This window comes from Lactuca sativa, chromosome 1, assembly GCF_002870075.4.
Source record: "Lactuca sativa cultivar Salinas chromosome 1, Lsat_Salinas_v11, whole genome shotgun sequence".
Classification (NCBI taxonomy): Eukaryota; Viridiplantae; Streptophyta; class Magnoliopsida; order Asterales; family Asteraceae; genus Lactuca; species Lactuca sativa.
The window spans coordinates 129305246-129449424 of NC_056623.2; the positions used below are offsets into that span (position 1 = coordinate 129305246).

General features: G+C 38.8%; 1 long non-coding RNA gene across 1 annotated transcript in view; it reads right to left on the reverse strand.

Moving 5' to 3' along the window:
* Window positions 1–465, reverse strand: part of LOC111885260 (uncharacterized) — a 531-nt gene extending 66 nt beyond the window's left edge. Inside the window, exons 1-2 of the long non-coding RNA XR_008226662.1 lie at window positions 411–465; window positions 59–343 (exon numbers count right to left, since the gene is read on the reverse strand). This is a non-coding gene — a long non-coding RNA (uncharacterized LOC111885260). The remainder of the gene's footprint in view (window positions 1–58; window positions 344–410) is intronic.
* Window positions 466–144179: the final 143714 nt, after the last annotated feature.

The following is a 144179-nucleotide window of genomic DNA, read 5'->3' on the forward strand; positions in this document are numbered from 1 at the left end:
ATTATCAAATTTTGCATATACAAAAAAAAAGTGTAGCTCCTATTTATTATAAACTCACTTGCTGAATATTGCCCAGATCTGGTTTTGTAATTCGGGATCTGGTGGTTGAGAGTGCATCAAAATCTTTGCGTATGTTGAGAGAAGAATGGATATTGTTGGAGTCCTGTAGAAACAAAAAAAAAAATAGATGATGATCACAAAAGAAAACATAGATGTATAGAAATAGAAATACTCAGGATACAGTAGGAAGCTTCTCATGTATAATGACAAAAATGTCCTTTGGGCTACACCCAGGTCGTCTGGCCAAAAGATGGCTGTATTCTCCAAGCAGATAAGCGCTAACCTGCATAATGACATCAGCATACAGTTGTCTATATATGTGTAGGAAATATAAGATATAATCTACATACCTTCACCATTGTCTCATGTATTGCAGGCTTATCAAGATATTCTCTAGCTTTGAGGGCTGCATAAGGCTAATGATTAAAAAAAGAAAAGTGAGTCAGTAGTAAGTCCTATGAACTTTAATAATGCAGATACCAATCTACATTCTACAATACCAAATTAATTAGAATATTCATGAATCAGAATGGAGATTCTAAAGATCATCATCCAAATGCACCAAAATTTAGAGTAAGATCGAACCACTATTAATGAAGGTATTCTACTGGGCTAGGATGCTTGTTGTTTGGATATGGAGCCATGGAAGAACTTGGACCCTTCCGTGTTAACAGTGATGGAAAAACACTCTACCCCAACCACTATGCATGGAACAATGGTAACAAAAATTCCTTTAATTACTATGTCCCATTCACATCACTTATAATCTTAGTCCCTGTCTTGCAGGTGCATGCCTAACCCTATAAAACCTTTGCTTTTGAGGTACTAACTGTTTTCTCCTGGAATTTTTTTTGCCTGAGATTTTTTGCTGCCAGCTATCCCTTCGGGACCACTCTTATGTATTATGTTAAAAGCACCAATTCAGAAATTTGCTGATTATGTAAGTCAGCTTTCCTCTTCCTTTTTGCTTTTTATTATTTATGCACCCTTATGCCACAAATCTCTTTATTTATCATACTAAATATGCAACCATCCCTTATTTTACTCCTAACTTGTTGTATAATTCATTCATGTAAGCTGCATATATGTTGCATAAAATAAATTGGTAAAAGTAGACATGTGAATTATGCATCTGTTATCTCAAATCTTACATTTATTTTTATTTATGTTATTGTTTTTTCCAGCTTTTAGGTGTTGGTGTCAAGCTTGTTGGAAATACAGTGTGGAGTACCCTCTTTCATCAATTCTTAATAGTGATGTCACGTGAGAAATCATTTTTCTTTTTGTTAAACAAGTCTTTATTATCATGTATTAGGTCATACCATGGGTAAAAACAGCCTTGCCCCTGGTTCCGGGGTTGTCACAAAATACTTGACTTTTTAACTTTGTTTGTGGTTTCATTTAGTAATAATCCTTCTGAGGGGGTGTTTGTTGGGCTGCTTCTTTCAATGTCATTAACAACAGTGGTAAGTAAAATCTTACTACTATGAACCTCTTTTGCTTAAACCTACCTTATTGACTTGTAGCTGATTAAACATTAAATTAATTATGCAGGTTTTGAAGTTTTTGATGGAAAAGAATAGTGTTAATGCTCTTCCTAGAAAAGTATGTTGGTATTTTAGGAAATTTGGCTAATAATTTAGTTAATTATATAAAAAATATTGAAATCTTACATTTGTCTACTATTGGAATGATTATTTGTAGTATTACATTTGTCTACTATTCGAATGATTATTTGTATAACATTAACTTTTGTGCAATGCATTGTATTATTTGTATATGGTATTTTATTTTCCATTATGTGACATAAAATGCAAATTTAATATGAAAATAAGTAAATACATAAATAATTTTTTTTAAATTTAAAATTACGATACGCAAAAATGTCTGTCATCTTCATTTATGACATGGCCTTTCTTGACAGGGGCTTTCTTGATACGCATTGCGTGTCATTAACACGCGCGTCGTAAGGTTACGACACGCGAATGCGTGTCGTCTTCCTTTATGACAGGGCCTTCCTTGATACGCATTGCGTGTCGTAACCGCGCGTCGTAAATGCGTGTCGTAAATGCGCGTCGTAAATGCGCGTCGTCTCTAGACGACGCGCAAATGCGCATCGTCTATCTTTATGACATGGCCTTCCTTGACACGCATTTGCGCGTCGTCTGAGCCATTTACGACGCGCAATGAGCGTCGTAAAAGGCCTTTTTTCTTATAGTGAAAGGGCATTACTACAAACTCGTAGTGACCTTAACGAGTTCGAAAAGCTGTTTTGGGAACATCTCCTTCCAAGACTCGTAGTTGGTGGTACGTGGATCTTAAGTCGATCTTTGAGAAATAACTCGCTCCTTGGAGTTGGTCGAACAAGTCGTCAATGCGTGGTAAGGGATATCGGTTCTTGATAGTGAGCTTGTTGAGTTCCCGGTAATAGATGCACATGCGGAAAGATCCATCCTTCTTCTTTACAAACAAGACTGGTGCTCCCTAAGGTGAAAAGCTCGGCCTGATGAATCCTTTGTTGAGTAGTTCGTTGAGTTGGCTGGATAACTCCTGTATCTTTGCCGGTGCTAGACGGTATGGCAACTTAGCTACTGGTGTAGCTCCGGGAATTAAGTCGATTCTGAACTCGACTTGATGTTATGGTGGAACTCCGGGATTATATTCTACGAAAACATCGGGAAAATCGCAGACTTTTGGAATGTCTTTGATGCCTTTCGTTTCTTTTTCCCTATCTACCACGTGGGCTAAGAAGGCATGGTACTCCTTACATAGGTATTTTTGGGCTTTGACGCAAGAGATGATTTGTAAATTGTTACCGGGTTTGTCACCATAGATGACAAGAGTTTTGTCGTTTGGTAGATTTAGGCAAACGACCTTTTCGTGACAAAGTATATCAGCATGGTGTAGGCTTAACCAATCCATACTGATGATCATATCAAAGCTCTTTATAGTGATCGACATTAGATCAATTTGAAATGAATGTTCGTTTAGAGTTAGTGTGCAGCCTATGTACATATCGTTCGTGCTTTCTATTCTACCGTTTGCCATTTCTACTGTAAATATCTTATTGAGTGTTTTAGGTTCTGTTTTATTATGTGCTTGAAATTATGACTCACAAAGCTCCTCTCCACACCACAATCAAAGAGTATGCATGCATAAACATTATTGAGGAGAAACGTACCTGTAACCAACAAGGGAGAAGCTATCGCTTCGTTCTGCCCTATTGCCAGCACTCGTCCCATGCCGCCAGCATTCCTTGCCTTAGGGAAGTCTCTATTGTAGTGTCCAACCTCACCACAACCATAACACATCTGGCCCACACCGACCCCAGGGACTTGGGTGATCGGTCGTGCCGGTGCCTTAAAGAAACGGGCAGTGTGCCCCTTCTTGTTGCAGTTGTTGCAGTGCATCTCCCGACAATTTTCGTTGTGATGGAAAATTCATTTGCTTCACTTTGGTAGGTTCCCAGCATATGGCTTTGTTGGTGTAGTGGTAATTGGAGCAGCAGTGGCGGCAGTAGCGGCATGGACTGCTAGAATCTGTTGTAGTTCACCCTATGGACAATACTTTGGTAGTAATATTTGTTTTAGATTCTCCCAGCCCATAGAGTTAGCCATTACTAGCGTTAGTGACTTGAAATGGCCATTCCACCATGTCAGAGCTCTCTCAGAGAAAGTACAGGCAGTGAGCATCACTTTGTTCCCTTCTGTACAAGAACAAATATCAAAAACTGCTTCAGTTTTCTCTATCTACTGTGATAGAGCCATTATTCCTCTGGCCCCATTAAAAGTAATGGGTTTGCTATTCATGAAATCCTTGTATGTACAATCCATTGAACGACCTGGACGTTGGCCATTCGCAAAACTATTTACTTCCCCACCAGAACCACTGTTACTCATTTGGGCCATTGCAGCTGTTACTGCAGCTGTTGCAACGGCTATCATTGCAACATTTTCCGTTGATGGAGGCGGTGGTGGTGGAGGTATCGTCCCAGCCTGGGTCTTAGGTTTGGACGAGGAGGCATCGCGCTGCCAAGAAATAAAAAAATAAAAGATCATAAGTTTTGGTGGTTGAGAGTTGAATGACAATGAGTTAACTATCTTTAATAGTTCGAGAATTTGGTTTGACCAACACAAGATTTTGAGTTTGATTCACCAATGGATTTTGAATAACAATAAACAAACTCATGAACTTGAATGAAATGCATAGAATTAACACACAAAAGAGATGTGTCCTATATATATTAAACATATGTTTGCGTTACATGCGAACTTAGAAAATTTTGACCTTTCTAAAGATCTCCAACTAAAGGAAGTTAAAGAAGGTAAGACTTTTAGCCGATGGTCGTATTCTATATCCAAATTTTGGGATTCGGCAAGCACTACTTGTGACATAGGTTGCACTTGGAGCTTGATTCCGCATCCGATTGCTTTGCTTCCATAAGACGCCTATCGAAGGTGGCTTGCTTGTCACACCCCAAAACTGAGAACGGCAGAAACGTTCTGGGGCGGAGGACGTCATGTATGTATCACAACAATGTAAAGTAGTAAACGAGAAACAACATCGTCCATTGCATAAATAGTATTAGTTTAATACATGTGTGTTCTTTCATAGAAATAAGACATTACAACAAGTAATCAAAATAAAAGACGAGTCTTGACTGCTCCGTCTTCGCAAAACCTGGTCATCGTACCTGTCTACTGGTGACCTGAGAATACAAGTTATTTTGAAAGTGTAGATCTGCATTTAAGCTGGTGAGTTCATAAGTATTTAATGTCATTGTTCGTATAAGTTTGATGATAACATTTGAAATCGTTCAATGTAATTGTTTGTATATGTTTTGAAAACTCCTAGAAAATCCCATATTTTCTACTAGTATAAAAAGTAGTCTTCTACCAAGACCTGAATGTTTTGAAAGTAGTCTTCTAGCAAGACTTGTACGTTTTGCTGTAACAAAGATGGTTTTCCCCTTTATGACTACTATTAACAATATATGTAGTCTACTCCATCGTTTACGTGAATGTATCACAAAATAAAATTAATAGGGAAAATATAGCCATATAAGTATTATCCTTTGGTATTAGGATAAACACGACATCGCGACTGTTGAAACGTTCTCATCGTGAATATCCGTAGATGTTCATTTTCCTCTGTAGCTAACAGCAGGTGGAAGGAATGGTTAGTTCCTTAAATGTCTTCCAAGTATAAGTATTAACCGTAGACATCAGGAGATGTGTCATTATCCTCTTTAGCTAACAGTGGCTATAGGAATGGTTAGTCCCACAAAGTATCCTTTGGTACTAGGATATAAAGTCCAATCAATCTCGTCGATTATGTGATTGTATCACAAGGTAAATATAAGAAGGATAACTATATAACAGTATCTACACATATAATATGTAATAGTAACTCATCATATATTATCCACGTAAACGTATTCATGTAAACGCATCTACGTAAACGTATTCATGTAAACATATCTATGTAAACGTATTCATGTAAGCGGAGATCTCTGTAAGAGTATCCCTATAAGTATATCCACGTAAGAGGAATCTCTGTAAGAGTATCCCTTCATATAGCATGTAGTCTAGACTCATGAATGAACTGACTCTGGTGTAATTTCTTGTAATAAGAATAATGTTTTGTATCCCTTAAACTATTCCTATAATAGTGTACTAGAATGTAATTGATGAGTGTCCAAGTAGGTTTATACACCCTTGCTACCCAAGAGTGTCGGAACTAAATTAACTGATGGAACATTTATGGCTATATATGTACATATGATATATAATTAATATTTAAATGACCTTCGGATGAGTACCCAATATCCCATCAGACCACATCCAAATTGAGGAAAAGGAAACAGGGTGGATAGCCTTCCTAAATCTTTTAAACATTTCTTATATAACTATACATATAGAGGCATGCAATTTATAATATAAAAGCATAAAAGAAGTTTTGTAAAACCTTTGAAAAGTTTAGTAGATAAGAATTTATTACTTGATGTCAGTTTATAAATCAAATCGAAAACCGTTTGACAACACAGTTTAAGTGTGAGAAAACCTTTGTTTGAAGCACAACTATAAGAGATTCAAAAAGGAAACCTACAGTTTGTAAGACAGTTTCTAAAAGTATTTCAACATGTAATAACGTTTGAGAAAACTATTTGAAGTACATATGAAAATGTTCGTTTGTTCTGGTATATGAATGTATCTCCTTGAAGTAGTATTTCTAGTAAGTAAAAGTTCGTGATGTTCTCGTAAAACTATACCTATTATAGTTTTCTTTAAGTGAGTCTCGTTTGTATAGTAATCCCTTGTAAAATGTTCACTTGTTATGAAAAGTATAATTTTTATAGTGTCTAAGATGGACACATAAACATACAGTATAAGGAGAGTGTTTGATTTATACATATATAACAACCTTTTTCATTTCAAAAGATATGATGTTATCGTGATACATTTTGCATATGAAAGTTTCCTTATAATAGTTATAAATCACATATGATTCCATTCATAAAAAGTGTATAATGAAAATTTATATAACACACGAAAATTATCGTGTGTTTTACTTGTATTCCCCCCCTTAAAAGCATATAAAAACATTTATAAAACATTTAAAAGTGTGGATTATTTGGGTATGAACTCACTTGATAGATTGAAGAAAAGCGAGACGAAAACTGAGCAGAACTTCTACCCAAGCAAGCGGATTCCTCGGGATTCTCGGGAATCATGGGAGCGTAAAACTTCCTTCCCAACTTGGATATGAAAACCGGGCCTTTGGGATGACTCCGAGGGTTAAAACGCAGAGCTTCGGCGCGAGAAAGGAAGGAAAGGAGCAAAAATGGCCGGCATCCTCGCACCCTTTATATAGGGTCTGAATCCTTGGATTACACTGGGCGTACCAAGGTATTACGCTGGGCGTAATCCGGATCAGACCGGTGACTCCTACTCCAATGGATAATATCAAGTATTTATAATTAAATTAAATATTTTAATTATTAATAAACTTCAAAAATTCATATCTTCCTCATACGAACTCCGTTTTCGACGTTCTTTATTTCACACGTAGGTGAGACTACGATCTACAAGTTTCGTTTAGACTCTGACGGCAAATTTTGATTTTATTTTTAATATTATATTTTTAATAGGCCGGGACAGGAAAAGTCCGTTAAAATTTCATAACTCCTTCATCCGCTGTCTGTTTTCGCCAGACTTTTTACCGTTTTAATACCATTGATGAGATCTTCGATTCTTGTTTAGGTCATGTTGACAAAAATCCACTCGATCTCGATTTCGATTTTTTAGCTGTCTACTGCTATGTCTGAAACTTCGAAAAATCATAACTTCCTCATATGAAGTCAAATTTGGACGTTCTTTTATGTACATTTACGGTTTAATGATATCTAAAACTTTCATTTAGATACCTAAGGCTAAAAATTATTGTATTGAAACTTCGTGTTTTACGTCTATCAGTGTTGCCGGTTTTGTCGAGAATCTTCGGTTGGTCATAACTTCTTCGTTATAACTCGGATTCTAGGGTTCTTTATATGTACGAAAACCTTGATACGATTGCTACTACACTATTTAACCCAAATAAGATTTTAGGAAAGCTAAATTTTGACGTAAATTTGACTTGTGATCCATCATATTGTCTCGAAATATTGGGTTGTCACATTGCTATTCCCTCATCTCAGAGAGGGCTGTAATCATTTGTGCTTGGAACGTGTCGGTTTGGAGTTGGGAATTATCTTGTGCCCTGTCTAGCCGACGGATGTCAGAAGTGTGAACCTGTACTTCCACGTTGACTTCACGAATCAGGTTAGCTTGAACCCCGGATTGATAGGACTAGTTGGCTAGCTTGCCCACAATGACCGGGAGTGCTCGGTCGGCTGAACCCCCGCCGCAGACATCATAGAAGTCTCCCCACATGCCGTAGGGAGGACGCACTCCTTTCTGTTGACTCCAATGGTGGAGGTGACTTCCCCAAACGGGAGTAGGTTCCTGAAAGTTCCTCCTAACTGCGGGAGGTTGAGCGGATGGTGGGTTGATTATCTCTAGTTCTAAGTCTTTCTCGGAGTCATCCCCTTCATCCAACTCGATAGGTTCTTCATCCTCTTCGGGGTCTTCTTCTACCCATCCCCAGTTACCTTGGTTAAGATAGTAGGGTTCTCCGTGTGGGATGAATCCTGCCATTTGACGAAACGAGAATAGGTTTATAGGAATTGAACAAAACTTGAAACATGTAAAACTAAGCATGTCGTTTAAACTATTTCATGTACCAAATACTCCTATAGTATTCAAATTTTTATGTTTGATATTAGTGTTTATTTTGGTAAGTTTTGACTTGTTGCTCACGACGACCATTCCTCAACATACGTTAGTCCAATATCGGATAAATATAGTTGATCAGGCTATATTCGTCCCAAATCCGATTACATATTTCGAGGCCTAATCGTAGTGTCCAACTTGTCATAATACTTCTTGCATAGTCCTAACCATGAAAAAATATTTTTGCATGCATGTATTTGTGCTTTTACGACCCAAAATAATCTAAATTAAATGAAACGAGGTTTTAGGTGTAAAAAAATTTTGTCAGAGAGTTTTATTCCCTTATCCATTTATAGTTTGTATATCTTATGTGGTTCGATATACTTAGTTCACTATAAACAATGCTCTGATACCAATCTGTTACCCCCAAACCAGAACGGCGGAATCGTTCGAGGGCGGATGACTTCATGTAGTATCGCAATAGTCGAATACATAGTAAAGAAAGTAACACAACCATCATATATATAATTTGAAATTTACATTGTAGAAAAGTACTTGTTTCAAAAGAAATTACAATATGATGTCAAAATGAAATTCAACTAACGCCGCAATGTCCCTTCTTCAAAAGCAGTAGTTTATGGAGACCATGGGAATGTAGTATTTGACTTGGTCGCTCTTCCTTTTGAAGATGACTCCTAGTTCAGGGAAGTTTGTTGCACCTAAGGATCCTTTTTCATAACCTTCGGTTGGCATCGGTGCGAGATTAAGTGGAGATAGATCAAACTTTTTGGAAATGACTGGGTGGATATCCATATCGATCTTTGAAAAGTCACAAACAATTTCTTTTAGGTAAGTACTTGCCCTTTCAAGTGCTATCTTGATCTTCAGATGCTTTTCACAGTTGTTCTAGAACACCTTTGCTATCAGGAAAACTTCTTCTGGGTTCATACAGGGGAAGTCATCTTGCTTGCGGACATGGTCCTGATTCCTTCTAGTGAGTGTGTATTGCACAAAGTCACCCTTCATGAATTTGCGAGGTTTGAAGTTCTTGACTGCTGATGGTCTGTTGTTGGACCATATCTTCTCAATGGGAGAGACGATTGTTATCAAGGGACTGAATTCCCATTTCCACCTTGAGAGAGATTCTCTTAGCAGCTAGTCGTTCCCTTGTTTCCAGTCGTTTAATCCTTTCGATCAGGGACTGCAGCACATGATTGTTTTCAGATTGCGGGTGAGTAGACTTGACTGTGGCCAAAATTTGGTCAACCTTGGATTGAAGATTTAGGAATTCTTTTCTTGAGACGACCATCTTTTTCTTCTTCTTCTTCTCTTTAGGCTTAGAGGTCGAGTGATGAGAACCACTTGATTCCTCTTCTTCAACGTACATCATGAGGTCATCATCCAAAGGGCTGGGCTGATTGACCTCTTGTAGATCAACATCGTCAAAACCGAAGGTGGGAGCAGAGCTAACTTCGATTTTGGTGCCTGAATCTTGTGAGTCTCTGGCAGCTGGAGATGGAGGAGGCTTTGAAGGATTCTGATCAGCAGACGCCTCTTTAGCCTTGTGCATGGTATCGGCCATGTTATCCATCAGGGCTTGAACTTTGTAGATAGTAGCTATGGTATTGGCATTTTTTATTGCATCTGCCCAATACTTTGCTACGGGCAGGACTTCTTGTTGTTTCTGTTGAAGCTGCTTTGTTTGTTGTGCCTTTCTTGCTTGGAATACCCTACGGAAAGAAGCATATTTATTGGCTTCGGCTTCATTTGATGGTTGATACTGATTCCATGAGTCATTCAGATCTATATCGTCAATTCCTTGGTATCGCACTGAGGTGTCCCTCAGGTTCACAGATCCTTGCACATTTGTGCTCACCGTGCCTAAACCACCTGTTACTGATGTAAGCAGAGTAGGATTTCCTGAGCTTCCTCGGTCTCCTTGACCTAGGATTAAGTGTGGCCTCGGCTTAGTTCTAGCAAAGGCTAAAGAATCGCCTTGCGGTGTGGAAGGTGTTTGGAGTGTTTGGGTAACAAACAAAAGAATGGAGCCCAACTCCTCAGGGGAAAAGAAATGAAGACGGGAAGCCCTGGATACCTTAGGGTGGGAGCTAGATCCATCCTCTTGGGATTGACCTAGGGGTAATCTCTATGTTGCGATGAAACATTCTCATTTTCTGAGTCTGAGTGGAATTCGATGGTGGTGTTGAATGGGTGTGCGGGCACCCCAAGGACTACCAGAGCCTGTTGAGAGGCTGAGGTTTCAGTCCGGTCATGTATTTGGTTTGTGGGATCGATTTTTCTTTTCTTAAGGGCTGCAATGGGTTCATCATCCTTAACAGAATCACTACTAGAGGAAGAGGGAGCCTGATGTTTGCTTGGTTCAACATTTGTTATCACTGGTGGAGTAATTTTTCTTTTCTTTGACAAATTGGCTTGTTTTGGAGCATCCTTTTTCTTAGGAGTGACTGTTTTCTTGGTGTTGCAGGGGCCTTGACGGGCTGAGGCTAGCTGTTTGCGTCTTTAAGACAGTGACATGTTGGAGAGATTTGTGGATGATGGGACTGCGATACTACTTAGGTCAATGATTGAGGATGGGGTTCTAAGAGGCGGGGATGGAAGGTATGGGGCAATACCTTCCGTAGCCTCAATGTGATCTGAGACATCAGTAGTCTCAAGGCCGAGGGTAGAAAGAATGTGGGTTTGTAGTCTTCTAATTGGTCCAAAAATAGTCTGATCAGATAAGGGATTGTACCTTTTAAGATCCTTGGTGACAAAGAAGTTGATGTCGTTGCCCATGCTAATTCTTGCATCCGCATGGAGGTCTGAGATGCAGAGATACCAAAACCTTGCAAAAGTCAGTTCGGTAGGCTTTTCTCTTGGGCTTTCTTTTGGAATGTATTGCAAAAAATCATCCCATAGAATCTGACCGTAGTTGATGTCATGACCTGTGAAAATGCTCCATACGAGTTCTAGGAGCTTGTGTCCCATGTTGTCTGTGCCTCCGGTTCTGTTGGATAGACAGCGGATAATGAAATGAAAAACGAATTGGCAGACCGCATGCAATTAGTTTTTCTTTGATTCCCCAATTCCTTTGATTTTCTTCTGATAACCCATTTGGTAGAGCGCAGAAAGTATGTCCGCCATTGATGGAGTAAAGATCTTGATGGATCGACGAATAAGAAGGTTAATGGCTGTGAGAAATTTCTCTTTGGTCAGAATGACCAAAGAATTGTTGACTAGGTGAAGATGCACTTCTTGAAGATTCTCGAGTGGTCGATAGGCTGAAAAAGCACAGTGAAAGAGGGTTGAAAGAGGAACAACGTCTGTGTATGAATCGAAGGGTCCAAACAGTGGGTGATTGGATAGGAACTTGATCACTAGTTTTGTAGGGGCATTGGATGAGGAATGTTCTTCGAACACAGCCCTGAAGTTGCTTGATGCAATCGTCGGTGTGATTCTTGAGACAGAGTCTGAAGTAGTAGGGTTTACTGATCCAGTGGCTTTGGATTGTTTCTTGGATGCACCAGATTTCACCATTGTTGAAGTTTGAAGAAGCTTTGAAGAAAGGAAAACAAAGTGCAAGAGAAAGGTTTATGGTTTAGAGAGCGTAAACTTTTCTTTGGGAAGAAGAAAGGGGTTTTATAGTGTCTTAAGGGAGTTGGAAAAGATTTTAGCCTAAGTGAATTTGGGTAAAACGTTTGGGTGTTTATTTCGAATTAAGAGTGTTAACCTCAGCCACAGATTAAAATAAATATTAAATCTGTATTTTGAGATTTACCAAAAAGAGGTTTGCATTTAATAAAATGTCAGATTTATGACTATGTCTGTAGAACGAGTGGTGAGGGTGAGATCAATCCGGTGGATAAAGGGGAAGTTGTAACGGATTTGATGCTTTAGGGTAATAGGAAGAGACAGATTAAAACGATTTGATTTTGGAAAATCTTTTATTTGTCATCATACATAAAATAGGTCTGACACTAGGTTTATTCAAAAAGAATGAGACAGATGCACAAAGAATGTTTTTTTAAATGTTTTTTGTTTTCTCTATTTAATGAAGGATCATTAAATAGCACATGATTTTTTTTTAAATAACAATTTTGAAAATTATTTATGGTGACTGCAGATTGAAACTTCATTGCGGATGGATCATATGCTGTTGGATGGATGACTGCGGTAGAAGAACTGAGAGGAACACTTGAACAATATTAGTAATAAAAAACAATAAAGACCATTGAAGTATAAGTATGATATATGGTTATGGTATATAGGATATAACAAAACCATCTATGATCATTAACATCAACTAAGACCGCAATGGAGACCAAGGATGGTCTGTGGTACAAATTAATTCAAAAATAATTGTGGGTCCGGGTTCATCATTCCTAACATTTGCATGAAACTGTTGAGCTTTGTAGAGTCAAGTGCCTTTGTGAAAACACCAGCAATATATTCATGAGTATGGACAAAAATTAGTTCAATGTTATCTTTCAGGATGTGGTCTTTGATTAAGTGATATTGTAGTTCAATATGCTTGGTTTTGGAGTACTGCATAGGATTGTGAGAAATCGGTATAGCACTTTCAGAGTCACAATAGGTTGGTATCCGCAACACTCAGTATTTGTAGTCCAATAGTTGTGTTTTCATCCATAAGACTTGAGGACAATAGCTAGCTGCGGCTACATATTCAGCTTCTGCGGTAGACAATGACACACAATTTCGCTTCCTTGAGAACCAGCTGACTAGTCTTCCACCTAGAAATTGACATCCACCTGAGGTGCTCTTGCAATCAAGTTTTCATCTGGCATGATCCGCATCTGTGAATGCTTGAAGACTGAAATCATTTCCTGCGGGGTACCATAATCGCAGAGATGTGCTTCCCTTTAAGTCTCGCAGGATTTGTTTGGCTACGGTCATATGAGACACTTTAGGGTCAGCCTGGTACCTTGCGCATACACCTGTTGCAAAGACTATATCAGGATGGCTAGCGGTGAGATACATCAATGAGCCAATAATACCTCTATAGGTCTTGTGATCAACTGACTCACCTGAGGGATCTGCAGAAATCTTGTATCCGAAGGCCATGGGGACCTTAGCCGAAGAGCGGTTTTCCATAGAGTATTTGTTTAACAATTCTGAGGTGTATTTTTCTTGATGAATGAATATCCCTTGAGGGACTTGTTTCACTTGAAGTCCTAGAAAGAAGTTAATCTCTCTATTCCTGGTCATTTGAAACTTCTTAGTTGATGTGGTTTCAGTAGATGGAGCTGAGTTGTGGATGTGATGGTCATCAAACATCACATCGAAGCTTTAAACTATCAACCTTGTGCGTCTAATGAGAACTCGATATGCAACCTTGTTAGTGGAGTAGCCAAGGAAAATACCTTCATCAGACATCAGTGCGAATTTATTAAGGTGATCTCTGTTGTTGATTACGAAGCATCTATACCGAAAAATATGAAAGAGTCAAACATTTAGCTTGCGGTTGTTAAGGCCTTCATAAGGTGTTTTGTTTAGACGTTTGCACACAATGCTTCGATTTTGGACGAAACATGTTGTGGCCACTGCTTCGGCCTAGAAGTAGAATGTGGTTCCTTCTTTCTACTACCCCATTTTGTTTTGGTGTGTAAGGAGCTGAGAAGTTGTGTGTAATCCCTTTGGAAACCAAGAAAATATTTAGAAGATGGTTAGTAAACTCGGTTCCATTATCACTTCGGATACGTCTGGCTGGTAATTTGATCTGAAGTTCGATTTCCTTGATTAAGTTTATTAACACCTATGGTGTTTCTGACTTGAGTCGAAGAAAGAAGACCCATGTGAAACGTGTGAAGTCATCCACAATAACCAGTATATATTTTTGTGATGAAGACTGGCTATGGTAGATGGACCCCAGAGACCAATGTAGAAGAGTTCCAATGGTTCAAAAATTGAGGAGTCAATCACCGTGGGGTGACTTGCCTTGAATTGCTTTCCACACTCACATGCAGGACAGAGAGTATCATTGTTGAACTTTAGGATTGGAAGACCTCTGACTAGTTCTCCAGCGACCAAGTTATTGATGTATCTGAAGTTAAGATGAGCGAGCTTCGGGTGCCATAGCCAGCTGACTTTGGATACGACTTTGGATAGAAAGCATAACTGCGGTTTGCCTATGATCAGAGACACATCCAGAGGGTACATAGTACCTTCGGATATGGACTTGATCTGAAAAATGCTTCCATCGCTTGCCATTACATAGCAAAATTGGTCATCGAATTCAACACGATGGCCTGCTTTACATAGTTGACCAACACTGATGAGATTGTGTTTAAGGCCTTCTACATAAGCAACCTTTTGAATAGAGAAGTTTCCCATAGTGAGAACACCGTAACCTCGGATTATCCCATTTGCATTGTTCCCAAAAGTGACATTTCCATCGTTGCAAGTTGTCCTGAAATCTCAAAGGTATTCTAACCTTCCTGTCATGTACAAGGAGTAGACACTATCGATTAACCATTGTTCTTCTTGTTCCTCCTTGCACAAGGCCTGAAAATTACACGGTTAGTTTAGGCATCCAAACTAGATTGGAGCCCGGGACAATAGATGAGTTTCTGATTGATAGATGAAAAGAGGTTGCAAGGACTGGTTTCGTTTCAACCTTTAATTGTAGTCCTAGGTGTTTGTGAGTTTTTGGAGCATAGTGCCTTTTTTAAAAATTACGAGGTTTCTGAACAGGATCAATTATGACACTTTGTTTGGTCAACGGTCGGAAGGGTGTGGTTGATTTGTGACTGGTCCGAGGTTGGTAACATTTGACACGTGAGCTGTCAGATTTAGAAAAAGTTTGTCTCAAAGAAGATGTTGCACGTGTAAATACCTTGGACCATTTCTTGGGATTGGGTAAAATTCCTTTCCATTTATTGAAACTTTGATGTGAGTTTAAAAGTGTTGGAGTGGGTAAGATACCCTTCCATTTTGGATCATCTGAGAAATAGATTTGAAAACCATTGTTTCGAAAAGACCTTTCTTTGTTTTGGGTTTTGTTAGATGAGTTAGGAATGGATGTTGAAACTGCACATTCCTTTTTGCATGGTTTCTTGATGGGAGAGTTTTTCGAAAAATAGTGAGCAAAAACAAACTTTTCTGGACTCTTAGATTTTGGAAATCTTGTATGTCTTTTGATTTTAGAAAAGATTTGTCAATTTGTGCCTCGAGATCGAATACCCTCTTTGAAATTCTTTTTTGCTAAGGTTTTTGGAGATCTACAGTCATTAGTGTTCAACTGCGGTTTCCTCGAAGCATTTGAAATTTTTTGATATCGAGAGCTTGACTCATCAGAACTTGAAAATTCAGGGTTTTGAGAACATTGTCCTACTTCAAAGTTTTCTATGGGTAGTTCAAGGTGAATTGGTTGAAGAATCACGAAACCTATGATTGTGGACATAGGTTATGAAGACTTAGCTACCATAGCGTAAGTTTGAGTGTGATTTTTTTTAGCATCATGACTACAGTGAGGGTCACCGCAGTCTGAGGACAATGGTGGAAAGTCCTGTGAGACTTCTGGACTTTCTATGACAATTTCTTCAGTAACAACGGATGAGGCCTGAGAATTTGAATTGATTGTGCCATAGATAGGAGATTGATCATCAGTGTGATCCGAAATCTCAGGCACGATTTCCTCAAAGACACAATTATTACATAGATTATGGAGTCTACCGAAGTGTGTTCTGATATCTTTGGGAAAAGTCTTGTCATTGACTGGAAAATGAAATTCTCGGTCCGGAGGGACATAAAGTCGATCTTTGTTAAACTGGGGTGAGGAATCCTCTATGGCAGGATATCCATTGGACCAACCCCAATTGTATGTATTGTCTATAGTTCCATTATTAACTAAATTTTCAATAGCTTCAATTTCATTGGACAAATTTTCTATTAAAAGATTTAAATGTACAATCTCACTCTGAGCTAAATCTCTTTGGTTCAAAGCTAATTCTAGTTGTGTTTCACCCAACATTCTTGCATCTTTTTCTAACTCTAAATCTCTTTCTAACATAGCCATTTTGATTCTTTTGTTGTCCAGTCATCGTCTTACATGAAACATCTCTTGGGACGCTATGTTCTTCTCATCTAAGCCTTTGTTGTACTCTTGAAGGACGACAGCACATGCGTCATTAAGATTGTCTATGAAAGGTTGACATTCATGCATGTTATAGTTTAGAGTTCGGATCATGAGTTTTACCTGTTCGACGGTGCTTAGAGTTCCATCCTTTTCCATGTAGCACTAGTTCCTTCCCAGTTTTGTAGACCCATCATCATCAGCATGTGTCACACCCCAAAACCGAAAACGGCGGAAACATTATGGGGAGGAGGACGTCATGTAATGTGTCACACAATGTAAAGTAGTAAACAAGCAACAACATCATCCATTGCATTAATAGTATAATTTTACTTACAAGTGTGTTCTTTCATAATAAAGATAACATAATGAATACTCGGAATAAAAGACGAGTCTTGACTGCTCTGTCTTCTCTAAACCTTGCATCGGTACCTATCTATTTGTGACCTGAGAATACAAGTTATTTTGGAAGAGAGTATCAACTTTAAAGCTGGTAAATTCATAAGTATTTAATGCCGTTATCTATATAAGTTTTAATGAAAAGTCTCATATGTAAAAGTGTAAACATTTGAATTTCCTAGAAAATCCAATATTTCCTACTAGTAAAAAAAGGTAGTTTTCTACCAAAAATAGAATGTTTTGAAAGTAATCTTTTACCAAGACTCCACTGAAAGTAAATAAACAAGTAAGTAGTCTTCTCACGAGACCCGCTGTAAGTAAGTAGTCTTCTCACGAGACCCGCTGTAAGTAAGTAGTCTTCTCACGAGACTCGCTGTAAGTATGTAATAATATGATTGATAGTCCCTATTCTAAGAGTTCTCCTTAAAAGAGATTCTGGAACTCAAGGTGACTTCCACAACGAATTGCTAGGTCGAAATCCATATTTATTAGCAAATCATATATAAACCCAAAACTATACCTATAATAGCTTACTAGAAATATATGGATGTATACCCTTGCTACCCAAAGGTACTGGACTGCCTGGTTGTAACTATTATGACTGTATATGTACATATGATATATAACTAATAGTTAAACGACCTTCGGACAGACACCCGATACCCACCAGACCACATCCCAACGAGGAAAAGGAAATAAAGCGGACTAGCCTTCCTAAGTCCTTTAAACATTTCTTATATAACTATACATATACAGGCATGCTTTTAACAAGTTATCCATGTAAGTGTATCCATGTAAGTGTATATCTTCATATAGCATTTAGTATAGACTCATGCATGAACTGACTCTGGTGTAATTCCTTGTAATAGGAATAGCAAGTAGTATCTCCTAACTATACCTATTATAGCTACTAGCAATCTACAAGCATAAACGAAGGTATACCTTTGCTAACCAAAGGTACTGAACCGACTGGTTGTATTTTTATGTCTATATATGTATACATGATATATAACTGACATTTAGACGAACTTCGGACGAATAACCGTTACCCTGAAGCCACATCCCAACGACGAAAAGGAAATAAGGCGAGCTAGCCTTCCTAATCCTTCAAACATTACTTATATAACTATACATATATAGGCATGCTTTTAACAATTTCAAAGAATAAAAGAAGTCTTGTAAAACATTTAAGGGTTTTGAACCATAAATAAATAATAATGACTTGATGTCATTCTATAAAGCATTTCAAATGTAATTCCTTTGATAACAAAGTATAACATAGTTTGAAATAAAACCTATAGAACGTAATACAGTTTAATAAAGAGTTTTTAAATAAGAAAAAACATTTTGGAAAGCCATTTGCAGTGATCTGTTTGATAAAACAGCTAAACGTGTAGTAAATCCTTTTGTATGCTAGTTATAAATCACATGTGATTGACATAACAACTAGCATGATTCAACTTGTATTCCCCCCTCCCCCCCATTAAAACATTTAAAAACATTTAACAGATTGATTAAGGGGTATGAACCCACCTGTAGTGAGTGGTTTGGATGAACTGAAGATTGTAGGATTGCTAGGTGTCAAGTGAAGACTTGTACACACACAATGATCCTAGTTAACATATAAATACACATATATGTAACCAATTAGGCATTAAACAACCAATTAGCAATGTTAAGACATCCTAAGACATGAAAAACACCATATATAGGTGTTATAAGTCCCAAGGATTGCATCTAAGTGTTGTAGGACTAAGCTATTGATTTTAGGGTTCAAGGGGACCCGTTTCACGAGTTTACGGTTTTGTGACCTCAACTCATTGAGTTTACGGTCGTAAACCCATGAGTTTACCGCTGTAAACTCATACCCTTGTGACCATTTGGTGTTTTGAAGGCTAATGAGTCCCTAGAAGCAATTCTACTTGATGGTTAAGCCTTTGGAAGAGGTTTGGGCACCATTTCACTCCTTTGAGGAGTTTACGGTCTTTAGACCATTTGATCTTGGGTTTACGACCGTTTATGGTTTATGGTATTTTGACATTTCCTAGTCCTACACATATTAAGGAATGAGTCTAGACTAGTTTCCAAAGCTTATGGAGGGACTAGCGCCACTTTGGCTCCTTAATTAGGGTTTACGGTCCAGGGTGTTCTTTGACCGTAAACACCTTTGATCTTTGGTTTCAATGGTGTTTTCTTGGTGAAAAGAAGAGTATCATGCCTTAACATACTATAGGATAGAAGTACTTACAAGATAAACGTTTGAAATGAGCTAAAAGTCCAAGAACACTAGTGTGTGTTCTTGGTGCTCTTGGTGAAACTTGAAGACCTATCCTTTTGGAATGATTACACGGATGGAAGTGTGTTAAAACACTAGATTAAGTGATATATCAACTTAATAAGGGTTAGAAATACTTACTAGTTGAAGATCTTGAAGAAATGATGGATGATACTTGAGAGAGAATAGAGTTTGGATCTTGATTTTGTGAAAAATGGCAAATAATGACTAAGTGTAACGTATATACCCCCTTTATAGGGTTTACGGCCGTAAACACCCTTGTTAAGGCCGTAAACTCCAACTCTTGGAGCTTTGGGGTATTATTGTTGCACAATAAACCCTAGAGCATCCTCTCTCCAAGTATCTCCCGAAGTACTAACTTAAAAAGACTCAAACTTATTCCAAAAACTTGAAAGTTAGTAGAAACAGTTCTAACTCTTATTAAAGTAAGGGTTTGCACAGAATAAAAATTTCCGGTGGTCACATCATCCCCCTGTTAGAAGGAATTTCGTCCCAAAATTAGATTTCTCAGCAATACTACTGGGTTGCTTTCTTCCAATTGGCATAATACACACTCATAGACTTGGCATCTTTGCCCTTCCGTTCGTGATAGGATTCATACTTGGTCCATCTATCATTACCTCGTGTAATAAAGTCGTACATAATTAGGGTTAGTAAGATGGTCGGATGTGCGACTCTGCCCCAGGTCTACACCCCAACAAGGAACAGGAGAAAGGGCGGAAACATACGTACTGAGTCTGCGTAATCATAATCATATACCACCCTTGCATATACACAAGATAGTAAAAGGTGGGTTGTACTCGTCCATAGCCTCTGTGCTCGAACATGGTCTGCTGGACGAGTGGTATTTCAGGGAGGTTTTCTGAGGTTCCTTCGGAAAGCATTAGAAATATGAGGTACTCTATGCATGAGTACTTCGGACTTCTGGAACGATGACTTTACTAGAAAGACGGTTTCGGAGAGAGATTTACGCACGAAACTGGTATTGTGAGGATCGAATGGACTATAGTCGTATGATGAAATCAGAATTACTTGGAAATAAAGGCACTAGATTTGATCGTAACGGTGTTACAGATAAAACCCAACAGTGTAACTTTTAACCGAGTTACAATAATATAGATATATTACAAGACTAATGCTGCGAACAAGGTATACTACAAAAGACAAGTATACACAATGTGAGGGTCCCTTACTAACGGGATCTCACAAAAGATAAGATTCGAGTTGCACTAGGTTTAAACAGTTTATGAGTCTGTTACAACAAATGTCGTAGATAATATAACGTGGGTCCGGACTAGTCTCTCCTGCAACGGTGATTGTTAGTATCCTTCCGTCTGTGCCAGCATTCGCTGCCTCTGGGCAGTTTCTTTTGTAGTAACCCACCTTGCCACAACCTTAGCAAGCCTGGATCACACCAGTGTTCGGTACTTGGTTGATCGGTCTTGCTGGATTCCTGTAGTAACGTATGGTGTGTCCCTTTTTGTTGCAGTTTAAGCACTGCATCTCCCAACAAGGTCCATGGTGGTGATAGTTGCATTTGTTGCACTTTGGGAAATTACCCACATAAGGCTTTGCTGGTAATGGGTTAGCAGAGACTATTGTAGGAACCGTAGCAGCATTGACTGTAACTTGTTGTTGTTTCCTTGAGGATTCTTGTGAGGACACATCTTTCCTCTTGTTCCTGTTGTTGTTTCCTTCTTGTTGATATTGTACAGAAATTATTGAGTTCCGATAGTTTCCGTGGTCAATAAGAGATTCTGCTAGTTCCTTGGCACTATCGAAAGTATCAGGCCTTGATGCTAACACACTTGACTGAATTTGGGGAGACAGTCCCCAAATATTGCTCTCTATTTTCTTGCTCTTAGGAGCAACCATATCTGGTCACAAAATTTCTAGATCACAGAATCTACCCATATAGGTTGATATATCGGTAGCAACCATTCCAAAACTCCAAAGTTTATGTTCGAGCTTTTGAATTTCTCCTCGTGGATAGTACTCTCTCATCAGCATGATCTTCAAGTTTTCCAAACTTATCGAATTTGCCACTATTAGAGTCAGTGCCTTCACATGGCCATTTCGCCATGTTAAAGCTCTTTCTGAAAAGGTACAAGCAGCAAACTTGACCTTTTAGTTCTCCAGGCAGGCGCAGATCTCACAGACTGCTTCTGTCTTTTCTATCCATTGTCTTAAAATCATAACCCCTCCAGTTCCATTAAAATTCAGGGGTTTGGCATTCATAAAATGTTTATAGGTGCACTCTCATGGGTGCCCATGACTCTCGCCATGGTTCGAAGGAAATACTCCAATTCCCGAACCAGTAGCGTCGGAAGTGTTGATCTGTGTTATGAGAGCCGCTACAGCTGCCGTGATAGCTGCCTGGAACATAGCAGTATCGTACTGAGGAGGTGGTGGTGGCGGGGGTGGTATTGGTGATTCGTTATTAGGGTTTCGCCTTGGATTTATGCGAGGCGGCATCTTTTAACTATACATTTAAAAGATGACAACACGGATAAGAATGAATGAATAATGAGAGTGACTCATGGACTAACTCTCCATAGTCCAACAACACAGTTTAATAGTATGTTTGAATGTGGATCTAGTACTGAAACACGAAAGCATTTGGATAATAATTTCCATAAGATTAGGTATCTGTCAAAAATACTGGAATTATAGATGTAACATGTTCTGGAAAAGTGGCTTAGGAGTAGGCCTTTCATCAACCACTGATGGGAAAGTTTTCACAGGAGTACGACCTAATCAAGACCTAATAGGTCGAAGATATTCAACGATAGGAAATTAGACTAGAGCTTTTCATAACCTAGGTTACATCCAAAGGAGAAGTCGATGAATTCTATTGGCGACGAGAACTACCAGAAAAGTCTTCAGTAGAGTGATCATTCGAAGGGATTGGGTGATCATTCTCTGGTTCCTCTCCGAGCCATCCAACATTGTCGTGGTTAGGGTAGTACAGGTTGTCGTGGGGATGGTACCCAACCATGATATCTACATGAGAAATGGGATAATAAGAACTAACTAAAATAGACGAACTAACTAAGATAATTCTAAGATGATCTTTATCAGTTGTTTCAATATTTGTTTAGGACATACTAGTTATATGTATTTAGGATAGCATAGACCTTCGAATAAATTACCCTAACCTTAAGCCCCCAACCCAACGAGGACAGGACATAAAGCAAAGATTCACAGATTCTATGTCTATGACATCCTAGTACATATAACCTTAGTGTATCCACTAAACAACTATTAAGATACTAATAAAAATCTTTTTAGTTCTCAGATAAGTAATTACTGTAACACTAAATACCCCTATGGTATTTCATTGTGGTCGTGTTTGTAAGTTTTTAAACTTGTTGTCACATCACAACCATTCTGGGGCATATGCTAATCATTCCTTGGATTAGCATAGTTGATCAGGCTATGCCACTCCCAAGACTGACTATACATCCCAAAGCTTACTTGTGATAGTCAACAATTGTAATACTTTTGTTCTTGTCATTGTGACATTGATTTTAGTATGAATTTAGGCACGTATAGTTTATTAAATATTTTATTATTTAAAAGCATACTCTTGGTCAGAGTATTTTATCCCAATGTATTTATAGTTAGTATATCTTTTATGGGTTGATATACTTAATTAAATATAAACAAAGCTCTGGTACCAATCTCTCAAACCCCAAAACCGAGAACGGCGGAAACGTTCTGGGTCGGAGGACGTCATGTAATGTATCACATAATGTAAAGTAGTAAACAAGCAACAACATCATCCATTGCATTAATAGTATAATTTTACTTACAAGTGTGTTCTTTCATAGTAAAGATAACATAATGAATACTCATAATAAAAGACGAGTCTTGACTGCTCAGTCTTCTCCAAACCTTGCATCAGTACATGTCTATTCGTGACCTGAGAATACAAGTTATTTTGGAAGAGAGTATCAGCTTTAAAGATGGTGAATTCATATGTATTTAATGTCATTATCTATATATGTATTAATGAAAAGTCTTATACGTAAAAGCGTACACGTTTGAATTTCCTAGAAAATCCCATATTTCCTACTAGTATAAAAAGGTAGTTTTCTACCAAAACTAGATTGTTTTGAAAGTAATCTTTTACCAAGACTCGACTGAAAGTAAGTAAACAAGTAAGTAGTCTTCTCACGAGACCCGCTGTAAGTAAGTAGTCTTCTCATGAGACTCGTTGTAAGTAAGTAGTCTTCTCATGAGACTCGTTGTTTGTAAGTAATAACAAGATTGATAGTCCCTATTCTACGAGTTCTCCTTAAAAGAGATTCTAGAACTAAAGGTGAAATCTGCAACGAATCGCTAGGTCAAAATCCATATTTATTACCAAATCATATTTAAACCCAAAACTATACCTATAATAGCTTACTAGAAATATATGAATCTATACCCTTGCTACCCAAAGGTACTGGACTGACTAATTGGAACTATTATGACTGTATATGTACACATGATATATAACTAATAGTTAAACGACCTTCGAACGGATACCCGATACCCACCAGACCACATCCTAACGAGGAAAAGGAAATCAAGCGGGCTAGCTTTCCTAAGTCCTTTAAATATTTCTTATATAACTATACATATACATGTTGGATTAATGTCTAAGTCCATAACTATATTTGGTAAGACTTGACCCGACCCGGCATGGTCCATTTGGGTTGCATACCATCATGCACTTGAATGAGAGAAATAAGACACTTATGGTTATTAATATATTATAAGTTCTAGTATATTAATAATAAGAATAATAAGATTATTCTAATTAGTATTGATCAAGAATTAATCTAGGATTAATTAAGTGATCAAAAAGAAGACTAATTAAATATATGGGTTGATTGTGTAAATCATCCATACATGTATAGTGGGCTAATGCTCCATGGATAATCAAGTTGGGCTAAAACCCATAGGATGGTCCATGGATGCTCCATGGTGTACTTGTACCCATGGATCCAAGGAAATGGAAAGCCATGACAATTAAGAGTTTACCCTAATTGTGTAACTATATAAGCATCTTATTATTGAGGAAAAATCGGCCACTAGAGATAGTGAAGAAAGGGCTAGCCGATTTTGAAGAGTGTAGAATTCTCTCAAGTCATTCCAAGTGTTTTGATGATTGTGATTCCATTTGAGGTGTCACACTTGGGGCACTAGGCACTCAAGCTACATGAAGATTGTCTACACCAAAGAGGTATGTATTCTATCTTGCTATAGTTATTGTTTTGTATGCTAGATTAGAATAATACCTTGGAAGTTCTTATTTGCATGTATAATAGAGAAAACATAGATCCAAGGTATTTAGGGTTGCATGTACACTTAGGAAGTGTTAGAATGCTCAAAACCCAACAGTGGTATCAGAGCCACGGGTTGTTTTCTGTTATATTGATGCAAATATTTTATTTTCAAAGTTGAAAAAAAAAGAAAAAAAAAAACATGAAGTTTGTCAAATTTTACGATAATTACTTGTTCTTGTGAAAAACTAATTATTTGTAAAATTTGAATAATTTGCTTTATGAGTTGAATTAGGTCAAATTTAATAAAAGATAAAATAATATGATTATTTTATTAGTTTTAAAAGTTTGATCTAAAGAGTTTTATTTTTTGAAACCTCCATAAGTTATGGATATGAAAAGGTTTTAAAAAAAAAATTGATTCAAAGTTTTTTTTGGAGTTACAAAATTTGGTGTTAATGGTTTAAAGGATTACATAACTTAAGAATAAGTTATGGATCACCAAAAGTTTTTGTGTTATCTTGTTTTATGAGTGAATTTAGATTAATGATGAAAATTATGTGATAGTTGGTTTTAATCCAAATTAATCTAAGAATTGATTCTAAAATGTGTTTTTGTAACTTGTCCTCAAGTTATATGAAAAGTCACATTTAAGAATCATAAAACTCATAAAAATTGGCAAAGGTTACAAAAATGAAGAGTCTAGTTCTAATTAAAAGGTTTTATGACTCCATAACTTGTCCTCAAGTTATGGAGGACCAAGAGTCTCTTCATTTAATAAAATAAAATAAAATAAAAAAAGGTGTAACCTTAATTAATTCCATAAGTTATAAAATAAAGAAAAGTTAATTTTTTTATTAGTTTAAAGTCTTCCATAACTTGTCCTCAAGTTATGGAACTTGAAGAGTTTTTGGATTAAAACTACTTTAAACACATAAGTTATGGAATTAATTAGTTTTGAATAGTTTCAAAACTTGCCCTCAAGTTTTGGAATTTGTAAAGTTTTCACTTATGAATACTTTAATTCCAAGTTAGCCCTTAGAATTTTAAAAGTTAAAATTCAACCCTTATACTTTATAATATTATAAGTTAATAATATATATATGTATAAGAGTAAAGTCAGTCTTACCGCTAGTACGCCTCATTCACGAAGCCGGTCTATAAGGTGGGTATAAGGTTGTTGCCTATAAAATGGCAACTTAATGGGTGTCCACTCTCACCCACCGCTTGCTTGACTGGTGGAGGGTCGTTAGCCGAACGGGTTTGACAGGACTAGGATTCTCCCTTCATTAAAAGTATTAATGAAAAATACTAAGTAACTAAACTCTTAATAATACCCAATCTTAGTTACTTAGGAAAAATGTGAATAAGGTGCTAATCCATGAAATTACACTTTACACTTTGTCTAAGTCGTTAGTGGAGCGTGTGTGGTTAACCGGCACACTAACTTGGACTTAACAAGGTAGGTAAAGGGTGACTTAATATTTATCATAGTATCGATGGAGCGTGTGTGGTTAACCGGCACATCGATTGAGGGGTAATTATTAAGGGTACCAAGTGATTTGCATGGTTACTTCACACCTTGTTTTGTGATCCTCGGCATCCCAGTCACAAAACCTGAAGGGCACACTCGAGATTGAAACATGCCTTTGAAAAGTTCAATGAATCTCAAAGATCTAGGAGTTTCAAAACCAATTAAAACCTAATAATACATTTCGTTTATCTTGGTGGAAATTGGTGAATCGTCATTCACCTACCTTCAAATATTTTATAGCTTGGATTACGGCATACCTCTTCTAAGTTATAAAATAGTTTGTTGGGTCCTAGCCTTAATATTTCATATTGGGTGTCATATTAAGGACTTAAGATCAACTATCTTGAATATCTCCCAAAAGATGTCTGGTTTAGACACTTATGATCTTCCCAAATCTCTTGAAACAAGGTTTCCTAATGAAGATGATGTCCCATGGATATCATACTTCTTTCTCCTCCTCCAATTATTCTCCCTAACCCACAAGTTCTTGAAAAGTTTAAGGTCACTCAAGCCCTATTGGCAAGGCAAGGTCTAGGTGTGAGCACATCTTGGAGATGTAGTCACATATTGACAAGCCGGGTGAGTTGGGTGTCAAAGTCTTGAGAAAGTTGGTGGTTCAATCACTTTCTAAGTCACATAGTGAGTTCCTTTGGGACACCTATGAAATAGACTATGACAAGACCCTTAATGATCTTATCTATTTGTTAAGATCAACTTCCTTAATACTTGATGGACATTGACAATAGTGACACAGGAAATCCAGTAAAGCATTCTCTTCCCAATGGAAAGGGATCGGCCATAGTCAATTCGGTTGACCAAATGGTAAAGAGAAAAGCTAAGTCTGTGATAGTCCTGTGTGTCTTTATCAAAGGGTCCATATGTTTATATTGCCAAAGAAAGGGGCATTGGTTGCGAAGCTGCCAAAATTTACCTAAGGATGTTAAAGTCAATAAGTTTGACTCTACTTCAGGTAAAGTCCACTATCTAACTCTGTTAAGTTTCTATTCTGAGATTCTTGATACATGATGTGACTGGGTCACATGGTGATGTTTTAAGAATGAAAGAAAAGTGAAGAAACTTAAAGAAAGAATATGCTGAATCTGATGGCGTAGATGGATTTCTATCGCGTAGTTTGAAGATCGGATTCTTGAGCTACTTCTTAGGAGTTATGAGATATTGCTTAAGGAATAGATAACAACAAGTTTTCATATGGATTGTAAGGATAAGTTTTTCCGCAAAGTTTTAAAATAAAAGAAAATTTTTGATTTTATTTATTTTAAAATATCCTTACAATGGCTTTTGAGGAAAAATTGTTGCTTATATGATTCCATTAAGAGCAAGAGTGGAAATATGAAATTGATTCTTTCATTTGTGGTAATGTCTAGATTTACCAAATAAGGAAAGATTCTCATCACCCAAGTTTCAATTGGACCGGAACTTGGAATCATGCAAGTTGTATAGCATGATGAATGAGAACTTTCAAGTTTTGGAAAATTAAGACTAATTACTTGTTCACATGGATGTGTGAGTCAAGTAAAGGACTTAGGGACCGAGTACACATTCTTGTGCACTGATTAAGTCCACCACTAAAGATCGATAAGAAGAATCAAATAAGGCAGAAGGATAAAAGTTTCTCAAATCTGAAAAGATGGGAGAGTACTTTAGTATCAGTTTTGTGATCATCTTAATGATTAAGAAACCATATCACAATTAGTTCTCTAAGGAAATCTTAGTGCATTCTTATGACTAAGAAGAGGAACTTGAATTGTTGAAATGGTTAAATCAAGAAGATGAGTCATACTTCGTTCCAATACAAGTCTTAGAGTCATACTCCAAGATTGTCATTTGAGTGACATGTCTTAAAGAAGGTTTAAAACACTTGTCAAATGTAAGAGTAAAAGTTTTCTACTCTTGTACATTTGAAATTGGTAAGTTGTGATGTTTTGGATAAAACAAAGACCAACTTAGGCCAATTGGGTAAAGTGTTTTTCTTGATTAGAATCCGCACTATCTCTTGGATGTTTGACAAGGGAGTCTTATATGTCAAGAGGACAGTGGGAGTCTTCAAGGTCTTGAAAGTCTCAAGAACTAATCAAGAATAAAACCTAAAGTTCTTCTCTAGCACACAATTTGAGGTTTATAATCTATTGTGTGGACATATTCTGTGCCCATTCCAGTTAAAGTTGGTTTTGCATATGAGTTCTTAGAGTTCTCAATTTGTTGCACAACAACTTGGAAGCAATGGCAGGCCCTTGAGCTGCCAGGTGGCAAGAAGTTAAGATTGAGTTCGGTCCATATGAGTTTGGATTTGTCATTATCTTTGTCTTGTGAGTATGGTTTTGACAATTCACATGGATAAGAACACATAAACCATATAAATCTAAGTGTCATAAGGTTTCTCTCCGATTCATGAAAATGATGGTGAGGAAACACTTTCACTAAGTAGATTTTATCTAGATAGCAATTGTGATATTTGCATTCTCAAAGTCGTTAGTGGAGCGCGTGTGGTTAACCGACACACTAACCTGGACTTGTGAGAAGTGGCAAAAAGTTCTAACCATTATGATTACGGCATACCTCTTCATAATTGTTTAGACTCACAAGTGTGCTATCTAAGGGAAGGTGTATGATTTTGATACAACTTTATCAAAACAATCTAGCATCAGAAATCTGAACTTTGGTAAGAAAGTCAATGAAGTATTGATTTCTAGAAGTCCAGCTGATTTCTGAGTACATGTCAAAGCTAGTGGGAGCATAAGTGTTATGCTAATAATCATCATGTTAGTGGGAGCATGATAATTATGATAAGTATTGCAAGTTAGCAATGTTAATTATAGAAAACAAAAGTTTCAATTGGGAAAGAGTTGTTTTGCTATAATTAAGGGAGAGGAAATTATACTTCATCTGAAATCTATAAGCTTAGATCGTGAGGTTTTAATCATTTAGTCAAGGATATATATGAATTTCATGTTGGAATGGCTCAACATAAGGAAATTCTGTATACGGGTCCATTATTTGCGTTCTAAAATTCGATTATGATTACGGCATCCCTTTTCATAATCTGAAATATGAGAACTTGGCAAATAGAAATGGAAATGTTATAGCAAAAGACTGGTTTAGTCTTTATGTGAGACATCATGAATCGTGTCCCATATGCTTCGGATATAGGATCGATTACATGTGCTATATTCATCCTTTCTAAAAATTTTCCAAATGCCTAGGGCATTAAGAAGGGAAAAAGGTTTAGAACTGGATATGACTAAAAGGATTAAACAATTGTCGAGAACAATCTAAGGTTTACCAAAGATTGGTTGCTCAAGGACAGTTGGAAGTATAGTGATAATTCTAGAAGGACCATATTGACATAATCTGTAAGGAGGCAACTCTTGTTCAGAAGTGATAGTCAAAATGGAATCTGGAAATGTTTCAAAGTTAGAATTTTCAATCTGTTTAAGATTAGGAAACTTAATGCAAGAAGGATGTTTCCAAGGAGTTGATCTCCTTTGGAATACTCTGTAATGATTTTTGGCAAGTCTTTCTGACTTTGTGCATAATCGTTACAAGAGGATCAATGCATATAAGTTTAGAATCTAACAGATTTCAGTAAATGGCATGAATTTGGAATTCTTGCATTTGCAGTAAGGATTTGGGAGTGTGAAAAGAGAATCATTGAAGTTATGTTCAATTGATCTAGTTCACAAAGTAAAGATCATAGACAAACATAGTATGCATACTTGGTGTGTGGCATGACTAGTGTTTAAGAAAACATAGTGTACATGCTTGGAGCATGGGACAACTATTGTTTTAAATTCAAGAATAAAGTTGATAGCTGAAACAGTATACAATGAATAATGTGTAATCATATGGTGATAAATAAAAGGTGTTTTATTTATGTTCAAAGGGTTGATACCATATTAGATTCAATTATTATTGTGTTTCACTTTGCATGTTTTGACTTCCCGAATAAACTAGGTTATTCTTCCGGAATGACTAAGTTATTCAAACCATCCACAGTCGGTCATATTTTGGAAGTAGATATGAATTAAGACTGTCATGATGGGTTGTAGAGGTCTAAGGTGTTGGACAAGGCTACAACAATCATGAGTGCTCATAAGTTCTGAGTATTGGATTCAACCCGCGCTCATTGGAATCACATCATGGATTTTATCACGAGTGATCATGAGACGATAATATCTTATATTCTTCAAACCTAGAGATATGAGTTGTTACTATGAGTTGATAGTACACTGATTGCACGAAACCGCATTTGGTAACTCTGTGCTATAAAACGTGCCTTTGTGTATGATTCAACAAGTAGTAGAACAAGCCATATGAGTCGAAGTTTATCCGTTCCTTTTACCTTCGGGATAAAAGCGATATCTGTGGGCCCCTCGATGATTTGATGATGACAAATGGAAGTGCTCGGCCGGGCCAGGACTGATTTGATTTGTTCAATTAGTCAGTCGTCATAAATCGGAAATCGGGAAACAACAAATGGACAGAGAGAATGATTATAATCCATGTCTCAGTCCATATGATATCTAGAATGGAGGAATATATGATCCCTTATCTAATGGACAAGTCACTGACAAAGGTCAGAGTTCATCTACAAGGTCAGAGTTCGACAGAAGCTTTTGAGAGCTACGATTGCCGGTTGGTTCCTGAAGTCATACGCAATAATAGTTTTAGACTTATCCAAGTGGGAGACTGTTGGATTAATGTCTAAGTCCATAACTATATTTGGTAAGACTTGACCCGACCCGGCATGGTCCATTTGGGTTGCATACCATCATGCACTTGAATGAGAGAAATAAGACACTTATGGTTATTAATATATTATAAGTTCTAGTATATTAATAATAAGAATAATAAGATTATTCTAATTAGTATTGATCAAGAATTAATCTAGGATTAATTAAGTGATCAAAAAGAAGACTAATTAAATATATGGGTTGATTGTGTAAATCATCCATACTTGTATAGTGGGCTAATGCTCCATGGATAATCAAGTTGGGCTAAAACCCATAGGATGGTCCATGGATGCTCCATGGTGTACTTGTACCCATGGATCCAAGGAAATGGAAAGCCATGACAATTAAGAGTTTACCCTAATTGTGTAACTATATAAGCATCTTATTATTGAGGAAAAATCGGCCACTAGAGATAGTGAAGAAAGGGCTAGCCGATTTTGAAGAGTGTAGAATTCTCTCAAGTCATTCCAAGTGTTTTGATGATTGTGATTCCATTTGAGGTGTCACACTTGGGGCACTAGGCACTCAAGCTACATGAAGATTGTCTACACCAAAGAGGTATGTATTCTATCTTGCTATAGTTATTGTTTTGTATGCTAGATTAGAATAATACCTTGGAAGTTCTTATTTGCATGTATAATAGAGAAAACATAGATCCAAGGTATTTAGGGTTGCATGTACACTTAGGAAGTGTTAGAATGCTCAAAACCCAACAATACAGGCATGCTTTTAACAAGGTATCCATGTAAGTGTATCCATGTAAGTGTATCTCTTCGTATAGCATTTAGTATAGACTCATGCATGAACTGACTCTGGTGTAATTCCATGTAATAGGAATAGCAGGTAGTATCTCCTAACTATACCTATTATAGCTACAAGCAATGTACAAGCGTAAACGAAGGTATACATTTTCTAACCAAAGGTACTTGTCACACCCCAAAACCGAGAATGGCGGAAACGTTCTAGGGCAGAGGACATCATGTAATGTATCACAACAATGCAAAGTAGTAAACAAGCAACAACATCATCCATTTCATTAATAGTATAAGTTTCAAGTACATGTGTTAGGTCATAATTTTGTGGTTTGAGCTAGGCATTCATGTTGTATAGGTCTTGGTAGGGTTTTGGGGTTTGTTATGTTGGTTGTAATATGTTAGCGAGTGTGTGCGGCCATACATGCATGTGCGGCTATACACACTTGTGTGGTTGTACACATGTGTGCGGCTGGTGGTCCTATAAATAAAGTGTGTCTGTGTTAGTTGTATAGAGAAGTCAGTGACGTATGTGTGTGTTTTCCCAAGGTGTACCTGACATTTATATGATATAGATGTGTGCATGCTTGATTCATTTTCTTCTTCTTCTCAATCTAAATCTAATTGCAATTAACTTCATTGATTACTAAATTGGATCCTTAATTTTGGGGACTTACAATTGGTATCAGAGCCAATTTGGTATCAATTGAAGTTGCTTTTTGAGTGTTTGCTGCCAACTGTTGAAGGTTTGCTGCTGACTTTCAAGGTTTGCCATTAAGGTACGTGTGCGGCTGGGAGTTTGCAGTTGAAGGCGTTTGCGGTTGAAGGTGTGTGCGGCTGACGGTGTTTGCGGTTGAAGGTGTGTTCGTTTGGAGTGTGCGGTTGAGTGTACGATTGGAGTGTGCGGTTGAGTGTGCAGTTGGTGTGTGCGGTTGGGACCCAGGCTTGTAATGACCTGGGTCCCCAGATCTAAATAATCCCGCTCATTATGCAGGAACAACTGTGGAGGAATGTCGTCAAACCTTGGTACGTCGACAACGGTTGTTCCAGGCACATTGACAGGAGACATCTCCCAACTGCATGTCATTCAGAATTTTAATTGGGGCTATGTTTTCTTCATGGGAGGAGATGGAGGGAAGATCACTCAAAAAGGAATAGTTGTAAATGGAGTGTTGAGTTTTGAGAACGTCATCTATGCTCTTGAATTAAAGTATAGCTTGTTGAGTGTCTCACAGATCGGCTTATAGACTAGGGATAATGATATAAGGTCAAGCAGTGAAGACCTCAATGCAATAGTGTTTACAGAGTGATCCATCGAGTTGTACCTGACGTTTTTCTGATAGAAACGTGTGCAAGCTCGATTTCTTTTCATCTTCTTATTCTATTGCTGCTTGATCATTGACAAAAGGAGTTAGTGGTGTTCTCAAAGTGACGTCTCCAACTTTTGATCAGATGGGCGACACCTTTCAACCGATATGGATACAACTTCAAGGATTCCTCCCCTTCCATTTGCTATTCCAACTTTATTGCCATTTGATGAGTGATCAGATACTGACACAAACCTCCCAGCCTCTCGTGAAAATAAGATGACTTGATCAGAGGCAGGGAGATCTTATCCAAGAACAAGTACCACCAATCCAACAACCCTCCAAAGCTGCTACACCAACTCAACCGACCCTAAAAGGACCAAGTAATGTTAGATCTTCATTTGAAGTTAGGAGTTCTTCTACTCCTGGGGGTTCTTCTCCTCCACAACCTACGCATGATGTTGCCTCTTTGAGGCTTGCCAGGTTTCTTGCTCAACAAGATTCAGATCATTTACCTCGTGGCAAATGAATATCAATAGGTGAAGGAAGTTTAGGGGGAGCAGGCCCATCTATCTCAGAGCTCAAGGAGGAGATCACTGATGTAGAAGACCTGAGTCCATGCTATCTTAAACCAAGGGGGAGATTGTTAAGTCATAATTTTGTGGTTTGAGCTAGGCATTCATCTTGTATAGGTCTTGGTAGGGTTTTGCGGTTTGTTATGTTGGTTGTAATATGTTAGCGAGTGTGTGCGGCCATACACGCGTGTGCGGCTGAACACTCTGTGTGCGGCCATACACGCGTGTGCGGCTATACAAACTTGTGCGGTTGTACACACGTGTGTGGCTGGTGCTCCTATAAATAGAGTGTGTCTGCGTCAGTTGTATAGAGAAGTCAGTGACGTATGTGTGTGTTTTCCCAAGGTGTACCTGACATTTATATGATATAGATGTGTGCATGCTTGATTCATTTTCTTCTTCTTCTCAATCTAAATCTAATTGCAATTAACTTCATTCATTACTAAATTGGATCCTTAATTTTGGGGACTTACAACATTTGAGTTCTTTCAAAGTATAAATCTACATAATGAATATTCAAAATAAAAGACGAGTCTTGACTACTCCGTCTTCACAACACCTGGTCGTCGTACCTGTCTTATTTGTGACCTGAGAATAAAAGTTATTTTGAAAGCGAGTATCAGCAATAAAGCTGGTGAATTCATAAGTATTAATGTGTCTTTGATTTGCAAAACTGGAAAGTAAAGACTTGTAAACAATTGGAAAAAAAAAAGTATGTATAAGTATGAATTGTTTGAAAGTAGTTGAAAATGTTTGAACACCCTAGCAAATCCCTATGATTTCTATTAGTATAAATAATAGTCTTCTACCAAGACCTAACTGTTTTGAAAGTACGCATCACTGTAAATGTGACGGTTTTTCCCTGTTTAACTATTGTTATAAAACTATAGTCTACCTCATCGATTATGTAAATGTGTCACAAAATAAAGGTCGTAATATAATTATATAAGTATTAGTCTACCTCGTTGTTTATGCGAATGTATGAGAAAGTAAAGGAAATGAACTAATAACTCAAATATTATCCTTTGGTACTAGGATAAACACGGCATAGGAATTACCGAATAGTATTAACTATAGTCATCCGAAAATGTACATTTACCTCTCTTGCTAATAGCTAGGTGTAGGAATAGTTAGTCCCTTAAAGTATACCTATAATGGTATCAACCGTAGACATCCGTAGATACGCATTTACCTCTGTGGCCAACACAGGTTATAGGAATGGTTAGTCTTGCAAAGTATCCTTTATACTAGGATAGACAGATCTAATCTGCATTTATAATATGTAATAGTATCACATCATATAGTATATTGGTAAAAGTATCCATGTAAGAGGATTCATGTAAACGTATTCATGTAAGCGCATCCATGTAAACGTATTCATGTAACATGTAATGTATTGTATAGACTCATGAATGAACTGAATCTTGTGTGATTCCTTGTACTTGGAATGATAAATAGTATCTCCTAACTACACCTATTATAGTTACTAGTAATATACGTGTATAACCTGAAATATGCCTTTGCTACCCAAAGGTACTGAACTGACTGAGGAAAACTTTTATGTCTACGTATGTATACATGATATATAACTAATATTTAGACGACATTCGGACGGATAACCGATACCCCATAGCCACATCCTAAAGAGGAAAAGGAAATAGAGTGAGTTAGCCTTCCTAAGTCCTTTAAACATTACTTATATAACTATACATATATGGGCATGCATGTGATAATGTAAAAGCATAAAAGAAGTTATGTAAAACCTTTGAAAAAGATTAATATCTAAGAAAAGATCGACCTGATGTCAGTTTATAAAATGATTGAAAGTATTTTATTTGATAATACAGTTTAAGTATAAGGAAAACTGTTGTTTGAAAACACCTTTGTAACAGAGTTTGAAAGGAACTTATAGTGTGTAAGATAGTTTGATAGAGATTTTTCAACACGTAAAAATGTTAAGAAAGTCATTTGAAGTAATATGTTTGGTAAAACTGCTAAACGTGTAGTAAATCCATTTGTATACTAGTTATAAATCCCATATGATTGATTAATTAACAGCAAGTATAGCAAAAGATTGATGTTTTTCGCACGAGGATAATCGTATGTTTACTTGTATTCCCCCCTTTAAAAGTGTATAAAATCATTGATAAAGTTTTTGAAAAATATAATTGTAGGGGTATGAACTCACTTGATAGATTGAAGAAAGCGAGGCGAAAACCGGGCAGAACTTCTACTCGAGAAACCGGATTTCTCGGGATTCTCGGGAATCTCGGGAGTGTAAAACATCCTTCCAAACATGGATATGACAATCGGGACTTCGGGATGGCTCCAAGGGTTTAAACGTAGAGCTTCGACACGAGAAAGAGAAGAAATGAGCAAATAACCCCGGAACCCTCATGTCACACCCCAAAACCACGAACGGCGGAAACGTTCAGGGGTGGAGGACGTCATGTACAGTATCACAACAGTGTAATATAATAAACAAGCAACAACATCATCCATTGCATTATAAGTAAAGTTTTAATACATGTGTGTTCTTTCATTGTAGTAAGAAACCAAAAATATACAATCAAAATAAAAGACGAGACTTGTCTGCTCCGTCTTCTCAAAACCTGGCCTCCGTACCTGTCTACTGATGACCTGAGAATACAAGTTATTTTGAAAGCGAGTATCAGCTTTAAAGCTGGTGAATTCATAAGTATATAAGTGTCATTGCCTTGTTTGTGAAAATCTGTTATGAAGGCCATGTAAATCGTTAAATGAAAATGTTGATGTAAGTATGAAATCCCTAGAAAATCCCTTATTTTCTATAAGTATGAAATGTAGTTTTCTACCAAGACCCGAATGTTCTGTACGTATGAAGTGTAGTCTTCTACTAAGGCCCGAATGTTCTGTTTGTAAAATGATCGTTTTTCCTTTATGTTGACTAGTACTAAAAGTGCTTATTCTAACTCATCGTTTATGTGAATGTATCACAAAATAAAGTAAACAGGAAAAATGTAATATTGTAAGTGTTGTCACTGGGTACTAGGACCAACACAACATCACATTAAGCGAAATGTATAACCTAATGAGCATCCGAAGATTGTCCAATTGTCCTCTGTAGCAGCAGCAGGTGGGGGGAAGGGTTAGTCCCAAATCGTTGTCCTAATATAAGTAGTAAGCTTAGACCTCCGAAGATGGTCATCGACCACTGGTGCTAAGCAGTGGGGTTCGGAATGGTAAGTCCCGCCTAGTTATCCCATTCAACCGGGATAGGAAAGACAATTTACACAGTAAGTACTACTAAATCATCCTCATAGTCCTAAGTACAAGTATCTAGGTAAGTGAATAGAAGATAATGCACCTATGAAAAGTGTTCCTATATGGTATTCATGTATGTGTGTCCATGTAACAGGTAAGTATATGTAAACATATTCATGTATCAAGTAAACATCTGTAAGTACTCATGTATCAGGTAATGTACTAGTATAGACTCATGAATGAACTGACTCTTGTGTGACTCCTTGTAATAGAAGTAATGTTTGATATCTTCCCATTATCCCTATGATAATTTAATGTAATATAACTAGTTGATCATGTAAGTTTACACACTCTTACTACTCAAGGGTGTGAGACACTAAATGCAAGGTGCAAACTATAACATGAATACATATATAAGAATATAAGTGTATATGCATAGTTTAGTTCAAGAATGAAAAATGGTTTTGTAAGACATCTTATGGGTTTTGAGCAATAATTAACAATGACTTGATATCATTTGAATAAACATTTCAAAGGTAAAACATTAGGTAACAATGTTCTTTTAAGATGTAAAACCATTTCATGCATCACATTTTGTAGCATGTGAAATCTGATAACTGACAAACACAGTTATAAAATACATATCAATGATTTAATAACATGTTTGTTTCTACTTGTATTCCCCCCATTGAAGCATTTAAAATCATTTAAAACATTGATAAGGGGTATGAACTCACCTGCAGTTGGTGATTGGAATGATCTGAACGGTATAGGATGGCTAGGTGTCAAGCGTGGACTTGTGCACACACTACGATCCTAAGGAACATATAATCACACATATATGCACTCAATTAGACTCAAAAAGCTAATTGATAATGTTTAAGACATCCTAGACATAGGTAACACTTTATATAAGTGTTTTAAGCCGTAAGGATTTTATCTAAGCTATTGTGGGACAGGGTAGTTGTGTTTAGGGTTTCCAAAGGACGCTATATGAGAGTTTACTCTCCATAAACCATCACACATGGATTTTACAGTTGTAAACTCTTGAGTTTACAGCCGTAAACTCCCAAACATGTGTGTTTGGTGTGTTTTGAAGTCCCAAATGCTTTCTAGAATTATCCTAACTTAGTGGCTAAGTCCTTGGAAGGGTTTGAGGTCTAGAAGTACTCCAAATAGGAGTTTACGGCCTCAAGGCCATTTCCCCTTGGAGTTTACGGCCGTAAACTCCCTTGGGGTGTTTCCTTTGTTGTTTTCAAGCCTCTTGCACTTGTGGGATACGTTCTAGACTTTTAATCCTAGCATATGAAGGCATTAGGCACACCTTAGTGCCCTTTTTAGGAGTTTACGGCCCGAGAACCATGTCTTGGCCGTAAAATCACTTGGTTAAGTGATTTTGGTGTGGTTTGGTCCCTCCATTTAGTGGGTACAATTTCTTTTAAAGGTCTAGGGCTTTAGGTGTCATGAAAACACCCTTTATGTCCATTTATATGGAGTTTACGGCCTAAGCTTCACTTGGGCCGTAAACTCACTTTCATTTGTGTCATTTGATGTGTTTAAGACCTTAAAATAGTTGGGAAAATAGCCTAGATGCAAGCCTTAAAGTCCTAGTGTCCTCAAAACACCTTTTAGTGTTAGGAAATGGAGTTTACGGCCTAAGAGAGTTCTGGGCCGTAAACTCCCAATCTTGGGTGGATTTGTGTGTGGTTTCTTGTCCCTAACATGCATACGTAGTGGTATAAGGATTTATCATAGCACATGTGTCGGTTTTGGCTTCGTTTCGGGAGTTTACCGCCCAAGAACACCTTGGGGAGTAAACTCCTTGATCTAATGATTTAGCCATCTAAATCAAGTTATAAGCATCTAATATGTATTCTAACACTACTAGAAAGAGTTACTCACAATCTGGGATAAAAACCCGAAGATCTGTCAGAGAGAAAATGACTTTTCTCTAGTTGGAATTGTGAATAATGAATTAATTTAATTCAGAAAACTATTTATAGTCCTGAAATATTTTGACAGAAAATATTTTTATTCTCTAACTTGGATTGTAACATTATGAAACTTGAAATGTTCAAATTTCACAAACCCAGGAGCATCCACTCTCCTGATATCTCCTAAAGTGTAAACCCTAATGTACACAAACTTGTTCGGAAAAGTATGAAAATCACTGAAATTGGATTGGCTTCTATTGAATACATATTGTTCGTACAAATGGAAATTTCGAGTTGTCACATCATCCCCCCCCCCCCCCCCGTTAGAAGGAATTTCGTCCCGAAATTAGAATGTAAGCAAATAAGAAATTACAAATAACTAAGCAAAAAGGTGAGGGTATTTCAGTTTCATCTGATCCTCACGTTCCCAAGTGAATTCCAGTCCACGCTTTGCGTTCCAGCGCACCTTCACTATCGGGATACGGCTCTGCTTTGTTTGCTTGACCTCTCGGTCCATGATCTCTACTGGTTCCTCCACGAAGTTGAGGCTCTCGTTGATCTCGATCTCGTCGAGTGGAATGACAAGAGTCTCGTCAGATAGGCACTTTTTCAAGTTTGACATGTGGAAGGTAGGATGTACGTTACTGAGTTCTTTCGGTAGATTGAGCTTGTAAGCCACAGGACCGATTCTTGCGAGAATCTCGAAAGGCCCTATGTATCTTGGATTGAGCTTCCCACGCTTTCCAAAGCGTATTAAGCCCTTCCAGGGTGATACTTCTAGTAGGACTCGGTCGCCCACCTGGAACTCCAATGGTTTCCTACGCTTGTCGGCGTAGCTTTTCTGTCGGTCTCTAGAGGCTTTTAATCGTTCACGAATTTGAATGATCTTCTCTGTCGTTTCCCGAATGATCTCCGGACCCGTGAGAGTGCTTTCAGGAACTCGTCCCTTAGCTAACTGGGTATCACCCGCTTCAGCCCAGCACAGAGGGGATCTGCACTTTCGGCCATAGAGGGCCTCAAATGGAGCTGCCTTTATGCTCGTATGATAATTGTTGTTGTAGGAAAATTCAACAAGGGGTAAATGAGTATCCCAAGCTTTTCCAAAGTCTATCACACAGGCGCGCAACATATCTTCTAAGGTTTGGATAGTTCTCTCACTTTGCCCGTCGGTCTGTGGATGGTAGGCTGTACTCATGTCCTGCCTAGTTCCTAGGGAATTTTGTAATGACTGCCAGAACCTCGAAGTGAATCTACTATCTCGGTCTGAGATGATAGATAAAGGAACACCGTGCAGCCTTACAATCTCCCTAATGTATGTTCTGGTAAGCTTCTCCATCTTGTCTGTTTCCTTGATCGGTAGGAAGTGTGTAGACTTGGTGAGTCTATCGACGATGACCCATATGGAATCAAGTCCACCCGTTGTCTTGGGCAACTTGGTTATGAAGTCCATAGTGATCCGCTCCCACTTCCATTCCGGTATCTCCGATTGTTGTAGAAGACCGGAGGGTTTCTGGTATTCGACCTTGACCTTTGCGCAAGTAAGGCATTTACTCACGAAGGTAGCAATATCTACTTTCATGTTAGGCCACCAGTATAGCTTTTTAAGATCCAGATACATCTTATCTGAACCCGGATGGACGGAATAACGAGTGTTGTGAGCTTCGGTCATGACCAAGTTTCTGAAGCCACCGTGTCTCGGAGTCCAGATTCGATCCATGAGGTATAAGGCTCCGCCACCCTTGACTTCCAAGTTCTTATCCATCCCTCTAAGGGATTCACCAGCCATGTTTTCAGGTTTCAAAGCGTCAAGCTGAGCTCCCTTTATTTGCGTAGACAAGTGTGAATGGATAGTTATAGTCAAAGATTTGACTCTACGACCAGTATATTCTTTCAGACTTAGGGCGTCGGCTACTACATTGGCTTTACCCGGATGATAACGAATTTCGCATTCGTAATCACTAAGTAGCTTGACCCACAGTCGTTGTCTCATGTTGAGCTCTTTGTGGTCGAAAATGTGTTGTACACTCTTATGGTCTATAAAGATCGTGCTTTTTGTACCGTATAGGTAATGTCGCCAGATCTTCAAAGCAAACACAACTGCTCCTAGCTCGAGGTCGTGGGTTGTGTAGTTAACCTCATGTATCTTCAGCTGTCTCGAGGCATAGGCGATGACTTTACCTCACTGCATCAGAACACATCCGAGCCCTTGATTGGATGCACCGCAATAGACAATGAAGTCTTCTATTCCTTCGGGAAGGGATAGTATTGGGGAGGTGCACAGGGCTCGCTTGAGCGTTTGGAACGCTCTCTCCTGTTTCTCCTCCCAATCGAAGGCCACGCCTTTCTAGGTCAGGGTTGTAAGAGGTTTCGCTATGCTGGAGAAGTTCTGAATGAACCTGCGATAGTAGCCAGCTAGACCTAGAAATTGACAAATTTCAGTAGGTGTCTTTGGTGCTGACCAGTTCTCGATGGCCTTAAATTTGGAAGGGTCCACGTGTATACCTTCTTCGCTAATCACTTGGCCCAAATTTCGAGAACTTTGCGTAGAGATTCTCCGCTCGCAATGTTTCTAATATTTTTCAGAGATGTTGACCATGCTCCTCCTTACTTCGAGAGTAGATGAGTATGTCATCAATGAAGACGATGAGGAACTGATCCAAGTAAGGACGACACACCCTATTCATCAGATCCATGAATACTGCGGGCACGTTAGTTAATCCGAATGGCATCACCACAAACTCGTAGTGCCCATAACGAGTTCGGAAGGCTGTCTTGGGAACATCCTCCTCTAACACTCGTAGTTGGTGATATCCAGATCGCAGATCTATCTTCGAGAAGTAGTTGGCTCCTTGAAGTTGATCAAATAAATCGTCAATAAGGGGCAAGGGATAACGATTTTTAATGGTAAGTTTGTTGAGTTCTCTATAGTCGATGCACATGCGAAACGATCCATCTTTCTTCTTGACGAACAAGACCGGTGCTCCCCATGGTGAGAAGCTTGGTCGAATGAATCCCTTCTTGAGAAGTTCGTTAAGTTGGCTGGAAAGTTCCTGCATTTCAGTCGGTGCAAGACGATAAGGAGATTTGGCTACGGGGGTAGCCCCTGGCACTAAGTCGATTATGAACTCGACTTGGCATTGTGGTGGTAGACCGCAGAGTTCTTCTGGGAATATGTCGGGAAAGTCGCGTACCTCTGGGATTTTCTGGATGTCTTTCTGTTCTTGGCCGGTATCGACGACGTGTGCTAGGAATGCATGATATTCCATTCGCAAGCACTTCTGGGATTGAATGCACGAAATGATGTGAAGGCTCGTACTAGGTTTGTCGCCGTAGATAATTAAAGTTTCGTTGTTAGGAAGGTTTAGACGAACTGCTTTTTCGAAGCACATAATGTCGGCACGCAGAAGACTCAACCAATCCATACCGATGATAACGTCGAAACATTTAATGGTAACTGGCATGAGATCTATCTTGAAAGTATGGCTATCTAAAGTTAAGGTACAACCTACGTATATGCAATTTGTACTCTCTGTTTTCCCGTTAGCCATTTCTACTGTGAATGAACTATTTAATGCACATGGTTTTTGTTTAAGCAGGTGTGCAAATTTGTGACTTACAAAACTTTTCTCGGCTCCACTATCGAAAAGTATGCAAGCATAAGAGTTATCGAGGAGGAACGTACCAGTAACTATCGTAGGATCAGCTACTGCTTCCTCGTGGCCTAGGGCCATAACTCTTCCCACTCCTCCAGCCATCACTGCTTTAGGGCAGTTCCTTTTGTAGTGGCCCACTTCGCCACATCCGTAGCAAGCTTGGCCTATACCAGAGTTAGGAATCTAAGCAGCTTGAGCTGTTGGAGTTTTGCAGAAGCGGACGGTGTGTCCCTTCTTGTTGCAGTTAGAGCACTTTATCTCCCTGCAAGGTCCGTGATGATGGAAGTTGCACTTGGTGCACTTCGGGAGGGTTCCAGCATATGCTCTTTCTGGTAAGAGGTTGGCAGGAGCAACAGCAGTCACTGTGGCAGCATTGATCGCCACAAGTTGTTGCTTATTGGAGGATCCTTGCGTAGCCCCTCTTTTCCTTTTATTCCACCCCTTCTTGTGGTAGTCAGGGTTGGACTTCTGTGGTACAGGTGTAGGGATTGTTGTGTTCTGGGGTTTCCGGTGATCGATGAGGGATTGTGCTAGTTCCTTGGCGCTATCAAAGGTAATAGGCCTGGAAGCGATCACACTTGACTGGATCTGGGGCGACAGTCCCCAGATATATCTCTCGATCTTTTTGCTCTGGAGAGCAACCATGTCGGGGCATAAGTTTGCCAAATCACAAAACCTATTTGTGTAGGTAGTGATGTCAGATCCAACCATCTGTAGACCCCAGAATTCTTGCTCGAGCTTTTGTATTTCACCTCGAGGATAGTATTCCTTCATCAACATTTCCTTCAACTTTTCGCAGCCGATGGAATATGCCACTACCAAAGTTAAATAGTTAACATGGCTGTTCCACCATGTTAGTGCTCGGTCAGAGAAGGTACAAGCTGCAAACTTGACCTTGCTGCCCTCTTGACAAGCACAGATTTCAAAGACGGACTCCATCTTTTCAATCCATTGTCACAACACCATAACACCCCCAGTTCCATTGAAGCTGCGGGGTTTGGCGTTAGTGAAATCCTTGTAGGTGAATTCCCGAGGGTGTCCATGGCTTTTGCCGTGGTTCAAGGGTGGTGCACCTGTTCCTGATCCACTAGGGGCAGGAGTGTTGATTGCTGACACAGCAGCTGCAACTGCTGCTGTGAAAGCTGCCTGGAACATAGTGGCATCAAAAGGATTTGGTGGTTGAAGAGGTACAGGTGGTGGTGGAGGTGGTGGTATTGGTGTTGTGTTGTTTGGGTTCCTCCTTGGATTCCTGTCTGGCGGTATCTTTAACTATACATTTAAAAGATGACAACATGGATAAAAATAAATGATAAATCAATGTGTCTCATGGACTAAATCTCCATAGTCCAACAACAGAAAGAATAAAATGACTAAATGAAGAAGATAGCATTTGGATAATAATTTCCATAAGATTAGATATCTGTCAATAATACTGGAATTACAGATGTAACAAGTTCGGGAAAAATGGCCTAGATGTAGGCCTTACATCAACCAAGATGGAAAATTTTGACAGAATTTAGACTAGATCAAGACCTAACGGGTCTAAGATTTATAGAGATAGGAAATTAGACCAAAGTTTTACATAAACTAGGTTATATCCAAAAGATGAGTCGACGAGATTCTATCGGCGACGAGAACTGCTAGCATGAGTCCTCGCTCCCGACACTAGACGTTCAATGTCCCTTATACGCCTGTCCGACCTTGCTTGCCGAGCTCGAAGTTCCCTAACCTCCGCTTGGGTTTCAGCAAGTTCCCTTTGCAGATTTGCATTGCGTACCAGAGTCCTTTCATGAGCAGACTCTAGTTGGCGAATGTGGACAGTGTTAACACTAGAGTTGGCGTCAACTTCCAAAACATGATTGATAGCCGCTTGAGCTATTATCGAGTTCCGAGACATCCTACCCACCATGATTGGTAGGACTCTATCAGCAGAACCTCCTTCAGTGAGGTTGTAGAAACTTCGGTCGCCATTGTAGGGAATGAGCTGACCTTGTTCCTGACTCCATTCAGTCAAGTTAATGGCCCACAAGGGTGTGGGTCCTTGAAACACAGGGCGAGGGTTCAGGTTTGGGTTTCGAGCAGCTGGGGCTAGGTTGTTGACTTCTGGCTCCGAGTCAGAACTTTTGGAAAATCCCTCAGCATGGTGATCATCCAAAGGGATTGGCTGATCATCTTCTGGCTCTGCCTCTAGCTAACCAGCATTGCCTTGGTTCGGGATGTACGGATCGCCATGGTGAAATCCAGCCATTTTAATCTACACGAGAAAAGGGATATAAGAAATAGCTAAGATAGACGAACTACTAAGATAATTATAGTAAGATCAAATACCCATATGGTATTCCTTTATGGTTGTGTTGGTAAGTTTTTAGACTTGTTGCCATATCACAACCATTCTTGGGCATATTCTAATCACTCCTCGGACCAGGATAGTTTATCAGGCTATGTCATTCCCAAGACTGACTATATATCCCCAGGCTTACTTGTGATATTCAACAATCGTAATACTTTTGTTCTTGTTGTTGTGACACTGATTTTAGTATGAATGCAGGCACGTATACTTACTTAAATATTTTATTATTTAAAAGTATAACTCTGAGACAGAGTGTTTTAATCCCATGTATTTGTAGTTAGTATATCTTTTATGGGTTGATATACTATATTAACTATAAACAATGCTCTGATACCAATATGTCACACCCCAAAACCACGAACGGCGGAAACGTTCAGGGGTGGAGGACGTCATGTACAATATCACAACAGTGTAATATAATAAACAAGCAACAACATCATCCATTGCATTATAAGTAAAGTTTTAATACATGTGTGTTCTTTCATTGTAGTAAGACACCAAAAATATACAATCAAAATAAAAGACGAGACTTGTCTGCTCCGTCTTCTCAAAACCTGGCCTCCGTACCTGTCTACTGATGACCTGAGAATACAAGTTATTTTGAAAGCGAGTATCAGCTTTAAATCTGGTGAATTCATAAGTATATAAGTGTCATTGCCTTGTTTGTGAAAATCTGTTATGAAGGCCATGTAAATCGTTAAATGAAAATGTTTATGTAAGTATGAAATCCCTAGAAAATCTCTTATTTTCTATAAGTATGAAATGTAGTCATCTACCAAGACCCGAATGTTCTGTACATATGAAGTGTAGTCTTCTACTAAGACCCGAATGTTCTGTTTGTAAAATGATAGTTTTTCCTTTATGTCGACTAATACTAAAAGTGCTTAGTCTAACTCATCGTTTATGTGAATGTATCACAAAATAAAGTAAACAGGAAAAATGTAATATTGTAAGTGTTGTCACTGGGTACTAGGACCAACACAACATCGCATTAAGCGAAATGTATAACCTAATGAACATCCGAAGATTGTCCAATTGTCCTCTGTAGCAGCAGCAGGTGGGTGGAAGGGTCAGTCCCAAATCATTTTCCTAATATAAGTAGTAAGCTTAGACCTCCGAAGATGGTCATCAACCACTGGTGCCAAACAGTGGGATTCAGAATGGTAAGTCCCGTCTAGTTATCCCATTGAACCGGGATAGGAAAGACAATTTACACAGTAAGTACTACTAAATCATCCTCATAGTCCTAAGTACAAGTATCCAGGTAAGTGAATACAGGATAATGCACCTATTGAAAGTGTTCCTGTATGGTATTCACGTATGTGTGTCCATGTAACAGGTAAGTATATGTAAACATATTCATGTATCAAGTGAACATCTGTAAGTACTCATGTATCAGGTAATGTACTAGTATAGACTCATGAATGAACTGAATCTTGTGTGACTCCTTGTAATAGAAGTAATGTTTGATATCTTCCCATTATCCCTATGATAATTTACTGTAATATAACTAGTTGATCATGTAAGTTTACACACTCTTACTACTCAAGGGTGTGAGAAACTAAATTCAAGGTGCAAACTATAACATCAATACATAGATAAGAATATAAGTGTATATGCATAGTTTAGTTCAAGAATGAAAAATGGTTTTGTAAGACATCTTATGGGTTTTGAGCAATAATTAACAATGACTTGATGTCATTTGAATAAACATTTCAAAGGTAAAACATTTGTTAACAATGTGCTTCTAAGATGTTAAACCATTTCATGCATCACATTTTCTAGCATGTGAAATCTGATAACTGACAAACACAGTTATAAAATACATATAAATGATTTAATAACATGTTTGTTTCTACTTGTATTCCCCCCCCCCCCCCCCCCATTAAAGCATTGAAAATCATTTAAAACATTGATTAGGGGTATGAACTCACCTGCAGTTGGTGATTGGAATGATCTGAACGGTATAGGATGGCTAGGTGTCAAGCGAGGACTTGTGCACACACTACGATCCTATTGAACATATAATCACACATATATGCACTCAATTAGACTCAAAAGACTAATTGATAATGTTTAAGACATCCTAGACATAGGTAACACTTTATATAAGTGTTTTAAGCCGTAAGGTTTCATCTAAGCTATTGTGGGACAGGGTACTTGTGTTTAGGGTTTCCAAAGGATCCTATATGAGAGTTTACTCTCCATAAAGCATCACACATGGAGTTTACAGTTGTAAACTCTTGAGTTTACGGCCGTAAACTCCCAAACATGTGTGTTTGGTGTGTTTTGAAGTCCCAAATGCTTTCTAGAATTATCCTAACTTAGTGGCTAAGTCCTTGGAAGGGTTTGAGGTCTAGAAGTACTCCAAATAGGAGTTTACGGCCTCAAGGCCATTTCCCCTTCGAGTTTACGGCTGTAAACTCCCTTGGGGTGTTCCCTTTGTTGTTTTCAAGCCTCTTGCACTTGTGGGATATGTTCTAGACTTTTATTCCTAGCATATGAAGGCATTAGGCACACCTTAGTGCCCTTTTTAGGAGTTTACGGCCCAAGAACCATGTCTTGGCCGTAAAATCACTTGGTTAAGTGATTTTGGTGTGGTTTGGTCCTTCCATTTAGTGGGTACAATTTCTTGTAATGGTCTAGGGCTTTAGGTGTCATGAAAACACCCTTTATGTCCATTTATATGGAGTTTACGGCCTAAGCTTCACTTGGGCCGTAAACTCACTTTCATTTGTGTCATTTGATGTGTTTAAGACCTTAAACTACTTGGGAAAATAGCCTAGATGCAAGCCTTAAAGTCCTAGTGTCCTCAAAACACCTTTTAGTGTTAGGAAATGGAGTTCACGGCCTAAGAGAGTTCTGGGCCGTAAACTCCCAATCTTGGGTGAATTTGTGTGTGTTTTCTTGTCCCTAACATGCATACATAATGGTCTAAGGCTTTATCATAGCGCATGTGTCGGTTTTGGCTTCGTTTCGGGAGTTTACCGCCCAAGAACACCTTGGGGAGTAAAACCCGAAGATCTGTCAGAGAGAAAATGGCTTTTCTCTAGTTGGAATTGTGAATTATGAATTAATTTAATTCAGAAAACTATTTATAGTCCTGAAATATTTTGACAGAAAATATTTTTATTCTCAAACTTGGACTGTAACATTATGAAACTTGAAATGTTCAAATTTCACAAACCCAGGAGCATCCACTCTCCTGATATCTCCGAAAGTGTAAACCTTAATGTACACAAACTTGTTCGGAAAAGTCTGAAAATCACTGAAATTGGATTGGCTTCTATTGAATGGATATTGTTCGTACAAATGGAAATTTCGGGTTGTCACACCTCACACCCTTTCTATAGGGTCTGAGTCCTCGGATTACGCTGGGCGTACCAAGGTATTACGTGTTGGATTTTGAGCAATCTAACACTTCCTAAGTGTGCATGCAACCCTAATAAACCTTGGAACTATGTTTGTCTAAATACATGCAAAATAATAATCTTCCAAGGTTCATAACCTATCTAACATGGCATGGGGTACTTTTAAACATAAAAGAGTTAGAAGAGATTACATACCTTTTTGATGAGTTTGATTCTTGAGGAGTTTGAGGGCCAAGCACCAATAATGTGAATGCCTCAAATGGAATCACAAATCACCACAAACTCTTGGAAAACTTCGAGAGAGTATACACACTTGTAATTTTTGGCCACACACAAACACACACTAGTGGCTATTTCAAGCAACATAAGCATGCTTATATAGTGTACATGGTTAGGGTGAAACCCTAATAACCCATGACCTTTCCTTTTCCAAGGATCCATGGGTTAAAAGCTCCATGGATCATCCATGGACTTCCATACAAGCCTAGCCCATTAACAAATGAGTGTTAGCCCACACCATATAAAACCAATAGCCCATAATCTAATTAGTTTTCCTTTTAATCTCTAAATTAATTCATAATTAATTTAAGACTAAGACTAATTAAATAACATAACTTCATACCTACTTCCGACGTATGAACGATTGTGGAGGTTTGAATAAATTAATTATTCTGGAAGTCAAAACATGCAAAACTGAAACAATAGTAAATAATTGACAATGACAGTAACACTTTACTCATAAATAAATCACAAATTTTATTCATCATCAAATGTCGATTACATTTTACAAGTTTCAGGAAAACTATCAAATCTGTAAAACTAATATCTTCCCTCAGCCCGATGCGCCTCGCATGCAGAAAATGCTTAACCCTCGTCAGTCCCTTCGTAAGGGAATCTGTAGGATTCTCATCCGACGATATCATCTTTGCCACGAGGAGTCCTTCTTCAATCTTGTGTCTTATGAAGTGATATTTTCAGTCAATGTGTCGGGATCTGCCATGATCTCTTGGTTCCTTGGCTAAGGCAACCGCACTATTGCTGTCACAAAAAATCTCCATAGGTTCCTTAATAGATGGTACAACTCCAAGGTCTCCGATGAAGTTCTTCAGCCATATAGCCTCCTTCGCTGCTTCACTCGCTGCTATATACTCTGATTCACAAGTCGAATCAGCCACCGTCTCCTGCTTGGAACTCTTCCAAGAAATTGCCCCTCCATTTAAGGTAAAGACCCAGCCCGACTGAGAGCGGAAGTTATCCCTATCAGTCTGAAAACTAGCATCACTATACCCTAATACTCTCAAGTCATCACTCCCACCAAGGGTAAGGATTCAATCCTTAGTCCTCCGAAGGAATTTGAGAATTTTCTTTACCGCGGTCCAATGAGCCTTGCCAGGGTTCCCTTGATACCTGCTAACCATGCTCAAAGCAAAGGCCACATCAGGGCGGGTACAAGTCATAGCATACATGATCGAGCCAACAACGGAAGCATACGGTAATTGGCTCATCTTAGCTATCTTTGCCTCTGTACTCGGACTCTGAGTCTTACTCAGTTTGGCATTGCTTTGGATCGGTAAATCTCCTTTCCTGGAATTCTGCATGTTGAACCTTTTCAACACCTTATCCACGTAGGTACTCTGACTAAGTCCAATTAGTCTTTTACTCTTTTCTCTTAATATCCTTATCCCTAGGATATAGGCAGCCTCCCCTAGGTCCTTCATAGCAAAGCACTTCCCAAGCCAGGACTTAACCTCCTGCAAGGTTGAGATGTCATTTCCTATAAGTAGTATGTCATCCACATACAGTACCAAGAAGCTAACTATACTCCCACTAGCTCTGACATACACGCAAGACTCATCTTCACTTCTCGAGAAGTCAAACTCTTTGACCTTCTCATCAAAACAAAGATTCCAACTACGAGATGCTTGTTTTAATCCATAAATGGATTTCTCAAGCTTGCATACTCTATTAGGGTACTCTGCACTGACAAAACCCTCTGGCTGATTCATGTACACATCCTCAGCCAACTTTCCATTAAGAAAAGCGGTTTTGACATCCATTTGCCATATTTCATAATCATGAAATGCAGCAATGGCCAACATTACCCTAATAGACTTAATCTTTGCTACCGTCGAGAAAGTTTCATCATAATCAATACCCTGAGTCTAAGAAAAACCCTTCGCAACCAGTCGAGCCTTATAAGTATGCACTTTTCCTTCCATGTCGGTCTTCTTCTTGAAGATCCATTTGCACCCGACTGTTTTACGGCCTGGTACATTGTCAACCAAGTTCCAAACTTGATTGTCATATATGGACTGTATCTCGCTGTCCATAGCCTCCTTCCATTTAGCAGACTCCGGGCCTACCATGGCTTCCTTAACACTGCTAGGTTCATCCAAATTTACCAGTGTACTATCGCTGATAAACGTATCACCTACCGTAGTAATGTGAAAGCCATAATAAAACGAAGGTGTGTTCCTAACCCGTGTGGAACGCCTCGGAGGTACAGATCTGTCAGCTTGCTCAACAGGAGTTTCCTCATCAGGTTGATTGCTAGTGTCTGAGGTTCCTTCACCAATTGCTTCTTGAATTTCTTCAAGATCAATTTGCCTCCCACTGTCTCCTTGGCTTCTAAATTCTCTCTCACGAAAGACCCCTTTTCTTGCTACAAAGACCACATTCTAACTGGGTCTGTAGAAGAGGTAACCGAAGGATTTATGTGGGTAGCCGATGAAAACACACCTTTCACTTCGGGGCTCGAGCTTATCATGAGTCTCACGCCTCACGAAAGCCTTGCAACCCCAAATCTTGATGTGGTCTAAATTGGGAACCTTCCCAGTCCACATCTCATGAGGTGTTTTGGTAACCTTCTTTGTAGGGACTACATTAAGGATATGGGCGGCAGTCTCTAAGGCATACCCCCAAAAAAAGATTGGTCGCGAAACTCGACTCATCATAGAGCGAACCATGTCCAACAAGGTTCGGTTACGCCTCTCAGCTACACCATTCAACTGTGGTGTCCTGGGAGGAGTCAATTGTGAGACAATCCCACACTCCTTAAGATAGTCAAGGAACTCGGTACTAAGATACTCACCACCTCGATCGGATCGAAGCATCTTAATGTTCCTGCCCAATTGATTTTCTACTTCCTGTTTGAATTCCTTAAACCTTTCAAAGGTTTCTGACTTATGTTTGATTAAGTAGACATACCCATATCTACTAAAATCATCAATAAAAGTCACATAATACCGATTAGTATCCCTTGTGGCGGTTTTGAATGGCCCACATACATCAGTATGTATTAAGTCCAACAAACGCTCACCCCTTTCCCAAGATCCAGTGAAGGGTGATTTTGTCATCTTTCCAAGTAGACAAGATTCACAACTATCATCCGATTTAAGGTCGAATTATTCCAAGACTCCACTCTTTTGGAGTTGGCCTATGCGTTTCTTGTTTACATGTCCAAGATGAAAATGCCACAATGATGCTTTATCTAGGCTAGTAGAAGAATCAATATACAATACATTATTTCCTAAGTTGTCTACAATCGACACAGTTTCATACACATCATCACAAGGTAACGCTTTAAAATAAAACACATTTTTAAAGAAAGCATTAATACCACCACATTCATTATCAAATGAAAAGGTAAAACCTTGTTTGTACAAAGCATGAAAATAAATAATATTCGTCGCCATTTCTGACGAGTACACACATTTATTCAAATCTAATTTTAACCCATTATTAAGCAACAAAGTATAAACTCCAATCTTGGAAACAGGTGAAGCCTTCCTATTCCCCATGATCAAGATTATCTTCCCATGCTCCACATCCTCACTTCTTAGGCCCTGCAAATCAGAACATATGTGAATACCACATCCTGTATCAAGCACCCAAGAGTTAGAATATGTTGAATAATTATACAATATAGTGTAAATACCTGCATGGGTGGGTTTCACTTTCCCATCCTTTAGATCCTGCAAGTACTTAGGGCAGTTTCGCTTCCAGTGTGCCTTTTCATGGCAATAAAAGCATTCAGCATCCTTGGGAATGGCAGAAGGAGTGACAGAACTGCTCTTGGTCTTTGATGAGGAGCCTTCAAGAGACTTTCCCTTGGTACCCTTCGAAGGGTGCTTCCTCTTTTTCCCTTTGCCTTACCCGATAGCCAAAACAGGGGTAGATGTTGGAGTAGGAGTAGTAGAGGTAACAACCGCCTTGCCCTTAAGACCAGTTTCAGCGGGATGTTCACATTCAGAGTGCAAAATGATGTCAATTGCCAACTCCTCTGGGATGTTCACATTCAGCTTCAGCAAACGGTCCACATACCTTTGCATCGTTTGCATGTGAGCCGTGACGGAATCACCGTCCTTCATGCGGGTAGTTATTATGGAGGAGATTATTTCATACCGCTCCTGACGAGCACTCTGATGGTACCTTTCCATCAGGTCTTGGTGCATCTCAAAAGGGTAGAAATCTTCATATGACTTTTGGAGCTTGGCTGTCATCGTGGCCATCATGATACATGCCACCTTAGTAGCATCTCTCTCATGTGTCCTAAATTCAGCGATCTCCTCAGGAGTAGCAGTAGACTCATTAAGTTCTTTTAACTCCTTACCGAGGACATATTCCTTGTCCTCATAACGAGTAACTATCCTGATGTTCCTAATCCAATCCATGAAGTTGGAACCATCAAAGATGACCCTCCCACAAAGATTCGTGAGAGAGAAAGAACCAGTTGGGTTAGAGCCCGAAGCATTAGTGTTGGAAGACATCTGAAGAAGACAGCAAGTTTAGATTAGATATATAGAATCCTTAATAAGACACCCAAATGTAATATTAAGGCTAGGACCCAATCACAATATATTATACTTAGAAGAGGGATGCCGTAATCTAAGTAATAATATATTTGAAAGGTTGGTGAATGACGATTCACCAATTTCCACCATGAAATAACAAAATGAATTATTAGGTTGGATTTGAAATTCCTAGATTTTTTGAGATTCATTGAACTTTTCAATGGCATGTTTCAATCTCGATTGTGCCCTTCAAGTTTTGTGACTGGGATGCCGAGGATCAGAAAACAAGGTGTGAATGACCATGCTAATTCACTTGGTACCCTTAATATTATCACCTAATCAATGTGCCGGTTAACCACACACGCTCCATTGATCTATGACAAACATTAAGTCACCCTTCGTGATCCTTACTAGTCCAAGTTAGTGTGCCGGTTAACCACACACACTCCACCAACGACTTGGTAAGGTACAAAGTGTGAATTCCATGGGCTAGCACCATGTTCACATTTTTCCTAAAATAACTAAGATTGGGAATTAAAAGGTTTAGTTACTTTATAATAATCATTATACTTTTAATGAGGATTTAAAGTCATTGCCCTACCCGTTCGGCTAACGACCCTCCACCAGTCAAGCTAGCGGTGGGTGAGAGTGGACACCCATTAAGTTGCCATTTTATAGGCAACAACCTTATACCCACCTTATAGACCGGCTTCGTGAATGAGGCCTACTAATGGTAGAACGACTTATTCTTATACATATATATAATAATTAACCATTAATGTTATAAATAGTATAAGGGTTGAATTTTAACTGTTGAAACTCTAAGGGTTGGAATTAAAGTTTATTAAAGTGTGTGAAACTTTACAAATTCCAAAACTTGAGGGCAAGTTTTGTAACTATCCAAAACTTTTCATTTCATAACTTATGAATTAAAGGTTCATAAAAATGAAGACTCTTCATTTTCATGTAACTTATGTGTTTAAATGTGTGTTAAAGAAAAGTGACCTTTGGATATCCATAACTTGAGGACAAATTATGGACTCCATTAAAACACATAAATGATCAAGAATTAATTCTAAACAATTCAGCAAATAATTCCTATCATCTTTTAAATTCATAAGAACATGAACATGATCATCAAAATTTCAAGAATTATATGAACACATAAAATCATGGAATTTTGATATATGCTATTGTAAATGGATTAGAACAACCATTACACCAACTAAAACAAGTTTTAAAACAACAAAATAGTTTAGGGTAATGTTTCTAGTCCATTTCCAGTAGCTAAAGTCGAAAATCTGCAGTCTGTGGCTCCTACTCGTCGAGTGCATGAACCTACTCGGCGAGTAGGTTGAAGATACACATGAACTCGGCGAGTTCATCAGGCAGACAACAAGTTTTTCGACTTTTTCAACTATTTTGCATCAAGTATCAAACAAGCGAGCCTAGGCTCTGATACCACTGTTGGGTTTTAAGCAATCTAACACTTCCTAAGTGTGCATGCAACCCTAATAAACCTTGGATATATGTTTGTCTAAATACATGCAAAATAATAATTTTCCAAGGTTCATAACCTATCTAACATGGCATGGGGTACTTTTAAACATAAAAGAGTTAGAAGAGATTACATACCTTTTTGATGAGTTTGATTCTTGAGGAGTTTGAGGGCCAAGCACCAATAATGTGAATGCCTCAAATGGAATCACAAATCACCACAAACTCTTGGCAAACTTTGAGAGAGTATACACACTTGTAATTTTCGGCCACACACAAGCACACACACTAGTGGCTATTTCATGCAACATAAGCATGCTTATATAGTGTACATGGTTAGGGTGAAACCCTAATAACCCATGACCTTTCCTTTTCCAAGGATCCATGGGTTAAAAGCTCCATGGATCATCCATGGACTTCCATACAAGCCTAGCCCATTAACAAATGAGTGTTAGCCCACACCATATAAAACCAATAGCCCATAATCTAATTAGTTTTCCTTTTAATCTCTAAATTAATTCATAATTAATTTAAGACTAAGACTAATTAAATAACATAACTTCATATTAATATATTAAAACTTATAATATATTAATAAACATATGTGTATAACTCTCATAAAATTATCCATAAATTGTTCGGGTGAAGTGCAACCCAAATGGACCATGCCGGGTCGGGTCAAGTATATACCAAATAAGTTATGGACTTAGACACCTTATCCAACATTACAATGGGCGTAATCCGGATCAGACCGGTGACTCCTCCTCCTATGGATAATATCGGGTATTTATAATTAAATTAAATATTTTAATTATTTAATAAACTTCAAAAATTCATATCTTCCTCATACGAACTCCGTTTTCGACGTTCTTTATATCCACGCGTAGGTGAGACTACGATCTACAAATTTCATTTAGACTCTGTCAGCTAATTTTGAGTTTATTTTTAATATTATATTTTTAATAGGCCAGGACAGGAAAAGTCCGTTAAAATTCCTTAACTCTTCATCCGATGTCAGTTTTCGCCAGACTTTTTACCTTTGTAATACCATTGATGAGATCTTCGATTCTCGTTTATGTCATGTTGGCAAAAAGCCACTCGATCTCGATTTCGAGTTTTTAGTTGTCTACTGCTATGTCTGAAACTTTGAAAAATCATAACTTCCTCATATGAAGTCAGATTTGGGCATTCTTTTTATGTATGCTTACGGTTTTGGGATATCTAAAACTTTCATACAGATACCTAAGGCTAAAAATTATTGTATTGAAACTTCGCGTTTTACGTCTCTTAGCGTTGTCGGTTTTTGCTGCGAATCTTAGATTGGTCATAACTTCTTCGTTATAACTTGTATTTTAGTGTTCTTTATATGCACGAAAACCTTGATATGATTCCTACCACTTTATTTAACCCAAATAAGATTTTAGGAATGTTACATTTTTACCTATATTTGACTAGTGTTACATTTCATTGTCTCGAAATATTTAGTTGTCACATCATCCCCCCGTTAGATGGAATTTTGTCCCGAAATTAGTGTTTAAGCAGAATTGATACTACGCTACGGATAGAAGTTTTATTTCATCCTCGCATTCCCATGTGAATTCAGATCCTCGCACGGCCTTCCAACGAACCTTTCACTATCGGGGAACGACTTTGTTTCTTTCGTTTGCCTTTACTGGGGTGATAACTCTTCCTGGTTAGATGTGCATTGCACGTTCTCGTGCCTGTGAATATTGTACTCCTTGGAGGTGTTGAGTATGATCCTCATTACTTTGGGAGTAGATAAGGATGTCATAGATGATCCGTCTTTCCTCTTCATGAACTAGACCGATGCTTCCCATGGTGAGAAGCTTGGCCTAATGAATCCCCTCTTGAAAAGTTCGTTAAGCGAACTAGAAAAAGCTATGCATCACCGTTGGAGCTAGACGATAAGGCGATTTGGCTACCGGGGTAGTCCTTGGAACTAAGTCGATTCTGAAACTCGACTTGTTCCTATGGTGGAAGAGTTAAATACTTCTGGAATGTTCTGAATGTTTTTAACCTCTTGGCTCGTATCGAAGATGTGTGCAAGGAATGTATGCCATTCCTTTTGCAAGCACTTCTGAGCTTGCATACACAAAATGATGAGAAGATTTGTACTTGATTTGTTGCAGAAAATAACTAGAGCTTTGTTGTTTAGGGAGGTTAGGACGGGCTGCCCTATCAAAGCACATGATGTCGGTTCAACATAGACTTAACCAACTCATACTGTTTATGACATCCGAATTCTTAGGGTGGGCTAGATGTTGTGAAGATCTAAAAGAATGTATGATTACTTATGAATTAAGGAAGAAAAGATAGGTTCTTCTAAGTTTATTCTCAAGGAAGCGTGATTACTCATAGTCTTGGGCATTCTCCGTCCTGAAGTTCATATTAGAAGTCATACATGGTTCGTCAATCACAGTCTCGTGTATACAAGTCGTATATAAATAAGATCGAAAAGGTAGTCGAATAAATGATTCTTCTTTAAGCTCACATCCAAACGAGGAAAAGAAATCAAAGTGGAATCATCAATTCTAAACTCGTCCCCTTTATTGACGGGATCTCACAAAAGATAAGACTCAAGTTGCACTAGTTTTAAACATGTTTAACAACATACTTAATACTGACGATTGGAAGTGAACCCCTATTATAGTCGGGTCCTTTATTGCCTGTTTCCATTCAGAGGTCAAACTCCTCTTGATCCACTATCATTCTTCTCTGTTGGGCAGTCCCTCTTGAAGTGTCCCATTATGCCACATAGATGGCATATCCGAGAAATTTCGACATTGGTGGTTGAAGTAATGTGTTGGACCCGAGTCCTACAGAAGCGGGTAGTGTGTCCGTTCTTGTTGCAAGTCTTGCAGTGTAACAGACCACAACTACCTTGGTGATGGAAGCTGCACTTATTAAACTTCGGTAGGTTTCTAGTATACTGTCTGGTTGAGTTAGGGATAATTTGGATACTAGTAGTGTTGGTGGTAAGAGTTGCAGATGTCATGGCTGCGAAGGCTGCCACCGGTGATGGTTTCCTGTTTGTCCATCAAGGTGATTTGCCTTTAACTCTATCCCAGAATTTTTGTTTATTGCTCTTTGATTTGAGGTTTGGAGTGTCGTGGTAGCTTGTTACTCGTGGGTGTACTTGGTTGTTACTTGGATTGGAAATATTGAAAACCATCCCACTAACATTTGCGTTGTTAGCGTTAAGGTGAGTCAGAACAGCTGTCACTGCAGCTGAGACTGCAGCTTGAAAGGTAGTTGCATCCATCTGAAGAGTTGGTGTTTGGTTGATGGGTTGATCGCTTTTCTTCGACGACATGATTTTGTTACACGAAGAGAAAATAAATTCCTGAGCGGATATAGTTGAACCTAGATGTAATTTGATCGTTCTTGTAAAGAATAGAAATATGTTCTCGTGGGTTTGACCTACATCCCTATGATGCAATCTTAGTAAAGAGTAGAAGTAAGTTCGTAGAATGGTCTTAAGACGTTTGTCGTACAAGTCGGGGTATTATTGGTTGGCGAATAATATGATTCAACTTTTAAAAGATGCTTGAAAATGATTCCGGAAACAAATTACCCTAGTCCAATAACTTGGCCAGAGTGAGTTTCAGATAGACTCCAACGATAGTATGACGAAAGTATTTGAACAAAGAGTAACACAGAAGTTAGCCGACTGTCAGTATAATCGATGTTTAAGATGTAATAGGTTCAAGAAAAATTGACCTTGTAGAAGGTCTTTCATCATATTCGGAGTAGAAAAGTCTTTGACCGCACAAAGTGCTAACTAAAAGTACTCACGGTACAAGGTAGTCAAATGGAAAAGTGCTACACAAAAATTAGATAGGAACACGGTTCTTTTTAAACCAATGATGTAAATTAAAGTATCTCCTACTGGCGACGTTCACCCCTATGGTGAACCCGTAGTTCAGATAGTTGACGTTCCATATCAAGCAGGTATCTTTCGTACACCCTCTAGCGTACTCGGAGCTCTATGACTTTAGCTCGAGTTTCAGTTAGTGCTTGCAACAGGGTCTCATGGTCTCTCTCAGATCTCTCATGTGTGTTGTTAGGGCGATTGTTGCAGATGATATGCATTATAGCATCGGCATTAACCTCTTCGATACTATGGAGAGTCGTCCTGCCTTGAATTTTGTTTTGAGAAACTCTACGGACTAGGATTGGTAGAACTCTGTCTGCTGAGCTCCCTTCGTTTACATTGTATAAGCTTCGATCTCCATAAAACAGCATAGGTTGATCTCGCTCGTCGCTCATGTTTCCAAGCATTCTACCCAAGGAGGCGTCAGGCCATGAAAAGCTGGGACGAGGGTTAGGATTTAGAATGGGAGCTACCGGGGGTAGGTTCTTAACCTCGGGATCAGAGTTATTGTGACAACCCGAAATTTCCATTCTGAACAAACCATATCAAGCCAATAGAGGTAAGAACAGTTTCAGTGAAATTCCAGACATCGGGTATAAGTTTGGCAGTGTTTCAGGATTTACACTTAAGGAGATATCAAGAGAGTGGATGCACTAGGGTTTCGTGCAACACTGTTATTCCAACACTCTGTTATATTAGAAATCATTTCGGGAATAAAAATATTTTCTGCCAAAAATATCTCAGGACTATAAATAGAATTCTGAACCAAATTCATTCAGTACTCGCATTTCCATCTAGAGAAAAGCCATTTTCTCTCTCACGGATCTTCGGGTTTTTTATACCAAAACGTGAGTAACTCTCTCTACTAGTGTTAGAATGCTTATTATGTGTTTATAACATGATTTAGATAGCTAAATAACTAGATTTAGGAGTTTACTCCCCAAGGTGTTCTTGGGCGGTAAACTCCCAAAACAAAGTCTAGACTTTCCCCCGTGATGTGCTATTACCTTGGACTTGTATAGAAGTGTATTAGAGACAAGAAAACATCAAAGAATCACCCAAGTTTTGGTGTTCACGACCCAAGAAGATCTTGGACCGTGAACTCCAAAATCATGGACCAAAGAGTGCTTTTGGCACTCCTAAAGTCTTGAATAATTACCAAGGGTTACTCCTACATAAATCAAGGACATTAAACCATCAAAAACACCTTCCAAAGTGAGTTTACGACCATGACATGGTTCTTGGGCCGTAAACATGATTAAAGGGCACCAAAGCATGTCAAAGGCCTTCATATGCTTGGGATAAAAGTCTAAGACCTATACCACATGTGCAAGAGACTTGAAAGCATCAAAAACACCTTTCCATAAGAGTTTACGGCCGCAAACTCTAAGGGAAATGGCCTTAGGGCCGTAAACTCCTCAAAGGAGTGTTTCTATGCCTTAAACCCTTCCAAGAATTAAACCACCAAGTTGGAATACTTCTAGGGATCATTTAGAACTTCAAAACACAAAATACCACAAGTTTGGGAGTTCACGGCCGTAAACTCAAGAGTTTACAACCGTAAACCCCATGTCTGATGATATATGGAGAGTAAACTCATGTATAAGGTCCTTTGGAACCCTAAACACACGTGCCTTGTCCGGAAATAGCTTAGATGCAATCCTTAGGGCTTAAAACACTTATATAAAGTTTTTATTATGTCTAGGATGTCTTAACGTTATCAATTAGTAATTTAAGACTAATTGAGTGCATATATGTGTGATTATATGTTCATTAGGATCGTAGTGTGTGTATAAGTCCTCACTTGACACCTAACAATCCTACGCCGTCCAGTTCATCCAAATCACCATCTACAGGTGAGTTGATACCCCTAATCAACGTTTTAAATGATTTTAAATGCTTTAATGGGGGGGGGGGAATACAAGTAGAAAACAACAACATGTTATTAAATCATTTATATGTATTTTATAACTATGTTTTAAATCAGCAGATTTCACATACTACAAAATGTGATGCATGAAATGATTTTAAATCTTAAAATTACTTTGTTATCAAATGTATTACTTTTGAAATGTTAATTAAAGTGACACCAAGTCATTGTTAATTATTGTTCAAAACTCTTAGATGTCGTACAAAACCATTTTTACCTTCTTGAACCAAACTATACTTATACGCATATGTTCATATATATGTTAGAGATTATGGTTTTCAACCTTCATTTAGTCTCCAACACTCTTGGGTAGCAAGAGTGTATAAACCTACTTGAACAACCAATTACCTTTCAATTAACTATCATAGGGATAGTTATAAGATATCAAACATTATTCCTATTACAAGGAATCACACAAGAGTCAGTTCATTCATGATTCTATACCAATACACTTACATATGCTTACATGATACATGAGTACATTTACCTAGGATTACATGATACATGAGTACGTTTACATAGATATATTTATCTGAATACGCTTACATGAATACCATATATGAGTACTGTTACTTCGATACATTATTCGGTATTCACTTACCTGGATACTTGTACCTAGAGTTATTAGGAAGATTTATTCGTACCTTCTGTGTAAATTTTCCTGCCTATCCCTGTTCGATGGGATGTCTAGACGGGACTAACCATTCAAGAACCCAGTTGTTAGCAACACTGGGTGATGAACATCTACGGATGTCTATGGTTATCACTTATGTTAGGAAGATTTATTCGTACCTTCTGTGTAAATTTTCCTGCCTATCCATGTTCGATGGGATGTCTAGATGGGACTAACCATTTCGGAACCCAGCTTTTAGCAACACTGGGTGATGAACATCTACGGATGTCTAAGGTTATTACTTATAATAGGTGGATCGATATCGGAACCAAACATTCCTCCATACTGCTGTTGCAACAGAGGATGAGATGAAAATCTTCGGATGATCATTAGGTTAACGCTTGTATTAGGAGTCGGCTACGGGACTAACCCTTCCTCCAACCTGCTGCTGCTACAGAGGACAATTGGACCATCTTCGGAGGTTCATTACATTATAGATGTCGCTTACTGCGATGGCGTGTGAGTCCTGGTAACCAGGGATAACACTTACATGGTTATATTTTTCCTATTTACTTTATTTTGTGATACATTCACATAAACGATGAGTTAGACGAATTACTGTTTGTAGTAGTCAAAAAGAAGGAAAAACTATCATTTTACTTACAAAATATTCGGGTCTTGGTAGAAGACTACATTGTCATAACAAAACATTCGGGTCTTGGTAGAAGATTACATTATCATAACAAAACATTCGGGTCTTGGTGGAAGACTAGATTATCATAACAAAACATTCGGATCTTGGTAGAAGACTACATTATCATAACAAAACATTTGGGTCTTGGTAGAAGACTACATTGTCATAACAAAACATTCGGGTCTTGGTAGAAGACTACATTGTCATAACAAAACATTCGTGTCTTGGTAGAAGACTACATTGTCATAACAAAACATTCGGGTCTTGGTAGAAGACTACATTGTCATAACAAAACATTCGGTTCTTGGAAGAAGACTACATTTCATACTAGTAGGAAATAAGGGATTTCTTAGGGTTTTTCATACATATATCAACTGTCTTACTTAAAGGTTTTACATGACATTCATAAAAGCTTTACAAAGCAAGACAATGACACTTAAATACTTATGAATTCACCAACTTTAAAGCTGATACTCTCTTTCAAAATAACTTGTATTCTCAGGTCATCAGTAGACAGGTACGGTGGCCAGGTTTAGAGAAGACGGAGCAGACAACTCTCATCTTTTATTTTGATTATATATTTTTGGTGTCTTATTACAATGAAAGAACACATGTATTAAAACTTTACTTATAATGAAATGGATGATGTTGTTGCTTGTTTACTATTTTACAGTGTTGTGATACTGTACATGACGTCCTCCACCCCAGAACGTTTCTGCCGTTCTTGGTTTTGGGGTGTGATAGTTATCATCATCCGAAGGGTTTTTAGCAAGGTGATCATTTAAAGGGATTGGATGATCATTCTCGGGTTCTTCTCCAAACCATCCAGCATTGTCTTCGTTCGGCAGGTACGGGTTGCCATGGGGATGGAGTCCAGCCATGTTATCTACACGAGAATTGGGGTAAGAAAATAATTATTAGATGAACTATCTAGATAATTATTAGATAATCTTCATTGGTTACATCATTATTTGTAAAGTGCATACCAGTTATATGTAACCAAAACATGATAGGCCTTCGAATAAGTGACCTCAACTCCAAATTCACAAGGAACCGGGGTAAAGCAGAATTTCACAGATTCTAAGTCTATGACATCCTAGTTACATATAAACTTAGTATATCCACTTAGCAACTATCAACTTAGTAATGAAGATCCTTTATAGTTCTCAAGTAAGTAATTATAGTAACACAAAATACTCCTATAGTATTTTAGACTTAGGTTCTGTTATAATGTTCTCATTGTGGTAGTGTTGGTAAGTTTTTAGACATGTTGACACATCACAACTATTCTTGGGCATGTTCTAATCACTCCTCGGACTAGCGTAGTTGATCAGCCTATGCCATTCCTAGGACTGAGCATACATCCCCGAGCTTACCTGTGATATTCAACAATCGTAATACTTTTGTTCTTGTCATTGTGACATAGATTTTAGTATGAATGCAGGAACGTATACTCAATCAAGTATTTTATTATTTAAAAGTATAAACTCTTGGTAAGAGTAGTTTTAATCCCATTGTATTTATAGTTAGTATATCTTTTATGGGTTGATATACTTAATTCACTATAAACAATGCTCTGATACCAAGCTGTCACACCCCAAAACCGAGAACGGTGGAAACGTTCTGGGGCGGAGGACGTCATGTAATGTATCACAACAATGCAAAGTAGTAAAAAAGCAACAACATCATCCATTTCATTAATAGTATAAGTTTCAAGTACGTGTGAGTTCTTTCATAGTATATATCTACATAATGAATATTCAAAATAAAAGACGAGTCTTGACTGCTCCGTCTTCACAACACCTGGTCGTCGTACATGTCTTATTTGTGACCTAAGAATACAAGTTATTTTGAAAGCGAGTATCAGCAATAAAGCTGGTGAATTCATAAGTATTAATGTGTCTTTGATTTGCAAAACTGGAAAGTAAAGACTTGTAAACATTTGAAAAAAAAAAGTATGTATAAGTATGAACTGTTTGAAAGTAGTTGAAAACGTTTGAACACCCTAGCAAATCCCTATGATTTCTATTAGTATAAAGAGTAGTCTTCTACCAAGACCTAACTATTTTGAAAGTACGCATCACTGTAAATGTGATGGTTTTTCACTGTTTAACTATTGTTATAAGACTATAGTATACCTCATCGATTATATAAATGTGTCACAAAATAAAGGTAGTAATATAATTATATAAGTATTAGTCTACCTCGTCGTTTATGTGAATATATCTCAAAGTAAAGGAAATGAATTAATAACTTAAATATTATCCTTTGGTACTAGGATAAACACGGCATAGGAATTACCGAATAGTATTAACTATAGTCATCCGAAGATGTACATTTACCTTTGTTGCTAATAGCTAGGTGTAGGAATAGTTAGTCCCTTAAAGTATACCTATAATGGTATCAACCGTAGACATCAGTAGATGTGCATTTACCTCTATAGCTAATAGAGGTTATAGGAATGGTTAGTCCCGCAAACTATCCTTTTGTACTAGGATAGACAGATCTAATCTACATGTATAATATGTAATAGTATCTCATCATATAGTATCTAGGTAAAAGTATCCATGTGAGAGGATTCATGGAAACGTATCTATGTAAACGTATTCATGTAAGCGCATCTATGTAAACGTATTCATGTAACATGTAATGTATTGTATAGACTCATGAATGAACTGACTCTTGTGTGATTCCTTGTACTTGGAATGGTAAATAGTATCTCCTAACTACACCTATTATAGTTACTAGTGATGTATGTGTATAACCTGAAGTATGCCTCTGCTACCCAAAGGTACTGAACTGACTGAGGAAAACTTTTATGTCTACATATGTATACATGATATATAACTAATATTTAAACATTACTTATATAACTATACATATATGGGTATGCATGTGATAATATAAAGGAAATAGAGTGAGTTAGCCTCCCTAAGTCCTTTAAACATTACTTATATAACTATACATATATGGGTATGCATGTGATAATATAAAATCATAAAAGAGGTTTAGTAAGACCTTTGAAAAAGATTAATATCTAAGAAAAGATCGACTTGATGTCAGTTAATAAAACGATAGAAAGTATTTTGTTTGATAAGTCATTTTAAGTATAAGGAAAACCGTTGTTTGAAAACACCTTTGTAACAGAGTTTGAAAGGAACTTACAGTGTGTAAGACAGTTTGATGGAGAGTTTTAACATGTAAAAACATTAAGAAAGTCATTTGAAGTAATATGTTTGGTAAAACTGCTAAACGTGTAGTAAATCCATTTGTATACTAGTTATAAATCCCATATGATTGATTAATTAACAGCAAGTATAGCAAAAGATTGATGTTTTTCGCACGAGGATAATAGTATGTTTACTCGTATTCTCCCCCTTAAAAGTGTATAAAAGCATTTATAAAGTATTAGAAAAATATAATTGTAGGGGTATGAACTCACTTGATAGATTGAAGAAAGCGAGACGAAAACTGAGCAGAACTTCTACTCGAGAAAGTAGATTTCTCGGGATTCTCGGGAATCTTGGGAGCGTAAAACTTCCTTCCAAACTTAGATATGACAACCGGGACTTTGGGATGGCTCCGAGGGTTTAAACGCAGAGCTTCGACACGAGAAAGAGAAGAAATGAGCAAATAACCCCGGAACCCTCGCACCCATTATATAGGGTCTAAATCCTCGGATTACGCTGGGCGTACCAAGGTATTACGTTGGGCGTAATCTGGATCAGACCGGTGACTCCTCCTCCTACGGATAATATCGGGTATTTATAATTAAATTAAATATTTTCATTATTTTATAAACTTCAAAAATTCATATCTTCTTCATACGAACTCCGTTTTCGATGTTCTTTATATCCACGTGTAGGTCAAACTACGATCTATAACTTTCATTTAGACTCCGTCGGCTAATTTTGACTTTATATTTAATATTATATTTTTAATAGCTCGGGACAGGAAAAGTCCATTAAAATTCCATAACTCTTCATCTGATGTATGTTTTCGCCAGAATTTTTACCGTTGTAATACCACTGATGAGATCTTCGATTCTCGTTTATGTCATGTTGGCAAAAAGCCGCTTGATCTCGATTTCGATTCTCGTTTATGTCATTTTGGGCATTCTTTTTATGTATGCTTACGGTTTTGGGATATCTAAAACTTTCATTTAGATACCTAAGGCTAAAAATTATTGTATTGAAACTTCGCGTTTTACGTCTATCAGTGTTGCCGGTTTTTGATGCAAATCTTAGATTGGTCATAACTTCTTCGATATAACTCGGATTTTAGTGTTCTTTATATGCATGAAAACCCTTATACGATTCCTACCACTTTATTTAACCCAAATAAGATTTTAGGAATGTTAAATTTTTACCTGTATTTGACTAGTGTTACATTTCATTGTCTCGAAATATCGGGTTGTCATAGTACTGAACTGACTGATGGTATTTTTATGTCTATGTATGTATACATGATAATCGATACCCTAAAGCCACATCCCAACGAGGAAAAGGAAATAATGCGAGCTAGCCTTCCTATGTTCTTTGAACATTACTTATATAACTATACATATATAGGCATGCTTTTAACAATTTAAAAGTATAAAAGAAGTCTTGTAAAACATTTAAGGGTTTTGAACCATAAATAAATAATAATGACTTGATGTCATTCTATAAAGCATTTCAAATGTAATTCCTTTGATAACAAAGTATAACAGAGTTTGAAAGAAAACATACAGAATGTAATACAGTTTAATAAAGAGTTTTTAAATAAGTAAAAACGTTTTGGAAAGCCATTTGCAGTGATCTGTTTGATAAAACAGCTAAACGTGTAGTAAATCCTTTTGTATGCTAGTTATAAATCACATGTGATTGACATAACAACTAGCATGACTTAACTTGTATTCCCCCCATTAAAACATTTAAAAACATTCAAAAGATTGATTAAGGGGTATGAACTCACTTGTAGTGAGTGGGTTGGATGAACTGAAGATTGTAGGATTGCTAGGTGTCAAGTGAAGACTTGTACACACTCAATGATCCTAGTTAACATATAAATACACATATATGTATCCAATTAGTCTTTAACAACTAATTAACTGAGTTAAGACATCCTAAGACATGTAAAACACCTTATATAGGTGTTATAAGTCCTAAGGATTGCATCTAAGTGTTGTAGGACTAAGCTATTGAGTTTAGGGTTCAAGGGGACCCCTTTCATGAGTTTACGGTTTTGTGACCTCAACTCATTCAGTTTAAGGTCGTAAAACCATGAGTTTATGGCTGTAAACTCATACCCTTTTTACCATTTGGTGTTTTGAAGGCTTATGAGTCCCTAGAAGAAATTCTACTTGATGGTTAAGCCTTTGGAAGAGGTTTGGGCACCATTTCACTCCTTTGAGGAGTTTATGGTCTTTAGACCATTTAATCTTGGGTTTACGACCGTAAACCCTTATGGTTTATGGTCTTTTGACATTTCCAAGTCCTAAACATATTAAGGAATGAGTCTAGACTAGTTTCCAAAGCTTGTAGAGGGACAAGGGCTACTTTGGCCCCTTAATTAGGGTTTACGGTCCAGGGTGTTTTTGGACCGTAAACACCTTTGATCTTTGGTTTCAATGGTGTTTTCTTGGTGTAAAGAAGTGTATCAAGCCTTAACATACTCTAGGATAGAAGTACATACAAGATAAAGGCTTGAAATGAGCTAAAAGTCCAAGAACACTGGTGTGTATTCTTGGTGTTCTTGGTGAAACTTGAAGATCTAACCTTTTGGAATGATTACACGGATGGAAGTGTGTTAAAACACTAGATTAATTGATATATCAAGTTAATGAGGCTTAGAAATACTTACTAGTTGAAGATCTTGAAGAAATGGTGGATGATACTTGAGAGAGAATAGAGTTTGGATCTTGATTTTATGAAAAATGGAAAATATTGACTAAGTGTCACTTATATACCCCCTTTATAGGGTTTACGGCCACAAACACCCTTGTTTAGGCCGTAAACTCCAACTCTTGGAGCTTTGGGGTATTATTGTTGCACAATAAACCCTAGAGCATCCTCTCTTTAAGTATCTCCCAAAGTACTAACTGAAAAAGACTCAAACTTATTCCAAAAAGCTTGAAAGTTAGCAGAAACAGTTCTAACTCTTATTGAAGTAAGCGCTTGAACAGAATAAAAATTTCGGGTTGTCATAGTTTTCTTCTTCATCTTCGGATGACCAAACTTGATGGTCTCTTTTGACATGAGCCACATATGCCCTAGCCTTTTTGTAACAGCTCGGAATTCCAGGTATCTTTATTGTTTTTGTTTCTTTTGTGTTTTGAGAGGGGACTCGGCGAGTCGGAGCTCAGACTCGCCGAGTAGGGTCGCGATTCTGGACGCGGGATTCGTCTGGACTCGGCGAGTCAATGATATGGACTCGGCAAGTCTGCGCTGTTTAATGAAACCCTAATTTCTCGGGTTTGGGACCTATTTAAAGGACCTTATGGCCGTCATTTGTGCTCACCAGTCCCTTGAGTGAAACCCTAAGCGAGTGTGAGCGTTTGGAGCAAAGTAGGAGGCCATTATTGATCTTGGAGGTGTCATTTTGCAAGGAAAGGGGAAATCAGCTAAGGGGAAAGCAAGAGGAGCCATCTTCTGAGGGTTTGGAGTCCAGAGCATCATTATTGTGGTAATCTTTCGAGCTATTCTCTTCTATGTTGATGTTTACATTGATTTAGGGTTTATTGAACCCTTTTGTGGCTAGATCTTGTGCTCCCTTGGTCCCTTAAGAGATTTAGACCATAGATCTGAACCCCTGAAGGTCCAGAGTGTCCCTTTGCCCAAGATTTTTGGGAATCGATGGAGGTTTTGGGTTGGAACCCTTATGCCTTAGGTCAAAATGTTATTTATGAGCCATGGGGTGTGTTATGGACACCAAGATAGGGACTTGAGTGATTGCATGGCATGGACTCGCCGAGTCCGATGAGCGGACTCGGCGAGTAGCTTGAAGATTGCCTTGGATCGGCCAGTGAGTGATCCAGTCGAGTCGTGGGTTGACTCAGTGAGTCAGGACGAGTTAGAGAGGGTCGACAGGTGGACTGAGTCGAGCTGGGACTCGTCGAGTTGTTCTTGAGACTCGGCGAGTTGAGTCGGGGTGGCCCCGCGATTCTCCCAGGTGGAACTCGTCGAGTCGGGGGAAGTACTCGACGTGTAAGAAGGGAATCCTAGGGAGTTGGCGAAAACGTCTAGACTCGCCGAGTTGCCCTTGTGCACTCGCCGAGTCCGGTCAAGTTGACCGTTGACCGTGGACCAGAGTTGACCTATGTTTGACTTCTTAGGGATAGTCAAACTTGGAAGATAAAAGTGTTAATAAGAGATGTATGATGTTATAGGGAGATTGTAGCTCGGCGGATCGAGCACGAGTGACTTTGGGATTTGCTAGCTATCGATATTCACGAGGTGAGTCTTCTCACTATACTGTACCCGGAAGGGTTTGACTGTGTGACCGGAAGGTCGGATATGATATGAGAATATGTGCTATATGTGATAAGTTAATTGTTATATGTGCTATGTGTTATATGCTTAATGTGGGCCAGAAGGCACTATGTTATGGGCCGGAAGGCGTTGTAATATGGACCGTAAGGTTGGCGTGGGTAGGACCGGAAGGTTTACCCAGCAGGGACGGAAGTCCCCTGAGACACACGGACCGGAAGGTCAGGGCCTGGAAAGCTGTATGTGCGTAAGTTGTATTTTGGGGAACTCACTAAGCAATTATGCTTACAGTTGTTGTGTAAGTGTTTCAGGTACTAGCGAGGACCATGGGAAGGCGCCTGCGTGATCTGTACACACTGATAGATGATTTATGATCTTGGGATTCATATGATTTGTATTATGATATGGCACGTGGAATGTTTATGCCTTGTTTTGGATGAAAACACTTTATTTTGAAATGAAAATTTTGTTTGAAAATTTACGTTGTTACAAATTGGTATCAGAGCCTTGGTTTGAGGGATTCGGGTGGACCTTAGGGCGTAACTGAAATCAAATCGAGGATTTGAGGAAAACTTTTAAAATAAAGGCATAAACTTTTATAAATGATTTTGTGGTAAACAAGAATGAAGCAGTGTGTACAATCAGCCAGCACCCGAACGGTAAAGATCCCCAAAATAGCTTACAATGTTGTGTTAAGAGATATGATATGATGTGAATCGTTATGCATGCTAGATGACTAGGTATTCATGATAGGACTAGAGTGGCCTGATTTATGATGCCTTAGTCTAGGGAAGTCTTTTGAAATGAGATGCTTTGATAGCGAGAGGGTAGTTAGTGCATAACAAAACTAGAGTACTCACGATCCGGGGTTTGGGGAGGAAGACTTGGGATGAATGCTGATGCGGTGCGGTCGGTAGTATTGGGCCCGTACTACCGAAGGCACCGGGTCAGTGGGCAACCCAAGTAAGAATCCCTAGATATCGGAGAATGAGTAGGGTTGCGTTATCAAGTACGATTATACTCGATAGAGTCTCTGATAGTTTTATGTTGTATTTCAGAGACATCATGGTTGGACCACGCCACAGACCGAGTACGAGCGGTGTGAGTGACGAGGAGATTCGGCAGATGATTCATGAGGAGGTGGCTGCAGCGATCCGGGCTGAGATTCTGGAGATGTTTGGGTCTATTAAGACCACCTTGATGGAGACTTTTGATGAGCGGTACGCCGCATTGACTGAGGCTGCAGCTGCTGCAACTACCGCAGCTGTGGCCGCTGCCAGGCCACTGGGGGGTGACTCGTTGCTGTTTCGGGAGTTCAGCAACACGAAGCCACCTGAGTTTGATGGGACGCAGGATCCGATCGCTGCAATGAGGTGGATCGCTGATATTGAGGGGTGCTTCTACACTTGTTCATGTCCAGAGCATCTGAGTGTACGGTTCGATTTGAACCAGCTCCGTCTGGGAGCAAAGGATTGGTGGAAGTTCGTGACGGCGAACTTCACATTGGCAGAGATTTCAGCTGTGACATGGGAGAGGTTTACCTCTATGTTCAGAGACGAGTACGTTCCCCCGGTGGAGAGGGAACGATTGGTTCAGGAGTTCTTGACCCACAAGCAGGGTACTGATTCGGTTACGGTGATCACGCGGAAGTTTCATGAGAGGGTGATGTTCTGCCCCGAGCAGGTGTCCTCAGAGTAGGCTCGGATGAGCCGGTACTTGGGTGTGTTGAGGAGGGATATCCAGGAGTTTGTGTCAAACTCCACCTATCATACCTTTGTTGAGCTTCAGGCGAATGCCAGGAAGCGTGAGATCGAGTTGGAGACCCAGGCCAGGGAGGAGGCCGAGTCTCAACGGGTGGACCGGCGGCCGGCTCAGTCTCAGCCGACAGCCAAGCGGACTAAGTCCGCCGATTCGAGGACGGGAGGTCCGAAGGGCCGCACTTGCGGAAAGTGCGGCAAGGGTCACGAGGGGACATGTCGATCTGGTGCTTGCTATAAGTGTGGCAAGGAGGGGCACATCGCTAGGGATTGCCCCAAGGGGTTTATGGTTTGTTTTCATTGCAACCAGACCGGCCATCGGAAGGCCGAGTGCCCTCAGCTTCTTCAGGGATCTCACCTGCTGCCAGGGCTGCTGAGACTCGACCGGTGAAGGCCGAGGCCCCGAGGGCTCGTGGGAGAGCCTTTCAGCTGATTGCGGAGCAGGTTCGCGCTGGGCCCGATGTTGTGGCAGGTATGCTTTATTTCATGTATTTATTTTGATGTTGAGATGTTATGCTTATGTTATGATATGAGTAGGTGCTTTCCTTGTGAACTCTGTGCCTGCTTTAGTGTTATTTGACTCGGGTGCGAGTCGGTCCTTTGTATCCTTGGCCTTTAGTCAACATATCAGCGTTGGTCGTGAGCCGTTGAGTCGGCCTCTAAGAGTTTCTATAGCTGACGAGAGAGTGATTTGTGCCACGGAGGTTCTCCGGGGATGTGTGTTAGAGATTTTCGGGGTTGAGTTTCCGATTGATCTGATCCCTATTGCGATGGCTGATGTCTGTGTCATTATGGGCATGGACTGGTTGAGCCGATTCGGCGCAGTCATCGACTGTGAGCGTCAGCTGGTGACTATACGAGACCCTAGTGGGGGAGTTCTTTCGGTGTACGGCGAGGGTACCCGTTCAGGATCAGCTTTTTGTTCGGCCGCTAGGGCGAGGCAGTGTCTACAGCAGGGCTGTAAGGGTTTTGTGGCGTATGTGATGGATACGCAGGAGGCTTCCGAGAGACCGAGATCAGTTGAGGCAAGTGGAGTTTGGTATTGATCTGGTTCCAGGGGCCGCGCCTATCGCTAAGGTGCCTTATCGTCTTGCACCTCCAGAGATTCAAGAGTTGTCCTCGCAGCTTCTGGAGTTGCTGGGGAAGGGATTCATTCGGCCGAGCAGCTCGCCGTGGGGAGCACCTATTCTGTTCGTCAAGAAGAAGGATGGTTCACACCGGATGTGCATTGATTACCGGGAGTTGAACAAGTTGACGGTCAAGAACCGTTACCCGTTACCGAGGATCGACGATTTATTCGATCAGTTACAGGGAGCATCTTGGTTTTCCAAGATCGATTTGAGGTCGGGATATCATCAGGTGAAAGTGCGGGATGAGGACGTCCAGAAGACAGCGTTTAGGACGCGATATGGGAATTATGAGTTTGTGGTGATGCCTTTCGGGCTCACCAATGCCCCGGCTGTGTTCATGGATCTCATGAACAGGGTATGCAGGCCGATGTTGGATCGATCGGTGATTGTATTTATCGATGATATTCTGGTGTATTCGAGATCTAGAGAGCAGCATGAGGAGCATTTGAGGGAGGTCCTTGGGGTATTGAGATCGGAGAAGCTTTATGCAAAGTTCTTCAAATATGATTTCTGGTTGCGGGAGGTCCAGTTCCTAGGACATCTCGTTAACCAGGAAGGGATTCTGGTCGATCCGGCCAAGGTTGAGGCGGTGATGAGTTGGGAGATGCCGAAGTCACCATCTGAGATCAGGAGCTTCCTTGGGTTGGCAGGGTATTATCGGAGATTTATCAAGGATTTCTCCAAGATCGCAGTGCCGCTCACCAGGTTGACCCGGAAGGGTGTTGCATTCTCATGGGGTCCCGAGCAGCAGACCTCCTTTGAGACACTTCGCCAAAGGTTGTGCGAAGCCCCGGTATTAGCTCTCCCGGAAGGGATGGAGGATTTTGTAGTATATTGTGATGAATCGATTTTGGGGCTGGGCGCGGTGTTGATGCAGAGGGGTCATGTGATAGCATTGCATCGAGGCAGTTGAAGCCTCATGAGACGAGGTATCCCACGCATGATCTAGAGTTGGGGGCAGTAGTGTTCGCTCTCAAGATTTGGCGTCACTACTTGTATGGGGTTCGATGTACGATATACACGGACCATAAGAGTTTGAAGTACTTGATGGATCAGCCCAACCTAAATATGCGTCAGAGGAGGTGGTTGGATGTGGTCAAGGATTATGATTGTGGGATCTTGTACCACCCGGGCAAAGCCAATGTGGTGGCCGATGCGTTGAGCCGCAGGGCGGAGAGCATTCCACTGCGAGATGTATGTTTGAGATTGACCGTGATAGCTCCGGTATTGGATGCCATTCGTGGGGCACAGGCCGAGGCTGTGCGACCGGAGATGCAGAAGAAAGAGCGGGTCGTTGGTTTGGTTTCAGAGTTCATTGCGGATGGGCGAGGGCTTATGATGTTTCAGGGTCGGATTTGGGTACCGTTTGTGGGTGGTACGCGTATTACTTTGATGGAGGAGGCTCATCGGTCGAAATTTTCGATCCATCCGGGGGCTACAAAGATGTATTTGGATTTGAGGAAAGAGTATTGGTGGCCCTGTATGAAGAGGGACATCGCCTGGTTTGTTGAGAGATGCTTGACCTGCCGCAAGGTTAAGGCCGAGCACCAGAGACCGCATGGCAAGTTGCAGCCATTGGAAGTTCCCGAGTGGAAGTGGGAACAAATCACTATGGATTTCATCAACAAATTGCCGAGGACTGCCAGAGGAGTTGATGCAATTTGGGTGATTGTGGACAGGTTGACGAAGAGCGCTCACTTCCTTGCCATTAGTGAAAGTTCTTCAGCGGAGAAGTTGGCGGAGATATATGTGAGGGAAGTGGTATCTCGGCATGGGGTGCCGATCTCGATTGTTTCGGACCGTGATGAGCGCTTCACTTCCAGATTCTGGAAGAAATTTCATGAGGAGCTGGGTACTAGATTGCATTTTAGTACCGCATATCATCCCTAGACAGACGGCCAGAGCGAGCGGACGATTCAGACGCTTGAGGACATGCTTCGAGCATGTGTGTTAGATTTCGGGGGTAGCTGGGATGCGTATTTACCCTTGGCAGAGTTTTCCTACAACAACAGCCATCATTCAAGCATTGGAACGCCACCCTTTGAGTTGTTGTATGGTAGGAGGTGTCGGACCCCCATTTGTTGGGGAGAGGTTGGGCAGAGAGTGATGGGCAGTACAGAGATCGTGCTTCAGACGACAGAGCAGATTTAGCAGGTCAGACAGAGGTTATTGACCGCCCAGAGCCGACAGAAGAGTTATGCAGACAGGCGCCGGTCAGAACTTGAGTTTCAGGTCGGCGACTTCGTTCTCCTGAAGGTCTCTCCTTGGAAAGGAGTGATTCGATTCAAGAAGAGGGGCAAGTTGGGGCCCCGGTACATTGGTCCATTTCGTGTGATTGAGAGGGTAGGCCGGGTAGCCTATCGTTTGGAATTGCCAGCAGAGTTGGGGCAAAACCACGACACTTTTCATGTGTCGCAATTGAGGAAGTGTATAGCCGACGAGTCGGCAGTGGTTCCATTAGAGGATATTCAGGTGGATGCGAGCCTGAATTATGCCGAGAGACCAGTAGCCATCAGAGATCGGAAGATCAAGGTTCTGAGGAACAAGGAGGTACCTTTGGTGTTGGTTCAGTGGCAACACCGGAAGGGATCGGAGATGAACTGGGAGCCGGAGCGCGAGATGCGGGAGCAACATCCGGAGCTATTTTCAGAGTGATACTTCGAGGGCGAAGTCTAGTTCTAGTGGGGGAGAATTGTAACAGCTCGGAATTCCAGATATCTTTATTGTTTTGTTTCTTTTGTGTTTTGAGAGGGGACTCGGCGAGTTGGAGCTCAGACTCGCCGAGTAGGGTCGCGATTCTGGACGCGGGATTCGTCTGGACTCGGTGAGTCCAGGATATGGACTCGGCGAGTCTGGGCTGTTTAATGAAACCCTAATTTCTCGGGTTTGGGACCTATTTAAAGGACCTTATGGCCGTCATTTGTGCTCACCAGTCCCTTGAGTGAAACCCTAAGCAAGTGTGAGCGTTTGGAGCAAAGTAGGAGGCCATTATTGATCTTGGAGGTGTCATTTTGCAAGGAAAGGGGAAATCAGCTAAGGGGAAAGCAAGAGGAGCCATCTTCTGAGGGTTTGGAGTCCAGAGCATCATTATTGTGGTAATCTTTCGAGCTATTCTCTTCTATGTTGATGTTTACATTGATTTAGGGTTTATTGAACCCTTTTGTGGCTAGATCTTGTGCTCCCTTGGTCCCTTAAGAGATTTAGACCATAGATCTGAACCCCTGAAGGTCCAGAGTGTCCCTTTGCCCAAGCTTTTTGGGAATCGATGGAGGTTTTGGGTTGGAACCCTTATTCCTTAGGTCAAAATGTTATTTATGAGCCATGGGGTGTGTTATGGACACCAAGATAGGGACTTTACGTGGTGAATCAGTCTAGAAAGGCTAGATCTATGAATTGTTGGAATAGATCTGACCTTAGAAGCGAGTTTGAGTGATTGCATGCATTGGACTCGCCGAGTCCGATGAGCGGACTCGGCGAGTAGCTTGAAGATTGCCTTGGATCGGCCAGTGAATGATCCAGTCGAGTCGTGGGTTGACTTAGTGAGTCAGGACGAGTTAGAGAGGGTCGACAAGTGGACTTAGTCGAGCTGGGACTCGCCGAGTTGTTCTTGAGACTCGGCGAGTTTGAGTCGGGGTGGCCCCGCGATTCTCTCAGGTGGAACTCGTCGAGTCGGGGGAAGTACTCGACGTGTAAGAAGGGAATCCTAGGGAGTTGGCGAAAACGTCTAGACTCGCCGAGTTGCCCTTGTGCACTCGCCGAGTCCGGTCAAGTTGACCGTTGACCGTTGACCGGAGTTGACCTATGTTTGACTTCTTAGGGATAGTCAAACTTGGAAGATAAAGGTGTTAATAAGAGATGTATGATGTTATAGGGAGATTATAGCTCGGCGGATCGAGCACGAGTGACTTTGGGATTTGCTAGCTATCGATATTCACGAGGTGAGTCTTCTCTCTATACTGTACCCGGAAGGGTTTGACTGTGTGACCGGAAGGTGTGGAAGGCGTTGTAATATGGACCGTAAGGTTGGCGTGGGTAGGACCGGAAGGTTTACCCAGCAGGGACGGAAGTCCCCTGAGACACACGGACCGGAAGGTCAGGGCCTGGAAAGGCGTATGTGCGTAAGTTGTATTTTGGGGAACTCACTAAGCAATTATGCTTACAGTTGTGTATGTGTTTCAGATACTAGCGAGGACCGTGGGAAGGCGCCGGCGTGATCTGTACACACTGATAGATGATTTATGATCTTGGGATTCATATGATTTGTTTTATGATATGGCACGTGGAATGTTTATGCCTTGTTTTGGATGAAAACACTTTATTTTGAAATGAAAAATTTGTTTGAAAATTTACGTTGTTACACTTTTCCTTTTCATCAAGTTCTTGAGCCATTCTAAGGTGGAATGGTCTGTCTTTCACTACATTAGCTTTGCAATCCTTTGCAAAATGATTCTCTTTGTTGCACTTGTGGCATATTACAACATCACTTTTGTCTTCTGAAGGGGTACTGGAGTAAGGGGTTTGAATGGACTGTGGTGCCTCCTTTGGTTGAGTGTTTTGAGATTGTGGTTAGGGGTGTGAACTTTTAGGATAATGAGAGTGATTGTTTTGTGGATTGAAACTACAATTGAAAGGAGGTTTGTTGAATTGTCGATTTTTGCGAAAGGAGTGAGGTGGTAGTCGATTGAAATGTTTACTAACTAGAGAAATAACCTTCTGAAATTCTTCTTCATCATCATACTCTGAGTCAACTTCATATGACTGCGGTATAGTATCATATGAGGGAGAGTAAGACTGGTTGTGAGGAGCTTGTGCTACAAGAGCAAGTGGCCCTCCGAAGTCAGCACAGTCTTTGAGTACGGTGGATTCTTGTGCTTGAAGTTCTCTATATAACTTATAGAGAGATAGGGAATGAATTTTTCTGTCTCCTTGAACTACCATCTTGGCAGTAGTCAAATGTCTTCCTAACCCGTTGAGAAATTGAAGGTTTATTTCATGGTTACTACGGATGGTTCCAGCATTTGTTAACTTAGTAACTATCAGATTGAACCTTTTGAAGGAGTCTTCTAAACTTTCACCAACATGAGCCTTGAAACTGTTGAATTCATTGAGTGCAGTTGTGAGCTTCTTATCTTGAGCTTGTTCTGAGCCTTCATACAAGTTCTTGAAAACGTCCCAGATCTCTTTTGTTGATTTACAGTTTATAATGTCCAAGTTTTCAGGAGCAACTCCACAAGAGATTTCATAAAAAGCAACAACATCATTTTCCATTTTATCGAGAACATCCTTGGTCGGACGGTTCAAGAACGGTTATCCCCCTCCTAGTCTGGCTGTAGCGCCATCAGTTTGAACTAGTGTAAGAGCAGGGACATGTGGTCCTTCTTCAACAGATCACATACATCTCTACCAAGTCTCCTTAAGTATCTTTCCATTCTTTGAGACCAGTGATGATATTCATTTGCAACCAATATTGGAGCTCAATTTGAACCACCAACACTGTTGGAAACATTTAGAGAAAGTGCTTGTGCCATTTTTATTTTAAGAAATGATCTTCAGTGGTATAGAAGGCCCTTTGAAAAATCAGAGTTCCGTTTTTCAAAAAACAACAACTATGGATCTGATACCAATTGTTGAGAGAAAAACTTGAGACACACAAGTATAGTTGCGGAATTAGTTAATCTCAAAGGATCTAAAAGCTTAAAAATAATAAGTTAATATATTAGATAATTAGATAGTTAGTTGCGGAAAAGTAGGGAAACGTAAGTGACAGCAAGTGATATATCAGGTAAACACATATGGTGATTCGTAACATGGTATGCATTAAAACCATGTTAGTGAGTGATATCAATCTTAGTGATAAAGTCACAAATGACTTGCTCTGAAGAGAAGTATTAGTAAGTTATGTTCGAGAGGATTTTAGAGAGTAAGAAAGATATGAGATGTGTAAGGAAAACATGAAGATAATTCAGATTTAGAGATGAGTAAAGAGAGATCTATATTGATTGATAAAGTGTGAGCTCTATTTATAGAGACTCAACAAATACAAGTGATTAACTCTCTTAGAGTAGCCATGCAAGGAATACTGGATAATAGAGAGTGTGACAGAAAGATAGATAAAAGTAAACTAAGTACAGAAAGATGATTGCGGTCGTCTAGAACACTTCGGATGTGGCTGCTGATGGATTCTTGACTGTGGATGCTTGTAGACTACGGTAGGAAAAATTAAGAGGGTCACTTCATGTATCAACAAATCAGCATCAATTTTTTCTTCCTTTATTTCAAGGAAAGGAAAAATCATTTTGTTAATCCTTTCATTAATCAAAATGCAGTTGAGTAACATTGGAATAAAGACGTTTATCAATTAAAAAAAATATTTCGCTGTTTCAAAAACATTAAATTGTCTCGCTGTAAATAAATTAATTCCTCTCTAAACCTAACAAACTCTAACTCCTTCTTCTCTATCCATAAGTTTCACTCCTCACAACTAAATGATATCCTGCCGATTTGATCAGTTAGGTTAGAATTGGAAAGACGACTTTGTTTTAAGCATTTACTTATACTGGAAAAGGTGAATCTTAGATCATTTAGTTCACTTTCATATTTAGATATGGGTACCTTAAGAGATTCTAGAATGGAATGTACCTTCTGTTGGATTAATGTCTAAGTCCATAACTATAATTGGTAAAACTTGACCCGACCCGACATGGTCCATTTGGGTTGCATGGCATCATGCACATGGATAAACTATAATGAGAGAAATAAGACACTTATGATTATTAATATATTATAAGTTCTAGTATATTAATAATAAGAGTAATAAGATTATTTAATTATTATTGATCAAGAATTAATCTAGGATTAATTAAGTGATCAAAAGAAGACTAATTAAATATATGAGTTGATTGTGTAAATCATCCATAAATGTTTAGTGGGCTAATGCTCCATGGATAATCAAGTTAGGCTAAAACCCATAGGATGGTCCATGGATGCTCCATGGTGTATTTGAACCCATGCATCCAAAGAAATGGAAAGTCATGACAATTAGGGTTTACCCGAATTGTAACACTATATAAATATCTTATTCTTGACAAAATCGGTGACTAGTATCATTCTAGAGAGGGCTAGCCGATTTCATGAAGTGTAGATTTCTCTCAAGTTATTCCAAGTGTATTTGGTGTTCTATGAATCATTTCAGATGTCACACTTGGGGCACTAGGCACTCAAGCTTCATGAAGACTTTCTACATCAAAGAGGTATGTATTCTATCTTGTTACACTCATTGTTTTGTATGCTAGATTAGGATAATACCTTGGAAGTTCTTATTTGCATGTATAATAGAGAAAACATAGTTCCAAGGTATTTAGGGTTGCATGTACACTTAGAAGTGTTAGAATGCTCAAAACCCAACAGTGGTATCAGAGCCTAGGCTTGTTTTCTTGTTATACTTGAAACAGAAGCTGGAAAATCGAGTTTTGATGCTGTCTGCCCAGCAGACTCGCCGAGTCCATGAATGGACTCGCCGATTCCATGAATGGACTCGCCGATTCCAAGGCAAAAAGCATCCAACTCGCCAAGTTGGTTCGTGCACTCGACGAGTTGGACCCCCAGACAGCATAAATTCGACTTTTTTGCCTAGAATTGGACTAGGAACATTACCCTAAGATATTTTTGAACTTATAAACTGGTTTTTGATGTGGTAATGTTCATGCTAATCCAATTTCAAAGATAATTGTCAATAGATTCATGTTTTGTATTAGTTTAAGGTTTAGACTAATTACATGAAAAAGTTTGATTTGAATTATCTTGTTCTTATGAGTTGCTTAGATTAATTGAAAAGTTGAGTGAAATAGTTGTTTTCAATCCAAATTAATCTAAGAGTTGATTCTAAAATGTGTTTTTGTATCTTGTCCTCAAGTTATATGAAAAGTCACATTTAAGTTTCATAAAACTCATAATAGTTGGCAAAGGTTACAAAAATGAAGAGTCTAGTTCTAATTATATGGTGTTATGACTCCATAATTTGTCCTCAAGTTATGGAGGACCAAGAGTCTCTTCATTAAATAATAAATTAAAAAAAAGTGTAACCTTAATTAATTCCATAAGTTATAAAATAAAGAAAAGTTAATTCTTTTATTAGTTTAAAGTCTTCCATAACTTGTCCTCAAGTTATGGAACTTGAAGAGTTTTTGGATTAAAACTACTTTAAACACATAAGTTATGGAATTAATTAGTTTTGAATAGTTTCAAAACTTGCCCTCAAGTTTTGGAATTTGTAAAGTTTTCTCTTATGAATACTTTAATTCCAAGTTAGCCCTTAGAATTTTAAAAAGTTAAAATTCAACCCTTATACTTTATAATATTATAAGTTAATAATATATATATGTATAAGAGTAAAGTTAGTCTTACCGCTAGTACGCCTCATTCACGAAGCTGGTCTATAAGGTGGGTATAAGGTTGTTGCCTATAAAATGGCAACTTAATGATTGTCCACTCTCACCCACCGCTTGCTTGACTGGTGGAGGGTCGTTAGCCGACCGGGTTTGACAGGACTATAATTCTCCCTTCATTAAAAGTATTAATGATAAATACTAAGTAACTAAACCCTTAATAATACCCAATCTTAGTTACTTAGGAAAATGTGAATAAGGTGTTAATCCATGAAATTACTGTTGGGTTTTGAGCATTCTAACACTCCTAAGTGTATATGCAACCCTAAATACCTTGGATCTATGTTTTCTCTATTATACATGCAAATAAGATCTTCCAAGGTATTATCCTAATCTAGCATACAAAACAATAAGTGTAACAAGATAGAATACATTCCTTTTTGATGTAGAAAGTCTTCATGAAGCTTGAGTGCCTAGTGCCCCAAGTGTGACACCTCAAATGGTTCACACAACACCAAATACACTTGGAATAACTTGAGAGAATTCTACACTCATAAAAATCGGCTAGCCCTTTTACTTCACACACTAGTGGCCGATTTTGGTCAAGAATAAGATGCTTATATAGTTAGGGTTACACCATGTAAACCCTAATTGACATGGCCTTTCATTTCCATGATCCATGGATACAAATACACCATGGAGCATTCATGGACCATCCTATGGGTTTTAGCCCAACTTGATTATCCATGGAGCATTAGCTCACTATACAAGTATGGATGATTTACACAATCAACCCATATATTTAATTAGTCTTCTTTTGATCACTTAATTAATCCTAGATTAATTCTTGATCAATACTAATGAAATAATCTTATTATTCTTATTATTAATATACTAGAACTTATAATATATTAATAACCATAAGTGTCTTATTTCTCTGATTAAAGTCTATCCAAGTGCATGATGCCATGCAACCCAAATGGACCATGCCGGGTCGGGTCAAGTCTTACCAATTATAGTTATGGACTTAGACATTAATCCAACAGTCTCCCACTTGGATAAGTCTAAAACTATTATTGTGATTGACTTCAAGAACCGACCGGCAATCGTAGCTCTCAAAAGCTTCTGTCGAACTCTGACCTTGTAGATGAACTCTGACCTTTGTCAATGACTTGTCCATTAGATAAGGGATCATATATTCCTCCATTATAGATATCATATGGACTGAGACATGGATTATAATCATTCTCTCTGTCCATTTGTTGTTTCCCGATTTCTGATTTATGACGACTGACTAATTGAACAAATCAAATCAGTCCTGGCCTGGCCGAGCACTTCCATTTGTCATCATCAAATCATTGAGGGGCCCACAGATATCGCTTTTATCCGGAAGGTAAAAGGAATGGATAAACTTCGACTCATATGGCTTGTTCTACTACTTGTTGAATCATACACAAAGACACGTTTTATAGCACCGAGTTACCAAATGCGTTTTCGTGCAATCAATGTACTATCAACTCATAGTAACAACTCATATCTCTAGGTTTGAAGAATATAAGATATTATCGTCTCATGATCACTCGTGATAAAATCCATGAAGTGATTCCAATGAGCGCGGGTTGAATCCAATACTCAGAACTTATGAGCACTCATGAGTGTTGTAGCCCTTTGTCTAACACCTTAGACCTCTACAAGCCAACCCATGACAGTCTTAATTCATATCTACTTCCAACATATGATCGACTGTGGATGGTTTGAATAACTTAGTTATTCCGGAAGAATAACCTAGTTTATTCGGGAAGTCAAAACATGCGAAATGAAACACAATAATAATTGAATCCAATATGGTATCAAAACCTATGAACATAAATAAAACACCTTTTATCTATCACCATATGATTACACATTATTCATTGTATACTGTTTCAGCTATCAACTTTATTCTTGAATTTAAAACAATAGTTGTCCCATGCTCCAACCATGTACACTATGTTTTTCTAAACACTAGTCATGCCACACACCAAGTATGCATACTATGTTTGTGTATGATCTTTACTTTGTGAACTAGATCCATTGAACATAACTTCAATGATTCTCTTTTCACACTCCCAAATCCTTACTGCAAATGCAAGAATTCCAAATTCATGCCATTTACTAAAATCTATGAGATTCTAAACTTATATGCATTCATCTTCTTGTAATGATTATGTACAAAATCAGAAAGACTTGACAACAATCATTACAGAGTATTCCAAAGGAGAATAGCTCCTTGGAAACATCCTTCTTGCATTAAGTTTCCATAACCTTACATAGATTGAAAACTTCTAACTTTGAAACATTTCCAGATTCCATTTTTGACTATCACTTCTAAACAAGAGTTGCCTCCTTACAGATTATGTCAATATGGTCCTTCCAGAATTATCACTATACTTCCAATTGTCCTTGAGCAACCAATCTTTGGAAAACCTTAGATTGTCCTCGACAATTGTTTAATCCTTTTAGTGATATCCAGTTCTAAACCTTCTCACTTCTTAATGCCCTAGGCATTTGGAAAATTTTAGAAAGGATGAATATAGCATATGTAATCGATCCTATATCCGAAGCATATGGGACACGATTCATGATGTCTCACATAAAGACTAAACCAGTCTTTTGCTATAACATTTCCATTTCTATTTGCCATGTTCTCATAATTCAGATTATGAAAAGGGATGCCGTAATCATAATCGAATTTTAGAACGCAAATAATGGACCCATATAACGAATTTCCTTATGTTGAGCCATTCCAACATGAAATTCATATATATATATATATATATATATATATATATATATATATATATATATATATATATATATATATCTATATATATATATATATATATATGTATATATATATATATATATATATATATATATATATATATATATATCCTTGAGTAAATGATTAAAACCTCACGATCTAAGCTTATAGATTTGAGATGAAGTATAATTTCCTCTCCCTTAATTATAGCAAAACAACTTTTCCCAATTGAAACCTTTTGTTTTCTATAATTAACATTGCTAACTTGCAAGACTTATCATAACACTTATTGCTCCCACTAACATGATGATTATTAGCATAACACTTATGCTCCCACTAGCTTTGACATGTACTCAAAAATCAGCTAGACTTCTAGAAATCAATACTTCATTGACTTTCTTACCAAAGTTCAGATTTCTGATACTAGATTGTTTTGATAAGACTTTATCAAAATCATACACCTTCCCTTAGATAGCACACTTGTGTGTCTAAACAATTATGAAGAGGGATGCCGTAATCATAATGGTTAGACCTTTTTTCCACTTCTCACAAGTCTAGGTTAGTGTGCCGGTAAACCACACACGCTCCACTAACGATTTTGAGAATGCAAATATCACAATTTCTATCTAGCTAAAATCTACTTAGTGAAAGTTTTTCCTCACCATCATTTTCATGAATCGGAGAGAAACCTTATGACACTTAGATTTAATGGTGTATGTGTTCTTATCCATGTGAAATGTCAAAACCATAGTCACAAGACAAGGATAATGACGAATCCAAACTCATATGGATTGAACTCAATCTTAATTTCTTGCCTCCTGGCAGCTCAAGGGCCTACCATTGCTTCCAAGTTGTTGAGCAACACATTGACAACTCTAAGAACTCATATGCAAGGCCAACTTTAACTGGAATGGGTACAGAATATGTCAACACGATAGGTTATAAAACTCAAGTCGTGTGCTAGTGAAGAACTTCAGGTTCTATTCTTGATTAGTTCTTGAGACTTTTAAGACTCCCACTGTCCTCTTGACCTATAAGACTCCCTTGTCAAATATCCAAGAGATAGTGTGGATTCTAATCAAGACAAACACTTCACACAATTGGCCTAAGTTGGTCTTTGTTTCATCCAAAACATCACAACTTACCAATTTCAAATGTACAAGAGTAGAAAACTTTTACTCTTACATTTGAAAAGTGTTTTAAACCTTCTTTAAGACATGTCACTCATGTTACAATCTTGGAGTATGACTCTAAGACTTGTATTGGAATGAATTATGACTCATCTTCTTGATTTAACCATTTCAACAATTCAAGATCCGTCTTCTTAGTCATAAGAATGCACTAAGATTTCCTTAGAGAACTAATTGTGCTATGGTTTCTTAATCATTAAGATGATCACAAAACTAATACTAAAGTACTCTCCCATCTTTCCAGATTTGAGAAACTTTTATCCTTCTGCCTAATTTGATTCTTCTTATTTGCTCTGCCATATATTGGAACCTTTTCCAATGTCTCAGAGTTACACTTAAGCTTGTAAGTATAATCATATTTACTGAGCTTTAGTAAACTATGACGAATAGTCTTATCAATCTTTTGTGGTGGATTTAATCAGTGCACAAGAATGTGTACTCGATCCCTTAGTCCTTTACTTGACTCACACATCCATGTGACCGAGTAATTAGTCTTAATTTTTCTAATACTTGAAAGTTCTCATTCATCATGCTATACAACTTGCATGATTCCAAGTTTATATCCAACTGAAACTTGGGTGATGAGAATCTTTCCTTATTTGGTAAATTTAGACATTACCACAAATGAAAGAATCAATTTCATATTTCCACTCTTGCTATTAATGGAATCATATAAGCAACAATTTTTCCTCAAATGCCATTGTAAGGATATTTTAAAATAAATAAAATAAAAAATTTTCTTTTATTTTAAAACTTTGCGGAAAAACTTATCCTTACAATCCATATGAAAAACTTGTTGTTATCTATTCCTAAGCAATATCTCATAACTCCTAAGAAGTAGCTCAAGAATCCGATCTTCAAACTATGCGATAGAAATCCATCTACGCGATCAGATTCAACATATTCATTCTTTAAGTTTCTTCACTTTTCTTCGATTCTTAAAACATCACCATGGGACCTAGTCACATCATGTATCAAGAATCTCATAATAGAAACTTAACAGAGTTAGATAGTGGACTTTACCTGAAGTAGAGTCAAACTTATTGACTTTAACATCCTTAGGTAAATTTTGGCAGCTTCGCAACCAATGCCCCTTTCTTTGCAAATACAAACATATGGACCCTTTGATAATGGTACACAGGACTATCACGGACTTAGCTTTTTCTCTTTACCATTTGGTCAACCAAGTTGACTATGGCCGATCCCTTTCCATTGGGAAGAGAATGGTTTCCGGGATTTCCTATGTCACTATTGTCATTGTTCATCAAGTTTTAAGGAAGTTGATCTTAACAAATAGATAAGATCATTAAGGGTCTTGTCATAGTCTGTTTCATAGGTGTTCCAAAAGAACTCACTATATGACTTAGAAAGTAGTCGAACCACCAACTTTCTCAAGACTTTGACACCCAACTCTCCCGGCTTGTCAATATGTGACTACATCTCGAAGATGTGATCACACCTAGACCTTGCCTTGTCAATAGGGCCTGAGTGACCTTAAGTTTTTTTCAAGAACTTGTGGGTTAAGGAGAATAATTTGGAGAGGTGAAAGAAGTATGATTTCCAAGGGACATCATCTTCATTTAGGAAAGCTTGTTTCAAGAGATTTGGGAAGATCATATATGTCTAAACCAGACATCTTTTGGGAGATATTCAAGATAGTTGATTCTAAAATCCTTAATATGACACCCAATATGAAATATTAAGGCTAGGACCCAACAAACTATTTTATAATGTGACAACCCGAAATTTTCCATTCAAATCAAACCACTTCAATCCAATAGTAGTAGAGCAGCTACAGTAAAATTTTAGACTTATGGAATAAGTTTGGCAGTTTTAGGGTTTTACACCTAAGGAGTTATTAGGAGAGTGGATGCACTGGGATTTTGTGCAACACTGAAATTCCATTACTCTAGGTCATTAGAATCCATCCCGAGAATAGAAATATTTTTTGCCAAAAATCTCAGGACTATAAATAGAATTCTGAACCAAATTGGTTCATTAGTTAAATTCCAATTAAAGAAAAGCAAATTTCTCTCTCACGGATCTTCGGGTTTTCATCCCAGATTGTGAGTCTACTTTCATAGATGTGTTTTAATACTTGTTATATGATTAATAACATTATTTACATGTCCAAAGTACAAGATCCGGGAGTTTACCGCCCAAGAACGTTCTTGGGGAGTAAACTCCAAAATCAAGCCTAAAGGCCACCTAGTCCCATTTCCGTGTTAGGCATCTAACTAAGGACTTTAGGTATGAGCATTAGAGGCTAGAAACAAATCAAAACCAAGTAGCTTGAGGAGTTCACGGCCAAGGAACACCTCTTGGGTCGTAAACTCCAAGTAAAGGACACAAATGAGTGCCTAATGTTCCTTTAGCCTTAGAACAAGAACCTAGAAACCTTAAACTCATGATTTAGGCCAACAAAACAATTAGAAATCAATTTTGGAAGGGAGTTTACGGCCAAGATGCTTCTTAGGCCATAAACTCCAAGATTAAGGGTCAAAACCCCTTCAAACTCTTCCTAAGGCTTAGTCTTCATTTTAGGCAAATACCTTAAAGTGTTTAGGACCTAGAAAACTCATGAAAAGCTCAAGTGTTGAAGAGTTTATGGCCAAGAGTATTTCTTGGGCCGTAAACTCCTATTAAGGGGTCAAAGGACACCCTAGACACTTCCTTAGGCCAAGAGACTTTTAGGTCAAGTACCTAGATGAGTTATGGACTAGTTAAAATTCTTAGAACCTCATGTGTGAGGGAGTTTACGGCCCAAAGAGTTCTATGGCCGTAAACTCCATCAAATGGTTCCATTTAATGCCATAAACCTTCCTTAATCCAAGTATTGAAGCCTAGACTTGTTCCTAGAAATGTTAGAGACTTGAAAGGACAATAAGAACCCTCCCAAGGGAGTTTACGGCCGTAAACTCCAAGGGAAAAGGGTCTTTGGGCCGTAAACTCCCCAAAGGAGTCAATGTGGTGCCCAAACACTTGTATAGCCTTGAAACAATTCCCCTCTAAGGTTGTAGTACTTCTAAACTCCATTTCATGACTTGGTTGAGAGTTTACGGCCAGGGGAGTAGGAGCTTACTCCCCTGGGTCGTAAACTCCAATGAATATGGTCTTTTGACCTTAAACTTCCATTAGGGGCATTGCACTTCTTTGTTGCAATCCATTAGCCTCCTTGCACTTGACCAAAAGTGTTGTCCTCACGCTTAAATGTTATACTTGTATAGTTAGTGATTAAATCTCTAATTATTTATATACATATGTCTTCATATGTATTTAGGATCATTGTGTGTGTCTAAGTCTTCACTTGACACCAAGAACTTGTCCGATCCTTCCGTACGATAACAGCCCGTTCAATTCCAGTCACATACTGCAGGTGAGTTCATACCCCTGAACTAATGTTTTAAACTATTTGAAATGTTTTATGGGGGGGGGGGGAGGATACAAGTAGAATCATGCTACTTATTATGTCAATCACATGTGATTAGTAAGTAGGATTATATTACTTATTACATCAATCACATGTGATTAATATACAGCATTCAAAAGATTTGGCTACTCATTAGCCGTTTTACCAAACAGTTTCCTTCAAATGATTTTTATAAACATTTTATACGTTTCCAACTACTTATTACACTGTACCTCTTACTCTGTTCATCATATTTCAAACTTATTTACAACTGTGTTTTCAAACAAATGTTCCTTGTACTTATATTGTCTTATTAAACATATGTCTTCAAATTGTTTTATAGATTGACATCAAGTCGATCTTTCCTTAAACTAATATTTATGTTTCAAATGTTTTTACCAAACTCATTTATGCTTTTGTATTATAAATTGCATGCCTCTATATGTATAGTTATATAAGAAATGCTTAAAAGACTTAGGAAGTCCATCCGCCCTATTTCCTTTTTCTCGATTTGGATGTGGTCTGGTGGGATTTCGGATGACCATCCGAAGGTCGTTTAAGTATTAGTTACATATCATGTGTACATATATAGTCATAAAAGGTCTTTCCAGTTTCATCCTATGCCCTTGGGTAGCAAGGGTATCCATCCATGTCCATACGTACCACTTAGATTACTAGTAAGCTACCATATGGGTAGTTCAGGAAGATACTAGAACCATTACTAGAACGCGATATCATACAATGAGTCAGTTCATTCATGAGTCAATACTTTCTAGAAAATTACTGTACATTACATATACATCTATACTAGGACGAGAACATATACATTTATACTAGAACGCTTACATTACTATACTTGCTAGAACGCCTACATTACTATACTTGCTAGAACAGTCCATTACATTACAGCTAGAACAGCACATTACATTACATATACGAGAATACGTTAATTACTGTGATTTAAATCGGAGCATGACTTAAAACCTCATGACTTGAGTTGCGGCCAGAGTCTCTTGAAGGGGAGCGTTGAGTTTGCGTATAGATTCTATAATGGATTGACTATCCTACGCCTTGCTGCTAGCTACAGCGGGACCTGCAGGTCTGCGGGTGCCAAACGTCATACATTAATTTCGACCATTCTTATGTCGATGTAACCAGTCCATAGTATGAGTTTGTGTATAGATCTATACTGGATTGACCATCCTACACCTTACTGCCAGCTACAGTGGCATCTGTAGATCTGCGGGTGCCAAACGTCATTCCGTTATTACGACCATTCGTATGTCGTTGTTACAGTCGATAGTATGGCGCAATTTATCACATAGTGCCTTTGCCTAAAATCCCGTTTGAGGTAGTTAGTACGGTAGTAGTCCTTTTAGAGCTACGTTTAGTACTACGTTAATTGTTCCATTACATATTTTTAGTGATAACCTCACTTAAACATAAATGTACAAACTATATTTTTGGATAATGATTGTTATACTTTGGAAAAATACATACTCTTACAAGAGACACACACACAGAACAATTAGGTCTTGGTAGAAGACACCTTCACGTACTAGAAGGAATCATAGGGATTCTAGGGTTTTTCAAACACTTACAAATTCTTACAATACTTACACTTACAAATTCTTACAATACTTACACTAACAAATTCTTACACATACAAATTAAGACACTAAATACTTATGATCTCACCAGCTTCAAAGCCGATACTCGCTTTCAAAATTACTTGTATCCTCAGGTCATCATAGACAGGTACCGATGCAAGGAGAAAGGAAGATGGAGCTTGTTCAAGACTTATCTTTCATTTTGATTTATGATTTAGTGTTTATCAAAATTTGTCAGAATACAATTGTATAATAATTATTTTATTAATGCAATGGATGATGTTGTTGCTTGTTTACTACTTTACATTGTTGTTGATATTATACATGACGTCCTCCGCCCCAGAACGTTTCCGCCGTTCTTGGTTTTGGGGTGTGACAGATTGGTATCAGAGCATTGTTTATAGTGAATTAAGTATATCAACCCATAAAAGATATACTAACTATAAATACATAAGGGATTTAAAATACTCTGACCAAGAGTTTATACTTTAAATAATAAAATATTTAATAAAGTATACGTGTTGCATTCATACTAAAATCAGTGTCATTAGGACAGTAGAAAAGAATTACGATTGTTGGGCAACACAAGTGGGCTTAGAGACATATGGTCAAAACTGGGAAGATATAGCCTGATCACCTATATTATCCGAGGGTTGACTAGCATGTGCCTAAGTTTAAGTGTGTGGTTGCAACAATGCTAAAATCTTACCAACCCTACCACAATGAGAACAATAGAACATAACAATAAATTTAAAATACTATAGGTGTATATTGGTGTTACTATAAGTACCTTATACTTGAGAATTAAAAACATGATCTTCATTATTTAGTTGAATAGTTGCTAAGTGGATATACTGAGGCTACATGTAATTAGGATGTTATAGACTCAGAATCTGTGATAATTTTGCCTTTCCCCTATTCTGTGTGAATAAGGAGTTAAGGTCACTTATTCGAAGGTCTATCCTGTTTAGATTACACATAGCTGGTATGCACTTCACAAATAGCGATGTAAATATTGAAGGTTTTCTAAATAATTATCTAGATAGTTCGTCTAATAATTATCCTCTTATCCTAAATTCTCGCATAGAAATCATAGCTGGACTCCATCCACTTGACAAACCAGTATCTTCCGAATGAAGTCATAGCTGGTTGGTTTGGAGAAGAACCGAAGAATGATCATTCTATCCCCTTGAATGATCACCATGACGAAGACCTTTCGTATGATGCTAACTCCGAACCAGAGGTGGAGAACCTACCTCGAACAACTCCCGTTTCAATTCCTAACCCTCTTCCGGCTTTTCATTGCCCGACCCTGAGTGAGTGGAATGCTTGGAAACAGGGAGCCAAGGACAAGATCAGTTTATGCTATTTGATGGTGACCGAAGCTTTTACAACTTGAGCAATGGGGGCTCAGCAGATAGTTTTGCCAATCTTGGTCCGCAGAAGGGCCCAAAATGAGATTCAAGGCAAGACAACTCTACATCAGATTTCAGAAGTAGTCGACTATGCTAGAATGCATACCCTCTACACCATTCATCTAGCATATACTCACGAGAGATCAGAGAGAAACCATGAAACCCTGTTGCAAGCACTGGCTGAATCACGAGCCGAAGTCTTAGAACTCCGAGTACGCCAGATGGTGTTCGAAAGACACCCGTTTGACATGGAACGTCAATTGGTTGAACTAAGAGTTCACCAGAGGGATGACCGTCGCCAGTAGTAGACGCTTTACTTTGTTTCCCTTATAAAAAGGAATCGTTTTCTGTCTATGCCCGATGTGGCATTTTCTATGAAATTATCTTGTACCATAAGTACTTTAGTTAGGTCTTTATGCTGTAAGGAACTATCTTCTGTGGATATGATGTGAGACCTTTAAAAGGTCATTTTCCAGAATCCTTACATCGTGAATATCAAAGATATTGACAGCCGGCTAAATTTTGTGTCATTCTTCATCCAAGTACTTTTATCTTACTTTCATTGGAGTCTATCTGAATCATACTTTAGTCAAGTCATTGGACTATGGTGATTTATCTCCAGAGGCATTTCCAAGTCTCTTTCAGTGGTTGGATCTTGTTATTCACCAACCCACGATACCTCAGCTCGAACGACAAACGTGTTGAGACCATTCTACGAGGATACTTCCATTCCGTACTAGGACTGCATCATAGGGATGTAGGTCAAACCTTCGCGAACATACTTTCATTCTTTAAGCAAGACTGCATCATAGTGATGTAGGTCAAACTTTTGAGAACATACTCTTACTCTTTTCATGAACAATCTAAGTACATCAGGGTCAACCAGAATCGCTCACAAATCCTTATCTTTCGTATTACAGAATCATGTCGTCATCCGGAAACAACCAGCCAAGCAATGAGACCTCTACTTTTCCCATGGACGTTGCTACCTTTCAAACGGCAGTTACAGCTGCGTAGTGGCTGCCGTAACCGCGGTCATGGTGAACCGTAGCACTAACAGCACAGTCAATGCTGCTGATGGGAATGAAGTTTCAAATCGCGATACCCATCCAGGAAGTCACCAAACAGAAACAGTCACAGGCTCGCAAAGCCAGAAAGCAGAGAACAAGAAGAGAAAACGTCAAGCCAAAGTGGAACGCAAACGGTTTCAGAGAATTGCCAGGCAACAGCCACAAACCTCTGCCATCCCAGTACCGAGCAGACCATATAAGAGAACACTCCCGAAGTGCGACCGGTGAAATTACCACCACAAAGGAATTTGCAGAGTCTTGCAGTGTGTAAACTGCAACAAGAAAGCGCACATCGCTCGTTTTTGTAGAGCTACCTCCACCACTAGGGCAAGCCTAAATTGCTATAACTGTGGTGAGTTTGGGCACTATAAAAGAGATTGCCCGAAGAAGGAAACCAAGGAAAGAACCCGTGTTCCCATAACTACTACTCGACGTTTCACTTCCACCACCAATGTGGGTACTGTCCATATATGTCACCAATGCGGTGAAATTGGACACCTCCAGTGGGATTGCCCGATAACGCAAAATTTTGGCGCTGATGGGAAGATTCTCAGGATCACAGCTGCAGGAGAGCCTGCTCAGGAACCACGTTAATGTAATTAAGGCGTTTCGTTGTAACAGACTTATAAACTATCTAGGACTAGTGCAACTAGAGTCTTACCTTTTGCGAGATCCTGTCTGTATAGGAATTCTCGTGCTGCGTATACTTGTCTTTTGTAGTATATCTTATTCGCAGCAATAGTCTTGTGGTAAATCTAAAGTAATGTAACTCTGTTCATGGTTGCACGGTTGTCTCTTGTCTGTAAATGCCTTATGTTCAAATCTAATGTCTTTAAATTTCAGTATGATTCCGACATTATCATACGACTCAATCTAATTTGATCCTCGCAAAAACAGCTTCATACGTACATCTCTTTCTTCTAGATCATTTTTCCAGCGAAGCCATCATATCAGAATGCCGAAGTACTCATTCCAGGAGTACCTCTTAGATATTTTCTTTCTGAAGAAATCCCCGAAGTACTCATTTCAGGAGTACCTCTTAGTTATTTTCTTTACGAAGAAATCCCCGAAGTACCACTTGTGCAGTACGTCAAGTTCAATCCAGGAATTCATGCGGATGATCTATCACTGAGGAAGGTATACATAAGAGTGTTATATAATCAAGGTTCTACAGGTTTAGAACTAATGATTTCGCCTTAACTCTTTTCCTCCTTGGGATGTGAGGGTAAGGAAGAATCAGTTATTCGACTACCTTTTCAATCTTAATTATATACGACTCGTATAGACGAAATTGTGATCGTGAAGCCCTGTATGAATTCTAAAATGGACTTCAGGACGGAGAAACTGCCTAAGTATACGAGTAATCACATCGTCATGTGAACAAACTTAGAACCCAGTACGACTCCCGAAAATAGATCCCCCTATAGTTTAAACACCCACGGAGATACAAGAACAGTACGAACAAATTAGCGAACTACACAGAAATAGAATTAGAAGACTAGGTTTCTCCCCCTCGAGAACCCCGGTCAGATTCTTCCAGAGATCGATGGATCGCATCATATGTGCCTCGAATATCGAGGATTCCGTCAAGATTTTCATAGAAATCGTTATCTCTGCCTCGCATAGACAAAATGATTGATCACACGTAAGGAAAGAAACTACTTCCAGGAATGGACCTGACATCCGAATATCACCAGTTCGATGTGTTAGGGAAGGATGTCTGGGAGACTATCTTCCGAATTCGATGCGGACGCTTCGAGTCCGTAGTGATACCTTTCGGATAGGACCAGTACGCCCATGGTTTTCATGAGATAAATGATTAGGGTTAAGTCTTTCTTACTTGGATCGATTCGTCATTTCTCCATGAAATGACTTACTTATCTACCCTTGTAGTAATAAGAAAACCCATGAAAACATTTCGTACAGAGGAACTTTTAGCAAAGTGCTCTGGGCACGAGTTTTGAAATTGAAGAGTCAAATTTCTAGGACACACTGTTAGTAATGTGAGAAATTTTGAGCAATCTTTCAATTTGTCAAAAACCATTGAGCATTCATCAACACCAGAGACACCGTCAGTTTTTCGCCAAATTTTAGGTCTTACCGACCTACCACCTTAGTTCATTCAGAACTCCTCGCAAGCTACAGAAACTCGTACGACTTTGACCCAGTGAGGGGTGGCCTTTGACTGGGAAGTTACGCAAGAAAAGGAACCTTTGAGATTCCGAGTGAGTGACCAAGTTCCTTAGGATAACTCAATCTGAGAATGGCTTAATACGCTTCGTAAAGCGTGGAAAGCTAAATCCAAATTGGACAGGACCTCCGCAATTCTTATCAGAATCGGTCCTGTTCCTCGCACAAACTAGACCTACTCCGCGAACTCAGTAACATACTTTCTACACTTCGCATCTCGATCGTGAAATCATACCTTTCCGTTAGGACTCTTACAAGTCCACTCGTCGAGATCCTTGCCTTCGTATCAGAACTGTAGTGACCCTCGACCGAGAGGTCAAGTGGACGAAGAAACGCCGTCGCCAGTTAGTGAAGGTTCATTGGGATACCAACCGAGAGCCGGATTTCACTTAAGTGCGCTAGAACCAATCGATTAGGAAGTTTCCTCCTCACGACTCGATCATTCATGCATACTTCCTTGCCTGAATTCTAATTTCGAGATGAAATTCCCTTTAACAGGGGGATGATGTGACAACCCGAAATTTTCCATTCAAATCAAACCACTTCAATCCAATAGTAGTAGAGCAACTACAGTAATATTTTAGACTTATGGAATAAGTTTGGTTGTTTTAGGGTTTTACACTTAAGGAGTTATTAGGAGAGTGGATGCACTGGGATTTTGTGCAACACTGAAATTCCATTACTCTAGGTCATTAGAATCCATTCCGAGAATAGAAATATTTTCTGCCAAAAATCTCAGGACTATAAATAGAATTCTGAACCAAATTGGTTCATTAGTTAAATTCCAATTAGAAAAAAGCAAATTTCTCTCTCACGGATCTTCGGGTTTTCATCCCAGATTGTGAGTCTACTTTCATAGATGTGTTTTAATACTTGTTATATGATTAATAACATTATTTACATGTCCAAAGTACAAGATCCGGGAGTTTACCGCCCAAGAATGTTCTTGGGGAGTAAACTCCAAAATCAAGCCTAAAGGCCACCTAGTCTAGAAACAAATCAAAACCATGTAGTTTGAGGAGTTTACGGCCAAGGAACACCTTTTGGGCCGTAAACTCCAAGTAAAGGGCACAAATGAGTGCCTAATGTTACTTTAGCCTTAGAACAAGAACCTAAAAGCCTTAAACTCATGATTTAGGCCAACAAAATAATTAGAAATCAATTTTGGAAGGGAGTTTACGGCGAAGATGCTTAAAGCGTTTAGGACCTAGTCTTCATTTTAAGGGTCAAAACCCCTTCAAACTCTTCCTAAGGCTTAGTCTTCATTTTAGGCAAATACCTTAAAGTGTTTAGGACCTAGAAAACTCATGAAAAGCTCAAGTGTTGAAGAGTTTACGACCAAGAGTATTTCCTGGGCCGTAAACTCCTATTAAGGGGTCAAAGGACACCCTAGACACTTCCTTAGGCCAAAAGACTTTTAGGGCAAGTACCTAGATGAGTTATGGATTAGCTAAAATTCTTAGAACCTCATGTGTGAGGGAGTTTACGGCCCAAAGAGTTCTATGGCCGTAAACTCCATCAAATGGTTCCATTTAATGCCATAAACCTTCCTTAATCCAAGTATTGAAGCCTAGACTTGTTCCTAGAAATGTTGGAGACTTGAAAGGACAATAAGAACCCTCCCAAGGGAGTTTACGGCCGTAAAATCCAAGGGAAAAGGGTCTTTGGGCCGTAAACTCCCCAAAGGAGTCAATGTGGTGCCCAAACACTTGTATAGCCTTGTAACAATTCCCTTCTAAGGTTGTAGTACTTCTAAACTCCATTTCATGACTTGGTTGAGAGTTTACGGCCAGGAGCTTACTCCCCTGGGCCGTAAACTCCAATGAATATGGTCTTTTGACCTTAAACTTCCATTAGGGGCATTGCATTTCTTTGTTGCAATCCATTAGCCTCCTAGCACTTGACCAAAAGTGTTGTCCTCGCGCTTAAATGTTATACTTGTATAGTTAGTGATTAAATATCTAATTATTTATATACATATGTCTTCATATGTATTTAGGATCATTGTGTGTGTCTAAGTCTTCACTTGACACCAAGCACTTGTCCGATCCTTCCGTACGATAATAGCCCGTTCAATTCCAGTCACATACTGCAGGTGAGTTCATACCCCTTAACTAACGTTTTAAACTATTTTAAATGTTTTATGGGGGGGATACAAGTAGAATCATGCTACTTTTTATGTCAATCACATGTGATTAGTAAGTAGGATTATATTACTTATTACATCAATCACATGTGATTAATATACAACATTCAAAAGATTTGGCTACTCATTAGCTGTTTTACCAAACAGTTTCCTTCAAATGATTTTTATAAACATTTTATACATTTCCAACTACTTATTACACTGTACCTCTTACTCTGTTCATCATATTTCAAACTTATTTACAACTGTGTTTTCAAACAAATGTTCCTTGTACTTATATTGTCTTATCAAACATATGCCTTCAAATTGCTTTATAGATTGACATCAATTCGATCTTTCCTTAAACTAATATTTATGTTTCAAATGTTTTTACCAAACTTATTTATGCTTTTGTATTATAAATTGCATGCCTCTATATGTATAGTTATATAAGAAATGCTTAAAAGACTTAGGAAGGCCATCCGCCCTATTTCCTTTTTCTCGATTTGGATGTGGTCTGGTGGGATTTCGGATGACCATCCGAAGGTCGTTTAAGTATTAGTTATATATCATGTGTACATATATAGTCATCAAAGGTCTTTCCAGTTTCATCCTATGCCCTTGGGTAGCAAGGGTATACATCCATGTCCATACGTACCACTTAGATTACTAGTAAGCTACGATATGGGTAGTTCAGGAAGATACTAGAACCATTACTAGAACGCGATATCATACAATGAGTCAGTTCATTCATGAGTCAATACTTTCTAGAACATTACTGTACATTACATATACATCTATACTAGGACGAGAACATATACATTTATACTAGAACGCTTACATTACTATACTTGCTAGAACGCTTACATTACTATACTTGCTAGAATAGTCCATTAGATTACAGCTAGAATAGCACATTACATTACATATACGTGAATACGTTAATTACTGTGATTTAAATCGGAGCATGACTTAAAACCTCAAGACTTGAGTTGTGGCCAGAGTCTCTTGAAGGGGGAGCATTGAGTTTGCGTATAGATTCTATAATGGATTGACTATCCTACGCCTTGCTACTAGCTACAGCGGGACCTGCAGGTCTACAGGTGCCAAACGGCATACATTAATTTCGACCATTCTTATGTCGATGTAACCAGTCCATAGTATGAGTTTGTGTATAGATCTATACTGGATTGACCATCCTACACCTTACTGCCAGCTACAGTGGCATCTGCAGATCTGCGGGTGCCAAACGTCATTCCATTATTACGACCATTCGTATGTCGTTGTTACAGTCGATAGTATGGCGCAATTTATCACATAGTGTCTTTGCCTAAAATCCCGCTTGATGTAGTTAGTACGGTAGTAGTCCTTTTAGAGCTACGTTTAGTACTACGTTAATTTTTCCATTACATATTTTTAGTGATAACCTCACTTAAACATAAATGTACAAACTATATTTTTGGATAATGATAGTTATACTTTGGAAAAATACATACTCTTACAAGAGACACACACACAGAACAATTAGGTCTTGGTAGAAGACACCTTCACGTACTAGAAGGAATCATAGGGATTCTAGGGTTTTTCAAACACTTACAAATTCTTACAATACTTACACTTACAAATTCTTACAATACTTACACTAACAAATTCTTACACATACAAATTAAGACACTAAATACTTATGATCTCACCAGCTTCAAAGCTGTTACTCGCTTTCAAAATTACTTGTATCCTCAGGTCATCATAGACAGGTACCGATGCAAGGAGAAAGGAAGATGGAGCTTGTTCAAGACTTATCTTTCATTTTGATTTATGCTTTAGTGTTTATCAAAATTTGTCAGAATACAATTGTATAATAATTATTTTATTAATGCAATGGATGATGTTGTTGCTTGTTTACTACTTTACATTGTTGTTGATATTATACATGACGTCCTCCGCCCCAGAACGTTTCCGCCGTTCTTGGTTTTGGGGTGTGACATATAACTTAGAAGAGGTATGCCGTAATCCAAGCTATAAAATATTTGAAGGTAGGTGAATGACGATTCACCAATTTCCACCAAGATAAACGAAATGTATTATTAGGTTTTAATTGGGTTTGAAACTCCTAGATCTTTGAGATTCATTGAACTGTTCAAAGGCATGTTTCAATCTCGAGTGTGCCCTTCAGGTTTTGTGACTGGGATGCCGAGGATCACAAAACACGGTGTGAAGTAACCATGCAAATTACTTGGTACCCTTAAGTGTTTACCCCTTAATCGATGTGCCGATTAACCACACACGCTCCATTGATACTATGATAAACATTAAGTTACCCTTTGCCTACCTTGTTAAAGACGCGTTAGTGTGCCGGTTAACCACACACGCTCCACTAACCGACTTAAACAAAGTGCAAAGTGTAATTTCATGGATTAGCACCTTATTCACATTTTTCCTAAGTAACTAAGATTGGGTATTATTAAGAGTTTAGTTACTTAGTATTTATCATTAATACTTTTAATGAAGGGAGAATTATAGTCCTGTCAAACCCGTTTGGCTAACGACCCTTCACCGGTCAAGCAAGCGGTGGGTGAGAGTGGACACCCATTAAGTTGTCATTTTATAGGCAACAACCTTATACCCACCTTATAGACCGGGTTCGTGAATGAGGCGTACTAGCAATAAGACTGACTTTACTCATATATATATATATATATATATATATATATATATATATATATATATATATATATATATACATATATTATTAACTGATAATATTATAAAGTATAAGGGTTGAATTTTAACTTTTAAAATTCTAAGGGCTAACTTGGAATTAAAGTATTCATAAGTGAAAACTTTACAAATTCCAAAACTTGAGGGCAAGTTTTGAAACTATTCAAAACTAATTAATTCCATAACTTATGTGTTTAAAGTAGTTTTAATCCAAAAACTCTTCAAGTTCCATAACTTGAGGACAAGTTATGGAAGACTTTAAACTAATAAAAGAATTAACTTTTCTTTATTTTATAACTTATGAAATTAATTAAGGTTACACTTTATTTATTTATTTATTAATGAAGTGACTCTTGAACCTCCATAACTTAAGGACAAGACTCTTCATCTTTTGTAACCATTGCCAACTTTTATGAGTTTTATGAAACTCAAATGTGACTTTTCATATAAATTGAGGACAAGTTACAAAAACACATTTTAGAATCAACTCTTAGATTAATTTGGATTGAAAACAACTATTTCACTCAACTTTTCTATTAATCTAAGCAACTCATAAGAACAAGATAATTCAAATCAAACTTTTCCATGTAATTAGAGTAACACTTTAAACTAATACAAAACATGAATCTATTGACAATTATCTTTAAAATTGGATTAGCATGAACATTACCACATCAAAAACAAGTTTATAAGTCCAAAACATCTTTGGGTAATGTTCGTAGTCCAATTCCAGCCAAAAAAGTCGAGTTTATGCTATCTGGGGGTCCAACTCGTCGAGTGCATGAACCAACTCGGCGAGTTGGATCGAATTCATCACTTTTTAGGCATGGACTAGCCGAGTCTCCTGATGGACTCGCCGAGTCTGATGATCAGACAGCAAGAAATTCGATTTTTTAAGCAGTTTTGCATGTATAACAAGAAAACAAACCTGGCTCTGATACCTCTGTTGGGTTTTGAGCATTCTAACACTACTAAGTGTACATGCAACCCTAAATACCTTGGATCTACGTTTTCTCTATTATACATGCAAATAAGATCTTCCAAGGTATTATCGAAATCTAGCATACAAAACAATAAGTGTAACAAGATAGAATACATACCTTTTTGATGTAGAAAGTCTTCATGAAGCTTGAGTGCCTAGTGCCCCAAGTGTGACACCTCAAATGGTTCACACAACACCAAATACACTTGGAATAACTTGAGAGAATTCTACACTCATAAAAATCGGCTAGCCCTTTTACTTCACACACTAGTGGCCGATTTTGGTCAAGAATAAGATGCTTATATAGTTAGGGTTACACCATGTAAACCCTAATTGACATGGCCTTTCATTTCCATGATCCATGGGTACAAATACACCATGGAGCCTCCATGGACCATCCTATGGGTTTTAGCCCAACTTGATTATCCATGGAGCATTAGCCCACTATACAAGTATGGATGATTTACACAATCAACCCATATATTTAATTAGTCTTCTTTTGATCACTTAATTAATCCTAGATTAATTCTTGATCAATACTAATTAAATAATCTTATTATTCTTATTATTAATATACTAGAACTTATAATATATTAATAACCATAAGTGTCTTATTTCTCTCATTAAAGTCTATCCAAGTGCATGATGCCATGCAATCCAAATGGACCATGCCGGGTCGGGTCATGTCTTACCAATTATAGTTATGGACTTAGACATTAATCCAACAATTATGTGACAACCCGAAATTTCCATTGTACGAACATTATCTATTCAATAGAAGCCAGTTCAGTTTTAGTGATTTTCATACTTTTCCGAACAAGTTTGTGTACATTAGGGTTTATGTTTTAGGAGATATCAGGAGAGTGGATGCTCCTGGTTGTGTGAAATTTGGGCATTTCAAGTTTCATAATGTTACAGTCCTGTATCCAGAATAAAGATATTTTCTGCCAAAATATTCCAGGACTATAAATAGTTTTCTGAATTAAATTAATTCATTATTCATAATTCCAAATAGAGAAAGCCATATTCTCTCTGACGGATCTTCGGGTTTTCATCCCATATTGTGAGTTTACTTTTCTATATGTGATTCAATACTTGCTAGGTGCTTATTAACATAAATTACATGTTCAGATTACAAGATCCGGGAGTTTACCGCCCAAGAACGTTCTTGAGGAGTAAACTCCAAAATGGAACTTTAATGCTTTCTAGACCCATCCCCATGTTAGACAACTTATCAAGGACATTGTGTATGATCTTTATAGGCTAGAAATCATCCAAGGAACATAAGTTATTGGAGTTTACGGCCAAGGAACTTCCTTGGGCCGTAAACCCCTTTTAAAGGGCAATTAGTGCCCTAAACTTCCCCTAATGCTTAAGGACTTTACCCACTAATACTTGTGCTTATTTAGGACTTCAAAACCAATCAAAAACCACAAGTTAGTAGGAGTTTACGGCCAAGAACCCCTCTTGGGCCGTAAACCCCTTTTCTAAGGGTAAAATGCACAACATTCACACCTTAGGCCTTAAGACAATTTAACTTGAATAATTGGGACTAGAATGGAGAGTAGAACACATAATAATCACTCCTTGAAAGGAGTTTACGGCCAAGGAACATATCTTGGGCCGTAAACTCCAAGTGAAGGCACAAAAGTGTGCCTCTTGTCCCCATTAGCCTTAGATAAATTCATGGAAGCCATCCTTGATGTTTAAGAGCCTCAAAACAGTTAAAAGCCATCACCCCATAGGAGTTTACGGCCGTAAACTCTAGGGTGAATGGACTTTAGGCCGTAAACTCCCCTATGGAGTATTCTAGAACCTTAAACTACTTCATGTGTTATTCCAACAAAGCTAGGAGTGTTCTAGGATCAAGATAGCACCACAAAACACCCAAAACCACCATTTGAGGAGTTCACGGCCATAAACCCATGAGTTTACGGCCGTAAACTCCAAGGTGTGGGGTTTGTTGGATGGTGAACTCCTATGCAAGGCCATTTGATGTTTCAAACCCTTTTGCCTTGTCCCGTAGCAACTTAGATGCAACCATTTGAACCTTAAACACTCATAAAAGTGTTTAAATGTTTTCTAAGTGTCTTAACTTATTTATTTAAGTTATTATTTGTCTAATTAGTTATATATATGCTTATTATATGATAAGTAGGCTCGTGCGTGTAAACAAGTCTCCGTTTGCCACCTAGCACGGTATCCGACACTGCAATTCAAACGACTCACTACAAGTGAGTTCATACCCCTTGAATCAACCTTTGAAATGAGTTTAAATGTTTTAAAACACTTTATGGGGGGGGAATACAAGTTAAATACTTATAAGTTGTTGCTTCAATCACATGTGATTGCATTTAATCACATGTGATTAATAACCAGGAAAACAACGATTTTTACCACTGTTCAAACTGTTTATCAAATTGCTTTACTTTGAAATGTTTTACAAACTGTTTTACTATCCAAACTTACTTATAGACTGTGATTCAAACAAATGCTTCTTATACTTAAACTGTTTTATTAACTTATGCCTTCAAATTGTTTTATAGATCGACATCAAGTCGATCTCCTCTTGAAATCATATTTATGCTTCAAATGTTTTATGAAAACTTATTTATGCACTTATATATTCAATTGGATGCCCATATATGTATAGATGTATAAATAATGTTTAAAGGACTTAGGAAGGCCATCCGCCCTATTTCCTTTTCGCGCCTTGAGATGTGGTCTGGTGGGATTTCGGGTGACCATCCGAAGGTTGTTTCAATATTACTTATATATCATATATACATATATAGACATAAAAGTACTTCCATATTCATACTCATCAGTACCTCATTAGTTAGTTACCGTCTGGGTAACACAGGATCGTACATATACAGATATACTAGAAACAATACATATACAGATATACCAGAAACAATACATATACAGATATACTAGAAACAATACATATACATATATACTAGAAACAATACATATACAGATATACTAGAAACAAGTACATATACAGTCATACTAGAACGAGAAACAATACATATACATAAATACGTAATAATTGTGATCCACTGTGTCGGAACATGCCTTAAATGTCATGACCCGCGTTGTAGCCAGAATTCTCTTGGAGGGGGAGCGTGAGTTTACGTATAGATCTATACTGGATTGACTATCCTACACCTTGCTGCTAGCTACAGCTGGACCTGCAGGTCTGTGGGTGCCAAACGTCATTTCTTTTATTACGACCATTCATTATGTCGTTGTTACCAGTCGATAGCATGGTGCAATTAATCACATTATACCTTAATATAAATCCGGTTTAAGGTAGTAGTATTTAGTACCATAGTAGTCTTATTATACAAAGCTACAGTACTACAATGATTTACCCATTACATATTTTAGTGATAACATCACTTAAGCATTAATGTACAAACTATATTTTATCAAATGATAGTTATACTTGGTAAATTACACACTTTACAACAGACAAGTTTACAAAACAGTTTAGCCTTGGTAGAAGGTTACTTTAATAGAAAATATAGGTTTTTCTGAGAGATTCAAACTTTTACAAACACTTTCAAACATTTACTTACATTTTCACAAACTTATACATTGAGACAGGTTCAAACGTTTTTACAAGAAACATTGACACTAAAATACTTATGAACTCACCAGCTTAATGCTGGTAAACTCTTTCAAAATAACTTGTATTCTCAGGTCATCAGTAGACAGGTACCGAGGCCAGCTTTTGAGAAGATGGAGTGCATTCAAGACTCAGCTCATATTATTTTGTGTTACATTATTTTGGTGTCTATAACTGTACAGAACACACTTGTATTAAAATTATATATTTAATTCAATGGATGATGTTGTTTACTTATTTACATTTACTGTGTTGTGATACTATACATGACGTCCTCCGCCCCAGAACGTTTCCGCCGTTTTTGGTTTTGGGGTGTGACAAATTACACTTTGCACATTGTTTTATGTCGGTTAGTGGAGCGTGTGTGGTTAACCGGCACACTAACTCGTATTTAACAAGGTAGGAAAAGGGTAACTTAATATTTATCATATTATCGATGGAGCGTGTGTGGTTGACCGGCACATGGATTGAGAGGTAAACACTTAAGGGTACCAAGTAATTTGCATGGTTACTTCACACCTTGTTTTGTGATCCTCGGCATCCCAGTCACAAAACCTGAAGGGCACACTCGAGATTGAAACATGCCATTGAACAGTTCAATGAATTTCAAAAGATCTAGGAGTTTCAAAACCAATTAAAACCTAATAATACATTTCGTTTATCTTGGTGGAAATTGGTGAATCGTCATTCACCTACCTTCAAATATTTTATAGCTTGGATTACGGCATCCCTCTTCTAAGTTATAAAATAGTTTGTTGGGTCCTAGCCTTAATATTCCATATTGGGTGTTATATTAAGGACTTTAAGTCAACTATCTTGAATATCTCCCAAAGGATGTCTGGTTTAGACATTTATGATCCTCCCAAATCTCTTGAAACAAGCTTTCCTAATAAAGATGATGTCCCTTGGAAATCATACTTCATTCACCTCCTCCAATTATTCTCCCCAACCCACAAGTTCAAGGTCACTCAAGCCCATTTGGCAAGGCAAGGTCTAGGTGTGGCCACGTCTTGGGGATGTAGTCACATATTGACAAGCCGGGAGAGTCGGGTGTCAAAGTCTTGAGAAAGTTGGTGGTTCAATCACTTTCTAAGTCACATAGTGAGTTCCTTTGGGACACCTATGAAATAGACTATGACAAGACCCTTCATGATCTAATCTATTTGTTAAGATCAACTTTCTTAAAACTTGATGGACGTTGACAATAGTGACACAGGAAATCCAGAAAAAGCATTCTCTTCCCAATGGAAAGGGATCGGCCATGGTCAACTCGGTTGACCAAATGGTAAAGAAAAAAGCTAAGTCTGTGATAGTCCCGTGTACCATTATCAAAGGGTCCATATGTTTATATTGCCAAAGAAAGGGGCATTGGTTGCGAAGCTGCCAAATTTACCTAAGGATGTTAATGTCAATAAGTTTGACACTACCTCAAGTAAAGTCCACTCTCTAACTCTGCTAAGTTTCTATTATGAGATTCTTGATACATGATGTGACTGGGTCACATGGTGATGTTTTAAGAATCAAAGAAAAGTGAAGAAACTTAAAGAAAGAATATGCTGGCGTAGATGGATTTCTATCACATAGGTTGACGATCAGATTCTTGAGCTACTTCTTAGGAGTTATGAGATATTGCTTAGGAATAGATAACAACAAGTTTTCATATGGATTGTAAGGATAAGTTTTTCCGCAAAGTTTTAAAATGAAAGAAATTTTTTGATTTTATTTGTTTTAAAATATCCTTACAATGGCATTTGAGGAAAAATGGTTGCTTATATGATTCCATTAATAACAATAGTGGAAATATTGAATTGATTCTTTCATTTGTGATAATGTCAAAATTTACCAAATAAGGAAAGATTCTCATCACCCAAGTTTCATTTGGACCGGAACTTGGAATCATGCAAGTTGTAGAGCATGATGAATGAGAACATTCAAGTATTGGAAAATTAAGACTAATTACTTGTTCACATGGATGTGTGAGTCAAGTGAAGGACTAAGGGATTGAGTACACATTCTTGTGCACTGGTCATGTCCACCACAAAAGATCAATAAGATTATTCATCATAATTTACTAAAGCTTAGTAAATATGGTTATACTTACAAGCTTAAGTGTAATTCTGAGACATTGGGAAAGGTTCCAATATAAGGCAGAGCGAATAAGAAGAATCAAATTAGGCAAAAGGATAAAAGTTTCTCAAATCTGAAAAGATGGGAGAGTACTTTAGTATCAGTTTTGTGATCATCTTAATGATTAAGAAACCATATCAACATTAGTTCTATAAGGAAAATCTAAGTGCTTTCTTATGACTAAGAAGAGGAACTTGAATTGTTGAAATGGTTAAATCAAGAAGATGAGTCATACTTCGTTCCAATACAAGTCTTAGAGTCATACTCCAAGATTCTAACTTGAGTGACATGTCTTAAAGAAGGCTTAAAACACTTTTCAAATGTAAGAGTAAAAGTTTCCTACTCTTGTACATTTGAAATTGGTAAGTTGTGATGTTTTGGATAAAACAAAGACCAACTAAGGCCAATTGTGTGAAGTGTTTGTCTTGATTAGAATCTGCACTATCTCTTGGATGTTTGACAAGGGAGTCTTATGTGTCAAGAGGACAGTGGGAGTCTTAAAGGTCTTGAATGTCTCAAGAACTAATCAAGAATAAAACTTGAAGTTCTTTACTAGCACACGAATTGAGGTTTATAACCTATCGTGTTGACATATTCTGCGCCCATTCCAGTTAAAGTTGGCTTTGCATATGAGTTCTTAGATTTCTCAATTAGTTGCACAACAACCTTGAGCTGCTAGGTGGCAAGAAATTAGATTGAGTTCAATCCATATGAGTTTGGATTTGTCATTATCCTTGTCTTGTGACTATGGTTTTGACAATTCACATGGATAAGAACACATACACCATAAAAGTCTATGTGTCATAAGGTTTCTCTCTGATTCATGAAAATGATGGTCAGGAAACACTTTCACTAAGTAGATTTTAGCTAGACAGCAATTGTGATATTTGCATTCTCAAAGTCGTTAGTGGAGCGTGTGTGGTTTACCGGCACACTAACCTGGACTTGTGAGAAGTGGCAAAAAGGTCTAACCATTATGATTATGGCATCCCTCTTCATAATTGTTTAGACAGACAAGTGTGCTATCTAAGGGAAGGTTTATGATTTTGATAAAGTTTTATCAAAACAATCTAGTATCAGAAATCTGAGCTATGGTAAGAAAGTCAGTTGATTTCTGAGTACATGTCAAAGCTAGTGGGAGCATAAGTGTTATGCTAATAATCATCATGTTAGTGGGAGCATGATAATTATGATAAGTATTGCAAGTTAGCAATGTTAATTATAGAAAACAAAAGGTTTCAATTGGGAAAAGTTGTTTTGCGATAATTAAGGGAGACGAAATTGTACTTCATCACAAATCTATAAGCTTAGATCGTGAGGTTTTAATCATTTAGTCAAGGATATATATATATATATATATATATATATATATATATATATATATATATATATATATATATATATATATATTTCATGTTGGAATGGCTCAACATAAGGAAATTCTGTATATGGGTCCATTATTTGCGTTCTTAAATTCGATTATGATTACGGCATCCCTTTTTCATAATCTGAATTATGAGAACTTGGCAAATAGAAATGGAAATGTTATAGCAAAAGACTGGTTTAGTCTTTATGTGAGACATCATGAATCGCGTTCCATATGCTTAGGATATAGGATCGATTACATGTGCTATATTCATCCTTTCTAAAATTTCCCAAATGCCTGGGGCATTAAGAAGGGAAAAGGTTTAGAACTGGATATAACTAAAAGGATTAAACAATTGTCGAGGACAATCTAAGGTTTACCAAAGATTGGTTGCTCAAGGACAGTTGGAAGTATAGTGATAATTATGGAAGGACCATATTGACATAATCTATAAGGAGGAAACTCTTGTTCAAAAGTAATAGTCAAAATGAATCTGGAAATGTTTCAAAGTTAGAAATTCCAATCTATGTAAGATTAAGGAAACTTAATGCAAGAAGGATGTTTCCAAGGAGTTGATCTCCTTTGGAATGCTCTGTAATGATTGTTGTCAAGTCTTTCTGACTTTTTGCATAATCATTACAAGAAGATCAATGCATATAAGTTTAGAATCTAACAGATTTCAGTAAATGGCATGAATTTGGAATTCTTGCATTTGCAGTAAGGATTTGGGAGTGTGAAAAGAGAATCATTGAATTTATGTTCTAGTTCACAAAGTAAATATCATAGACAAACATGGTATGCATACTTGGTGTGTGGCATGACTAGTTTTAGAAAACATAGTGTACATGCTTGGAGCATGGGACAACTATTGTTTTAAATTCAAGAATAAAGTTGATAGCTGAAACAGTATACAATGAATAATGTGTAATCATTTGGTGAGAAATAAAAGGTGTTTTATTTATGTTCATAGGTTTTGATACCATATTGGATTCAATTATTATTGTGTTTCACTTTGCATGTTTTGACTTCCGGAATTAACTAGATTATTCTTCTGGAATGACTAAGTTATTCAAACCATCCACAGTCGGTCATATGTTGGAAGTAGATATGAATTAAGACTGTCATGGGTTGGCTTGTAGAGGTCTAAGGTGTTGGACAAAGGGCTACAACACTCATGAGTGCTCATAAGTTCTGAGTATTGGATTCAACCCACGCTCATTGGAATCACTTCATGGATTTTATCACGAGTGATCATGAGACGATAATATCTTATATTCTTCAAACCTAGAGATATGAGTTGTTACTATGAGTTGGTTGTACATTGATTGCACGAAAACGCATTTGATAACTCGGTGCTATAAAACGTGCCTTTGTGTATGATTCAACAAGTAGTAGAACACGCCATATGAGTCGAAGTTTATCCATTCCTTTTACCTTCGGGATAAAAGCGATATCTGTGGGCCCCTTGATGATTTGATGATGACAAATGGAAGTGCTCGGCCGGGCCAGGACTCATTTGATTTGTTCAATTAGTCAGTCATCATAAATCGAAAATCGGGAAACAACAAATGGACAGATAGAATGATTATAATCCATGTCTCAGTTCATATTATATCTAGAATGGAGGAATATATGATCCCTTATCTAATGGACAAGTCACTGACAAAGGTCAGAGTTCATCTACAAGTTCAGAGTTCGACATAATCTTTTTGAGAGATACGATTGCCAGTCGGTTCCTGAAGTCATACGCTATATTAGTTTTAGACTTATCCAAGTGAGAGACTGTTGGATTAATGTCTAAGTCCATAACTATAATTGGTAAGACTTGACCCGACCCGGCATGGTCCATTTGGGTTGCATGGCATCATGCACTTGGATAGACTATAATGAGAGAAATAAGACACTTATGGTTATTAATATATTATAAGTTCTAGTATATTAATAATAAGAATAATAAGATTATTTAATTAGTATTGATCAAGAATTAATCTAGGATTAATTAAGTGATCAAAAGAAGACTAATTAAATATATGGGTTGATTGTGTAAATCATCCATACTTGTATAGTGGGCTAATGCTCCATGGATAATCAAGTTGGGCTAAAACCCATAGGATGGTCCATAGGATGGTCCATGGATGCTCCATGGTGTATTTGAACCCATGGATCCAAGGAAACGGAAAGTCATGACAATTAGGGTTTACCTTAATTGTAACACTATATAAATATCTTATTCTTGACAAAATCGATGACTAGTATCATTCTAGAGAGGGCTAGCCGATTTCATGAAGTGTAGATTTCTCTTAAGTTATTCCAAGTGTATTTGGTGTTGTATGAATCATTTGAGGTGTCACACTTGGGGCACTAGGCACTCAAGCTTCATGAAGGCTTTCTACATCAAAGAGGTATGTATTCTATCTTGTTACACTCATTGTTTTGTATGCCAGATTAGGATAATACCTTGGAAGTTCTTATTTGCATGTATAATAGAGAAAACATAGATCCAAGGTATTTAGGGTTGCATGTACACTTAGGAGTGTTAGAATGCTCAAAACCCAACACCTTCTTGATCAGTTGATCACATTCATTGATTTGCTCATAAACTAGTTTTGCTGCGAAGCCTCTATCATTTGCTCTCTCCTTCGTCTCCCTGTATCCACCATCAGTAGTATAGCCTCTCATATGTGACGCATCATTGGTCACCATCAAACACCTTCCGACAAACCTTGAGCATTCCTCCTTTGCAACAAATTATCGGCCATGCGTGGGCTTGATAACTTCTTTGTCCTCAGAATTTATTGACCAAACTTCCACTCCTCCAAACTCATCTGCTTCCAAGTTTTCCTACACAATTAAAGCATTCATTAAGTTGTTAGTGGACTTCTTCTTCTTGATCTCCTCCACCTTACGCATGTGGTAAGCCTCATTGTCTTCGCCGTCTTTCTTTTCTGCCAACTTCCTCAGCATGCAGCCTTTAGCAAAGTGATGTTTTCCATGAAAGAAGTTGTAGTCATATCTAGACTAACCTACAAGTTTATTTTCCTTCTTTTCTTCTTCCTTTTGTGGAGCACTCTTATTCTCCTCCTTCACTTTCTCAGAACTGTAACTCCCTTGCCAATTTTGGTTCTTAGTGGGTGGAAATTTCTACCTGGCGAACCGCTTGGGATTCGAGATCATCAAGGCATACTCTTCAGTTGTCAGAACAAATTCGGAATGTTCTAACTTTCGCTTCACAATCGGAGCTAAGGATCACATGCCAGTTACCACTTTCTCTTCTTTCATTACCACACTTTCGTGTGATTTAAGAATTCCAATGAGCTTTGCTGATGAATAATTCTCAAACTGTTTGCGTGCTTTGACTATAGACACGACGGCCATCCACTTAGATTTGAGTCCATTCATGAAGGTGACTTTCTCCTTGATCAACCTTCACCCGATGCCATGCTTCACCACTTTAGTAAGAAGTTTATTGTAACGATTTAACTTTTGATTCAAATTTTCTTCTGGCTTCTGCGTAAAGGAACCAAACTCTGAAAGGAAGAGTGTTTGATTTTAATGCTCAAGGGTAACGTCAATAGAATAAAGCTCTTTGAGCCGGTCCCAAATGTCTTAAATGTCTTTTGTTGTGCTGCAAGAACTCACCAAGCGAAACGTGTCAGACTACAAAGCGAAGCTAATAACCCTGATCGCTTTGACATTGCTAATGAGTTTGTCTTTTTCATCCTGCGGGATGTCTATCACATCAATAACCAGTTGGTTTAATTCATTTTGAGTCTTGATGGTCCATCTTATTCCAATGTGAGCAAATGGACCAACGGTAATGGCCTGGAAAATCAAGTAACCATTGTCTTCCGAACCAACAACGTAATCTTCAAAGTGTAGTGCCTAAACTTCATACTATTGAGGGAACAAGATTGGAATACTTATTGTTGACCCTATGCTACTCGAGATGTTTATATAGTTCATATGTGCTTTTTCGTGTTACATGTTGACTTGATTTTAGTACCTGTAGAATAAGACTTGTAAAGAGATCATATTAGGGTAATATCAAGATCAAGGAGTGGCGTCAATGAATGATGATGGCTCCAACAGATTCGATATTTGCGGAAACAGTAACGATTTCTTCAAATAGAGGATATGCGTATTGAGAACATAGTCTCCTACTCTGATACCAAATGATGAGAATATTTTCTCAAAGATCGATTAGATTCTAAACAAGTAAAAATGAACACAATGAGAAAAAGGAACACACGATGAATCAAACTGATGTCGAATGATTAAAAAGGCACAACCTCAGAAGAACTCTATCAAGAATTGCTACTGTAGAGGCATGCTAGGGTTACAAGAAAAGATATTCATAATCGTTACAATCTACGATGCATGCATGCACTGTGTATACACAAACCCTAACAATAAATTGATGGGTTTTGAGCATTCTAACACTTCCTAAGTGTACATGCAACCCTAATAACCTTGGATCTATGTTTGTCTAATTTGTCATGCAAAGTTGAATTCCAAGGTTATATCCTATCTAGCATACATGGGGAACAATTTTAACATAAAGTATAGATAGAATAACTTACCTTGTTGTTGCTTGTGTTCCTTGAAACCTTGTGAGCCTAGCACCTCAAGTGGTGATGCCTCAAATGCTTCACACAACACCAAATGCACTTGGAAGAACTTATGAGAGTATACTCACTTCTTCAAATCGGCCAAGCCCTCTATTTCTTTGATGCTAACCGATTTTGGTGGAGATTATGCTTCTTATATAGTGTTGACACATCTAGGGTTAAACCCTAATGTGTCATGACTCTTCATTTCCATGACCCATGGGTTTGTAACTCCCATGGAGCATCCATGGAGCATCCTATGGGTGGAACCCAACTTGATGATCCATGGAGCCTTTTAGCCCACTATACAAGATATGGATGATTTACTTAATCAACCCATATATTTAATTAGTTATCTTTTGATCACTTAATTAATTCTAAATTAATTCTTGATCAAACTAATCAAATAATATTATTAATATATTAGAGCTTATAATATATTAATAATCTCCAAGCGTTATTTCTCTCATTTAGTTTATCCAATTGCATGGTGCCATGCAACCCAAATGGACCATGCCGGGTCGGGTCAAGTACATACCAGAAATAGTTATGGACTTAGACACCTTATCCAACAGTCTCCCACTTGGATAAGTCTAGTAACTATTACTGCAAGTATGACTTCAGGAACCGATCGGCAATCGTAGCTCTTTACAAGGTTTCTTGAAACTTGAGAAGATGATGGTACGCCATTTAAGATAAGTGATCATATAATCCTCTGTTCTAGATATCAGTCGGACAAATACATGGAACAATGTCTTACTTATTGTCCAACATTTGTTTGCCGATTTCCGATTTGTTTGACAAAGAACTTTATTGAACACATCAATCTAGTTCTGACCGGGCCCGGTACATAGGTCAAAACAAAATCATCGAGGGGCCCAGATATCTGCTTCTAATCCAAGAAGGAATAGATAAACTTCGACTCATATGTTTGTTCTACTACCTATTGAATTACACATAAGAGCACGATTTTATAACATCGAGTTACCAATGCGTTTTTCGTACAATTAATGCATAACCAACTCGTAAGTAACAAATCATATCTCTAGGTTTAAAGACTTATATGATATTACCGTCTCACGATCACTCGAGATAGAATTCCATGAAGTGATTCCAGTGAGCATGGGTTGAGTCCAATGCTCAGAACTTATGAGCACTCATGATTGTTGTAGCCTTGTCCCAGACCTCTACAATCAAACATGACAGTCTTGATTCATACCTACTTCCGACATATGACCGACTGCGGAGGTTTGAATAATATGTTAAACCAAACAAAATTATTCTGGAAGTCAAAACATGCAAAAGAAATATAGTAAACGATCGACAAGAGATAGCAACACTTTACTCATAAATAAAACACTTTTTATTTATCATCAAATGTCAATTACACTTTACAAATTTCAAGATTATCTAACTACTAAATCTAATATCATCCTTCAGCCCTATGCTCCGAGCATGCTGGAGATGCTTAACCCGAGTCAGTCCCTTCGTGAGGGGATCTGCCGGATTCTCATCTGATGATACCTTCTTTGCCACGAGGAGTCCTTCTTCGATCCGATGTCTGATGAAATGGTATTTTCTGTCGATGTGTCTGGATCTCCCGTGATCCCTTGGTTCCTTGGCTAAGGCAACAACACTTTCACTATCACAGAAAATTTCCATCGGCTCTTTAATAGCTGGTACAACTCCAAGGTCTCCAATGAAGTTCCTCAGCCATAACGCCTCCTTTGCTGCTTCACTAGCTGCAATATACTCTGATTCACAAGTAGAATCTGCCACTGTCTCTTGCTTGGAACTCTTCCAAGAAATTGCTCCTCCATTTAGGGTAAAGACCCAGCCCGACTGAGAGCGGAAGTTATCCCTATCAGTCTGGAAGCTAGCATCACTATACCCTACAACTCTCAAGTCATCACTCCCACCGAGGGTAAGGACCCAGTCCTTAGTCCTTCGCAGGTATTTGAGAATATTCTTTACCGCAATCCAGTGTGCCTTGCCAGGGTTCCCCTGAAACCTGCTACCCATGCTCAAGGCAAAGGCTACATCAGGTCGAGTACACGTCATAGCATACATGATCGAACCTACAGCCGAAGCATAAGGTAATCGACTCATTTCTGCTATCTCAGCCTCAGTGCTAGGGTTTTGTGTCTTACTCAGCTTGGCGCTACTCTGGATGGGCAACTCTCCTTTCTTGGAGTTTTGCATTCTGAATCTCTTCAGAATCTTCTCCAAGTAGGTACTTTGACTAAGTCCAATTAGTCTTTTACTCCGATCTCTCAAGATTCTTATCCCCAGAATATAGGCAGCTTCACCAAGGTCCTTCATAGCGAAACACTTTCCAAGCCAGGACTTTACTTCCTGCAAGGTTGGAATGTCGTTTCCTATGAGTAGTATGTCATCCACATACAATACCAAAAAGCTAACTATACTCCCACTAGCCTTGACATATACACAAGATTCATCTTCACTCCTAGAAAAGCCAAATTCCTTGACCTTTTCATCAAAGCAAAGATTCCATCTGCGAGGTGCTTGCTTTAATCCATAAATGGATTTCTCAAGCTTACACACTCTATTAGGGTACTCGTTACTGAAAAAACCCTCTGGCTGACTCATGTAAACATCTTCAGCCAACTTTCCATTAAGGAAAGCAGTTTTGACATCCATTTGCCAAATTTCATAGTCATGAAATGCGGCTATGGCTAACAGAACCCGAATAGACTTAATCTTGGCTACCGGAGAAAAGGTCTCATCATAGTCCACTCCAGGAATTTGAGAGAAGCCCTTTGCAACCAGCCTAGCCTTATAAGTGTGTACTTTACCATCCATGTCGGTCTTCTTTTTAAAGACCCATTTGCACCCTATAGTCTTTCGACCTGGTACATTCTCAACCAAGTTCCAAACTTGATTGTCATACATGGATTGTATCTCGCTATCCATAGCCTCTTTCCATTTAGCAGACTCGGGGCCTGCTATGGCTTCCTCGTAGCTGTTAGGGTCATCTTGACTTACTAGTGTCTCATCACTAATAAGTGTCTCACCTTCTGCAGTAATATGGAATCCATAGTAATGCTCAGGTGCACTCCTAACTCTCGTGGAACGCCTCAGAGGTACAGATTCGTCAATTGGCTCAACAGGAGTTTCCTCCTCAAGTTGAGGGCTAGAGTTTGAAGTTCCTTCACCACTTGACTCTTGAATTTCTTCAAGATCAACTTGCCTCCCACTATCTCCTTGGCTTATAAACTCTCTCTCTCGAAAGACTCCTCTTCTTGCTACAAAGACCACATTGTCACTAGGTCTGTAGAAGAGGTAACCAAAGGAATGCTGTGGGTAGCCGATGAAAATACACCTCTCGCTTCGGGGTTCGAGCTTATCATGAGTCTCGCGTCTCACGAAAGCCTCGCAGCCCCAAATCTTGATGTGGTCTAGTTTAGGTACTTTACCAGTCCACATCTCGTGAGGAGTTTTGGCAACTTTCTTTGTAGGGACTAGATTGAGGATATGGGCGGCAGTCTCTAAGGCATACCCCCAGAATGAGATTGGTAGCAAAGCTCGACTCATCATGGAACGAACCATGTCCAACAAGGTTCGATTACGCCTCTCAGCCACACCATTCAATTGCGGTGTCCTGGGAGGTGTCAATTGTGAGACAATCCCACATTCCTTTAGATAGTCGAGGAACTCTGAACTAAGATACTCACCACCTCGATCGGATCGAAGCATCTTAATGTTCCTGCCCAATTGATTCTCGACTTCCTGTTTAAATTCCTTAAACTTCTCGAAAGTCTCTGACTTATGCTTGATTAAGTAGACATATCCATATCTACTGTAATCATCGGTAAAAGTCAAATAATAACGATTAGCATCTCTAGTGGCATGTTTGAATGGTCCACACACATCCGTGTGTATAAGGTCCAACAAACCTTCACCCCTTTCACACGAGCCTGTGAAGGGTGACTTTGTCATTTTTCCAAGTAAGCATGATTCGCAACTATCATTTGACTTTAGGTCAAACGACTCCAAGACTCCATCCTTTTGGAGTTGGCCTATGCGTTTCTTGCTTATATGTCCAAGACGACAGTGCCATAAAGATGCTTTATCCAAGTTATTATTAGTAGAATCAATGCACAAAACATTATTTCCTAAGTTATCTACAACAGATACAGCTTCATACACACCATCACAAGGTAATGCTTTAAAATAAAAGACATTATTATAGAAAACATCTATAGAACCAACTTCATTATTAAATGAAAAGGTGAAACCTTGTTTGTACAATGCATGAAAGGAAATAATATTTCTTGCCATTCCTGGCGAATAACAACACTTATTCAAATCTAAACTAAACCCACTACTTAGCGATAAAGTATAAACTCCAATCTTGGTAACAGGTATAGCTTTCCTATTCCCCATGATCAAGTTTATCCTTCCTTGCTCCACATCCTCACTTCTTCTTAGTCCCTGCAAGTCACAACAAATATGAATACCACAACCGGTATCAAGGACCCAAGAATTAGAATGGGGTGAGTTATTAGAAATGATAGTGTAAATACCTGCATGGTTGGGTTTGACTTTCCCATCCTTCACATCTTGCTGGTATTTTGGGCAGTTCCGCTTCCAATGAGCTTTTTCATGGCAATAGAAGCATTCAGCCACTTTTGGGTCAGAAGAAGGAGTAACGAAACCTTTCTTGGTTCCACTTGAAGAAGAGCCATCAAGGGTCCGAGCCTTGGTACCCTTAGAAGGGCTCTTTCTCTTCCTCCCTCGACTTTTCCCGATTGCCAAAACCGGAGTAGAGTTTTGAGTAGGAGTGATAGCAACCGACCTTCCCCTTAAGACCTGTTTCTGCGGTCTTGAGAAGTCCCTGAAGTTTGCTGAGGGTGACTTCTTCCTTGTTCATGTGATATGTCATGCGGAATTGTTCATAGCACGATGGTAAGGAATGCAAAATAATATCTATTGCAAGATCCTCCGGGAAGTTCACATTAAGCTTCAGCAAACGATCCACATACCTTTGCATTTTCTGCATGTGGCTCGTGACGGATTCCCCGTCCTTCATCATGGTTGTTATCATGGAGCAGATGATTTCATACCTCTCTTGTCTTGCACTTTGATGGTATCTTTCCATCAAATCTTGGTGCATTTCATAAGGGTAGAAATCCTCATAAGACTTTTGGAGTTCCGCTGTCATCGTGGCCATCATGATACAAGCCACTTTCGTAGCATCCCTTTCATGTGCCCGAAATTCAGCGATCTCCTGAGGAGTTGCAGTGGACTCATCAATCTCCTTAAGCTCCTTGTCAAGGACATATTCTTTGTCCTCGTAGCGGGTAATCATCCTGATGTTTCTGATCCACTCATTGAAGTTGGATCCATCAAAGGTGACTTTCCCACACAAGTTCATAAGGGAAAAGGAGCCATTAGGATTAGAGCCAGAAGCATTGTTGAAAGACATCTGAAGGAAAGAGGACAAGATTAGTTTAGATTTAAGAGAGTCCTTAATAAAACACCCAAATGTAATATTAAGGCTAGGATCCAATCACAATACAGTATAACTTAGAAGAGGTATGCCGTAATCTAAGCTATACCATATTTGAAAGGTAGGTGAATGACGATTCACCAATTTCCACCACGAAAACCGAAATATTAAATATTTAGTTTTTATTGGTTTTAGAAATTCCTAGATTCTTTGAGATCCAATGAACTTTTCAAAGGCATGTTTCGATCTCGGGAGTGCCCTCCAGGTTTTGTGACTGGGATGCCGAGGATCACAAAACGAGGTGTGAAGTAACCATGCAAATCACTTGGTACCCTTAAAGTTTATCACTCAATCGATGTGCCGGTAAACCACACACGCTCCACCGATACTATAATAAACCTTAAGTCACCCTTTACCTACCTTGTTAAGTGCAAGTTAGTGTGCCGGTTAACCACACACGCTCCACCAACGACTCAGACAAAGTGTAAAGTGTAATTTCATGGATTAGCACCTTATTCACATTTTTCCTAAAGTAACTAAGATTGGGAATTTAATAAACATTTAGTTACTTTATATATTCATCATACTTTGAATGAGAATTTATAAGTCCTTGTCTTACCCGTTCGGCTAACGACCCTCCACCAGTCAAGCAAGCGGTGGGTGAGAATATACACCCATTAAGTCACCATTTTATAGGCAACAACCTTATACCCACCTTATAGACCGGCTTCGTGAATGAGGCGTACTAGCGGCAAGACGACTTTATTCTTATACATATATATAATTATTAAATTATTATAATATAAGTATAAGGGTTGAATTTTAACTTTTAAAATTCTAGGGGTTGGAACTAAAGTTTTAACTTAACTTTACTTGTTCCAAAACTTGAGGGCAAGTTTTGTAACTTTCAAAACTTTTCATTTCTTGTAACTTATGAGTTTAATAGAGTCATAAAATGAAGACTCTTCATTTTTATAACTCTTGTGTTTTCTTAATGGTTTTTTTAATCCAAGAGACTTTTGGTTTTCCATAACTTGAGGACAAGTTATGGACTCCATTAAAACACATTATGATCATGAATTAATCTACCACATAGGTTACAAATAATTCCTATGATCATCTAAACATCATAAGAACAAGAATATGAATATGAACATAATCAAAAATTACATAAAACTTTGTAATTTTGATAACTAGTTGTTGTAAATGAACTAGCAAAACATTACACCACCAAAAACAAGTTTATATTTACTAAAACAGTTTAGGGTAATGTTTCTAATTCATTTTCCAGCAACTGAATCGAAATTCTGCACTCATTCGACCCTACTCGCCGAGTGCATGAACATGACTCGCCGAGTTGGTTGAAGATACTCATGGACTCGACGAGTCCCCCCTATGGACTCGACGAGTCCGATCGCAGACAGCAAATTTTCGATTCTGTTTTCAACTTTTAAGAACAAATAAGAACAAACAAGCCTATGCTCTGATACCACTGATGGGTTTTGAGCATTCTAACACTTCCTAAGTGTACATGCAACCCTAATAACCTTGGATCTATGTTTGTCTAATTTGTCATGCAAAGTTGAATTCCAAGGTTATATCCTATCTAGCATACATGGGGAACAATTTTAACATAAAGTATAGATAGAATAACTTACCTTGTTGTTGCTTGTGTTCCTTGAAACCTTGTGAGCCTAGCACCTCAAGTGGTGATGCCTCAAATGCTTCACACAACACCAAATGCACTTGGAAGAACTTATGAGAGTATACTCACTTCTTCAAATCGGCCAAGCCCTCTATTTCTTTGATGCTAACCGATTTTGGTGGAGATTATGCTTCTTATATAGTGTTGACACATCTAGGGTTAAACCCTAATGTGTCATGACTCTTCATTTCCATGACCCATGGGTTTGTAACTCCCATGGAGCATCCATGGAGCATCCTATGGGTGGAACCCAACTTGATGATCCATGGAGCCTTTTAGCCCACTATACAAGATATGGATGATTTACTTAATCAACCCATATATTTAATTAGTTATCTTTTGATCACTTAATTAATTCTAAATTAATTCTTGATCAAACTAATCAAATAATATTATTAATATATTAGAGCTTATAATATATTAATAATCTCCAAGCGTTATTTCTCTCATTTAGTTTATCCAATTGCATGGTGCCATGCAACCCAAATGGACCATGCCGGGTCGGGTCAAGTACATACCAGAAATAGTTATGGACTTAGACACCTTATCCAACATAAATAACCGTTGGACAAGCCCAAACCGTATATACAAAATGGACATAAACCAATAGCCTAATGATGCAACAATTTATACCAAACACACTTCTTTAGGTTTGACACATGTAAGACATGGTGTACGTTGTTATGTTCTTGATGTAGATGGAGTTTTTAAACTACTGGGTCGATTCTAGTGAGAATCTCGAATGGCCCGATGTACCTTGGTTTAAGCTTTCCACACTTTTCGAATCTTATAATTCCTTTCCAGGGAGAGACCTTCAATAGAACACGGTCACCAACCTGGAATTCCAAGGGATTTCGTTTCTTGTATGCTTATCTCTTTTGTTTATCTCTAGAGGCCTTTAGTCATTCTCGGATTTGTACAATATTTTATGTGGTTTCTCGAATGATTTCTAGACCAGTGAGAGTGTTATCAGGGACTTGTCCGTTAGCTAGTTGCGTGTCACCCACTTCAGCCCAACACAAAGGGGATCTGCACTTGCGGCATAGAGGGCTTTAAAGGGGGCAACCTTGATGCTAGAGTGGTTGCTGTTTGTGACAACCCGATATTTCGGGTCAATGTAATGTAAAACCGATCAAATTTAGGTCAAAATGTAACCTTCCTAAAATCTTATTCGGATTAAATAAAGTAATAGGAATCATATCAAGGTTTGCGTACATAAAAAGAACGTCCAAATCTGACTCCGGATGAGGAAGTTATGAAATTTTGAAGAAATTCCTTAATCACGTCATTTTAATAAATAAATAATAAAAATAATTTCGGAATTAGCCAACGGAATCTAAACGAAAGTCGTAGATCATGGTCTCACCTTCGCGTGGATATAAAGAACGTCAAAAACGGAGTTCGTATGAGAGAGATATGAATTTTTGAAGTTTATTTAAAATAAATAAGAATTTAATTATAAATTCCCGGTAATATCCGAAGAGGAGTCATCGGATTGGACCGAAGTACGCCCTGCGTACCTTCGTACGCCCCGCGTACTGAGATCGAGGGTCTCGGATCGTCCACGTCGCACTATCCGAAGAGTTCTAACCCGTCCGACCCGTCCGAAGCTCCGACCCGTCCGACCCGCTGTCCCATCCGACCCGCCGTCCCATCCGACCCGCGTACCCAGCAACCCGTCCCATCCGAACCGAGGCAGTCGAGGCTTCGGTCATGCATGACGTACGCGTACGCGCTGCGTACGAGCGTACGCCCCGCGTTCGGAGGCGGTTCAGCCTTCCTATAAATAGGATGCGAGACTTTCCGAAAATGTTGCTCATTTCTCTCCTCTCTCTCACAACTTTGTCTCGTTTTCCGGGCCCGTTATAACCCGAAGCTCTGGTCTTTTTGCTCAAGTCCCGAGGGTCGATTTTACTCCCGAGATTCCCGAGAATCCCGAGAAAAATCCGTTTTCCGAGACGAAACTCTGCCCGGTTTTCCATCTCGCTTTCTTCAATCAATCAAGTGAGTTTCATACCCCTTAATCAACCTGTTAAATATTCTAAATGCTTTTATATGCTTTCAAAAGGGGGGGAATGCAAGTTAAATACTTATAGTTATTGTTTCAATCACCTGTGATTGTTCTAATCACATGTGATTAATAACTAGGGAAATCAGTGGTTTTATCACTATTCAAACTATCTATCAAACTGTTTTACTTCTAAATGTTTTCCAAACCCATTTACTTTTCGAATTTACACTGCAACTGTGATTTAAGCAAAGGTTCCTTATACTTAAACTGTTTTAATCAAATCTACACCTTCAAATGGTTTTATAGATTGACATCAAGTCAATCTTTCTTTAAAAATAATACTTATGTTTCAAATGCCTTATAAATACTTATTTATGCTTTTATATTACAAATTGCATGCCCATATATGTATAGACGTATAAATAATGTTTAAAGGACTTAGGAAGGCTATCCACCTTGTTTCCTTTTCCTCGATTTGGATGTGGTCTGATAGGATTTTGGGTGACCATCCGAAGGTCGTTTCCATATTAATTATATATCAAATATACATATATAGACATGAAAGTACTTCCATAATCATATGTACTAAACGCACTGTTAACAAGTTACCATCGGGGTGACACAGAATCATACTATTACAACTGCTAGATCAATGAGTCAGTTTATTCATGAGTCTATACTAGGAAGAGAATATATACAACTATACTACGAGAACATATACAACTATACTAGAACAAGAAACATTTCATCACACATGCAAGAATACGATAACAAATGTGATCCACTGTATCGGAGCATGCCTTAAATGTCATGGCCCGAGTTGTAGCCAGAATTCTCTTGGAGGGAGAGCGTTGAGTTTGCGTATAGATCTATACTGGATTGACTATCCTACACCTTGCTGCTAGCTACAGCCGGACCTGCAGGTCTGCGGGTGCCAAACGTCATTCCGTTATTACGACCGTTCTTTATGTCGTTGTTATCAGTCGATAGTATGGTGCAATTATCACATTATACCTTAATATAAATCCGGTTTAAGGTAGTAGAAATCAGTACAACAGTAGTTCTTATTATACAAAACTACAGTACTACAATGATTTACCCATTACATATTTTGGTGATAATCTCACTTAAGAATTAATGTACAAACTATATTTTATCAAATGATAGTTATACTTGGGTAATCACACACTTTTACAACAGACGACTTTACAAAACAGTTAAGCCTTGGTAGAAGGTTACTATTATAGAAAATATAGGATTTTCTGAGAGATTCAAACTTTTGCAAATACTTTTAAACATTTATTTACATTTTTACAAACTTATACATTGGGACAAGTTCAAACGTTTTTGACAATGAACATTGACACTAAAATACTTATGAACTCACCAGCTTTTGAGAAGATGGAGCATACTCAAGACTCATCATTTTGTTATTTTGATTTACGTTATATTTTTGGTGTCTAAAATTTTACAGAACACACATGTATTAAATTGATATGTTTAATGAAATGGATGATGTTGGTTGCCTATTTACATTTACTGTGTTGTGATTACCTTACATGACGTCCTCCGCCCCAGAACATTTCCGCCGTTCTTGGTTTTGGGGTGTGACAGATTGGTATCAGAGCATTGTTTATAGTGAATTGAGTATATCAACCCATAAAAGATATACTAAACTATAAACCCATTGGGGATTAAACTCTGACCAAGAGTCTATACTTAAAATAATAAAATATTTAACTAAGTATACTAGTCTGCATTCATACTAAAATAAGTGTCACAATGACAAGAACAAAAGTATTACGATTGTTAAATATCACAAGTGAGCTCGGGGATGTATGGTCAGTCCTGGAAATGGCATAGCCTGATCAACTATGCTGATCCTAGGAGTGATTAGCACATGCCTTAGAATGGTTGTGATAGGTTAACAAGTCTAAAAAAAAACTTACCAACAATACCACAAGTAGATCAATAGAATTTAAACTTAAAATACTATAGGAGTATTTTGCGCTACTAGTTACACGTATACTATATTCTTATACCTCTATTCTCGCATAGATCTTGATGGCTAGATATCCATCATGGCGACCCGTACTTTCCCAATGAAGGCAATGCCGGGTGGATCGATGAAGAGCCCGAAGTTGATCACCCAATCCCTTTGGATGATCACCTCGCAGAAGGCTTTTCAGATGGGTCCGACTCCGAGCCTGAAGTCAACAACCTACCGATTGTAGGTCAAGCCCCGAACAACAACCCTCGACCAGCGTTTCCAGGTCCTACACCCATGTGGGCAAACAACCGAACCGCTGGAGTGATGATCAGGGTCAACCCTTACCATACTTTGGGGACCGAACCTTTTACAACGTCAGCGATGGTGGCTCTACTGACCGAGCTCTGCCTGTCATTATCCGCAGAATAGCTCGTATTGTCGAGCAAGGTGGAGCAGCCGTCGACCGGGTCATAGAGATTGATGCCGACTCAGGTGTCAACACAGTCAGCATCCGCCGTCTTGAAGAAGACATGGAAGGGACCCGGAGGACAAATAAAACCCAGCTGTAGCAGTTGGCTGCCTCACGAGCTGAAATATTGGAACTTCGAGCTTGTCAGAGGACTCAGGATCGACCCATTCAAGAGGTGTTTCGTCAAGTGTCCGACCGCAGTACTCGCCCGGGATTTTTCCCATCGCCCTTGGTTGATGTCTAGTACATCTCCGTCTTTTAATTAAAGGATAGCCTTTAACATCTGTGCTCCAAGTAGCGCTTGTGTGTAAAATATTTCTAACTTCCGTACTCAAATTTGAAATCTATGAACTGTCAAACTTTTCTATATGGTATGATGTATGACCTACTGTTAGGTCGATTTTCACTGAACTTATTACATCGGTAATACCAGTATTTTTGAGATCTATCTATCTGGGAAAAGTCTATACACTTATGCTTTCCTTCAAATATTTCTTATTAAGGTTTCAAACACTCTTTCAACTGTTGGACTATGGTTAGTTAGTCCATGTGTCACTCTCACGTTGCTTACAAATTGATTCTTACCATCTTTCTTATCTTTATAAACTTTTAGCTGAAGGATGCCTCCTCGCAAGTCTCCCAGGAATAGGAATAATCCTGCACCTCCACCACCTCCTCCGCCTCCGGTCATCGATACTGTAGCCCTGAATGCTGTTGTAGCTGCAGCAGTGGCAACTGCCATGGCTCAGTATCACTCTTCTGATGCCAGCAGAGGTGGAACCCCTGTGGAATCTATTCCGGTCGAAATCCCTGTGCGCTCAAGGGAGTGCTCTTACAAGGATTTTACAAACTGCAAGCCGAAGCCTTTCTATGGCACCGGCGGAGTCATTGCTCTCTCACAATGGTTCGAGAAGACTGAATCAGTCTTCGAAATTTGTTCATGCCCTGCTGCGTGCAAGGTGAAATACGCCGCATGCACCTTTGAGGGTAAAGCCCTAACGTGGTGGAACGGCCACGTCAAAGCCCTAACTCTCGTCGTAGCTAACGACATGGGCTGGGAAACAATGAAAGACCTCATGACTGAGGAATACTGCCCGAGGGGCGAGATCCAGAAACTGGAGCAGGAACTCTGGAACCTGTCAATGAAGGGCACCAATGTGGTCGCTTATACTGCCCGATTCAGCGAGCTGGTGGCCCTCTGCCCCAATATGGTTCCCACCGAGGGGAAGAAGATCGAGAGGTACATATGGGGACTAGTGCCTCCGTATCAGGGGAATGTGCTAGCGTCAAACCCCGCTACCTTCGACAGTGCCAAACGATTGGCACAACGACTCATTGACCATGGAGTCAAAACCCCTACAACCACAACCACCCTAGCCATCCCGGAACCCTCCAAACCCGCCGATACTAAGCGGAAATTCTGGGATGAAAGGAAGAAGCAGCAGGCTGCCAAAAAGCAGCAACTGGTGGCAATTCATGCCGCAGTAACCCCTACTACTACTACTGCTCCGGTGAGTCGGTATGCTGGAAGTTCGCCCAAGTGCAACAAATGCAGCTACCACCACAACGGCCCCTGCCGTGAATTGCAGTGCTCTAACTGCAACAAGAAAGGACACACCGTCCGATTCTGTAAGTTCCCGGCACAACCTATCAACCAAGTCCCTGGCTCTGGCGCGAGCCCGACCTGCTATGGATGTGGCGAAGCAGGCCACTTTAAGAGGGACTGCCCCAAAGCGAGGAATGCTGGAGGAGCAGGGAGGGTACTAGCTATTGGCCACGGGGAAGCAGTTGCTGACCCGACAGTAGTAACCGGTATGTTCCTCCTCGATAACTCCTATGCATGCATTCTATTCGATAGTGGAGCGGAGCGAAGCTTCGTAAACCATAAATTCGCTCGCATGCTTAATCAACCACCGCACGCACTCAAAGAACTATTTACAGTAGAAATGGCTAATGGAAAAACTGAAAATACGAGTAGCATATACTTAGGTTGTACCCTAACCCTAGACAACCATTCATTTCCAATCGACCTCATGCCAGTCTCAATAAAAAGTTTCGACGTCATCATTGGCATGGACTGGTTAAGCCTTCATCGTGCCGACATCATGTGCTTCGAGAAAGCAGTCCGTCTAAACCTTCCGTCTAACGAAACTCTTATAGTCTATGGCGACAAACCCGGTGCAAGTCTTCGCATCATATCAAGTATTCAAACACAGAAATACCTGCTTAAGGAATACCACGCATTCCTTGCTCACGTCGTCGACACGAACCTAGAAACGAAAGAACTAAAGAACCTCCCAGTAGTGAGCGACTTCCCCGACATTTTCCCAGAAGAACTACCCGGATTACCTCCGCAACGACAAGTCGAGTTCAGAATCGACTTAGTCCCAGGAGCTACCCCAGTAGCCAAGTCGCCCTACCGTTTAGCACCAGCCGAGATGCAAGAACTCTCTGGTCAACTTAACGAACTGCTCAGCAAGGGCTTTATAAGGCCAAGTTTCTCACCTTGGGGAGCACCGGTCTTGTTTGTTAAGAAGAAGGACGGATCCTTCCGTATGTGTATTGACTACAGAGAACTCAACAAACTGACGGTCAAGAATCGTTATCCTCTACCACGCATAGATGATCTATTCGACCAACTGCAAGGGGCGAACTATTTTTCTAAGATTGATCTGAGATCCGGATATCACCAGTTACGAGTGCTAGAGGAGGATGTGCCGAAGACCACCTTCCGAACTCGTTACGGACATTACGAGTTTGTGGTGATGCCATTCGGATTGACCAATGCGCCCGCAGTCTTCATGGATCTGATGAATAGAGTATGCCGACCCTACTTGGATCAGTTCGTCATCGTTTTCATTGACGACATCCTAATCTACTCCCGAAGTAAGAAAGAACATGGCGATCATCTGCGACAAGTTCTAGGGACATTACGAAAAGAGAAACTTTATGCGAAGTTCTCGAAATGTGAATTTTGGATCCGAAGAGTCGAATTCTTAGGACACATGGTAAGCGAAGAGGGAATCCACGTGGACCCATCCAAAATTAAGGCCATTGAGAACTGGTCAACACCGAAGACTCCTACAGAAATTCGTCAATTTCTAGGTCTCGCTGGCTACTACCGCAGGTTCATTCAAAACTTCTCACGAATAGCGAAGCCTCTTACAACCCTAACCCAGAAAGGTGTGGCCTTTGACTGGGAAGAGACACAAGAAAGAGCGTTCCAAATGCTCAAACGAGCCTTGTGCACCGCACCAATACTATCCCTTCCCGAAGGAATAGAAGACTTCGTAGTTTATTGCGATGCATCAAACCAAGGACTCGGATGTGTTCTGATGCAGCGAGGTAAGGTCATCGCCTACGCCTCAAGACAATTGAAGACACACGAGGTTAACTACACGACCCACGATCTTGAGCTAGGAGCAGTAGTGTTTGCTCTGAAGATCTGGAGACATTACTTGTATGGAACGAAGAGCACTATCTTTACCGACCACAAGAGTTTACAACACATTTTCGATCAGAAGGAGCTCAACATGAGATAACGACGATGGGTCGAGCTACTCAGTGATTACGAATGCGATATTCGTTATCATCCGGGTAAGGCCAACGTAGTAGCAGACGCCCTAAGTCGGAAGGAATATTCTGGTCGCAAAGTCAAGTCATTATCGATAACCATCCATTCACACCTGACTAAGCAAATTCAGGCGGCTCAACTTGAGGCCATGAAATCTGAAAATGTGTCAAGTGAATCCCTTAGAGGAATGGACAAGAACTTAGAAGCCAAGGGTGACGGAGCTTTATATTTCATGAACCGGATCTGGACACCGAAGCATGGTGGCTTCCGAGACTTGGTCATGACCGAGGCGCACAACACTCGGTATTCCGTCCACCCAGGTTCAGATAAGATGTATCTGGATCTTAAGAAGCTATACTGGTGGCCTAATATGAAAGCAGAGATTGCGACCTTCGTAAGTAAATGCCTTACTTGCGCAAAGGTTAAGGTCGAGTACCAGAAGCCCTCTGGTTTATTGCAGCAACCAGAGATCCCGGAATGGAAGTGGGAGCGGATCACTATGGATTTCATAACCAAGTTGCCCAAGACAACGGGTGGACTTGACACCATATGGGTCATCGTTGATAGATTGACCAAGTCTGCACACTTCCTGCCTATCAAAGAAACCGACAAGATGGAGAAGCTTACGAGAACATACATTAGGGAAATCGTGCGGCTACATGGTGTACCTATGTCCATTATCTCCGATAGAGATAGTAGGTTCACCTCAAGATTTTGGCAATCACTACAACATTCCCTAGGAACGAGGCTGGACATGAGCACAGCCTACCATCCTCAGACCGACGGACAGAGTGAGAGGACCATCCAAACTCTAGAAGATATGTTGCGAGCCTGCGTGATTGACTTTGGGAAGGCATGGGATACTCATTTACCCCTTGTCGAGTTTTCCTATAATAACAGTTATCACGCGAGCATCAAGGCTGCTCCATTTGAAGCTCTCTACGGCCGTAAGTGCAGATCCCCTCTGTGCTGGGCTGAGGTGGGTGATACCCAATTAGCCAGGGGGCAAACTTCCGACAGTACTCTCACCGGTCCGGAGATCATTCGGGAAACAACAGAGAAAATCGTTCAGATCCGTGAACGATTGAAAGCCTCTAGAGACCGACAGAAGAGCTACGCTGATAAGCGAAGGAAACCTTTGGAATTTCAGGTGGGAGACCGAGTCCTCCTCAAAGTCTCACCCTGGAAGGGCTTGATACGCTTCGGCAAGCGTGGGAAGCTTAATCCGAGGTACATAGGGCCTTTCGAGATTCTTGCAAGAGTCGGCCCCGTAGCTTACAAACTCGAACTACCAGACGCACTTCGTAACGTACATTCTACATTCCATGTATCTAACTTGAAAAAGTGTCTATCCGACGAGACTCTTGTAATCCCACTCGACGAGATCAAAATCAACGAGAGCCTCAACTTCGTGGAAGAACCTATAGAGATCATGGACCGTGAGGTCAAGCAGACAAAGCAAAGCCGTATCCCTATCGTGAAGGTTCGCTGGAATGCCAAGCGAGGACCGGAATTCACTTGGGAACATGAGGATCAGATGAAACTAAAATACCCTCACCTTTTTGCTTAGTTATTCGTAATTTCTAACTTGCTTAAAATTCTAATTTCGGGACGAAATTCCTTCTAACGGGGGGATGATGTGACAACCCGATATTTCGGGTCAATGTAATGTAAAACCGATCAAATTTAGGTCAAAATGTAACCTTCCTAAAATCTTATTCGGATTAAATAAAGTAATAGGAATCATATCAAGGTTTGCGTACATAAAAAGAACGTCCAAATCTGACTCCGGATGAGGAAGTTATGAAATTTTGAAGAAATTCCTTAATCACGTCATTTTAATAAATAAATAATAAAAATAATTTCGGAATTAGCCAACGGAATCTAAACGAAAGTCGTAGATCATGGTCTCACCTTCGCGTGGATATAAAGAACGTCAAAAACGGAGTTCGTATGAGAGAGATATGAATTTTTGAAGTTTATTTAAAATAAATAAGAATTTAATTATAAATTCCCGGTAATATCCGAAGAGGAGTCATCGGATTGGACCGAAGTACGCCCTGCGTACCTTCGTACGCCCCGCGTACTGAGATCGAGGGTCTCGGATCGTCCACGTCGCACTATCCGAAGAGTTCTAACCCGTCCGACCCGTCCGAAGCTCCGACCCGTCCGACCCGCTGTCCCATCCGACCCGCCGTCCCATCCGACCCGCGTACCCAGCAACCCGTCCCATCCGAACCGAGGCAGTCGAGGCTTCGGTCATGCATGACGCACGCGTACGCGCTGCGTACGAGCGTACGCCCCGCGTTCGGAGGCGGTTCAGCCTTCCTATAAATAGGATGCGAGACTTTCCGAAAATGTTGCTCATTTCTCTCCTCTCTCTCACAACTTTGTCTCGTTTTCCGGGCCCGTTATAACCCGAAGCACTGGTCTTTTTGCTCAAGTCCCGAGGGTCGATTTTACTCCCGAGATTCCCGAGAATCCCGAGAAAAATCCGTTTTCCGAGACGAAACTCTGCCCGGTTTTCCATCTCGCTTTCTTCAATCAATCAAGTGAGTTTCATACCCCTTAATCAACCTGTTAAATATTCTAAATGCTTTTATATGCTTTCAAAAGGGGGGGAATGCAAGTTAAATACTTATAGTTATTGTTTCAATCACCTGTGATTGTTCTAATCACATGTGATTAATAACTAGGGAAATCAGTGGTTTTATCACTATTCAAACTATCTATCAAACTGTTTTACTTCTAAATGTTTTCCAAACCCATTTACTTTTCGAATTTACACTGCAACTGTGATTTAAGCAAATGTTCCTTATACTTAAACTATTTTAATCAAATCTACACCTTCAAATGGTTTTATAGATTGACATCAAGTCAATCTTTCTTTAAAAATAATACTTATGTTTCAAATGCCTTATAAATACTTATTTATGCTTTTATATTACAAATTGCATGCCCATATATGTATAGACGTATAAATAATGTTTAAAGGACTTAGGAAGGCTATCCACCTTGTTTCCTTTTCCTCGATTTGGATGTGGTCTGATAGGATTTTGGGTGACCATCCGAAGGTCGTTTCCATATTAATTATATATCAAATATACATATATAGACATGAAAGTACTTCCATAATCATATGTACTAAACGCACTGTTAACAAGTTACCATCGGGGTGACACAGAATCATACTATTACAACTGCTAGATCAATGAGTCAGTTCATTCATGAGTCTATACTAGGAAGAGAATATATACAACTATACTACGAGAACATATACAACTATACTAGAACAAGAAACATTTCATCACACATGCAAGAATACGATAACAAATGTGATCCACTGTATCGGAGCATGCCTTAAATGTCATGGCCCGAGTTGTAGCCAGAATTCTCTTGGAGGGAGAGCGTTGAGTTTGCGTATAGATCTATACTGGATTGACTATCCTACACCTTGCTGCTAGCTACAGCCGGACCTGCTGGTCTGCGGGTGCCAAACGTCATTCCGTTATTACGACCGTTCTTTATGTCGTTGTTATCAGTCGATAGTATGGTGCAATTATCACATTATACCTTAATATAAATCCGGTTTAAGGTAGTAGAAATCAGTACAACAGTAGTTCTTATTATACAAAACTACAGTACTACAATGATTTACCCATTACATATTTTGGTGATAATCTCACTTAAGCATTAATGTACAAACTATATTTTATCAAATGATAGTTATACTTGGGTAATCACACACTTTTACAACAGACGACTTTACAAAACAGTTAAGCCTTGGTAGAAGGTTACTATTATAGAAAATATAGGATTTTCTGAGAGATTCAAACTTTTGCAAATACTTTTAAACATTTATTTACATTTTTACAAACTTATACATTGGGACAAGTTCAAACGTTTTTGACAATGAACATTGACACTAAAATACTTATGAACTCACCAGCTTAATGTTGATAAACTCTTTCAAAATAACTTGTATTCTCAGGTCATCAGTAGAGAGGTACCGATGCCAGCTTTTGAGATAATGGAGCATACTCAAGACTCATCATTTTGTTATTTTGATTTACGTTATATTTTTGGTGTCTAAAATTTTACAGAACACACATGTATTAAATTGATATGTTTAATGAAATGGATGATGTTGGTTGCCTATTTACATTTACTGTGTTGTGATTACCTTACATGACGTCCTCCGCCCCAGAACGTTTCCGCCGTTCTTTGTTTTGGGGTGTGACACTGTTGTTGTATGAAAACATGACAAGTGGTAAATGGGTATCCCATGCCTTATGAAAGTAGAAACACATGCTCACAGTATGTCTTCTAGTGTTTGTATGGTTCTCTCACTCTGCTCGTCCGTTTGTGGGTGGTAGGCTGTACTCATGTCCAACCTAGTGCCCATAGCTTTCTGAAGTGACTCGAAGAACCGTGAAGTGAATCTATTGTCTCTGTCTGAGATAATTGATATCGATACTCCATGAAGTCGTACGATCTCTCTGATGTAGGTTCTGATCAGTTTCTTCATCTTGTTTGTTTCTTTAATTAGTAGGAAGCTTGCTGACTTGGTTAATCTGTCAACGATTACCAAAATGGTGTCATGACCACCCGTTCTCTTGGATAACTTGGTTATGAAGTCCATTGTAATCCACTCCTACTTCCACTCTAGTATCTCTAGCTGATGGAGTAAACCTGAAGGCTTTTGATACTGTTAGGTCATAATTTAGTGGTTTGGGCTAGGCAATTATCTCTATAGGTAAGAATAGGGTTTTCGTCATGTAATGTTTGGATGTACGGTTGTTTGTTTGTAGTTGTATAGGTGTTCATGGCCGTGAATGTGTTCCTGGTTTTGGTTCCATATATAGAGCGTGTCAGTCTTGTCAGATGTACGTCTGTATGTGCATGTATCCAACTGTACTATATGTTTACGGCCTAATACAATGTGTACATTGTTGGATCATCTTTGCTTCTTCTCTATCTTATTTTATTTGATTTTTTCTTGTTTGTGTGTTTGATTACTAGTCGGTTCTAGATTTGCGGTTTTTATTGGTATCAGAGCCAATCTAGTGTCAAACTTGTTCAAGTTGCATTTGCGGTTGGAGATTCTTCTCATTTTCATGATTTTCAAGTATTGGTTGTTGGTTTTTGGTGTTTTTCGTGATTTCAAGACCAAAGGAATTGAAATCTGCTTAGAATCTGCTGTTTTCATCAAGATCTAAGTGTTTACGGTTTCAATTGTTGAACTGTTTACAGTCGTGAACCATTCGTTGATCGTAAACTCATTGTCCGTGAAGCACCTAATTGACCGTGAACCCTTCATTGACCGTGAACCACTCTAGGAACGTAAAACATCTCCTATGTACGGCCGTGAACTGCTTGACCGTGATCGCTACGTACAGTCAACAACTATTCTCAGTCGTGAACCCTCTTGGTTAACAAAACACTTCCCATTTTCAGCTGTATTTTCCTTGCAAATTTTAGTTTCAATCAATTAAGAAAAAACAAAAACAAATGGAACCACAAAACATGGCTGCTCATCAAGAATTGGACTCTATCATGGGTACTACTACTAGGATTCCACGCTTGCTATCAGTTGCAGGTTTTCCAGAGTGGAAATATCGAATGGAGAAGTACATTAAGATGAAGGACTTGAAATTTTGGTGAAGCATCCTAAAAGGTTCAGTTCGAATCACTACGACACTTGTGAATGGCACAATTATCGACAAGGATATTGCAAATTACACGAATGAAGACATCGAGAAGGTTGAAGAGCAATAAAAGGCTCTTGCTACATTTACAATAGCATTATCTCCAAAAACTGCACTAGGTTTCCATGAGTATGACTCAGCCAAAGCCTTATGGGAAGCGTTGATTTAAGTATATGAAGGTAATGAGGATACGAAGCAAAGCTGTCAGGATATGCTCAGACAGAAGTTTAATATGTTCAACCATATTCTTGGAGAATCACTGGAAGCTCAGTTGCAAAGGTTTATCACTCTCACTATGGAGATGATCTATTCCAGAGTTTTGGTGTCAAGATCTGAGATTAATAAGAAGCTGCTAAACTCTCTCCCGAAGTCTTGGGATATGAATGTGTCAGTCACCAAGAAAACAAAGGATCTCAATCGACTAAGTCTCGTGGAAACAATGGCAATTATCAAAGCGTGTGATCTTGATGACAAATAGAGAAAAATCAACCACGTAAATTTTTATTCCACTACTAACCTTGGGATTTCATCCAACAGTGCCTTTTCATCCTTTTCCACTCCAAAACCTCAACCTTTTGCAACTCCACATCCACAACCTCAACTCATTGCTATTCCACAACCACCACAACAAACATCCCATGTTGTTCAACCACCCATGCCTTATCCACATGTTGGTTCGTACTCCAAAGCCCCTATTTCCGCCTCTGCTCCTAAAGAAGTCGAAGAGAATATGGATTTAGCCTTTGGATTGGTAAACTGCTACAATGGCTTCGTGGCTGGAGAGATGCCTCCACAGATTTCATTTGCTGACCTATTTCAGATCCATCCAGAGGATGTTGAAGAGATGGACATCACATGGCAGATTGCGATGGCTGTCTTCAGAGCCAAGAAAATTGGAAAAAAGAACTGGGGAATGAACGCAAAGAAGAAGGTATGCTTCAACATGGGAAAACTGCGATGCTTTACCTATCACGAGCCTGGTCACTTTGCTCGTGACTGTCCTAAGCTTGACAGGAGAATGAACAATGAAAGAACGATGTTGCCGGTGGGAAGCAGCAGAGGAGCTACAACTAACAACGAAACTACTAATCTGCTTGTGGTTGCTCAATCATTCGACTGGGAAGATCAGATTCAGGCCCTGAATGTTTCAGGACCTAAAAATGCTCACTTGGCCCAAATCAGTGAAGTCCCGGAGGAGAAGGTTGAAGTTGATCCAGAATAAGATATGATGTAGCTACAATTTGCCTTTATGGTATCCACTACTCCAGAGGTAAGTAAAGATTCTTATTCTCAAACGTGCATTAATACTATTAATTTTTTTTGTGATAAAATTGAATTGTTGAAAACAGCGAACGAGGACCTTAAGTTTGAGGGATACAACCTTAGGAAAGGCTAGAGAATTACAATTTCATTAAGAAACAACTTGTTGATGTGACTAACATACTTGACACATTAAAATTCCATTTTTGAAAATGCTGATTTTAACTTCAAGAAATTTGATTTGTCAAGTAAGAGATATGCAACCATCATTGAAAAACAAATGAAATGGAATTACCAAAAACAAGTAGGTCTAGGATACGAGAGTGTCCCTCCTCCATATAATCACAATTATACTACTTTCCCTTTGACTCAGGAAGAGATAGACCGGGAGCCATATCACGTGTATGGCAAACCTGTTGTACCGGTCACGGAGAGTAGTGCTAGGAAATGAATACTAATGTTTCTACTTCCCATGAAGATTCTTTCACACCCCCGAACCTAGACGGTGGAAACGTCCGGGGGCAGACGACTTCGTGTATAGTATCATAACAATTGAATATAAATGAAACATAGCAACCAAACATCATACATTGAAGATACACACTTACATAGCTTATATATTAAATTTATTCATCGGTTACACAAAAGTAAGAAAGTAAAATTTCTTGAAGTTGCACCACTTGACCTGATATTCAAGCTTATTACCTGCTACTGGAATTCATGAGATTACAAGTCGTTTTGAAAACCGTCAACTAACAAGTTGGTGAGTTCATAAGCAGTTATGAATAAAAATGGTTTTGGTACATGTGTAGGATTGTTTTCATAGTGCTTTCAAAAATCCAATATTTTCTTTAAAAAAATGGTTTGAAATATTTTTGTCCGATCTTATATTAATGCATGTGTGTTAATGTTTGCGAAAATAGAAAGAGATTGATTTCCAAACAACTCGATGTTGTCTGCAATAGATAATGCTGAAATCTCCCTTGGTGGTTGAGTACCGGTGCTTATAGATTGTCAATTTATCAAAAAGAAGGTTTCCCATTTTATCCAAAAAGAACATAGAATTGTTTCCCGTTTTATCCAAAAAGAACATAGAATGGTTTCCCGTTTTATCCAAAAAGAACATAGGATGGTTTCCCGTAAATGTTATAACGTTAATTCCTCTAAGTGAGTCGTTATAACCATACTAAATAATGACAATTTCACTTGTCTTTGCGTCTTTGGGATGCCGACGAAATAGAATAAGGTTTTTGTCACCCTAGACTGGCCTAGTCTAACTGTAGCGAACAACTCAGGTGTAGGGTGTCACCCCCGTATAGATCTATACACAAACTCTCGCTTTCCTTTCAGGAAACTCCGGTTATAACTACAGGCTACGATTGTACACTCAAAGGTGCCAACCGACAGGTCTCACCAGATCCTTAATCGAAAATTTACACGGAAAAGAATGAAGAACACCTATAAAACTCATTCCCAGGCTCAATAAACATGTAAGTGGACCACTAAGTCCCACTATACGTGTCCATTATTTCTATGCTCAAAGGAATATGAATTTTTATCCTGAGCCCAATATACATATAAGAGGACACTTATGCCCACTAAACATGCATATTATTTCCAGGCCCAATAAGGATATGAATATCGTTTTTAACCCATTTGTTATTGTTTTGTTTATTTTAGCTTGATTGTTTACAAAATTGATATAAAAGCCCACTTTTTGTAAAAATGACGTTCTTGGCCCAATAAGCCACAAAGTGTTCAATTTAGGCCCAATTGTAAGTCCGTAAAAATGCTTGTGTATTAATCAGATCCGTTTGATGGTGCGGAATCCCAATCAAACGGATGATATCAGATCAAATAGAAAAGAAAGAGAAGAAGAAGATGATGAATCTTGTATTATTTGATGATTAGAATGTAGATCTAAATACAAGATTCACACACAACACACACTCTTTTCTCTCTCTCTAGGCCATACATTCCTTTTCTATTCATCAATCTCTACTCCTCACCCCTAACACCTATATATATACAAGGGGAACGTGGGTCGTAAATGGGTTTATAGCCATAAACCCGTTTACGGCCGTATACACTAACCTGTTTACGGTCCATCCATTACATAAAATCACATTTTCTTAGAAAAGTAAAGTATAAACCATAATATTGACCCAACAGTCTCTCCCTTGGTTTATATCTTTCTTTTCTTAATTGACCCAACAAGCTCCCCCTAAAAAGTAGCTGCCTTTTCTTGTTAAACTTCAGCGAGAGCTTGGCTTCAACATAAATCTTCAAATTCGTCACAACCTCGAGATGAACTTGATGAATCTTCAATGAATGACCTCATCTTGAGAAGTTGGGCTTTTCTTCAGAATTTGACATTTAACGCACATCGGGTGAGGAGGCTTCTTGTAGAGATTCTTGAAAATTGGTGCTTTCAGCTTGAGAATCTTCAGAGAGAACTTTAGAGAGAAATAATTTTCTGGATCACTTCAGCAGGTTCATAGATAGCAGCAGATTGATTGAGGAGGCTTCAATGCAATCCGTCACATAATCTTCAGTTCTTGCTTCACCTTGCTTCTGGGGTTGAAAGATTAAATGTTGAAAGAATAATCATCATTTCTTGCTCCTTCAAATAAGAATTCTTCGATGCTCACGGATGAAGCCTTGACTCAAAAATCTTCGACACAAACTCCATGAGTCTCATCTACACCTGAAAATCACTTTTCAAGACAAAAAAAAGCTAAAAGAAAACTTAGCACACAAATTAAAACAGAAACACATTTTTTTTTTGGATTTTTGATTTTTCTGAAGAAGAAATAAAACAGAAATAAACATATTTTTGGATTTTGAATTTTCTATCTTTTGTTTGATTCTTTTTTTTAATTTCTCCCCCTAAATTTGTACATTGAGGAAAAGTATGAAACATTTTAACAAAAACAAAAATATTTGGGATCAAAGTTGTGAGACAGCCTTAATCCACTTGTCGGTACCTCTACCTTCATGTCTATGTCTAGTCGATCACCGGTATTGTGATCCACTTAAACACGAAAAATTTGTGATAAATTTTGGACAATTTATGAATAATATGACATTTTTAGCCCTTATTCTAAAGTAAATTTCTTAGGGACCATTTAGCTGACGACAACCAGGGATATTGTTGTCCACCTAAATTGAGCTGCGAGATCTACAGAAAATTTGTATGTGTTCAATTTTAATTGTACTAGAACATGTTTCCCGCTTCCTGATATGCTCCAGCCATCAAGTACTTCCAGAATACTCCTTACACCGGGTGAGCAGACAATTATTAAGAGAAGATAGATTTAGAATGCATATGTTGTACATCCAGGTCGGATCTCTTCCAATCACGCAAAGGATGAAACATATGACTAACTGAGTTTTTTAGAGGGATTGAGAAGAGAATGGTGCATATACTGTGTGACAGGTCGGATTTTGAGTCACACAAAGGAGATAGTATATGTCTAATAGATAAAAAGAATTGCATAAAGAGAAGATGTAGAGGGATAGAATTGCATATGTTACAGTCCAGGTCGGGATCTTTCGATCACACAGAGGAGGCAACATATGACTAACAGACAGAGAGAAAGAAAATAACCTTTTATAGACCTAATTTATCGGAATTCCCCAGTCACCTCATCCAACCAGAATTAAGGACAAAATCCGCACATCGAGGAAATGTGAATCCACTGTTCTAGATACGGGTTCTTTAGTGTGACCAGTAGATCCCGGTGTATATATCCCTGCTCAACCTATCTGAGCTTCATATTGTCAGGCTAAACGGAACTAACTAGGTCAATGTTTGTTAAGTCCTTGAATTATTTAGGTTTTAACTCTTCCTAGTCAGACAATTCAACTTAGGTACGTTACATAGTGTCACACCCCCGAACCAGACGGCGGAAACGTTCGGGGGCTGTCGTGACTCAATTGAATACCATAACATTGAATATATATGAAACGTAACAACATTCGTCACCATGCATTAATATAGTACAACCAATAGAGTTTACATGAAGTACATTGTTTAAACATTACATTCCCAAAAAAATAAATTGTTCGATTCGTTAATAAGTAAACTGCAAGCCATCACTGAGTACGATTTCCTTAGAGTCACTGGTTCCCTGAGAATACAAGTATTTTGAAAAACGTCAACATGTGAAATGTTGGTGAGTTCATAAGTGGTACTTTGAAAAAAACAATGTTTCGTATCGTTTGAAAACCACCAGAAAATCTGATATTTTCTGAAATGAAAAGCTTTTGAAAACGTTTGTGAAGATCCATAAGTATGCTTGTTTGTTTCTATACTTGTAAAAATTGTTCACTAGAGTTGTATGCATTTCGAATCTGTATGTATTGAATAACCCTAGGAAAACCTGATGTTTTCCTAATTCCTTGAATTCCATGAAGTTACATTGAAACCATTGCATAGCGTGTAGTGTCAGTCCCAGGTGACGTTGGATTATTTTTGAGCATGATTAATTGCTACAAACACGCATTACACAAACGACCAGTTTGTAGCTATACTAACGATCCCGTAGGCGTCGTCCGTACTAATCACGTTATCCAACCTCCCTGACTATGTGTAGTCCCACATCCGAAGAGAAAGAGGGCACGAAGACCTCGATGACTCCATTAACCGGTTGGGGATAAAAAAATGTACGATGGGTCCCAGAACCGCCTCGCATGAAATGTAGACTTTACTAGCAATACCAAAGGACCCTTGGGGACCAGTAGTATACAAGCCATTGAAAGTCCTTTTACGTTGTGTCAGATCGGTAAAACCCAACACTTCGTAAGATAGAGGTCTTCGGGCCTTAAGATCAGGTCATTGGGCTAGCTAGGCCCAACAAACAAGATTTTACACTTTTGGGGCCCAAAGATGGTGCGTAGACGTCTATGCACACTCGCATGTATATTGAATTCCCAAACGTTACTTGTATGAATCGTAGTGTCGTAGTGTCGTCGTGTTAGTAGTTTCGGATTTTTATTGGTTCGAGACCGAACCAATTCGTTTAACAACGACTTTTGGTATTGTAATGTATTGTATCTCGTCGATAGTCGCGGTGCCATCATTTGATCAAATTGCGTGTATTGAATTAGCCTTGAAAGTTTTCTGTTTTCAGCCCCTCATTGTTTGTAAAATTTACTTTTTCAACCCTTTAATTAAATATTTTCCGGTTTGGTCCTTAAATCAATTTTCTTGACATTTTAACACCAAAAATTATTGAAATTAATATTTTTCAGCATATTTTTCAATGAAAACAGTTTTAGTCCCTGAAATTGCAGTTTTCTTGGTAATAGCCCTTCTTTTTCGCAAATTTGACAATTTTGGCCCAAATTGTAAAATTTTTGCAACTTTGGTCCTTTTTAAATTTAAAAAGCATTTTAAACCTTTGAAAAGGACTTGGAACACTTATAGTCCACTGTTTTACAGAAAAACACAGTTTTGGCCCTCCAAAACAGAAAATCTCGCATAATGGGCCTCATTGGGCCGAAAATGTCATTTTTCGCCCATTAAGCTTGAAAATTATGTTTTCAATCCTCCAAATGAGTATATTTCCAGAAATTGTTTTATTGAAACTGTTTTAACACACCTCATCCATCAGAATTCGTGATATGTCAATTTGGGCCCTTAACTTTGTATTTTTCACATTTTAGGTCCAAAAATTTTGTTTTTAGCCCAAAGAAATTGTTACTAAGCCATTTAGCTATTTTTCTAGAAATACTTTGTATGTAGAAGTATATTTGATGCTAGAATCATTTAACATGAAGTATATCTCGGTTTTGAGGGGTTTTATGGCTAGATCCAACATTATAACACACAAAAGCACACATATAAGCATGGAAATCATACAAGGCATACAAAACACATATAGATCTACACTTTCACTTGTATTCCCCCCCCCCCCCCCCCAAAAAAAACGCATAAAAACAGAAAATAGGGGGTATGAAGCTCACCTTAGTGTGTGATTTCGGGTTTTGATGAAAAGGTGGAAGAAAACTTGGTGATTTTTGGCCTTAGCACCCTTTTCTTGAAGATCTCGAGTTTGATGTGCTTCTAGGATGTAAGATCACGATTTTGGCATGGATTAGGAAAAGATTTTGATGACAAAAGAATCTAAGTCATAGATCCAAACATAAACTTACCTTGGATGAAGAATTTGTGGAAATTTCCTCTTGAATGCTTCCTAAATTTCGAGATCTTTGAGTGGAGAGGGAGGAAGTTTTCTTGAGTGTTCTTGAGAGAGTTTGTGAGATGTGTGTGTGTTTGAGATGGCCGAGAGTGAGAGAGAGGGAAGAAGGAATGAACTTTGAGGTGATGTATGCATGGGTATATGAGATATGATGCATGGATAACCATTAGGTAATAGTGAGGTGTCACTTGAAAGTCAACTCTCTTCACCTCTTCTTGGGTTTGGGCCTTGGGCCGAGAGTTTTGAAGGGAAAAGGAAAAATTTGGGCTTTTTGCCCCTAAGCCCAATATTAGAGTTTGTTTGGGTGTGTTTCAACCTAAAAGAATGTGGTAGGATTTTCACATTTTTGTTGGACTAGTTTAGGTTATTCATGGATCAAAGCTTTTAATTCATTTCATTCTAGGCCCAAAATGGCCCAAAATGTTGAAATAAATTAATGTTGGTCCAAATAGAGCCCAATTAGGGTTCTATGCCCATGATAGTCAAATTGGAAGCTTGTTGGTCCATTTGGGTCCAATAAGGAAGTCCTAGTCCAAAAATGGACCTAAACAAGAACTTCTAGAGTTTCCAATTGGTTGATGACTATTTGTAGCACTTGTATGATGTATTTGATTGAAGTTTTTGATGTCATAATAGTAGGTATCACACATGCTCTTAGGTTTTTGATTCACATTAACTTGAGTGTATAGATTACATGACACAAAATTCCTAGTTGTGACATCATCCCCCCGTTAGAGGGAGTTTCGTCCTGAAATTCCATTTGAAAGCTAGATTTGAGAATGTTAGAATAGGTGAGGGTACTTTTGCTTCATTTGGTCTTCGCGTTCCCACGTGAATTCTGGCCCACGCTTTGTGTTCCACCGTACCTTCACGATCGAGATGCGACTTTGCTTAGTACGCTTCACCTCCCTGTCCATGATTTCGATTGGTTCTTCAACGAATAGGAGATTCTCACTTACTCCGATTTCTCGTAAAGGAATGATAAAAGTCTCATCTGATATGCATCTTTTCAAATTCAAGACACAAAACACAGGGTTCATGTTGCTGAGCTCTACAGGCAACTACAGTCTATATGTCTTCAATCCGAGCAAGAAGCTCGAACAGTCCGATGTATCGTGGGTTTAGTTTTCTCGGTTCCTACAGCGAATCATTCAACTCCCAGGAGATTCCTTTAATAACACGCGATTCCCCGACTTGCCATCCTAATGGCTTACACCGCTTGTCAGCAGAGCTCTTTTATCGGTCTCACGATGCTTGAGGTCCAGCTTTGATTTGGATTATCTTCTCTGTTGTTTCGTTCTCGCTTTGTGAGCAGATGAGTATGTTATCGATTAAAATAGTGAAAGGGCTAACTAGGAATGGTTGGGAAACTTGCTTCGTAAGGTTCATGAAAACCATGGGAGCATTCGTTAGACCGAAGGGTTTCACAATGAATTTGAAATGGTCGTGACAAGTTCGGAAGGCAGTTTTTGGAATGTCCTCTTCTCGGGCTCGAAGTTGATGATAACCGGTTCTTAGATCTATTTTTAGAGAAGTAACTAGCTCCTTGGAGCTTGCCAAATAGATCGTCAGTCCGAGGAAGTGGGTATCGATTTTCTATAGGGAGCTTATTCAATTTCCTAAAATCGATGTGCCTTTTGAAGGATCCGTCTTCTTGAAGAACAAGACCAGAGCTCTCCAGGGTGAAAAGCTTGGTCCGATGAATCCTTTGCGCAACAATTCTACTCAGTTGACTGGATAACTTGTGAAATTTCGGCGGGAGTCAACCTATAGGGTGAATTGGCAATTGATGTGGTTCCCGGTATGAGGTCGGTTCGAAATTCGACCTGTCTATCTGGGATATTCTCGAAAGTTCCTTGGGAAACACATTTGAAAAAAAAATAAATAAAAAAAAATCATATGCTACTGGAATACCTTGTTTGCTTACTTCTTCCTTGGTCTTGCCCACCACCTGAGCAAGGAAAACGTAGTTCGTATGGTACAGGCACTTCTGTGCCTTGATGCACGAGATAGGAAGAGGATTTGCGCCAGGTTTATCACCATGGATTATTAGAGTTTTCGTGATTAGGAAGGTGAAAGGAAACGGCCTTCTCGCGACACATAGTATCAGCACGGTGGGGGCTTAACCCAACCATGACAATTATCACATTAAAACTCCTAATATTTACTGGCATGAAACCTACTTGTAATGAAATTTTGTTTAGTGTTAAGGTGTACTCCACATGAGTACCCTAGATTAAATCATTTTTCCCCATTGGTCATGTTTATTGAAAAGGCTTAGCTTAGCTTTGGGGATGTTGTTTTAGTAAGTGTTTGAATTTGTTACTAACCGAAACTTCACTCGGATTTACCATTGAATAAGAGGTAAGCGAAAGAGTTGTCTAGTGGGAACGTACCAGTAACAACCGTTGGGTTTTGGATTGCTTCGCCTTGACCCAAGGTCAGGACCATTCCTGATCCTTCTGCTCCTCGATTGTTATCCCTAGGGCAATTGCGCCTTATGTGACCAGTTCCTCCACACCTATAGCAGGTGCGACGAGTCTCATCATTGGTGTTGTTGTTAGGGTTGTTGCGATTGTTGTCGTTTTCATTTGGCTGACGATTCTGGCATGGATAAGTTCTACAGAATTTGGCAATGTGATTCTTTCGGTTGCATTTGTTACAATGCATCTCCCTGCAGGCTCCATTATGATGGAATTTGCACTGGTTGCATTTTGGAAGGTTTCCAGCATATGGTCTCCTGGTTGCTGGTGTAATAGGGGTCGTGGTCGCATGAACAGCAACAACACGTTGCTCCCTTGAGAACCCTCGAGTGTGTTGTCCCTTTCTCTTACCTCCAGACCTCAGCTTCCTGCTCTTAAGCTTGGGGTTTGGAGTTCCTTGACAGGTTGTCACTTGTTGGTTTCCATGTTTGTTCCTTTGGCTGGAGTTGTCAATGTTATTCCTGCCTCCATTAGGGTTGTTTGCATTGATCTATGCCATAGCAGCGGTTACTGCTGCCATTACAGCAGCTTGAAATGTAGTAGAGTCCATCTGCAGGAGTGGTGTCTCGTGGGTGCACTTGTTATTCTTGCGGGATGGCATTTTCCTGATGCACGTTGATAACCCAGATCGTAAGTAATGATCGTCATTCCCGGTTGTACTCTATAAATTTTGCATCTTGTTGTATAATTCTTACTGCCTCCATCTACATCCCTATGATGTATTTGCGGTAGTAGGTGATCACAGATTTGGCACGATTGTTACGTCTATCCTTAGATTATATGGGTTGTTTTAGTTTCGAGATCCTTAAGTATCTAGTGGTCTCGAGGGTTCGCTTGTGCATATAATTGAGTCTTTGTAGCAATATGAAATAAATATAACACATAATTGTTTCAGGGGTAAGTACCATCTTAGTACACGAAAGAGAGTCATGTCGGATAGTAGGGGAAACTAGAAAAGGCTGATCCTAGTCATGGCGGGAAGTGTCTGGTGGTGATGCTGATGAAGTGGATGCACCTCGGAGACGAGATACTTGTTGCTCGGCATCTCGTAGGCGTACCTCCCAAACTAACTGTCTCGCTCGAGAGTCTCCATTCACTTCCCGTGTTTTCCTCTCATCCCTCTTAATAGCAACCCACATTTGTTACGTTCGATTTGGGGTGTCCTAAGCTTGGTTATCGATCCTTCGAGTGCGTCAGACCAAGACTGGGAGGGCCTGGTCAGCTGGTCCTCTGTGGCTAAAATTAAAGAGACCTCGGCTCTTACTATAGTGTGGTCGTATTCCCTACTGGTGACTTTATCCCCAAATATCAGGTGCCCGAGGGGGCATGGGGTCACCGGGGCCCACACTATAAGTCGGTGCCCTGGATTTACATGGAGGATTGATGTCATTAGATTCTACATCCGTGTCGTCATCGTCATTGCCCTCCGGCTCATCCTCTTCGAGGTCCACTATTGACTCAGCGGGTTCACCTGCGAGTTCTACTTTGTGTCCCTCCTGGGGTTCTTCCTCTGGGTCGAGCCACCCGACTATTCCTTGACTAGGGAGATAGGGTTTCCTGGCTAATGATACTCGTCTATAGCGTATTGCACGATGGGCTATGAATACTAGAAACAAATAGCATACCAATTACTCCTATAGCTCTACGACTATTGCATAGATTTAGTTAAGGTTCCCTTCTTGGAGATTAAGGGGTATGATTTTAGGTTCCTAGCTATCACGATTTCTTCACGGCATGTGATGGTTGTACCTTGGAGGGAATGTAGTTGATCAGGCTACATCTGCTTCATGATACGACTAAGAACAGTCCTGAATTAACCGAGATACTAGCATTATCTTGTTTGGTTCGGTGTTAGGTTCTCGTTCCTAATGCAAGCAAGGGTGTTTTATTTATTTGTTTTGTTCAGAGTTTTGTTAGTCCCTCTTTTCGTTTATAGTTGCATATCAATGTGTGGCTAGACATGCTAGTTCACTATAAACAAAGCTCTGATACCAACCTGTCACACCCCCGAACCAGACGGCGGAAACGT